Consider the following 129,532-nt stretch of genomic DNA (forward strand, 5'->3'; position numbering starts at 1 on the left):
GCAGGGGCAGGGCAAGGGTGTTTGGTTTTGTGCAATTAGAGAGTTGTCAGCCCTCCTTTCCCTGACTGATACCAATCCTATTTTGAGGGCTGATCCTTCAAACCCTTACTTCTCCAAGTAGTCCTTACACGAGTTTTCAGTGGGGCGCGGGTAAGTAAAGATGGACGTATTGGACCCAGTATTTTTATTTACCTTGCATGCAGTAGGCTTCCAACGGAAGTCCTCCCTGTTTTTCTCCCAGATCCCCACCCCAGCACAAGCAATCGCTTCTTTTCAGAACAGCATCCTGAAGAGTTGCTTCAGGTCTCCACATTTCAGGTGCAGTCAATGTAGCAGCCCACCTGAGTGATGTGCTTGCCTGCTCCACAGGGACCCAGAGGCACCCAGCACAGGCAAAGGATGCACAGGAGGCAGGGCCTGCTTTGGTTTTCAGTGGTCTTCACACACCTCATTGTGGGCCTGATCCTGAAGGGGGCTGAGCACTCAAAGTCCCATTGACTGCAGCTGGAGCTGCATGTTCTTGGCACTGTTCAGGGACAGGTCTAGAAAGAGATGTAAAGTAATGCAACAGAAGGGACTCAACGTAGAGAGAATAGGAACAGCATGCTGGGTTTGCCTACCCCGACTAGATGTCACCAGCTTTCACTCTGATTTTACCAGTTCACAAAACTTATTAATATAATACTTCTAACTTCTTTTCTTTATCATTTGTTAGATGCTGCCATCAATGTGCCCTCAGCACTGGGCAAGATAAAACCAAGGCAATCCCTCCTCAAAGATCTAACAATGTCAGAGACAGACAGAGAAGGCAGGATGCGGAATGCAGGAACTTGGAACAACATTATGCTGTGGTTTCTTGTGAGCCCTGGGGAAGAAGTGTTTCTTGGAGGGACTTTGTGTGGGGTGGGCAATGGCTGGGGAGCTGTTCATTGGCGATGGAGTCAGAGGAAATGAATGGAGTGGTGAAGCTCTCCAGGGAGCAGCAGAAAGCCTAATGTGTCCCAAGTCCCAGAATTGGGATTGATGAGTTGTACAAGAGATTATTTTATTGCTGGCAATGGCCCTTTAAGGAAGAATGAGACTGGTGTCATGGACAATACCCATTCAAACCAGAGCAAGCATTTGAACCCTACCCACTGGCTTCCAGGCTGGCACAGAAAGGAAACCTCTCCAAATAGATGAGGAAGTCTGATTGGAGCTCACTGATTCACACCCACTCTGCTCACCTTGCCCCATGAGCCAATCAGAAGAACTCATGAGCAGGCACAAGACTTTGGGGGCATGTGTCACAGAAACAAGCCTGGCAATTTGCAGACTGTCTCCTCTGACTCCGATCTGGGGCTTCTGAGTGTTCAGTGCAATAACCATCCTTACACCCTGGCTCTCACTCAGATAATTAGGCTTGCTGCATTATTTCTGAGTGTGCGCGCTCTCTCTCTGTATTCCTGGTCTGTGGCTCTATTCAGCCCTCTGACTCATGGGCTGGGACCTTTGCGCTCTCCGTAATGCATCACAAAGTGATACAAAATGAAGACACTTTCATCATCTCTGCATCGGGGGAGAATTATCGCCTGAGCATTGAGCAGTCCTGTTATTGATTTAAACCATAGCCTCAGTCTCTCTGTTGGAGTGGCTGGTAATGTCCTTCTGGGTCGTTGCATTTAATTGGATTCCCTGAGCTGCCAGGCAAAGGGGGAGAGTTAGAATAAAATCCATCTACGATGTTCACTTCAAAATCCAACTCTGTCTCCCCCTCTCCATCCATGGAACAGGCAGACTCGGATGTCTTGGATATCAGCACCAAAGTGCAGCTGTATGGCGTGCTCTGGAAGAGACCCTTTGGGAGGCAGTCTGCCAAATGGTCCAGAAGGTAAGATGCAGGATTTGGCTGTGATGAGGTGCAGTCACTGCAGGACTCTCTGTCTGTTCAGTGGAAAATGCAGAGTTCAAGGGGGGAGGGGAGGGATAGATAAGCAGCTAGACCCTCTGAGGGGTTGACAAGCTGGGGCAGAGAGGATAAAATTAAGTATTCAGTTAGATGGGTTTGGGTGAATCTCTGAAAGAGCCATTGGGTGAGCAGGGAAGGATACACAGGCAGGCTCCAAGTGGGATAGGGAGGGCTCAGAGGCAGGGGTTAGATTAGCAGTGTGAACCTCTGGGGACAGCTCCCCCATTCTGAGACTGCTGTACACACCGGGCATCTCAGCCAGTTTCCTTCTAGCCCTGCTTCACCCCTGTGCTGTATACACATCACTTCAGCATTGGAACTGGTTCCAAATGTTATAGTGTGATATTATAGTGTGTGCATGTGATAAGCTCATGCTCAAATAAATTGGTTAGTCTCTAAGGTGCCACAAGTCCTCCTTTTCTTTTAGTGTGATAATTGTGTGATAGCGGCCGAGGTTGCTTCTCTACCTTGTTCTGGAGTTGAGGCTTGATTCATTAGTGTTTGTAAAGCTCCTTGAGATACTTGGCTAGTGTGTATGTGTACTGCTGCTTTCTGGGGGTTGCAATCAGAACTGCTTCACTCTGAGTCATAGGTGCTATACTGCTAACAGCAAAAAGAGATTCTCTTTCTGCTTCTGAAGAGGGAGAGTACAAGTTCTATCCTCACTGTTGCTATAAAGTTGGCATAGTGTGTTGCATACTGGTGACCAGGAAGTTTGTAGGTGGCTATACCTTTGTTACTTATTATCTGGGTAAAAGTGTGTACTTTACTACAGAAGCAGTGGGTGGTTTTTTGTTTGTTTAAAGTTGATGCTATTTCAGTGTAAGTTTCACTACATTTTTAAAAAATTTCTGGTGACCTTCAAATAACAAAAGGTGACTATTTACATATATATGCTCTTCTTATAACACTTCACACTTTTATTGCACCTTCTGTTTAAGGCTCTCAATATGTTACACACTCAAACAGATTAAGTCTTTCAACACCACGAGAAGCAGGGAAATACCATTATCCGTCCGAATTGTGGTCTAACAGTTCAGATCTCGACCTGGCAGTCAGGAGACCTGTATTTCTCTCCTGCTACTGTCAGTGATTTGCTTTGTGGTCTTATGCAAGTGACTTAACCTTTCTGAGTTTCAGCTTCCCCTTCTGTAAAAAGGAGATGACAGTTCTTCCCCAGAAAGGGGTTTTGCCACCACCTGTGGGAGAGCACTGTAAAAGGCAGAGTTATTTATTTATTTAGTCCCATTTTACAGCTGGGGAAACTGAGGCATACAGTGGTTAAGTCTTTTGCACAAGGCCGCAGAAGGCCACCCCCCCCCCACACACACACACCTTTGTGTGTACTGCAACATTTTTCTGCAAACTGAGGTATTATTTTCTGGGAGGTGCTTTGTGATAAGTAACCGCAGCTTCGCCTACATACATTTGTTACATGAATTATTTGTTTCAGAGTAACAGCCGTGTTAGTCTGTATTCGCAAAAAGAAAAGGAGGACTTGTGGCACCTTAGAGACTAACCAATTTATTAGAGCATAAGCTTTCGTGAGCTACAGCTCACTTCCTCAGATGCATATCGTGGAAACTGCAGCAGGCTTTATATATACACAGAGAATATGAAACAATACCTATTCCCACCCCACTGTCCTGCTGGTAATAGCTTATCTAAAGTGATTTCCAGCACAAATCCAGGTTTTCTCACCCTCCACCCCCCCACACAAATTCACTCTCCTGCTGGTGATAGCCCATCCAAAGTGACAACTCTTTACACAATGTGCATGACAATCAAGCTGGGCTATTTCCTGCACAAATCCAGGTTCTCACATCCCCCCCACCCCCATACACACACAAACTCACTCTCCTGCTGGTAATAGCTCATCCAAACTGACCACTCTTCAAGTTAAAATCCAAGTTAAACCAGAACATCTGGGGGGGGGGGGTAGGAAAAAACAAGAGGAAACAGGCTACCTTGCATAATGACTTAGCCACTCCAAGTCTCTATTTAAGCCTAAATTAATAGTATCCAATTTGCAAATGAATTCCAATTCAGCAGTTTCTCGCTGGAGTCTGGATTTGAAGTTTTTTTGTTTTAAGATAGCGACCTTCATGTCTGTGATCGCGTGACCAGAGAGATTGAAGTGTTCTCCGACTGGTTTATGAATGTTATAATTCTTGACATCTGATTTGTGTCCATTTATTCTTTTACGTAGAGACTGTCCAGTTTGACCAATGTACATGGCAGAGGGGCATTGCTGGCACATGATGGCATATATCACATTGGTGGATGTGCAGGTGAACGAGCCTCTGATAGTGTGGCTGATGTTATTAGGCCCTGTGATGGTGTCCCCTGAATAGATATGTGGGCACAGTTGGCAACGGGCTTTGTTGCAAGGATAAGTTCCTGGGTTAGTGGTTCTGTTGTGTGGTAAGTGGTTGTTGGCGAGTATTTGCTTCAGGTTGCGGGGCTGTCTGTAGGCAAGGACTGGCCTGTCTCCCAAGACTTGTGAGAGTGTTGGGTCATCCTTTAGGATAGGTTGTAGATCCTTAATAATGCGTTGGAGGGGTTTTAGTTGGGGGCTGAAGGTGACGGCTAGTGGCGTTCTGTTATTTTCTTTGTTAGGCCTGTCCTGTAGTAGGTAACCTCTGGGAACTCTTCTGGCTCTATCAATCTGTTTCTTTACTTCTGCAGGTGGGTATTGTAGTTGTAAGAAAGCTTGACAGAGATCTTGTAGGTGTTTGTCTCTGTCTGAGGGGTTGGAGCAAATGCGGTTGTATCGCAGAGCTTGGCTGTAGACAATGGATCGTGTGGTGTGGTCAGGGTGAAAGCTGGAGGCATGCAGGTAGGAATAGCGGTCAGTAGGTTTCCGGTATAGGGTGGTGTTTATGTGACCATTGTTTATTAGCACTGTAGTGTCCAGGAAGTGGATCTCTTGTGTGGACTGGACCAGGCTGAGGTTGGTGGTGGGATGGAAATTGTTGAAATCATGGTGGACACAAATAAATGGACATAAATGGACACAAATCAGATGTCAAGAATTATAACATTCATAAACCAGTCGGAGAACACTTCAATCTCTCTGGTCACGCGATCACAGACATGAAGGTCGCTATCTTAAAACAAAAAAACTTCAAATCCAGACTCCAGCGAGAAACTGCTGAATTGGAATTCATTTGCAAATTGGATACTATTAATTTAGGCTTAAATAGAGACTTGGAGTGGCTAAGTCATTATGCAAGGTAGCCTGTTTCCTCTTGTTTTTTCCTACCCCCCCCCCCCCCCAGATGTTCTGGTTTAACTTGGATTTTAACTTGAAGAGTGGTCAGTTTGGATGAGCTATTACCAGCAGGAGAGTGAGTTTGTGTGTGTATGGGGGTGGGGGGGATGTGAGAACCTGGATTTGTGCAGGAAATAGCCCAGCTTGATTGTCATGCACATTGTGTAAAGAGTTGTCACTTTGGATGGGCTATCACCAGCAGGAGAGTGAATTTGTGTGGGGGGGTGGAGGGTGAGAAAACCTGGATTTGTGCTGGAAATCACTTTAGATAAGCTATTACCAGCAGGACAGTGGGGTGGGAATAGGTATTGTTTCATATTCTCTGTGTATATATAAAGCCTGCTGCAGTTTCCACGATATGCATCTGAGGAAGTGAGCTGTAGCTCACGAAAGCTTATGCTCTAATAAATTGGTTAGTCTCTAAGGTGCCACAAGTCCTCCTTTTCTTTTTACATGAATTATGTTTCAAAACAAACGTGATTGTGCTGCTGAAAAGAGCCAAGGATTGGTGTTTTCCCAGCAAGAGAGAATAACCAAGGGCAAGATCTCCTTCAAGGCAGATTGTCAAGGTTCCTTCCCCACTCTGAATGCTAGGGTACAGATGTGGGGACCTGCATGAAAAAACTCCTAAGCTTCTCTTTACCAGCTTAGGTCAAAACTTCCCCAAGGTACAAAATATTCCACCCTTTGTCCTTGGATTGGCTGCTACCACCACCAAACAAATACTGGTTACTGGGGAAGAGCTGTTTGGAAACGTCTTTCCCCCCAAAATACTTCCCAAAACCTTGCACCCCACTTCCTGGACAAGGTTTGGTAAAAAGCCTCACCAATTTGCCTAGGTGACTACAGACCCAGACCCTTGGATCTGAGAACAATGAAAAAGCATTCAGTTTTCTTACAAGAAGACTTTTAATAGAGATAGAAGTAAATAGAAGTAAAGAAATCCCCCCTGTAACATCAGGATGGTAGGTGCCTTACAGGGTAATTAGATTCAGAACATAGAGAACCCCTCTAGGCAAAACCTTAAGTTATAAAAAGATACACAGACAGAAATAGTTATTCTATTCAGCACAATTCTTTTCTCAGCCATTTAAAGAAATCATAATCTAACGCATACCTAGCTAGATTACTTACTAAAAGTTCTAAGACTCCATTCCTGGTCTATCCCCGGCAAAGCAGCATATAGACAGACAGACCAGACCCTTTGTTTCTCTCCCTCCTCCCAGCTTTTGAAAGTATCTTGTCTCCTCATTGGTCATTTTGGTCAGGTGCCAGTGAGGTTACCTTTAGCTTCTTAACCCTTTACAGGTGAGAGGATTTTTTTCTCTGGCCAGGAGGGATTTTAAAGGGGTTTACCCTTCCCTTTATATTTGACACAGATTAAAAAGAGTCCTTAACACGCTCATTTCCTCTCAATCAGAATCTCTTGCAACCAAACTGTCCAACTCTATCCGACGTTTGAGTCATTATTTATTTAACACTGTTCTATTCCTAGAAGTCACCCCCTTCGGCAGCGAGTTGTAAATATTTTAGTGATAGCAGGGGGCAAGAGGTGACGCTCATGAGCCAGCAATGCGATGGGATGGAATGTTTGCTGCAGCTGGAACTCTGAGGTACTCTGGGAGAAAAGAAATGGGGAGGGATTTGGGCTTGGAAGGAAAGGAATTGATTGGGTATCCTGAAGTCAGGAGGCTGGGGTAAATGGTGAAAGGGAACAAGAGGAAGCCAGGAGGCATGAAGAGAATGGGGAGATGCGTGAGGGTATGGCTTCATGGCAGTTAGCGTGGGTGATTACCACCCAGGTCTGAGCACCCAGGTTCACTTAGCCCGGGGGCAACTGGCCCCATTTCAAAGCCCTACTTGCATTACTGTGTCCTCACATTTCTGTACTTGCCCATGTGTGTCTGTGGGCATAGCCCATGGTTCTTTGCACTGAGATGCTCTAGGATTCTTTTCCAGTCAGTTATGTCAACTGCAAGAGAAATTGTCTATCTTCTGCAGAGAACTGTGGGAAGGCTTTGGAGGACTGTCAGCACTTGGGTGACTCTTTTGCCTACATCCTCACTGCAAAGTGGGTGAGTTCCAGTGAATGAAAGTTAATCCCGGACTTTCACACCCCACTCTACCCAGCCGAGTAAGCTAGCTCAGTCTTAAAGGACTGCCAACCCTGGGTCAGGTGGTTTGCTGTGTGGTTGGTAGGGGGGTTGGGGCTAGAACCTGCATAAGAGCCTGGGCTGACTCTGGTGCAGTGAAGACGTACCCTAGGAAGGAAAGGGAGATGCCTGGAAGTGAAGCATATGGAAGGCTGGGGCATAGGAGCAAGAGGTTACAGGGGACTTGAAAGCAAGGGGTCTCGAAGAAAAGCAAAAATGGAGTGGCACTGGGGTCCTGGAAGACAAAAAGAGAGTTTGAGCAGGGGAAGGGAAGTCAGAGGAACCGTTGGAAGAAAATGGGACATAAACTTGCTGAGGCTTTCAGGTTCTGCAGCCTGTTGAATCTTTCTCAGACTTTCCCATCCCGTGTTTCTTTTTGCTGTCTTCCCTCCTGCAAGCCTCGCAGTTTGGATGTGCATTTGCATCAGTGCACATTACAGATGGCAATTCCTTGCAGAGCTCTCAGGGCTTTTAACATGTCAGGATTTGCAGAGGGCTGGATTTTAAGATGCCGTGTCACCAGTTTCTGCTTAAAGATGCTAGCTCTTGAAGTTCTCGGTAGAACTAGCATTACTTTCTCAAGCACAGAAGGGTTTTACTGTGAAATCATCTCTTGCAGGCTTGTGTAAACTGATCATACTGAGGCTCAAGAAATAATCCACCCACCCCCAGTATAACAAAACATCCTTGGTCAGGTATATTAGGTCAGAGGGTAGGGGGACCAGGTGTTTTTCATCTTAATTTAATTCAATGGATATTATTGGTCAATGCTGGAGACAGGTGACTTGATGCACTAGTGGTCTTGTTGATTATGGCGAAGGCTTTGTTGTTATGAAATCCTATTATTATTGTTTGTTTGTTACTATTTGCATTGCACCTTGCATAAAACCTAAAGGCCCATTCCCTGCCCTGAGGTGCCTACAACCTAAGTGAAGTATGACATCATGTGATGTGGGGAGAGACCAGATCAGGAGATGAGGGAAGAAGGTTTACACAGCTAAAGGTGCGCACCTGCTAGAGCTGCATGCTTCACGTGTTGGTTTCTGCTTTATAGGGTTGTACGAAGGTCATTGCTGGAGAGACTGGAAAGAAACATATGTAGAGGGGGGGACTCAGGGATGTCCATGGGCTACTTGATCAGGCAGGTCACTCCGGACATGGGCAACAACATTTTACTGATTGGTTGGGTGAAACTTTGGCTATGTCTACACGACACCACTTATGGAGGCGCAGTTGCCTCTTTGTAGCGTTTCTGGTGAAGATGCTCTAAGCTGACAGGAGAGAGCTCTCCCACTGGCATAATTAAACCATTCCCAGTGAGCAGCGGTAGCTATGTCAGCAGGAGAGCATCTCTCAGAGGGGTGTTTTTTTACACCCCTCAGCAACATAAGTTACACCGACAAAAGTGCTAGTGTAGACATAGCCTTAGACAAGTGGTTCTCAGCTGTGGTCCACCACTTGTTCAGAGAAAGCCCTTGGCGCACTGGGCCAGTTTGTTTACCTACTGCGTCCACAGGTTCGGCCGATCGCGGCTCCTACTGGCCGAGGTTCGCTGTGCCCATCCAATGGGGGCTGCGGGAAGTGGCTCGGCCCGAGGGACGTGCTGACCACCCTTCCTGCAGCTCCCATTGGTCTGGAGCAGCGAACTGCGGCCAGTGGGAGCCACGATTGGCCGAACCTGTGGACGTGGCCGGTAAACAAACCAGCCCAGCCCACCAGGGCTTTCCCTAAGCAAGCGGCGGACCACAGTTGAGAACCACTGCCTTACACAATAGCTGTGTGTGCACCTGCCTTGGTGCTATGGGCTGAAAATGGTTTTCAGTAGGGCCATGGAAGGTGGGGAGGAGAGATCTCAAAGATGCTGATCTTAGACAAGAACAGATTCAGAGGCAGCCTGAAGGAGTAGCTAAAAGCATGTGGCTGACCCCAGAAGAAACCTGAGGAGAGGTTTTTGGGTCAGGTAGCAGGCTGAAAACAGTGTTCTTGGTGCTGTGAGCAAAAGCAGCTATTTCCCACTATTTGATTCCTTTTGAGTTCAGAGACACAGGAATTTAGTGCAATTTGATTTACAAAGAATGTACAGAGAAATACCTGACTACCACCAATTTCTGCTCCAACTGGAACACCCACCGGGCCACCAACTTTGACTAGCGCTCGGGTCAAACAGCAGCAGCTGGCATTTATACAGCACTTATCACCACGATGGCTGAGTGCCTCACTCACATTTGATTCATCCTTGCAACCCCCTCTGTGAGGCAGGGGAATATTCTCATCAAGCCTATATTGCAGACCAGGAGTTGAGAAACCAAAAGGCAAAGTGACTTGTCCAAGGTCAACCAGGAAATTATATTCCAGCATAAGGAACAGCCCAGATCTCCTGAGTCCCCTTTGCTGCCACTGGAGTGGAGTGTGGATGTGGATCCGGCCCTGAGCTGGTATGTATGAGGGGACCATCTAAAGTCCTGCTTCTGCAAACTCGTATGTATGGGCAGGCCCTTGCACCTGCCCCCTGTCCTATTGACTTCAGTGGGGCTCTGTGGGGCTGCAGGGGTTCACCTGCACAGAGCTCCGTGCAGGATCAAGGCTCAGTCATACCTTGTATGGGGATGGACTTGATGATATCGAGCCCTGTCCCACAAGACACTGAGTGTCCTGACTTCCCTTTGAAATTAGGTGGAGTAGGTGGCACTCAGCGCCTGACAGGATCAGGACCCTCATTATTACAGTGGTAATAAACTCTTTCATGTTGTGGACCACTCCTTCAGAAGGACCTTCTCATGCACCATCTCCTGCTCCACCCCCAATGTCACCTTCCTCCAGGAAATGTAATATCCCAGTGGTAAGGAGCTAGGATAAATTCAATGTAATGAGTCACGGGCAGTTACCTACCTCCACCTTGTACCTCTGCTGTTTATTTACTCTCCACGTATAAAGGGCTTTAGATCTATTAGGACCAAATTTACCCTCTTTCCAGCAGTGCTCAATGCTCCAGTCTTCCCAGACAACAGAAGCTTTTTGGCTCTGTCCTTTTCTGTGGTTTGCTTCCTCTCACTTTGAATCATGGTTGAATTTACAACAAAGAAACAGTTGATTAAGGGAGCCGTGAAGCTGCTGCAGAGGATGCAAAAAAGAATTAATTTTGTTTGGAGTCTAGTTGGCCTAAACAGTCTCTGGAGGTTTGTTAGAAGAGCTGCATCTAGTAGGAACTGTCGTTGCCTGAAGACCAACACAGGTTCCATCTTTGTTTCAGAATCAGCTGTGTGGGCCACCTGGAAATATTTATTTTGCAGATCACCAGCCCTTTATGGACCACACTTTGAGAATCACTGCTCTAATGGGATCTCATGTCTGATTACTATGATCCCATAATGGGGCAGGGCAGATGGGGTTCCTATTTGGTGATTCCACACGTGGAATTTGACATACAATTCACCTTTTTGCCACAGAAATGTGTTCAAGCATCCAAGATTTCATTTTTTAAAAATTCTGGTCCTTGTGGTTCTGAAAATAATCTTGAGAACAGGATATGTAGACTGTAGCAGTTTTTTCTTCCTGAATTTGCAGACAGCCTGAAATAATAGTTTGGAGAGGTGTGAACTGCCCCTAGGCGTCTCAATGGGTTAACAACTCTGAGATCTGGTTTCTACATGGTTAACTATTTCCCTTATCCCTGTCACAAACAACCCTCTCCTGGAGGAGAATTTACTATTAAAAATAAACAGAAGGGATAGAGAACTGATTTTATTATTAATTTTTCATATTTAATTAAAAACTTCAATTTTAAATGTAAAGGAAGATGCCTTAGAGCTCCCAGCCTGCTGCACCAGAGAGCTGCAGAGCCCAGGGACCTTGTCAAAGAAAGTAGGTCTAACTGGCTGCAGAGTGCAGGGGGACTTGGGAGTAATAATTAACACCTTTTATGTTGGAACGCTGATGATAATAGCCACCTTCCACCTCATCTAGACCCTGTGCAGTTGTTATAGCCAGATAGCATAGAGCCAATTTGGGTGGAGGGGCAAACAGGGTTAAAAAGCAAGTAGGGGGAGACCTTCTGAAGTCAGAGCATCATTTGTAGCAGAGTGTCAGCAAATGTTGGATGCAGGCCAGCTGGAAAAACAAGTTTTCCTAGATGAGTTCCCTTAGTTAGCATTTTATTATGCAGCCCTCCCATCACTCTCCATATGTGCATACACCACACTGCCCTCCCCACCTCCTGTCTCATCATCAACAGCGGAAATGCTCTTTCCTGCCCTGGGACTATCAAAGACAGGGGTTGGAATGGAGCAAACACAGATTAATGGTAATTAATCCATCTACCAGTATAAGGAGGAATTCAGCTTCTGACCCCCTGAAGAATCTTCATTGACAATACCCGGCTCCATCAAACTAAGTGCTTGTGACTGAATGAGTTTAGGGACAAGGAGTTGGGGCATGTGGTCCAAATCCTGCAGTGCTGGCTTAGGCAAAATTCCTGTTGAAGTCAATGAGAGCTTTGCCTGTATAAAGACTACTAGATTTGGCCATGTGTGTATAAATGAGCGAGAATGGACCTGATTCTTCACTGCTTTGCCCCTGGTGTAGCCATTTACATAAGATCAGAACAGTACGCTCACTTTGCACAGGTGTAAATAACTGCTGAGGGTACAAGGCAGTGGAGAATCAGAGGGCTATAGGGAAAAACAGCAGAGAAAAGGGCTGTCTCAATCTACCAACCTATACTGTGGCAAAGACCAAGTTATTTCATTTGGTTGCTTGTCTCTGTTACTGATCCACAGTGGCTGAGGGAGGTCTGGTACTGGAACAAGGCTGACAGCCTGAGTTCATCTGTCATTATTGTGACATCTGTGTGCTGTGCTTTGTATAAGCAATAATCTGAAGTGATATTAGCAGCATCCTCTCCAGCCAGGAGGAGAGGGAGAGATTAATGCCTCAGGCAATGCAACGTCTTTCAGTGGAAAAGAGCTCCCTTCCCAGCAGCCCCCTGAGAGAGAAGCAGCAGTCTTGGTTCCCTGACTGGACACTGGTGGCGCTTTTGACCGGTCAAGTCCAAGTTGGGTGACTGCTGTGGTACAGAGCAACTTTGGAAAGAAATTTCTGCTGCCTGACTTGTGATTTCCCCCCTCTTCTCCCTGCAGCTGCTTATTCCTCCCATGGTTCCCAACTAGCAGCTCAACCCCTTTCCCTGCCACGGATACTACAACACTAATGCCGACGGCGGGAGTGGAGCCAGAGTGAAATGCCCAAGACCTATTGCTGCACTGAGGGGCTCATCAGTAGGAGAGCAGGGCAGGAGCGTGTGTCCTTTTCATCCCCATCTCCAGCGTTACGTGTATGCTCCCCGCAGTCTGACCATCCTGCTACCACCTGCTGAGCAACCAGACCCCTGCCCAGGACTCCAGGACTCCCAATACCTCCAACAACTAAATCGATCCTCTCCTGCCTGCTGACAGTGGCTGAGCAGACCCAGGGAAGAGGCAGTCAGGGTCCCAGGCTGTTGCTGAGCTGGAACATACATGGAGCAATTAGGAGGGAGTACCAAGTCTTGCTTGCCCTAGGGAGCTAATACTGCTGAGGTTGCACATGGCCTGGTTTCCAGCAGGATGGCTACTACAGGTACTGGCAGCTCAGAAAAAACAGTGGCAATGAGAATGTTTATTCCCAGGGGACTGAAGGGATTAGAAGCGATGAAGAGGCTTTCCCAGCTTAGTTTGCCTGTCTGACTGCTGCCTAGGGCTCTGACCCTGCAGGTGGTAGCACGTGGGCCAGCCTGCTGTGTCCAGGTGGAGCCCCTTGCAATAGATGGGGCTCTGTGTAGGGGCAGCAGCCCACTGTGCTCTAACTATTGCAGGATCGAGGCCTAAGCTGGCAGCGTCTGCAGGTTGTTACCATCTCACACCTATCTGGTGATCTACAAGGAACGAAATTGAGAGCCAGGGGGTGTCTCAATCTAACTCCTAGTGGACAAATGTGAGCTCCCCATCCCAAACCCACCAGCACTGACTGGCACCGTGTGGCCATTTCAGCAGAGGTCAAGGTCGTTAATGGGCCTTGGAGATTGAACTCCCCTCTCCTCGTTGGATGTGGTCCCTCCAGCTCCGGAGTCAGGTTTGAGCAGAAGCAGGGTTGAGAAGTGCTGCTATTTCTGTAGCTGCTCTGTGGATAAACAGAAGCCATCAGTCTTCAGTGCTCTCATCAGCTCTGAAAATCACAGGCAACCTGCAGGGTGATTTTTTTTTTAAAAAGTGTTACTTAAAAGCACACTGTAAATGTCCAAATGTATGCGCTGCAAGGACTGATTTTCACTGTGTGGCTGCCCTGAAAAGGACTGCCACAGTGGGCTCCCCGCCCTGGAGGGAGAGAGAAAAATGTTAGTCAAAAGCCCGCCCTTCCTGGTGTGTTATTTCGGTGATCTGTGCACCTGTTCCCCATAGCATGGCCTTCACTGCGGTCTCCTTCTCCAGCTGGAACTCACCAGCATATAAGACAGACAAAGAAAGCCTATATCTATCCCGAGGGGCAGAAGAAATTACAGGTGCTGCCGCCTCCGAGTTAACTTGTTTTTCAGGCCGCCACTGTCCAAGTGTTCCTGGGATAGCCTCAGGGAATGCCAATCATACTGGTCCAGCATCTGGGACTTGCTGTATTTAATCCTGGACCAGTGCCAAAAAAGCACTGCGAGACTAAAGCCCCAGTGATGGTTTTAAAGTCTGATGATCCTGATACTTAGTGTGTGGCATGTTATCGCCTCAAAACACTTTGCAGACATTCACTAACCAACCTCATTAGCCATCAGTGCTAGAAAAAAGGCACTTTGTCAGCAGAGATCAGGAGCCTCAGCTTCTGAATGGGATGCAGCTTTGCTTTCTGATCCTAGAAGAGCACAATGCCTCTGACCTTCACCTGAATCCCCTAACTCTGATTACTATAATTTCTTCTCCTTCCCTACTTTAATTGCAACATGATTTCAGCAGCTGTTACCTTGAGATTGGCTGGAGCTAGAAACAAATATGGCAGCTGGAACCAATCTGAGAGCTGGGCATGCGGATTCCAAGTGACATAAAACAACCGGGTCAAATTGTTCTTTCAGTGACATTGATGTGCAAGGGGAACCTTGCTCACTGAGCCTAATTCAACCCTGGTGTAACGCAAGTGAATTCAGTAAAGTCACACTAGGGAGACATCTAGCCAATTGTTTCTGACATTCGTAGTATGGGCCTAACGCTTGAGATAGGATTTTAGGGACTCATCTGCTGTAACCTACAGGGGTGGATTTAAAAGAGAGGTTCTGCAGGCAAATGGCATGAGGGGCCCAATGGCAGTGTTTTACATTTGGGGGATAGGGAGCCAAAGAGCCCAAGGTGACTAAACAGATACAAAGGGTGAATGTTTCCATTGTGCAACATTTCATGTTTTTCGTTTGTTCCATGCTCTTCTCTCCTGTCCCTCACCTTCCCTTTCATTCTCCTGCCAGTCTGTCTGTCTCCCTTCCTGCTCCTCCCACAATCTTGTCCTGTCTCCCCACCACCCCGTCTTTCCCTTCCATTCCCCAAGATGCCCCTACTTACTGCCTATGTTCATTCTGTGTCTCTCAGCTCTCTGCTGGGTGTCTCTCTCACAGCCCCCAGGCTTCTCTGGGTCTTTCACTCCCCTCTTCACACTGCCTTAGCCATACTCCCCTTCAGGGTCTCCCAGGGTCCTTACATAGTGATGTGATGACTGTGTCCTAGAGGCCAACGATTATAAAGTGGCAATCTTATTGATGATGGTCTCTCCCTACAAGGGAGGCTATGAGATAAGCATGTAACATGTCATGAGGTGCCCATCAATAATCCAGGTTTGAAATGGTTTTCTTTTCCTTTATTATTATTCATGTGTATTGTATTATTTATCATTGAATTCTATTTCATGTATTTATCATTCCAAATCCCCCTGGATTCTGCCAACCTCTTGGAGGCCAGGACTTTAATCCCCCAGAAGCACAGCACTGCTCAGAACTCAACTCTGTTTTCTCAGAGCAAAATCTAAATCATAGGGATTATTGGGAGCACTAAGCAGCCGAAAAACTAATACTATAGAGCTTGGATTTAAAGGGGGGGCTCTGCTGACTTTTATTAATTATATGTACATAACAATAAAATGTCCTTACTTGTGTTGCAAATAACACCTGATGTTGAAACTGAAATAATTTTTAAAAAATTAATGTACTTTTCACCATTTACACTGTTTGCTGCTTGCATTTTTCTTAGTGCAATAGACCACTCCATTTTGTATTTGTGGGCAGTCAGTTTCACATTCTGATTTCCATGCGCTAGCAGCAGAGTGCTGCAGCATTTGAGTTGCAAGCCCTACAGGAGAAGATATGTTTAAAATATATTTTTTTAAAATTGTTGCAGAAGTGGTGTGAGATCCAAATCAGGCATCGAGTCCTCACAGTGCTAGACACTGTAGAAACTTGTAATAAAAAGACAGCTCCTGTGTGATGGGTTTGATCACAGAAACCCCCTTTTGGACTGCCACCTGATGTGCCGAGACTACCTCTGAGCCCGTTTTCCCTGCCAGCTTGGGACTTCAGTGCTCTGCCTGATTTGAGTCAGACACTCTAGCCTGCTACAAACACAGACCCAGGTCTGAACAACGTCCCTCAAAAACTGCAGGCTTAACTGAAAACAGTTTAAGTGTTCCTGTCTCCAACACTCAGATGCCCAGCTCCCAATGGGGTCTAAACCGCAAATAAATCCGTTTTACCCAGTATAAAGCTTACAGAGGGTAAACTCATAAATTGTCTGCCCTCTATAACACTGATAGAGAGATATGCACAGCTGTTTCCCCTCCAGGTATTAATACATACTCTGGGTTAATTAATAAGTAAAAAGTGATTTTATTAAATACAAAAAGTAGGATTTAAGTGGTTCCAAACTTAGACAGAACAAAGTGAATTACTAAGCAAAATAAAATAAAACACTCAAATCTAAGCCTAATACATTAAGAAACTGATTACAGATGAAATCTCACCCTCAGAGATGTTTCAGTAAGCTTCTATCACAGACTTGACACCTTCCTAGTCTGGGCCCAATCCTTTCCCCTGGTACAATCCTTATTCCAGCTCAGGTGGTAGCTAGGGAATTTCTCATGATTGCAGCACCCTTTGTTCTGTTCCACCCCTTATATAGCTTTGGCACAACGCGGGAATCTTTTGTCTCTCTGGGTCCCCACCTCTCCTCCTAAATGGAAAAGCACCAGGTTTAAGATGGATTCCAGTACCAGGACCCCAAGCCTTCATTCCTCCCAGCCTGGCTCATAGAAAGACCTGCCTGCAAACAGAGCCATCCACAGTCAATTGTCCTGGTTCATGGGAGCCATCAAGCTTCCAAACCACCATTAATGGCCCACACTTTGCATAACTACAATAGGCCCTCAGAGTTCTATTTCATATTTCTAGTTTCGGACACAAGAATGATACATACATACAAATAGGATGACCACACTCAGTAGATTATAAGCTTTGTAATGATACCTTACAAGACATCTTTTGCATGAAGCATATTCCAGATACATTATATTCACACTCGTTTGCATATTTTCATAAAATCATGTAGAGTGCAATGTCACACCCTGACCTAAAGAGCTTACAGTCTGGGTTAATGATCAAGGGTAACAGGTGGAGGAAACAAGCAAATAGCTAGGATGCTGGCATGCAGTGGAGAAGAACAAAAGACTGGGGCAAAGAGCTGTGGGATCAAAACGAGCTAGTCAGCTGGTATGGATATTTCTGATGTCTTGCCTGGGCACCATGACAGGGCACTTTAGAGTTATCAAAGTAGAATGAATCCCTGGGTGCCAGCAGGTCTGGAACTGCTGCAGCAGTAAATGCTGATGCATTTTCCATTAGTGTAAATGTATTGGAAAATCCCATCACCCAGAGGTGAAACCTAAATGGAATCACTGCATCAGGAGGGGTTCACACAGAGCCATGTTCAGCTTTGGCAAATGGGCTTTGATCTTTTTGAAACAGTAATGGCAAAGAGTGCTAGAGGCATGGGGATGTCTCAGCCCCCTCCCTTCTCTGAGTCTCTCAGTCCCTCCCCGTGCTTTCCCCAGGGATTAGTGTAAACCCTGGTCCCTGACATGGGTCAGGAGGTAACTCATGGGATACACATGAGATTTCTAGAGACACCTGTGAGGGCGTTGTCAAGATCCACCGAAAGTGTGGTGAGCTAGCTGGGCAGTCCAGCATCTAGCACATCTTGGGCATAACTTTAACACAATAATAATCATTACCAGGATAAGCCTGAGATCTTTAGAAACACTGAGGGAAGAGAAAACATTTAGTCCTTTGTCATTTCTCACTGGCCTCAGGACTGAGATTTTCCAGTTTCAAGATATTTCTTATGCCACTTCTTGTGCAGTTTAATTTAATCTCACTCAGTGAAGGCCCTTGTTTTTTCTAATTCTAATTTGCAGGTAGCCTACTAAATGCTTGCACTCCAAGCACAAGAGAGAAGAGCCTAGTAAGAAGAGCAGCGAAGATATTAAATGAGCAACTTTAGAAAACAGTTCAGAGGTCAGCACCGAGGTACTGTGCTGGTTCTGTGAGCGTGTGTGCTAACTGCCTTGCCCATACATCGCCATCTGTTAGCTAGTGTACAACAAAGCATTGTCAGTGGCTACAGATCAGGCCAGCCATCGCTTTACCAGCTGGAGGAATGGTGTTACTAAGGCTCCTCTGAGAAGTTGAGAAATTAGTAACTGCTTGGAGGGGAACAGGTGCATGAGAATGAAGCGGTGGTCAACAGGTTCTGTTCAGATGATTTGTTGTAGAGGGAGCTACGACCCGTCTTTGACCCTATGATCAGTAAGCAGTGAGTTTACCCTGAGTGGTGCTCTTAGATCTAGAAAGATACTGCTGGGCTGAGTGCAGGAGCAGGTGCTTGTGTGGGGAACAGAATGCGGAGCAGCCAGCCAGGCCTGAGGCTCTGGGAGTGTGAATCAAAAGGGCTATGTTCTGCTGATGCAGCAAACTGCCTTACCTTGCCTAACTCTGGAAATGCACACAGTCCAAAATATACTCCTGGGCAGGAGTGGCTGGAGTCTGAGGTTTGGCAAGCCTCTCAAACTGTTTGTTATGTTCACAAAACTTTTGGGTGTAAAGCCAGGGCACTGACCCACTGGCCATTGTTAAAGATCACATGGCACTTTTCAGAAGATGAAGCGCTGACCAAATTCTGAGCTGGATAATTACATTCTGCCTCATTCAAAATTCTCTCTGCAATTTCAGTGCGGTAGGAGATTATTGTTCACTTGTTGTCTTAAACGGCTGCATAGTATTGCTGGGCTGTCCTGTACTAGGACACGGCTGCTTAGTTCCACCTGATAGACGTCTGCATTGCAGTGGTGGGCAGAGTGTGTTAAATGGGAGCTGGCATTCTGGATCAGAGTTATTGTCCATCTAGCCCAGTATCCGGTCTCTGATACTGGCCAGCACCCGATGCTTCAGAGGAAGGTGCAAGAATTGTTCAAAGAATGCAGTTATTAATTATTATTATTATTAATTATTATTTAACAGGCCTATGATGCTAGGGCTCCTCTCCTCTTTACACTAGAGGGAGGGGGTAAAATGGGGCCCAGCTGGATCTACCCCTTCCCCAGCACAGAACCGTGTAGGGGAGACCCCACACACAGTGTGAGGGCAGTAGTGTCCAGGGGGTGCCTCCCCCAAGTGTCTTTGGGGAAAAACCACAGAGAGAATCCAGCCTGACTCCAGCTGGCAGGTGCAGAAGAGGCCAAAGCAGGGACCTCTGGACATTCAAAGAACTTTCTACGGTGTTGACTGGGCTTTCTCTGTCCCTGTCCTGATTGGCTGTTTGCTCTAAACCTTCTTCCCCCACCCCCAGTCTCTTCACCCTCAGCTTCACTCCACACCTGCCCCTCTCACCTTCTCCTTCCCTGTCCCATCCCCCTCACCTCTACCCTTCCCTTCTCTTTTTTTCCATTTAGTTGATCCCCTCCTAACACCACCCCCCCAATAAAATCAGTCCTGGCACTAACAGGCCATTTGCTGCCATCACATTATTCACTCTGTCTGTGTCCTGTCCCTTCCTCCATCCTACGTTTGTCTTGACTGTTTAGATTGTAAGCTCATCAGGGCAGGGACTGTGTGTTCCTCTCTATCTGTACAGCACCTAGCACAATGGGTCCCCATCTTGTTTGGCTCTTAGGCACTACTATAATAAACATTATTATTCATAAAAATCAGTATGGGATTAGCCTGCCCATAGGGGGAAGTTTCTTCCTGACCCCTCTCTGTTAGTGGCGGGTTTATGTCCTGACACGTGAGGTTATAACGCTTCTCATTTTTTTAATCCTGTCTAATGGAACTCAGGAATATTTTCATTATTCATATAAACATCTAATTCTTTTTTTGAACTTTACTAAGCTCTTGGCCTCCAGACCTTGCGATAGTGACTTCCATAGGTGTGTTTTGCAATGTGTAAAAACATATTTCCTCTTATCAGTTTCAAATTTGTTGCCTTTCATTTTCGTCAAGGATCCCCTGATTCTTGTATAAGGAAAGGCTTACCTTCTTTGTGCCACTAATTATTTTTTAAACCTCTGTCATGTCCCCACTAAATCTGCTCTTTGTATGGCAGTCTTTCCATGCCTCTCATCACTGGAACCCTTCTATTTCTGTTATGTCCCATGTGAGCTAGAAGAGAACTCAGCATACCAGAGAGAGTACCATCGCTTTATAAAAGGGCCTTCTGATACTTTCAGCATTATTTTCTATCTCATTCTTTACATATGTTAACAAACATGCTAAAAGGAAATAAAATATATTCAAAAAATAAATAAAGCCCTGTAACAAACAAATCAACAAATAAAGCAAACAAAAAATACCCAGTCAGAGGGGATTTTCCCCCCAAAAGGAGAAAAGCTAGAGATTCCATTAAGTCCACTAGGGATTTTGCTGTTCTGACTGTTGTGTCACATTGATCACAGGGTATTGTTGAGCTATCCACAGTGACGCTTCCCTCCCACCACCCACCTCAACCACCTCTACCAGCCTCTTCCCTGAGTAGTTACATTTAAATTTGAACTGCTCATATGGGAATTAATTATTCCTTACAATGTATATTGCTTACCATGGTTTTCAACACTGGATTCCATCTGCTATCATGTTGTCCTTTCCCTTAAGTTTGGCGGGTCCCTTGGAAGTTCCTCACAGGTTTCTCTAGATTTGACTGATCTACATAATGTTGTGTTGCAATTTTTGCCACTTCACTGTTCACCCCTTTTTTGCAGCTTATTGATAAATGTACTGAAGAACACCAGTCCTAAGACCAGATCCTCAGCTGGTATAAAGCGTCATAACTTCTCCCCGGTATGAAATGTTGGGCCTATGTTTTACCATGTTGAAAATTGACCATTTAACCCTGTTCTCTGTGTTTTGTTTCGTAGCCAGCTTCTGCACACTGCAGTACCTTATCTCTTAACTCATGGATTCCTAAACAGAGGGAGGCTTTTGTCAACAGCATTTTGAAAGTCCCAAAAAATTACAACTGGTGCTCCTTCATTCACAATTTTGAGGCAATGCTCAAAGAATTCTAATAGATCAGGGAGGCCTGATTTTTCCTTTACAGAAGCTGTGATGTTTTGCGCCTATCATACCATGTTCATCTGGGGATAGTGAAACCTAACCAAACAGGGCAAGAAAGAGTTAATGTGATACATATTTCAAAGACTTTATTTCCTTTGTATTTCCGGATGACAAAGAATGACAACTTTGCCGGGATCTCTGCTTAGTAATTCCTGGGAAACTATCTTCCATTCTTTAATGGAGTGAGCACAGGACAGGGCACAAGGAATTTTGAAGTTCTAATCCCACTTCTAATGCTGATTCACCGGGTCAACTTCACTCCTAGCATATACTACTACAACTCTATTGTCCATGACAGTGGCCAACCCTCTTATGCCAAGCATAAATTTGAGTTGCCCAATGACCTGGAGCAAGTCACTTAACCTCTCTTTGCCTAGGTTTTTCCATGTATAGAATGGAAATAATAAAACCTCGCAGCTGAGAGAGCTGTTGTAAGGGTAAATTAGGTAATGTTTGTTCAGTGCTCTGATGAAGTAAGTGCTTTTTAAAGGATGACTATTAGTAGGAATTTATTGCTTTCCTTCTCTTCCCCCTTTCAGGTTCTTCATCATCAAGGAGAGTTTTCTGCTTTACTATTCTGAGAGTGAAAAGAAGAGCTTTGAAAGCAATAAGTATTTCAATATCCATCCCAAGGTGAGCACCCCCCAGCTATTTCCCCTCTGACTCCACCTGGCCTCTCACAGGCACCTGGAGAGCATAACAGGCAGGTTCTCTGACTCCAGCCTTGTAATTAAATCCAGAGGAACCTCCAAGAAGCATGGGGACATGGAGTAACCCCTTCTGAAAACTGAAATTAATTCAGGTTCCCCACTACCACACCAGCTGCTTGGCAGGGTATAAATCTAACATGATACTGGATTTATACCCTGCCTTGTTTTAGCGATTTTCTCATCATACCATCGATCCTGCAGCCACTTGAATAGTCTCTGCGAGGCTAGCCTTAGCGATTTTCTCATCATACCATCGATCCTGCAGCCACTTGAATAGTCTCTGCGAGGCTAGCCTGCTAATCAGGAAGTTTATTGCTTTACTTATCACTAACTGTAATTAATTCATAGTCACATATGTGGATTAGAAGCCCACTAAACCACACACCTGCAGCGTAGGGAAGAGGACTCAGGATCTTTAAGCTCCCTGGGCTTTATCACCTGAGCTGAAGCAGAATGTGTATTTCTGTTAGTGGTATTAGTCTTATTCTCTGTGGATCTCCAGCTTCTCCAGGACAACACAATCGCATGCCCTTCAGCAGGTCTGATTCCATCCAGCACTGGGAAGCAGTGACACACTAGCCATGGGTGCATTATGTACGTGGGAAACAGAATTATGTAGGGAAATAAAATGGGGGGGGGCTACACTTGAGGACACTCCCTCCTCATTTTAGCTCTTGTTGTTATGCTCTCCAGGAGAACTTTTAGACCATTGGGAAAATCTGCACATCCCTGATAAAACAGCTCCTGTTCCCCATCGCCTACGTATCCCAGCCACCAATCTCCCAGCTCAGGTGGATGGGATGAGGCTCTCTTTGATGTGCGCAAACACTTCTTTTTAGTCAGCTCCAGGGAGTTCCCCTGGGTGATGTGAGGCACTCCTGCTTCTCAGGATCTCAACATACTGCCTCCATGATGCTTCCAGCACAGGGGAAGAGCCAGCAGCAAAAACTGGGGCTAGGAATCAGTGTCCAGTTCCTGACGTTTATTGTTTATAGTTATGCCTTGTAGTAAAACCTCACTGACCCGTTCAAATTCTCTGGTTCATCGCTAGGGCGTCATACCTCTGGCCGGCTGCATCGTGGAAGCCAAAGAAGAGCCCAACATGCCTTTTGCCATGAAGATCTCCCATGAGGACTTCCATGTGCGTGAACTTTTCCCTTTTCAGGCCAATGAACTTGGTGCTGGGGAAAGGTGTTGGATTGACAGCCCTGGAAATTCCTGTCCTTTGTTTTGCAACCCTCCTCGCCATGCCCCACTGCCCTCCCAGTATGCCTCAACACCCCCTCCCACCACCCCCCGATAGTCTCCATGGCACCAAAGCAGCAAAATGGGCTAACAGGAGGAAACGAGTTAGTACCAGTTGCAGTGGTGGCAGTTCCTGCATTATGTCCACTAGGAACCGGACTAGGGATGGGGGTTGTGCATGATGGTGGGCACGTCTGCATGTGCTCACGTCAGCATCTCTCGTTTGATTCTTCTTTCCCAGGGTAACATTGTGCTGGCGGCGGAGTCAGAATTTGAGCAGGCTCAGTGGTTGGAGATGCTGCAGGAGTCTGGAAAAGTGTAAGCACCGGGGATATATTTCCCTTATTTTCTTCTCTTTGAAGCATTGCGGGAGGTGCTGGGGTTTTGAGGAGAACAAGGCCCAGCATTGTGGGAGGTGCTGGGATTTTGAGGAGAAGAAGGTCTAACAAGAGTGACAGGAAGAGCTGAGGTGCTCCTTCATGGCTCCTCGCTTTCTGCTTCCAACAGACACCAAAATGTTTCAAAGTTCAAGTGAAGCATCCTCCATCATACTAATGTTTCACTGTGTTGCTAATACAACCTTGGTTGTGGTCAGGACTGAGAGTGATAAAATGCCACATGGCCTCTGCTGTCCTGCTCCTTTTCCTCAGGTGTGGAGGTCCTTGGACTTTGAGAAAACAATGCAATTCTGCTGTGTGGGGGGAGCAAGATCCTGCTCTGGGGTTATGCTTCACAGAAGCTCCCTGCGCATCAGGGAGAAGGACTTTTGGGTGAGATGGGGGCAGGATGAAGGAGAGCTAGGGGTCAAATCATGACTATGTAGATGTACCAGTCAAACTTCCCCATGGACAGGGAGCACAGGTGTCACAAGGGCTACTTCCACCCTGAGGCTTCAATTGCAGCTGTAGAATGGATCTGTGGTCTTGGGGTCCTTTTGCCCAGATCCCAGTAGGCTCAGGCTGTGCAGAGGGAGGTGTATTTAGCTCTGAAAATCAGGAAGTAAAGTAAATCCCCTGAAAGAGTCTGTTATCATGGGATTTCCAGCCCACTTCTACAGCGTTCCGATGCTGTAAGTGTCTGGATGTTTGGTTGCTTATCTGGCTGGAACCTTTGAAAGATTTAAGGTTTGGCCAGCACTAGCCCTCGCATGTTGTCACTGCTAAGTGCACTGCAGAGGAAGTAAGCAGCTGGCTCTAATACTAACATGCTTCTCTTTGGTCTTAGCAGCAATATCAAAAAGCAGGGGCTAGGAAGGGAGCTGAGTGACAGGAACTTTCCCAAATCACATGGGAAATTTCAGAACCTCCGGAGCCTGGTAATCAGCTAAGCTTCTTAGAGGAAAGAGATCTTTGCAGCTTTTCCTCAGGGAGCTATTACACTTGACTTATTCTTTTGAGCCCCACTAGAAAAAGGCTTCTCCTTCAGATAAGTTTATCCTTGGGTATCAGCATGTGCAGATGGGAATGCTCATTTCTGTGAAGAGGAAAGTGTGTGTGTGTGGGGGGTGGAATATCACAGTCAAGTGAAAAGTGCTACAAAGGCTCACTTTTTATTAGTGGTGACCACACTACAAAGCACCCCGCCCAGGGCTGCACGGAGTATGTGCCCAGCTCAGCCCTAACCCAGCATCCCCCTCTGAGCTCAGTCCTGCCCACCATCCATGAGATCTCACGCACAAGACGAGAAGAGAGGCCAACTTGTATGTTTCTCTTTGGCTTTGTCTACTCTACACTACCATTTTTGTTCCACAGTCCACACCCGGCCCTATCCCCAGTGCAGCTCCCCTTGTGCTAGCCACAGCTGGGATGCTAGTGTCGATTGGCCATTGGGGTTTTTTATCTCCTTGTTTTCTAATACCACTCAGCTCAGGTGTAGCTGACACGGTGGTTAATACCCCTTGAGAGCAGCACTGTGGACAGGGAAATGGGAGGGAGACTTTAACAGGAGTGCTAATGTAGGCAAGGGGTTTGATCCCTGTATGTACTGACCAGAGATGAGCTGGGTTTGGCAGGACAAGGTGCAAGATATGCCAGGCCTGAGGCAGATCTCTATGACCTACATAGTGTACCTGGGGGTGGAAGCGTTTGGCTGCTGGAGAGGATGAGGGGACCAAATTCAGCCCTAGTGTAAATAGGAGGATTTTCGTAGAGCTGCACTCACTTATATCAATGTTGAATTTAGCCCTGGGACTTTTCTTGCTGGGAGACAGGTAACTTTACCTTTTGGTATGCAGGTGGGAACATGGTAGGGGTGGCTGTGGGCACAGGTTGGGAGGGGCACTAATAAAGAGAGGGCTCCCAAAAGGATAAGGCCCTGTGTGCTTTCAGCTTTATCCCATACCTAGAACCAGCCATGTTCTAGGCCCCGACTCTGTTCCTCCAACCCGTTGTGTTTGATACAGAAGCTGATCTGGCTGCTGGCACATTTCTAGCAGTGCAGCAGGGTAACCCACTGTGCTGGATGAAGATAGGCTTGTGGCATCTGTCTTACCTCTCCATGCACCATCGCTGCAGGAAGGATTTGGCTCCAGCATTCACCTAATCACTTTCGATGAGTGTGTGAAGAAGAGCGGAGATAACGTGACTTGTGTTAGCAAGGTTGGGAGTGGAGCTGAGCAACAGCGAAAAAAGTGCAGACCAGCCAGTAAATTGAGCAGTGATGAAAGGGAAAGTTAAAAGGACACTGTTTGAGTCATTTAGGCACCACATTTTACTGCCCTTTTGTTCCTAGAGGAAAAGCATGCTGCTTATTCCACTGTAGGGTTTATAGGGTTTATCATCATTGCAGCCTATCGCTTCATAATAATAACGTAAGAAAGCATAGATAGACAAGGGTTACAATAAATAAGGAAGGAACATAGGAAAGAATGAGACTGGTATGGGGTAACATCCTCTCCCCAGAATCTTTTGTTTGTGCTGTGTGAGAATACGTGTACTGTTTCTTTAAATCTGGAGCAGGGGGAGTGTGCAAATATACTGGGGTATAGATCGTTTAAAATATCAGAAAGATGGGCTAGTCTGGTGTCTCAGTGAAAATGCACTGTCACCTGGGGGTGGTTGAACTGATTGCCCATCCTGAGCTCTCATTCCCTAGCTTAATGACTAATCCCAAAGCCATCTGATTAATTAAGGACTAGAGTTTATGGCTTCTCAAAGGGAAGCCTCCCTTCACTCTGTTGTGGCCAGAAGGACAGCAGCCACAGTGCACATAAGGTCCTGAAAGCTTTTGAGTGTGAAGTTGTGCAAACAAGATAGGGATCTTCTAGCTCTGACAGGCATTCAGAAGACTCCACCGGTCTGGGGAGGGGGCCATATACCCATGGTGCTAGGGTGATGCATATTATTTTTCAGAGTAGCAGCCGTGTTAGTCTGTATTCGCAAAAAGAAAAGGAGTACTTGTGGCACCTTAGAGACTAACCATAATATTATTTTTGGAGCTGCTTTTGCTATGTTCTCTTGGGTTGGTTAGAAGTAGCTCTGGTCAGAAAATAGAGAAAGTCACAAAAGTGTTGATTAATAAATACCTTTCTCAGCAAAAAATATACCGACCGCCAGTAATTGGGAGTGTCTATGGTCAACTGTGAATAATAGCCAGGCTAGTTCTACAGGGGCTGACTTTGCAGGCTGGGATCACAAGTTCTCATCATATAGCAGGCAAGCCTTCGTAAGATCAACCCATAAAGTTGAGATTTTCAAAGGCATGAAGGGTAGTTAGGCTCCCAACTACTATTGATTTTCCAGTGGGTGTTGGGAACCTTACTGGCCTTTGTGCCTTTGGCTGTCTCTCCCTGAATAACTTATTCCTGCTACAGTTTAGTGTGTAGCCCTTTCACTTTCCGATCCATGGCAGCCGATTTTCATGGATCTATTCTGGGTTCCACTGGTGGCCATCTAGCATTTGTAGGGCAGCTAAAGAATCTGCCACTGATTTGGAGCAACAATGGGCCAGTCCATTACAGTAGTAGGGAGTGCATGTACCTATTAAATCAATTCAGATGAATAAATAAGAGGTTAATCGATGGGTAAGGGTGGTAACCTCACATGTGATTCCAATTCAGATGATCCCCTTTTGTAGCTGGGTCCTGTCCCTTCTGACCACTGGCCTTTTCCTAAGCCTACTCCTTTCAACTCTTGACCCTACCACTGCAATGTCCTTTTCTGACCTTTGCCCTCTCCTCTCTCTCTTTCCCCTTCCGATAGTTTTCCCTATCCCTTCAAGCACCTCTTTTTTTGCCCCATGAACATCCAGAAGTTGCTCCCTGCCTAGGCTGTTAACCGGTAGGAACTCGTGTATAGCCTGGAACCTGGAATGGTTGGCTGATGAGTAGCTAAAATACCTGACATGAGCGATTTGAGAGTAAAATGATTTTTAAAATAAGGGATTATTATAAATAAGTGTGATGTGTAATAGGTATGTGCGGAGCCTAGCACAGTGGGGTCATGATTTCACATAGAGCCCCTATGTGCTATTGCAGTAATAATAATTGTCATTATTGCTCAAGTATTATAAATTTTATTTCCTCCTCCAAAATAGGCTAATGCTAACAGGGCCAACTGTCATTCGGGAAAGCATGCAGGTACGCTGTCTATGCTATAACTGATTTTAAAGTAAACAGTGCATCCGATGAAGTGAGCTGTAGCTCACAAAAGCTTATGCTCAAATAAATTGGTTAGTCTCTAAGGTGCCACAAGTACTCCTTTTCTTTTTGCAAAAACAGGGTTAAGACCCCAATTTAGCAGAGCACTTAAGCATGTTTATAACTTTAAACACATATGCAAAGCTTTGTTGAATAGGGATGGACTTAAGCGTGTGCTTAACGTTCAGCATGTGGTTAAGTTCTTTGTTGGAGCAGGGCCAAAATTCTATAAAAGCCAAGATTTGTCTAACTGAAAGTGATGCCACAAAGTGCACAGGCATTCTTTCCCCTTATGAAAATAGTCTAATGTAACTAATTTCTAAATCCATAAGCAAACAACCCCTAAACCAGCTAAACATGCATTCATACTAGTTGATATAATATTTGATATAAAACAACTCACCCACACAAGCACAGATTGCAAATACCAACAGAGGTTCTCAGTTGTCTGCCAGCTACAGTAGAACCTTAGGTATCAATTATTTAGTGTCCCAAAGTCCTAAGGGAAGTTCTTTGAGAAATACATAGTTGGTTTCTGATTGACCTTTCAAGGCAATTGGGCCACTGGTCATAAGACTGCAGCTTTCGTTTATAATGCACATAAAATAAACATGTTGATTACTTCTGAAATATGAGCCAGGTTATGCAGACATGGGAGACCCATCTGCTTTTAAGTTCAGCTTCAATGGGCTTAAGATTGTATCATAGGGACAGGGTGAGGGGATGACAATTTCAGGGCAGTATTTGTGAAAAAGTTAACCTAAATAAACAGACATTCTAAATGCGTTCATCATTTTCAAGCCATTAGTATAACAATGTATGAAATCCTGGCCCCATTGAAGAAAATGGGAGTTTTGCCAGTGACTTCAATGAGGTCGCCCAGTGTCTCAGCATTTCAGAAACTACCCACACCCCTTGTGCACATCTCTCTCTCTCTCTCTCTCTCTCTCTCTCACACAGACACACACACACACACACGGTTCTCTGGGTACCCAAGACTGTGAGTCATCTTGTTAACCCCCTCTCCCCCCGCGCTTTCAACATGAGGGAGACCTGCTTGTACTTAACTGGTGTCAGCTCTCTGACTCCTCTTCTGGGCTATGCCAGCCCATGGTTTGCCTTGTGGGTTAACAATTGGTACATCCCAGTCCCCAAACCCCTTTGAAGCATTACCCTGTAGTGTTCAGCCCCTTATCCACTGAACAATCCTAGTAATACAAAGTCTGCTGTCCCCGAGGGAACAGTACACACCAGCTTGAGTGATTCAACTCAGAATCAGCTCCTTGTACAATACCACAGCACTGAGATGTATCTATAGTGAAAACAAGAATAAGTTTATTGTCAGAGATTCAAGATTCAAATGATAGTGAGTAAGAATATTGGAAACAAATGGTTAGATACAAAACAAAATCATAACATGCTTTCTAGAGACTAAACTTAACTAACAGGTTAACCTCCTGTCTAAAGAAGTTTATCTCATCCCCAGGGTTCTCTGCAGTGTTTCCCCCAAGGTTGGCTGAGATCCTGTTTTCATGAGTGTAAACAAGCAGTCTGTTTACTTCTAGATGCAGGATAAGGGGATGTCGTCTTTGACTTCTATTTATACACCCCAAAGTTCATTGTCTGTACTCAGAGACAGTATAGCCACCTGTGGCTTGTTTTTCCTGCATGCTCCTTCCCTGTTGACGTCCCATGCCTTTGTTGATATTGCATGTAAAGTGACGTCCATTGTGTTAGCTTGCAACGCTTCATTTACATTTGACAGAAAGAGCAGTGAATAAACATCTCTTGTTTGACAGAAATGCGGTTTCTGCTGGTGACTCGTACCTCGATACAGTATCTAAGAGCGTATTTTCGGTCTACATAATAGCTCCTTACGTAGTATCGGCACGTGCTTTTCACAGTGACATTAATGACGAGTGTGACCCTGGCTTTCATTTGAAGCCTCCCATGATTTTCTTTGGTGAACCAGAATGTACAGACCAGTATCAGGACATTCCATAACCCCAGCTGGCATTAACATGTTCTTGGGTCACATGGGCACACATTGACATATTTTGCACATAATTGGATGCTGAAACTGTACATTTTTATTAATTTTCTTCTAATTTCTCAGCATTTTAGATATCATGGACACACATTAGCTTAAAAGAAATCCAGTTGTGTGCAAATAACAGTTAAAGCCATACATTTTTACTAATTCTTTTCTAATTTGCTGTTAGAACAATGAGCTGTCTCAGTCTTCTCTCACTTTGCTTTTCCTGTGGATTCAGATGCAAATGAGCATCACCTTGCTCAGTTTACACTGGAGACACACATTGTCTCTGGCATCATCTTGCTCATTTTACACTGGAGACACAGGCCAACAGGCAAAACAACATTACTTTGCCTGGGGCAAACTTGTTTATCGCATCTGCCCCCAGAACACATTGTAGGAATATGTTTCTAGAACACTTTACATAACTCCTTACACTCCATCTGTACATGTATCACGCGGTGATATTCATGACTAATGTGGCACTAGTGTTTATGATACTTTACTCGATACACTTCTATAGTACAATAATACTGTGTCCAATCAGCTGATTTAATTGCTTATTTTTGGAGTTCAGATCCCCTGTTCTCCCGTTGATGTGTCTGGACCCTGATTGTCACAATGGGTTAGTAAGGATGGTAAAGAACTGAGAAATTCCTAAATGGGGCATGCTATTCATATGTGCATATAATTAACTGGTCTGCATTTTAAGTATAAAAAGGCTGTGTTTTTTCTAGTGGTTGAAGCCGAGGACTGAGAAGCTGGAGCTCTGCCTTTGACTTATTATTAGTCCTTGGGATTGTCACTTAAGCTCTGTACCACAGCTTACTGTATCTTTAAAGTGTGGCCAGTGATGCATACCAGGAGGATTGTGTGGCTTTATTTAATAATGTTTGCAAAGCACTTTGAGGTCTTCTGGCAGATACTGCATGCAAAGTATTGTTATAACGCACCCCCTTCTCTCTTTACATTTTAGCTTTTCTTTTGATGTTTAGTTATGGCTCTTCATTGTTTCTAGAGGTAGTAACCATGGGTTAGGCAGGAGCTCCAGGACATACATCAAATCCTACTGGCTAATTGCCCATCAGGGAGAGATTTCCAGTTGGTCATGGGATACCAAAAGGGATGAGGACAAAAATCAGAAGGGGAGGAGTTGGGGACAGGGTAATGCCCAAATGGAAATTGGCAGTGGTGGGGCAAAGCGTTGGAAAGGGGTGGAGCCAGGGGAGGTACAAGTGGCTAGAAGAGATGGGTCTTAGACAGGAGGTGCGATGGCATTGGTCATCATCCTCATCTATTAATCAGTGTCTTACCAATCCATCAGGATCAATTTGACAGGCCCAGTGCACATCCTACTACCAGGTACCTGGAAAATCCCTCTCTATTGATTGTATGCCAGGAAATTTTACAACTCATTTTAGCAGAAATAATATTTTATTTTTAAAAAAGATAATTCATCAAATGCATGGGACTCTGTTTGAAGTTGTAGACAATTTAAGCCTGAGTTTTCCTCCTCACTCAATAATTCCTAGCCCTGCTTCCTTCCCAATTCTCTTTATTTCTGTTCATTCTCTTTTTAGGACCTGGAAGAATGCTCAACTGGGAGAAGCCATGATTGAGAGCCTGGAAGCTCAGGGGCTCCAGCTGGCCAAGGAGAAGCAGGAATACTTAGGTTAGCTTGAGCAGCTTTTTGTACTGGGGACTCTTTAGGTTCAGAAGTGCCCAAGGGTTGCAGAATCCTAAATAGCACCCCTTCTCCACTTTCTGTAACTGCTGGTGAGGTCCAGGCTGGTCAGCTGCAGGCTTTTATGAAATCAGCCATTTCTATTCAGCTATCAAGGGAGATGAACATAAAAGCAAATACTAGGGTTGAGTTCAGGACATTTATTGTAGGTGCTTAAAAGTATGCATGTGTCCAGTCAGATGTGATCCTTTAGCTCCTAATAAATGGACAATGTGACTCTTGTTCTTGAAAAGTTTGAGGGTCCTGACTCTGGGAGTTAGCGCATGCCGGGCATACATAGGTACTCGTGTGCCAGTTTTAATTTCTCAGGAGTGGCATTTCTTATGGTGACTACAATTTTGGGATTGTTGTTTTTTTCCATCGGGGTTTTATTTTCACACTGCTGAATCCCCATCTCAATTCACCCCTGTGTTAGTGGTGATAATGTGTATGGTGGAAATTCTAGCCTGGTAGATTATGGGTTCATGAGCAGGCAAATGGCTCAGCTAGTGCATGTGTACATTTCAGATAATTAGTGGCTTCTCTGGGTAATTGAGACTACTTACACCTTAAGCTAAGGCACCTGGTAAAATAATAATTAATATGAATGCTGTGAGCTACACTCTGTCATCCAACTCCTGCTAATAAAACTTTAATATATTTAGATATTAAGAACAACTTGTTAACTATAAAGGTTGTTAAGCTCTGGAATAGGCTTCCAAGGGAGGTTGTGGAATCCCTATCACTGGAGGTTTCTAAGAACAGGTTGGACAAATACCTGTCAGGTATGGTCTAGGTATGCTTGGTCCTGCCTCAGTACAGGGGACTGGACCTGATGACCTCTCAAGATCCCTTCAGCCCTACATTTCTGTGATTTTTTTTATGGAAATCTGAAGATGAAGAAATATTTCTGTTTTACATTATTGCATTCACTGTGCTCCAGGATGATCTCAGTACATTGCCTGGGATTTAATAGTAGTAACAATAATTAGAGCTCTAAAGCACTTTTAGTGTGAAGATCTCAAAGCCATTTATAAAAGTTTTATTTATTTATAATGAATTAATTAAGCCTCACAACCCACAAGTGAGGTAGGAAAATAATACCATCCCCATTTGCCAAAGGGATAAACAGAAACCCAGAGAGGATAACTTGTAGAGCTGGTCAAAATGTTTTGGAAGAAAACTTTGTCTAAAATTGCCAAGATTTTTTTCATGAAAAGCTGGTGTGTATTTCAAATCTTGTTCATAAATTTTGGGGTGATATCTTTATCAACACCTTTATTGTAATTTTTATTTTAAAAAGTTATGGAAATGGTTACTGACCATTTTCATTTACATCACAGTTCGATAACATTTTCAGTTAAAATATTGATGAAACAAATTGGTGCAAAAAATTCTCTTTGGCCCCTGTGCACCAGAAGTAGTGCTGACAGGAAGTTATTAATGACTTTTAGTTAACAAAAAATTTTCCCCCCATTTTTCAAACAAATCTGATGACTTTGCCCACAGCCACACTGTGAGTCTGTTAGAGCTGGGAACAGCGCCCAGATCACCAGATTCCCGTTCCCCTGCTCTCATCCCCGGCCTTGCTTTCCAACCTTCCAGGGACTGACCCAGGACTGATCTATGGGAGGATTCTCTCAACCAACCCCTCTTTCTCCAGGATGTGTCCAGACACCTGCATCATAGTCTCTCAGTTCCCTCCCCACCCCACTTCAGGTGCTATAATACCATTACCAAATTCTGGAGGGAGGCTGCAGAACGCTATGCAGCTCTGTGGGAGTGGAACCCTAGCGGAATGTGGTAGCTATGAGAGAGATTCTCCCTGTAAGAACATAACAGGATCTTAGCGGGAAGACCTGTCCCTCACTGCTGAATGTCACAGGTTAGCGGGTTTTCACTATTAGTGGCCAAACATCCCCTTCATAACCCCCAGGATAGCATAAGAATTGTTAGTCCTTTCCCAGGTTGCAGTCCTATACGGGGGAGGAAGAGATATCTTCTCCGCTAATTAGCAGCTATGTATATACAGGGATCTTTGATCCATAGCAGGGACATTCAGGCTGACTATTCAGTTCTGTCATGCCTGGCCACTTTCATTTGACAGCTTTTGCTTTGGTTTGCTTTGTTCCAATATAACTGCTGAGGTTTCTGCCTTATTATTAGCATCCTGGTCAGCGCTCCGTGTCCCTCCAATGGTTAGTGCTTTGAGGACAAGAGAGTTTCTGGCCACTGGGAGATCAGGTCAAGACTCTGGGAGGCACGCATACTGCTCTACCTCCCTTCTATTGGGAGCGTCTGTACTTCCCCCGACCCCCTCCGGAATGACCATCCATCTCCTACCCTCGCCCCTGTGCCCAGTTCTGCCCCCAGGCTGGGAACCACAGGGATTGGTGGACTGCATCAGAAGGTCAGACCCTGCAGGACCTGGTCCTCCCAAGACGGGCAGGAGTTCGAAGAAAGGGAAGAACTGGCACATTGCCAGCAGTGTGGCACATGGGGCAGGCAGCATAGGTTCTTCAGGCTACAGCATGGGTGGGGAGCTGTGGTTTTGGCAGCATCTTCCAGCGCTCACAGGGAGATAGTGGAAGGGTCTGGGGTTTTGGATGGGGGAGAGGGAACAGGAGGAAGGAAGGAGAGGAGTAGAGGTTCTCAGAAAGAACAGAATAATGATATTATTCATCTGTATTACTGTAGCATCTAGGAGCTCTAGTTGTAGATCTGGATCCCATTGTGCCCAATAATAATAATACCTAGCTGTTAGCTCATGCTTTTAATCTTTAGATCTCAAAGTGCTTTCCACAGGAGGTCAGTATCGCCATCCCCATTTGACAGATGGGGAAACTGAGGCACAGAGCAGTGAAGTGACTTGCCCAAGGTCACCCAGTAGGCCAGTGGCAGAACTAGGAATTGAACCCATTCTGCTGAGTCCCACTAATGCTCTCTAAGAGTTAATCTCAGAGTGCGCAGGAACTCTGGGTACTGACCTTGTTAATAAACCAATAGGTGCTCTTTTCAGCATGGCCAAAGTCCAGCTGGAGACCTTAGGAAGGGGCAGGGCTGAGATACTTCGTTACTCACAGAAATCCCTCTGAGGCTTAGAGCTTTTCAAGACAACTGAAGGAACCCAGTTTTAGCTGGGGCATCATAACAGTGCAACCAGTTTCTTCACAATGTCATGCCACAGAGATGGAAATGGGACACAGATGCTATAGTCATCTCACTGGATGGCTGGTGGCATTCCTGTTAGTAGTGAGCAGCTGATTATCAGCATGACATAGGCAATGGCAACCTCAGAGAGAGCAAATTTTGTTGAATAAACAGGTGGAGTGAGCACAATAGTGAGCATTAAAGGAAATGAGGGCTAGACAAGTGTGTCTAGTAGCTGATGGCTGAGATCATGACCCAGAGTCTAGTCCTAGCTTAAGAACAGAATGTGGCCTGCTAGTTCAGGTAAGGGATAGGGAGTCAGGACACCTGGATTTTGTTCTTGGCTCTGCCACTTTGTAAAACTTTGGGCAAGTCACTGAACCCATCTGTATTTCAGTTTCCCCAGCTGTATAATGGAGAGAATGATATTTTCCTACCTCACATGAGGGTTGTGAGGGTTCCCTCACTGATATGCTCTAAGAGTCTTAGAAGGAAGACATCAGAGGGAGTGCAAAATATTAGTGTGTGTTTGTTTGTTAAAAATTTGGCAGGAGAAGGATAACAGAAAATCCAACTTAAAGTCGTCTTGGCCTTAGGAAACACTCAGACAGATGTATGCAATGCAAGAGGGAAGTCTGCATTTTCCAGCTCTGTGTGATCAGTGCCCCAAGATCATAAACACCCCACTGCATTATCAATTGCTTTTCTTCCTGCATTTGGCCTAGGGTGATCAGATAGCAAGTGTGAAAAATCGGGACAGGGGGTGGGGGGTAATAGGTGCCTATATAAGAAAAAGCCCCAAATATCGGGACTATCCCTATAAAATCGGGACATCTGGTCACCCTAATTTGGCCTATGTTGTGTGTGTTTGCAGATAAGCTGATGGAAGAGACAGAGGAGCTGTGTCTGCAGAGGGAGCAAAAAGAGGTGGGTGCCCATTCAAAGCCAATCAAATCATACCCCTTCCTATTCCCTGCAGAGTGTAGGGCAATCTGTTGATTGGAGGGGCTAGCACCATGCAAAGCCCAAAGGCAACCATGCTCCTGGATGCCCCTTTGATGAGTAAAGGGATGACAGCCAAGCCCTGTAGATGGATCCTGCACACTTTTGGGTTTCATCTCACTGCACCATCTCGCCTTCCTTGATGTTAGCATCTAGTCACATGTAGGAAAGGTTGAAAGTTGTTGTGAGAGGGAATAAGGATGCTATTTGAATTACAACCTGGACCAGGAGGGGTTTCTGCTGGTCAGGACTCTCTCTTTCTAGTCCTTGCCCCTCATTGCCGGTGTACCTCAGTCTCGACCTGCAGTAGTACCCTGGCCCATTCTAGTCTTGAGCAGAGACAGTTAATTATGGGTGAAATTCAAGAGATTTGGGGCTTTGGGTTCAGTTCAAATAAATACCCAATCATTCAAATGCTACTATGAAACTTACCCAAATTATTAGAACCGATTCAGCACTTGCTCTCTCCCCTGGCATCACCACAAACACCTTTCAAAGACCCCTCCTACTTTATTATGTCTTCTTGAGGGGTGGGGGTTTCAGAAAGTTTCTGCTCCCTTCCGGGGTCTACAGAAGTGGCGGGTCCACTTCTCCCTCTTTTAGGGCTAATCTACTGTCCCCTCTAGCTCCTTTGAGCAGCTGGCTAGTAGACCTGCAGTGGAGAGGGAGTAATTTTGTCCGAGAGCACTGGGCTGGATCCCTACTCTTACAAAGCCTGCCATGGGTGCTTTAACATTCACAGATAGCAGACAGGAGCAAGGGCAGTTTTGAGGTCCTTTGTTCCTAAAGGAGGGAGAAAAATATAATCTACAGGGAGCGTAATTGGTCTGACATTTTACAGGCCTGCAGGGCTTCACAGGAATGGTTTGGGAGTGCACTTTGTTTGAACTGTTGGATCTGCCATATGGATGTACAGTCTTTATTATTAATTTATCTTGTCAGTTTCAATCAATGGTTCTATGACACTAACGGAGCCACTGTAAGAGCTTCACCTAGTGGCTAACTCTAGTACGTTTTAAACCAAGACTCCTGAGACAAAAGTCCTTTGTTATTCAGTTATTGAGCGGATCCTTCTCCTGTGCAGTGTCCACAACACTGGTGTAAAAAAATAGCCATTTTGACTGGGGAGCATAAGCTTGTTGAGACTGGGAAGATGGGTGATGTTACTTATCAGCCTTTTTAAACACCACTTGTCACCAAGTGTAGACAAAGGCAGTGATGATTCATAGATACTAAGGTCAGAAGGGACCATTATGATCATCTAGTCTGACCTCCTGCACAACGCAGGCCACAGAATCTCACCCACCCACTCCTGCGAAAAACCTCTCACCTATGTCTGAGCTATTGAAGGCCTCAAATCGTGGTTTAAAGACTTCAAGGAGCAGAGAATCCTCCAGCAAGTGCCCCATGCTACAGAGGAAGGTGAAAAACCTCCAGGGCCTCTTCCAATCTGCCCTGGAGGAAAATTCCTTCCCGACCCCAAATATGGCGATCAGCTAAACCCTGAGCATATGGGCAAGATTCACCAGCCAGATACCCAGGAAAGAATTTCCTGTAGTAACTCAGATCCCACCCCATCTAACATCCCATCACAGGCCATTGGGCCTATTTACTATGAATATTTAAAGATCAATTAATTACCAAAATCATGTTATCCCATCATTCAAAATGTTAGCTGGTTATGGATAGCAGCTAGCACACATTTCAAACACTACTCAATGCCAATACTCAGAAGCAAACTAGGGAAATGTGGTCTAGATGAAATTACTATAAAGAGGGTGCACAACTGGTTGAAAAACTGTATTCAGAAAGTAGTTATCAATGGTTTGCTGTCCAACTGGAAGGATATATCAAGTGAGGTCCTGCAGGAGTCAGCCCTGAGTTCAGTACTAGTCAATATTTTCATTAATGGCTTGGATAATAGAGGGGAGAGTATTCTTGTAAAACTTGCAGATGACACGAGGCCAGGAGGAGTTGCAAACACTTTAGAGGAAAGGATTAGAATTCAAAACAACCTTGACAAATCGGAAAGTTGGTCTGGAAGCAACAAGATGAAATTCAATACAGATAAATGCCAAGTACTATACTTAGAAAGGAAAATCAAATGTACAACTACACAATGGGGAATAACTGGCTAGGTGGTAGAACTGCTGAAAATGATCTAGGAGTTATAGTGGATCACAAATAGAATATCAACCAACAATGTGTTGCAGTTATGAAAAAGGCTAATATCACTCTGGGGTGTATTAACAGGAGTGTCATACATAAAAGCACTGGTGAGGCTTCAGGTGGTATACTGTGTACAGTTTGGGGCTCAATACGTTAAGAAAGATGTGAACAAACTGGAAAGAGCCCAGAGGAGATCAACAATGAAAAAAGGTTTAAAAAATCTAACCTAGGAGAAAAAGTTAAGAACACTGGACATGTTTAGTCTTGAGAGGAGATGACTGAGGAAGGACCTGATAACAATCTTAAAATATGTTAAGGGCTGTTGTTTAAAGAGGATGGTGATCAGTTGTTCTTCATGTCCACTAAAGGTAGGACAAGAAGTAATTGGCTTAATGTGGAGTAAGGGAGAGTTAGGTTAGATATTAGGGAAAGCAACCTAACTACAGTACAAGGAGAGTTAAGCTCTGGAGTAGGTTACCAAGGGATGTTGTGGAATCTCTGTCATTGGAGGTTTTTGGCAACAGGTTAGGCAAACACCTGTCAGGGATCATCTAGGTTTATGGGGTCCAGCCTCAGTGCGGGGGGTGGAGTAGATAACCTCTTGAGTTCCCTTCCAGCCATACATTCCTATGGTTCTGTGATTTAATAATTATGTATTTCATGTCTTTACTGTTTTGGATTTGGAGGCAACACTAGTGCTCATGTGGGATGGTGGGGAAGGCCAAGTTAGAAAAGGGTAGTGTGACTATAACATAAAATGAATTGTTACTGCAGGGGTAACCATTTAACCCTCTGTGCGCTGCAGCCGAGTGCACTTATTTCCCCATGTTACCTCTCAGGAGCTGGAGCGTCTTAACCAGGTGCTAGAAGCAGAGAAGCAGCAGTTTGAAGAAGTGGTCCAGGAGCTGCGGCTGGAGCAACAGCAGATTAAACGGTAATGAATCCAAGACAGGTACGAAACCAGGTGGGCGACAAGACAGCTGACACTTCCACAGGTGAAGAGAAGCGATCTCAGTTTCACTTTGCATTCAGGACCCCAACAGCCTTTTTAGAGCAGTGCAGGGAATAGGATGGAAGAGTGACCACCCCATAAACTCTGAGTACTATGGCGATAAGCACACACATGGGTGCATATTCCAGACTAGGGCATTTCCCATGGCCGGTCATGGCATGTGGGAGCATATGTACATTATTGGCACATGTGTCACAATTCTAGACACTGGAAGTCACCGTGCCACAATTGCACTGAAGTCAGTGGAGTGATACTGTGGATGGATTTGAACCCTAAGTGCCTAGAATTTATAAGGCACATATGCCCATATGCAGTGGTTAAAGTCAATTGAAAGAGGCTCTCACCACACTGGCCAAGGAGGGATGGGAGCTGGGGGAGCACTGCCTACCCAAGCCAGGGAGAGGAGGAGGAATGCTTCCTCTGTTATGGTTGTGTCCCCCAGCTCCACCTTAAGTTAACTTGTGCCTGGCATTTCTGATTCCTGACAGCACCCCTTCCAAATCAATACTAGAGCATCCTATGGCAATGGCCAACTCTACAGCCTATGGTAGTGTGAGTGCAGTGTTTGGGGCTATTATTCCCCCACAAAGTGCATAACCATTGTCCTTTTAGGGAGCTCGAACTGACAGCCCAATCCCTCAAAGGAGTGGAGGAGGAAAAGAAGGAACTGCGAAGCCTGACAGAGTCCTTACAGAAAACACTGGAGGTCAGTGATAGATTTTTCTCCTCATGGTGACAGCCTTTCAGGGAAAGTGCTATAGAACTAAACAGGGATTAAACTAATAGTATCCTGTAGCAATTACTCTAAAAGCCTATAGAGTTTGACAGAGAATCAGATCCTTCTACAGGTCAATTGATCCAGCTTATAGAACTCTTTAGCAGGGACATATGTCAAGATCCTCTCCTGTGTTGAGATCTCTTCAGGACAGGGCTGGAGCTGTCAGGGACCCAGCTATAGCTCCCTGATTCTCAAGCTGCAGCTTCCCTCGTCTAAATTAGAGCAACCAGGTGGCAGCTCTAATTTACAAAGCTGCATATGGTCTCGGAGAAATCATATACCAGCTGAGAATGTGGCACAGAGTGGAGCTCCATCACACCTCTTCCCTCCCCTATTATAACCCCTATGTCAGGGTGGCTCCTCTAGCTTTATGCCCTCTGAGAGATCCCTCCCCACACGCTGGGAATTCTCAGCTAGGCAGTAGCACCCAGAATATGGCCTATAATTTTCCACTGAACTCTGCAGGATGGTCCAACTATCCTATGGAAAGGATCTCATTCTATATTACATTCTGCGGGTTTTTAGAGAAATGGCCATAGAACCCTGTTGATTTAATCCCTTTTTGATTCTACAGGACTTTCCCATAATACAGATCCTCTCTCATTTGCTCTTGCTCTTTAGTTTTTTTGCTGGGTGGTTTGGGTTTCAGTTTGAGCACTGGGCAAAAACCAGGAGTTCATGGTTCAGGTCACTTACATTGCCCGACCTGGTCTGCTCCACCATTGTTGCAGGTACTGGTCAGACAAAGTTTGGGAATGACAGTATTAAGGAAGGAATGATTCTGTCCTGACTACAGTCAATAGGTTGAGCAGTACAGAGGAAAACAGTGTCGTGTGCCCTCCCCCTGTAGCTGATAGGGATTCATCAGCATGCAAGGGGAGAGTCTGCTGGCACGCAAGGGTGCAGAGAGGCCTGGAGGGAGGAGGAAGAAGGGCAGTGAGGTTGTACAGTATTAGTGATGAGTAGAGGAAGTAAAGTTCCCTTTTCTTGGAGTACTGTCTGCTGAATAATCATGAGCCCGCATTGGCAGATTCCTTTAGAGAAGCCCCAAGTGATGGCCCGTCTTCCTGCATAAAGAGAGAACATTAAGGAGGTTATTGCTCCCAGGGTTGCAGGGGAGAAGGGGAATCCAAGGTTTAAGTGGGTGGGGAAAGGAGGGCAGCAGAAGGAAGGAGGGGCAATAGGGAGCCATTGGAGAGGAGTCATCTGGGAAGGTGCCTAGCCTAGGAACCTCCATGTCAGAATGTCGGTGGCCTGGCTAGTAATTACATGCTCTGTTCCTTCTCTGTCCCAAGGAGCTCTCCTGGGAAAAGCAAAGAACCCTGGAAATGCTGGAGGAGAATGAGAGCCAACTTCAGCCCCTGGGCAATGCTAACAAGCAGCCAAACCCCACCGGGTGTCTGCACAGCAACCTGCACCAGATTGAGGAGAAGATGCACCAGCTCCTGAAGGAGAAAGTCTTGGCAGAGAGAAGGTAAGGTGGGGAATGTAGCTTACAGAATCCCAGAAGAGGAAGGATGAAGTGTTACTCCTTGCAGAAGGAACGTGGTGTTGGGAAAGGAGCTACCATTACTCCTGCAGAGGGAAGGTCATAGTAAGAGGAGACACTGGAATAAATTCCAGACTTAGAACTGTAATAATTTTAAAGCATTTTCTCTATTTTCATTAACATTGGCTATTTCCTGGTGGCCAACAGCCTTCTGCAGAGTTGTTAGACCTTTTGTCGTTTCCCCTCATGGATGCCGGCTGAGGAGTGGGAAAGTGCTAGTCAGGCAATTCAGATTGCCAGGCAGGTTCAAATTCGTCCTGGTCAGTGTGGCCATCTGTGGCCGTGCTGCTTGGTTGCCAGTGTGAAATGAGCTGGTTGACCTTTCTAATTCCCTGTGGTCAAGTGTTCATATTGCAGACACTTGACAGTCTAAGCAGAGAGGCCAAGGATTCCAGGGGCCATGGAGAATGAACTCCTCTTTGACTCTAGAGCTGCTCCTTTCAGATCAGGATTGGGGCACATTAGCCCAACAATAGGCCAGAAGCATGTGCTACTGGTGGACCTGTTCTGTTCATAGAGAACTTCACCCTCCAGAGCTGTCAATCTGGGATCACTGCATTTACCTGTTTCAAAAATGGAGATAAAGTTCTAAGGGAATGCCACAGTGAATATGTACAACTAAAACTGAGGCCAACTGGATTTGCAAGACCAGCCTTGCTCTGTCTGACCCATCAGAGCAGCTTTCAACCAAGGTCTTCTTTCCCTTCCTTTCTGGGAGTTGTAATGGCCAGGGAGAGGTCTTCTCTAATGCTCTTTTGTCATGCTGTGTGGTAGGATGAAGGAGAATGAGGAGCGGTCCCGAGCCTTGGAGGAGGAGCGGGAGTTTTACTCATCTCAGTCGCAGGTGCTGCAGAACTCGCTCTCAGAACTGACTGCAGAGAAACAGCAGACAGAGAGAGACCTCAAGGTACTGCATATGTTGCTCACTAACTCTGCCCCTGCTTTGGGCCCAACAGATTATCTCCTTCTTCTCCACTGCAGACTTCTTCAGGGATCTCAGAGTGTTGTAGCTTTTCTTTTGAGGCCTAAGATGGGAGTGGGGAGAGCTTTGGGGCCTGCACTTGGTCAGAGAGATGCTTATTGGCAATGTCAACCTAAATGAGCTCAATCTCTGAAGAAGAACATGATCAGCCCTTCCACTCCAGAGGCAAAAAGCATGCATGGGTAGAGTAGAGACTTATACCAGACCCTGTAGGTCAACAGGTTTAGGCTCTGATGGGACAAGCAGTTGAATTCCACTAAGCAGGGCTATCCTCTGAGAGATTGTCCTGCCTCTGCAACCAGTTGCTCATATCCAGGGACTCCTGGACTCTCCTGATGATCTCAGCTGTCATAGTGCTGTATAGAGGGACTCCTCTCAACTAGCCAGCACCCAGATCTTGTAGGTATTTATAGATCAACACCAGAGCTGAACAGGATCAGCACAGTCTCTGGAGAGCGGGGCTTAGATGTTCCTGACTGCTGACATGATTGGGCTGCAGTCTTCACCAAGGGAATCATATGAGTGGTCTTGGCTGTCCCATGTCAATCTCATTGCAATAAATGGACCAAACATCACAGTTTGGGAATCACTGGTCTATTAGTCCACCAGACACTTCTTCTTGAAAAAGTGGGATAGAGTATCTGATTTTAGCCAAAGGGCAAAGGAAAATGGATTTCCACCTATCTTATCATGATGGGTGAATGCAGAAGGGCTGGCGGTTCAGTTTGGATAAACACGCAGAAGTCTCAATGTTTTTTACCCTTATCTTGAGTCAGTAACATTTAGCTAGAAATGTCACAAGGACAGTTTTTTTTCCCCCTCCATGAGATTCCATATACTTCCTGTTCTTTTTCAGCTAGCAATACCTTCACAAACAGCCTTTCTTATGGTATTTAAACACCTCTGATTCCAAACAGAACCTAGAATGGTGGGGGCAGCTGTGAAATCAGGAATTTGGAGTAATAGACAGTTACCCAAACACTGCTGAGCCTCAAGGAGGGGTTCAGTTTGAGGAACTGATGAACAGCTTGCATGGTTTCTATCTACACTGGCAATCCCTTCATATTCAATGCCACCCTCAGCTTTGGCTTCCTTGCAACTCCTGAGTCAGCAGCAGTATCACTGTTGTGTTGAATGGTTTTCCAGAGTGACTGATTTCCTTCCGTCCTCCTCAGGCTGAGATGAAGGTGCGTATGGATCTAGAGAAGAGACTGAGGGAGGCTGAAGAAGCCCTACAGAGCTTGGAGCAAGGCTTGAATTCTCTGGATTGCAACAAAGAGAAGGAGGAGAAAATGAAAACAGATGTCAGCAATTTGAAAAGTAAGTCATCTATCCTCCATCCCCCTCTCTGCTGGTGAATACGCTCCACAGAAGGGTCCATCTCCACAAGTCAAGCAAAGTGGTGTTGAGTGAGTTCTCAAAACACTTTGCAGCTTCCCTCTCCAGATTGCAAAAGCACTTTGCAAACATTAGTGAGTTAAGTCTCACTCTCCTGCGAAGGTCAGTGTTGTTCTCCCTTGTTTTATGGATGAAAAAACTGAGGCATAGAGAGGTTAAGTGACTTGTCGTAGGTCATATAGGAAAGCTGTGGCAGATCAGGGAACAGAACTGAATGGAGCTCAGCATCTCAGTCCTGTGATTCCACCACCATACAGTCCTTACAATCTGATCCTTCTGTATTTGGATGACAGCAGCCTAAGGAGCATTCAGCTTGGTGCTGGATGATTCAGTAGGTTTGTGTAGTGGGGCAGCTGCCCCACTGCAGCGGAACAGGGGTTAAAAGCACCCCTGGAGAGAGCTATTGCTGGATAAAAAGAGTGAGAGCAGCTGAGGGAGTAGCTGACCACAGGTGTGGCCAGATCAATTAGGGCCCAGCTGGCCCTGATAAGAGGGCTGGGGGCCAGGAGCTTGAAGGAGTTTCACTCTAGCCTTGGAGTGGGAAGGGCTAGCTGCCTGGGAGCAAGGTACCTGAAGCAGAGCAGTTCTGGGGAAGGGCATAGGGAGCTGGTGAGCTCCAGCCTGGTAAACACGTAGGCTGCAGGCCTTGTTGAAGGCCTACGAAAGGTACTGGGGCCGCAGAGGGGCATCCCAGGGATAGGCAAAAGCAGCAGGTCCTACCCCCTTGCCAATGATGAGTGGCCATTATAGACTGCAGTCTGCCTCAGGCAAAGGGAGCTAGATGATGACTGGCAGTAGCCACTGAGGCAAGGTGGGCTTAGAGGGTTGGGGGTTAACCGAGAGGGGAGACCCAGAGTGTGTGGGACTGCTGTGGGGCAGAACCCCAAGATAAGAGGGCACTGGGATCTGGGATGGACATGGGGCCCTCAGGCGAGACACCGGCCACCAGGAGGTGCTCTGAGTACTGAGCGAGCTAATTCCCAGGTGACCAGCAGGAGGCGCCGTGCCAGTGAGTCTGCAATCTGCTACAGTTAACCTTGTACTGTGACTCAGTATTGCATCAGTGCCCCAGCCTAGCATTACAGGGTGTTGTGCTGTTGGAGGTGCAGTCTTTGAGATGAGACATAAAGCTGAGTTCCTGACCATGTGTCACTGAAGTTCCAAAGATGCTTTCAATAAGAGATAAGGGGGTTGACTCTAGGGTCCTGCATGATTGAGCTTTGGGTAATTATCCCTTCCTCAACTCCCTTGCAGCTCCAACTGAATGCAGTATTCTTCACTTCCTGTCCTATAATGTTGCTGGGAGCTGTTAAAGAACTGCCGGGCTTCATTTCAGTGCAGGGTGGGTGACGTGGGCCTGTGTATAGAGTGTGCAAAGTTCTTTGGGATCCTGAGAGTGAGATGCACCATAGAAATACAAGTGATTAGCATTCAGTCCATTTACGTGAATCAGTAGATTCCAAAGTAGCAGCAAAGCAAAGGGCATGGTTCTCCACTACATTGCTCCAGCAGACTGTGGTGGAGTGAAAACCAGGTCCTGGCTCACTGTGCAGCTGGATCCCCCAGTCATCTGTTCCCCCATACATCTCCTCCGCCTTTCTCGCTGTTCATGGCAGGAGCCTGTGACTTGGGCTCCTCAGACGTATCCACGGTGCTGTTGTGGAGGAGGGTCTCCACTGAGGATGGCATATAGTTCTTTGTAAAAGCAGCAGGTCTGTTGCTTGGCACCCGATTGTTTGTCAGCCTCCCAATATGCCTGCTGCAGCTCCTTGGCTATCACACAGCACTCCTGCTGGTCCCTGTAGTACCTGCTCTCCAGCGTCCCCTGAGCAATCTGTTCATAGATGTCTATGCTTCTATGGCTGGGGTGGGAGCTGTGTCTGCATAGCATCTCCCCACAGGTCCAGGAGAGCCAATATCTCCTGTCTGCTCCAGGCAGGAGCATGTCTGGAGTGTGTAGGTGGCATGGTCAGGTGGGCATTCGCACACAACAATGGAGAACTGTGAGGGGTGCTCACCAAGCTGGAAAAGGAATTTCAAAAATTCACAGGGCTTTAAAAGTGTCTATGTGGCGATGGGGGTGGGGTGGTTCTGGTCTCTGTGACCCCAGGCAGTGGAGTTTACAAAGGTGACCAGAGCGTTGAGGTCAACATAAGTAACACAGCATCTCTACTTGCACTGCATCAACCTAAGTACACTGACCGTGGTTCTACGTAGCTCAAGTAGGTGGTGTTACCGTGTCAGCACTTACAGTGGTGGGAAGCCAATTTGAGTGTAGACGCATTAACAATTAGGTCAGCATAAGCTGCCTTGCATCAAACTAACTTTGTGGTGTAGACCAGGCCTTAGAGAATGGAAAATCAGGTCCAAAATCTACATTGTCAGCACGGAATTCTACCTTGTGTTGAGTTATCAGAACAGAAACCTTCGCTCTGGCACAGAAAAGGCGGGTAACTTTTCGCACAAGGTAACTTTCCTCCCAGCTTTAATTTTCTGCCCTAGGTTTTACTGTGTCTCCTCTTAAAAGAATTGAAGAGTATGGGTGAATTAAGTGCTTATAAAGGTTAGGGGTCAATACCACACACCTCAAGCTTGGCCTGCAAACCCCATCTCATTCCTGTCCTTTCAGGTCAGGATCAAGATGTGGTAGCAAAGATGTCTGGGGGCCTGTGACTAGCAGGGGAGTTGCAGAGGAGACATAAGGTGTGTTTGTGCGGATGGGGGAGGAGAGCCAGGCTGAAATGGTCCAAGATGTAGCTGGCTAGGGCAGAGGAGGTGCGCTGGCATAACATGAAGAGAGCTGGGCCGAGGGCTGGAATAGAAGGGTATGTAGCAGGTCAGGATGCGGGTGCATTGGCAGAGCTGTGGGGTGGAGGGGGACTGAGGCTGGAATAGCAGGAGATGCTGCAGGTCAGGGAAGAAATGCATCAGCAGAGCTGATTGGCAATGTTTGCCCAGCATGTGTCCCTGTCATTAGTCCCTCCATTTCCAAAGCTCACTTGGAGAGAGAATAAAACATGTGCAAATTCTCTTTCTTTGGAGATATATGGAAACATTTGCAGGACTTCCCCTTCTCCACCTTGGGGAACCCCATCTCTTTGAAGCATTTGAGAAACAAGGAGTGCAGTGGCCAGGGGCACAGTCCCGCTCTCTGCTTCCACTGAGCCATGAAATATGGCTGTGCTCACCAGTGGCCACAGCGTCCATCTGTCTTGATTACTTTGCTGATTTCAGACTCTCTGAACCAAAGCACAACCAGTAGTGCTTCAAAGGGTTGCATTTCTGGAGACCCATGAAGAGAGACTTTCTCCTGCTAAATACCAAGGAAAGAGCTAGCTAGCTCCTGGCTAGTGACTGTGACGCTGAGATATTCTTGCTGCAGCTGTAGGAATAACTGAGGGGGGATTGAATGGCTCCTGTGGGACTGGTAATGGGCTCTTGTGCCTTCACTTCACCAGTCTGAATCCAGCCCAGATCTAATAGAGTCTGGAAGTTGCTACCCCCTGACAGTACTTAGAGTGCAAAGAGCGGGGATTGCCAGTGGGTGCAGACCTGGAAAAAGTTGGCTTTAATTGCATGGGGTCACTGTGGGACACACTCTACACAGTGTCGTACCAAAGCTGCTGTTCCTAGGTTGTGATCGATGCCCCACTTACTTTCAAACCACTTTAAGCACCGTCCTCTGGTGGTGATGTGGGGCTTTGTGAATGTGAGTGTCTGTGAATGTGCTCCAGGATCAGATCCTCCTCTAAATGGTGCTATAGACATGCAAGGTATGAGCACCTGGTCCATCTCTATGGGTAGTGCAGGACTGTTCTGAGCAGGACAGTGTAGCTGGTATCTAGTGTGCCCAACTGGGATAAGCTCGCTCTGGGGCCAATGTTAACGTTTAAAGTGCCTCCCTCACGTGGCTTCCTGGAATCTCTCCTCCCCAGAGTTCTTTGAGGAGTGCATCCGGAATGCCGAGCTGGAAGCCAAGATGCCCATGATCATGAAGAACTCTGTGTACCTCCACAAGGCTGCCACCCGCCGGATAAAGAGCTGCCGGCTTCACCGCAGGAGGTCCAGCGCTTCATGTAGGTGTTGGCGGCTCTTCCCACATTATGCTCTGGGGAGTGGGGATGGGAGGAGGTTTGCTGGAGGAGGTGAGGATTTTGTTCCACGAGGACTTTGTGTTTCTTGCCCCCTTGTGGCATCACCCACTCACGGGGCTGCTTGCAGAGAAACCTCAGGCACCAATTCTCCACCTGAATTCCCTGGCTTTTCACATACCTGGAAACATGGGGGTGAACCCCTTCAGTGCCATCGGCTCTCTGTGTGCATGCTGGGGAAGCATGCTGCTGCAGCTGGGTTGATTTGAGTGATTGATCCATAGGAAGTCCCCTTTCTGGGGCCCTTGTGCAACCTGACAGCAGCAAAGGGGGAGGGGGAAACAGGCACTGCCTTGCCCTCATTCTTGCCCCTCTCTAAGGAGAGCAAGATGGACTTATTCCATGTGCTCTCAAATGTCATCATAGGTTACTATCTCCTCCCCCACCAGAGTCCAGGGTCATAAAGATGGCACTGCTTGGCTCCAACTGCTCTGCATTGGCTCCCTGTTGAATCTGGGTCTTGGACAATGTTGGGGCGGTCTCCGGCATGGGAGCGCTCACCTGTTTTACTGCTGCTGTTGTTTCAGTGAAACAGTCCCAGTCGTTCATCTTCTCCCAGACAGAAGCCGATAATATTGAGGAGCTGAAGGAGGCAGCCAAGAGGCTCAGCCGGGACCAGCACTTCCGGGAAACCCTCTATCAAATCATGATGTCACAAAAAAATTCTGCTTCAGGGGAGGAAAAGTGAATCCTCGTCTCCTCCCATCAGCAGGGGGCTTCTGATCTCAACTCGTTGTTCAACTCATCAGAAGTTAAACCACTGGGGTCAGGGGGAGGATTTGCTCCTTTGTGGGGAAAGGGGAAGGATGGATGAATGCACCACCCTCCAGGGTTGTGGCTTTTAGTGTGTGTTCCTGAGCAGTGCCAATCTCTCTTTCCCCAGACTGCAGGGAGGCTCTGCCATTCCCCACAAATCACCTCTGTTTACTTCAGCCATTTCCACTAGGACATGTTCTGCCAAAATCCCACAATCAGTGTTCAAATGAATCGCACACTTTAGCTTAGAGAGTGTTGGGTCATTTCTTCACAGTCAAGTTCTGTGGCCAAATGTAGGTGCTGCTAATAAACCCCTTTCTCTGCCTAATGTCCAGCTAGTGAAACTAGCAGATGAGACACAGCCCAATTGGTCTGGCTCGCCTTCTTTCTCAGCTGGTCCAATACATCCCTCAGTATCTGTGCTGGGAAGGGGGATGTTCCTCAGCGTGTTGCCTAGACACGGCAGTTATATCAGTCTCCTGAGGTGTGCAATGATGTCAAGCCCGGAACAACCTCTTGATGTAGCACCCTTTAAGCAGGTAATAATGCAAGGCTGAGAGTACCATCCAGAGGCACCAGCTTCCTAAATTCTGGGGACGGGGGTTACTTGACCCCTGCTCTGCCCCAGGCCCCGCCCCCACTCCATCTCCCAAGCCCCTGCCTCTTCCCACCCCTGCTCCTTCCCTTCCTCCCCCTGCTCCTCCTGCATGCCACTGAACAGCTGATTGCAGTGGGCTGGAGATGCTGGGAGGGAGGGGAAGGAGCTGACTCATGGGCTGCCAGTGGTTGGGAGGGAGGGGAAGGAGCTGATCTGCAGGGCTGCCAGTGGGTGCTGAGCACCCACTTTTTTTTTCCATGCGGGTGCTCCAGCCCCAGAGCACTCACAGAGTCAGTGCCTATGGTGCCATTGTCATCAGTGGCAACAAGACAACATGGGGTGGGTGGGTGACGAGAACCCAGCAACAAGTCCTGCTACCACAGTCTTAGTTAATTAACACACAACCTGAGGAGCGCTAGCTTCCTCACTGCCCAGAATAACACCACCATTGTCATGTCAGCTACCTACCAGGTTTAAGTTCGGGAAACTATCCAGGTTACAGCAGGATGGACACCATCCATGGTTTATCCAAGTGTTATCAATGGTGGTGCCCCTATTGAGAGATCAGGGCTTTTCCTTCCATTCCCTTTCCATCATGGCCTGCATCCTTCCTGGAATGCTGTAGATGATGTGTTTGTCATGGAAGCCCAGACTTAACCTAGACTAGAAGAGAGGATTTGCCCAGAATTTAATAATACTGTAAACTGCTGAAGAGAGAGGAATCAATTTTTTTATACAAACCTGATGGCCACTAGCACCTTCTTTTAAGTAACTAGCCGTACAAGGCTTGTATCCAGAATACAATAATAATAGTCCTTAGCACTCAGATATAACTTACAAACATATGTGGTAGGTGAGTATGAATATCCCCATTGTATGAATTGGGAAACTGAGGCACGGAAAAGTTAAGCGACTTACCCAAAGTCACAAAATTAGTGGCAGAACCTGTATTAGAGTTCAGGGGGTCTTGGCTTCCAACTACCTGCTCATTCTAGTAGGCCACTTTTCCGATCTATGAAGTGTTGTTTATAGGTAGACAGCAGCAGTGAGGCTGGAACCAGGCCTCATGCTGTCCCAGTGAACATGGTGTTTGTTAAGCTTGAAGAGCAGGTCTGCTGCTGTAATTCAGCAGGGTCTGTTTTGTATATTTTGCAGAATTCCATTCTCCCCTCTCCATCCTAAAGCAGGGCCAAACAGTGATTCAGGAGATGCAGATGTTACCTGGGCAATAAGCAGGAAATTTGAGGGGAGGTCATGAAGGCATGGATCGTGTTTCATTTTATACCTTTGTGCAGGCAGTCGCAGGCATCCTTCTGCCAGGCAATGAGATGTGCCTAATGATTCCAGTGTCCAACATCAAAGGCATAAAATGTCATCATCAGATAAGTGATCGTGTCAAAATGCCTCCTTAACAGTTTTGATCCTTTTGTGTTTTCAACTCCTATTTGCTCTGCAGAGCCAGTCATAAGTGTTGGAATTAGGGGTGCTGCAGAACCCCCTAACTTGAAGAGGTTTCCATCATATACAGGGTTCACAGATTGGTTCAATGGCTCTCAGCACCCCCACTATACAAATTGTTCCAGCACCCCTGGAGCCAATACAGCTATGGGAGACCAAGCTGGAGTCTATTCTTCCTTGCACATTCCTGACTAAAACACCATTTAATTTCCAGTTGCAGAATCTTTGTTATTTGATTATGTAAGAGGGAGAAAGACAAATCTAGATCCCAGCAAGAGAATTTGCAATTCTGGCAGTTAGAAAAATCACCTTTTGATTTGTTAACACAACACCTTTCATCTGCAGTGTTTGGTGTTGATGTGACATTGCAGTATTGATCATTACTTCTCCCCTATGAAAATCAATCAAATCAGTCTAGCAGTGTTCAGTAATTACTAGAGTGAATTTATTGTTATTGTTGTTTATTATTATTTGCATTGCAGTAGTGCCTAAGAGTTTTGGGTTGTGGACCAAGACTGCACTGTGCTAGGTGCTGTACATTGCCGGACTGTGACAGGACTGCACCTAAAATGCCATCTCCCTGGCCTCCCACTTTCACACACCTTCCTCGAGTGTGGTAGAGACCTAGTGTTTAAGGCCAGAAGGGACCACTAGACCATCCACTCTGACCTCCTGTATATCACAGGCCACCAACGCCACCCGCACACTAAGCCAACAATGAGACCAAAGTGTTACAGCTCACAGGAGACTAGACTGCTGTGTGTCACAGACAAAGATGAGGAGGGAACAAAGTGTACCAGTACGTGAGGCCCCTGCAATGGCTGGAAATGATTAAATGAGCTATACCTGATGATTCTAGCAAGTGACCTGCACTCATGCAGCAGAGAAAGGTGAAAACCCTCCAAGGTTCTGGAGCCAATCGGATCTGGGAGGAAATTCCTCCCTGACCCCACATAAAGTGATTAGTTAGACCCTGAGCATGGGAGCAAGAACCAGCCAGTCAAGCAGCTGAGAGAGAGAGAGAACGCTCAGAACCCTTCAAACCCAATGTCCCATCTTCTGCCATGGTCTTTCCTGATGCTTCAGAGGAAGATTTAAAAAAAAAAAACCCCCCCAAAAAAAAACCCTCTTCCTTTGTCTTTGAGAAACAGGTTTACCTACTCCCCAGACTTGTCTGGTAAACACACTTGTCATAATTTCAGCTGATGTTCATAACTTTACACATACTGTTGCTATATGCATTTCACCATGATACTCTTGACCTGCAAGTTATTAGTTTTCAGGTGATACCTCACAAGGCATATTCTGTACACAGATTTTGACAGTGTGTAGGGGATGAATACAGGGTGCATTCTGTCACAATCTCCCAGAATACCCTGGGGAGGAAAAAAATCCACTTCTTACCCCTGCCAGTGGCCAGCTGAAACCCTGAAGTATGAGCTTTAGGAAGATAAAACAGAAATGGCCGAGCCCTGCCCACTACCATCACAAGCAACCCTGTCCTACAATGGCACTCATAAATGTGTCCAGCACTTTCTTAAAACTAATTGTGTTGTTTGCCCTCTTGAGGCCTAGTTGGGGGGCTGTTCCAGAACCTCACTCCTTTGATGGTTAGAAACCACCTAATTTCCAGCCTGACTTTGTTCCTGGACAGTTTATACCCATTTATTCACATGCCAACATTGTCCTTTAGCTTAAATAGCTCTCCACTCTGCCCCGGTATTTACCCCCCTGATGTATTTATAAAGAACAATCATATTCCTTCTCAGCTTTCTTTTGGCTAGGCTAAACAAGCCAAGCTCCTCCAGTCTCCTCTCATAAGATAGGCCCTACAGTCCCCATATCATAACAGCTCTTCCCTGCAGCTGTTCCAGTTTGAATGCATCTTTCTTAAAGTGACCAGAACTGTACAAAGTATTCCAAATGAAGTCTTACTAGTGCCTTGCCCAATGGCATTAATACTCCCCCCCCACCCTGGAAATGCCTCACCTGATACATCCTAGGAGCGCATTTGCCTTTTTCACAGCTGTAGCACATTGGTGGCTCATAGTCATCCTGTGATGGACCCGGACACCCAGGTCTTGTTGCTCCTCTGTCCATCTCTGCTGCCAAGCAGTTTAAAATTTATTCTAAAATTAAAGTCAAGATACACTAAATCTAAACTAAAAACCTCAACCTGGAATCAATGAACTGCATGGCTAACCTATCAATTCACACCACAGGATTTTCTGTTGCACCCCAGCTGCCATCCTTCTTGGCTTATCTCAGGCCCTGATCCTGCAATGCAATCTGCTAGTGCATAGATTTTTGAGGCTGGAGGGCTCCCATTGAAGTCAGGGCAGGACTGGGCTCATAGATTATATGCTTGTCCTTGCAGAACCCTTGTCTTTTCTCTGTCTGCAAAGTGCCATGCTCACCAATGGTGATATGGAAACAATTATTCCAACCCTACAGCTTTACATGGATTTGCAATGTAAAGCAGTAACATCCGCCAATAGGTCAGCAGCTAAGGGAAATGATCCACCTAGTGCAATAACACCATTTATCACCATCAACCAGATTGGCCCCTCCCACAGAATAAAACCTGGCAGGGTCTTTGGGTGGGAGAATTCTGTGAGGTCTACTTTAGTGAGTTTTCCCTAAATTGTTCCATTGCATGTGTGAGGGCGGGAGACTTTGCTCCCCCCATGCAAAAGCAGGCAGTTCCACGCTAGACTATGCAGTTTCCCCAGATCTACACAGACCGTAGGCATTCAGGGAGGCCCTAAGCCCTCTACATAAAGTCCCATCTTTTGGTTCCCATGGCCATGCTAATAAGATCTTCTCCCACCCATGGCTGCCTCTGAAACTCCCTTCCTTCTTTAAGGTGCTCTTGAAGTATATTTTGAGTCTGCTCTTTTGTGTCCTTGAGCGTATCTGATGGTTTGAACAGTAAAGCCTGTTAGCCCATTTCTAGGGTACATCGGCCTCCATGTAACATGCTTAAACCTATTATGTGGAAAGGCTTGAAAAGGAATTCCGTGGCTGGCAAAGGAAGTTTTGTGATGACAAATCACTGTTTCACTCAGGGCATTTTTTAGAACGGTGGTTCACAAACTGTGGTTCCCTAGACAACTGTTGGCCTGCAGGGCAGCTGCTCCTCCTCTCTGCGTCCAGCTGCTTCTATGGTTGCCCAAGGTCCACATCGCACACAAGAGCCCAAGTGCTTAGAGAAGTAAATGAAAACAAGGAGGAGGAGCCATGCAATCTGCACCAGTGTCAACCACTCCTACATAAGAGGAGATGGAGAGGAAAAGGAAACTGTCCTCAGAGCCAGAAGCAGAACAGTTGAGAATAACTGTATGTAACCCACTGTCAGTGTATGTTAGGTGTCTCCCGCTGTGTGCCCCGTACACAGAGAAGAGAGGCCTCAGCTACAGAGCCTGGCTCTTTCCCTCAAGCTGTAGACATTTGTGCTTCTAGCTCTGGATGTTGCTGTGTCAATCTCTAGTTTCTGTCGAGATGGTGGGCACCCTGTAAAAATTGTCCTATGATTACTTTTCTATGCGAGCAATTGCTGTAGTTGTCATGGGGAGGGAAGGTGATTCTTGCCAGTGGGGATGTGGCGGGAGCACAGCACAAGACAGTCCCTCTCTCAAGAAGTGGGCTACACTCGGAAAGTTTGTTGTAGACTCACTTCAACAGAGCCTGAATACAAGTCCGCTGTTAATATTTGCCTTGAAAATCAATGAGTTCCGCTGATATGTTTTGCCAAGGGCTTTCCAGGTGGTTGCTAAAGTGATTGTTGTTCTTTAGGTTGTTGTGATTAGTGGAGGGATATTTCTGCAATCCGTGTGTTCATATCAAGCCGGGAAGGGATTGCTACTGCTCACCTTTTGCTTAATTCCATAGTCAGGTGTCCTCCAGGACTGCCTCTGTGACTGGAGGGAGTGACTGAGCCGCAGGAAACAGCTGCAGTCAGTGAGGTCTTTTCCCCAGGGGTTAATATGTCTAACCAGAAAGCAAAATGAGTTACCTTACCAGAAAGCTAACAGAAAAGCATCCCATCTTGTGGGTAAACCCAATCCTGTGGCCACCAGGTGCTGAGCCCCACAGGCTCTCTTCTACAGCTGCCCTTCTAGCCCTTCCCCTGAGCTTATACACAAGAGGAGGAAATAGTAGTGTTGGAGTTAACCCCTTGTTCACTGGTGAGCAGGCAGTACCACTGGTGCGCACTGCCCCCGTGATATAGCATTTCTTTCTTCAGCCTGCATGGGGTCACTAATGATCTTTCCCCGGTCAACTCTATAGTCACATTTCTGCTTGAAGTGTTTTCAAGGTGTTGATGTTTTCTGGAATTCAGGAACAGTTTTCTCTTTGAGCTGGTTGTGTGCTTTGGATGGGGCTTTGTGTAGAGTCACTTTGGCTTCTGCACTGCTAGTTTCCCTTCCCAGTGCCCTGTCCTAGCCTGATGGCGTGACATTCTGATACCTTGCTTGGGGAGCCTCTCCGAAAAGGAGTGGACTGCACTGCTGTTGTCTGAGAATAGGATTGGATGCTGTCATCTCTGCTTCATCTAGTCAATACGGTTTAATTGTTAAAACTCTAAAAGGTACGAATATAAATCTCTCTTGGGAAATTGCCCAGGGAGATTGGAGTGGCAGGAGAGTCACACCCCTTCCTGGGACTGCAGGAAGAGTCAGAGAAGCTGGGTTTGCCCGACTCCCCAACCCTGCCGTGGGGACAGGTAAACACTAATGGAAGTAGCAGGGACAGGTGATCTTTCCCTGGGAAGCACCAGAGACCAGAAGAGGGAGTGAGCAGGGACAGATGATTTCCTTGCAGTTGCTGCTGCTTTCCAGTCTGTTAGTTGGGTGGCTAGCAGGGCTCCTGGAAGCCCTTTGCAGGAGCTGCTGCTTGTTATGGAGTCCAGCCCCAGTCCTTTCCTGTGGGTCGCAAACAGCAGCAGGGGAGACAGAGGAAAATATTTTTCAAAAGCCCACACAAAACAAACATGTGGTAATAAAAAAGCAACCAAAAAAAAAAAAAAAGAAAGAAAGAAAAAAGGGCCAGGGGCCTTGGGGACAAGAGCTGCTTTTGTTAGGTTTGGATGAAACTCGTCACTTTGCAGTTGCTAATGTCCCTTTAAGAAAAATACATTAGATTCCATAAGCATTGATAAAAATGCTACCCCAAGGGAGCTTGTATTGTGGTCACTCCTGAAAGCGTATAGCCACCTGCCGGCCAAAGTCAGTATAAGTACACAGACAATAGTGCACTGGGCAGCCCTTCACTCGCATGCTAAGGCTCTCTCTTTGCTAAGTCCCATCGAGTAGCTAAGTCTCACTGATACCCTACTCACTTTCAGATGCAGCATGGGACAATGAGAAGGTTGGGAAAATTACCAAGAAAGAAGGTGCAGCCATCCAAAAGCTGAGCCCTCCTGCAGCAAGATTTAGGAGCAGAATTATTTGAGGCGACAAAACATAGTTCCAGTGGAAAGGGAAAGCATTTCAGTTCAGAAAAAGCCACCACTCCCATCTTATCCTCCCTCACCCCCTCCCACCGTACACTATTTCTTGTACATGGAGACAGAACACAATGCTATGACTTCATGCAGTACGACTGACAACTAAAAACAGGAACAAAACAAATTCCCTGATAGCCAAAGTACCCCTGATTGTGGGTCAGCATGTCTGTTAAAGGATGTCACCTTTTCCCACACATGACACATGCACATTAATAGGCAAAAGAAAGATCTTGCTGTCTGCAGGTGAACTTAAGTCCTGTTTCTTGGTTAGGCTGTTCTGAGAGAGCTGGGTTTCTCAGCTGTGAAATAGGAACATAAGAATTAACATCTCAGCCAGTGTCCAACCCCAGCTGCTTCAGAAAAGGGTATGAAACTGGATCACTAACTGGTTAAAAGATAGGAAACAAAGGGCAGGAATAAATGGTCAGTTTTCAGAATGGAGAGAGGTAAATAATGGTATGTTCAGGGGTCTGTTCAGGGACCAGTGCTGTTCAATGTATTCATAAATGGGGTAAACAGTTAGATGGCAAAATTTGCAGATGACACAAAATTCCTCAAGATAGTATCAGCGGAGTAGCCGTGTTAGTCTGTATCCACAAAAACAATGAGGAGTCTGGTGGCACCTTAAAGACTAACAGATTTATTGAAAGTAGTGGGTTTTTTTACCCACAAAATCTTATGCCCAAATAAATGTCTTTATGTCTTAAATGTCTTTAAGGTGCCACCAGACTCCTCATTGTTTTCAAGATAGTTAAGTCCAAAGCAGACTGCGAAGCGTTACAAAGGGATCTCACGAAACTGGGTGACTGGGCAACAAAATGGCAGATTAAAATCAATGTTGATAAATACAAAGCAATGCACATTGGAAAACATAATCCCAACTATATATATAAAATGATGGAATCTAAATTAGCTGTCACCACTCAAGAAAGAGAGCTTGGAGTCATTGTGGATAGTTCTCTGAAAACATCCACTGAATAAGCAGCGGCAGTCAAAAAGGCTAACAATGTTGGGAATCATAAGGAAAGGGATAGATAATAAGACCGAAAATATCATACTGCCTCTGCATAAATCCATGGTACGCCTACATCTTGAATACTGTGTGCATCTCTGCTCACCCCTTCTCAAAAAAGATACACTGGAATTGAAAAAGGGCAACAAAAATGATTAGGGCTATGGAACAGCTTCCGTATGAGGAGAGATTAATAAAACTGGTACTTTTCAGCTTGGAAAAGAGACGACTAAGAGGGGATATGACAGAGGTCTATAAAATCATGGGTGGTGTGGAGAATGTAAATAAGGAAGTGTTATTTATTTACTACTTCTCATAACACAAGAACTAGGGGTCACCAAATGAAATTAATAGGCAGCAGGTTTAAAACAAAATACTTCCTTTTGTTTTTCACACAACGCACAGTCAGTCTGTGGACTCTTTGCCAGAGGCTGTTGTGAAAGCCAAGACTATAACAGGGTTCCAAAAAGAACTAGATAAGTTCATGGAGGAGAGGTCCACCAATGGCTATTAGCCAGGATGGGCAGGGATGGTGTCCCTAGCCTCAGTTTGCCGGAAGCTGGGAATGGGCAACAGGGGATGGATTGCTTGATGATCACCTGTTCTGTTCATCCCCTCTAGAGCACCTGGCATTGGCCACTGTCAGACTACAGGCTACTGGGCTAGATGGACCATTGGTCTGACCCAGTATGGCCACTCTTATGTTCTTATGAAACTGTGCTCCTTTTCTCTCCTGCAGCTTCTATTGCTGAACAATAACATGGAGAGAAAAATGCTTCCCAACCCCAGCTAGTTTAAGCCCTGAAGCATGGAAATATGATGTGCTGTGTTCCACCCAGATTTGGTTATGTTTCAGTAGTGGCTGAAATGGTTGCTAGAAAGGGAGGGCGAGAACATGTGGGTGTTGGTGTATGGACTGTTTTTCAGAATGCTGATCCCCTGCAACTCCCAGTGAAGTGGATGCTCAGCACTTCTGAAAATCAGACCAGAAGCTTAGAAAGTGCTGTTAGGTCCCTCTGGATGGCCTCTACTTCAGTCTCAGTGCTACACCAGACTATGTATGGGCTGAGATCTCCTTATGCAGGTGTAGGGGGTGGCTCCCTTCCATTCTCTCCTCTCCCACTTTTAACCTCCCTGCACACTTGAACCCAGTGACCCCTTGTCAGCTGTCTCAGTGGAGAGGGTGAGGAATTGATGAGCCAAGCAGACTGAACTCAGGTGTAATTAAAGGGGAGCATGGGACACACTTGTCCCATTCAACTTCCTCCCACGGGAAGGAGTGCGGTTGTGTTCCCTTCTCCACTCTGCTCTATAGCAAGTGGGCCTCTTGATACCCCCCTCACCTCTGCCCCGCTCTTGACTGCAGTGCAGAGAGAAAATATAACATAGTCAGCAGAGGAACCTCAAGGGAACTGTCCCTGGCTAGTGCTCTCACACCTGGACCAGGACACGGGCTCAAGATTAGGGCCTCAGGGATAATGGCCAGTGAGTCTTGCTATGGAGAATAAACAGAAATCACATAGTGGAAGAGATAAATTAGGGGGGCATCTGGAAAGGGATGGTGTCACATTTTAGAGGAGGAGAAGGGCAGAAGAGTTGGAGGGTTAGAGCAGAGGAAAAGAGAAAGAACAATAAGAATATAGGCAAGAGATGGGGGCTCTGGGGAGAAGAAGAGGCAAGAAATTGGGGCTTTGTTGGAGCCAGAAGGGAGCAAGTGGAACTTCGGGGACAAGAGGGTGAGATCCCAGTAGGGAAGGGGAAGAGGGAAATGGGGCTTTTTAGTGCCCTGCATAGGAATAAAGTGGCCGTGCGACTTTTTTACTGTTTATGCTTCAGAGAGAAGGCCCAAAAGGGTGGTTTGGCTCTTGGTTTTTGTTTGTTTTTCAAGCTAGGAATTCTGCTCCTGCCTTCGCTGTCAGACTGTGGGTGACTGGAGAGCTGGCAGAATCATGCACGCATAAGGCAGCACAAGCTCCTGTGAACTAGTGAGAGGGGAAATGATTTTCATTCAAGCCACTTAAAACTCTCTCGGTTTGGTATTTGTAAACACCTATTTAATTAAGACAATTGGGAGAGAGGCTGTATGTTAAGGAACCTCCGCCCACATCCCGTTCAGTGAGGGCTACTCAGAAAATAAAGTGCACGGCTGAGTCACCCAGCCAACCCTTGAAGGCCTGGTCTCCACAGTTTTTGTGCCAGTGTAACTATGTCGATTAGGGGTCTGACTGATTTTTTTACCGATATAATTAGACTGGTACAGCCCCTAGTGTGGACATAATTATACTGGTATAGAAGGGCCTTACCCCAGTATAGCTTTAGGCCACTACAGACTTCTGCTAGCATATCTATGTTGGTCAGGGGTATGAAAAGGTGTGATTCATGACCAGTACAGTGGTGGCAGCAAAAGCCCCTAGTGTAGGTGCAGTTATACCAGCAAAATTGCACGTTTACTTTTAGCTTTGTTCACCCATGTGGGGGTGTTTTACCGCTTATACTGCTACAGAGCGCAGCGTTGCTGGTTTGGCTGTGTCCACAGTAGGAGTGCTTTGCTGGTATCGTTTACTGGTATAGGAATAGCAGTATAGTGCTTCGTGTGTAGGCATAGCCTTATTCCCCATCCCATACAGGAATAGCTATACTGGTATAAAATTCTTTCTAATTGTGTCCACACTCGTGGGATGTTCTGCTTTAACTATACCTGTATTGTTAAAGTCATACACCTTGGGTGTGTAGACAAACCCTAAGCAATAAAGGCAAGACTTAACAATTCTGATATTTCCCAGCATGTCTTTTCTTCCAGCTAATTAGGACAGCTGCTGCAAAATTAAAATTATCCACTTGTGTGAATGTCAGACACTAATGTTCTTTTTTTTTTTTTTTCTAACAGCTGCTTGAGAGCCCATGATTATATTCTTACTCACCCACATCTTGGGATGAAAAGGAGAGGGGAGTTTTTATTTCTAGCTGGGGTGTGGGTGGATAATGAAAGGACCTGCCAATATTGTCTTTAGAAATAGTTGTGCCCCCCCCACCAGTGAATGGTGAAGATGAATCAATGACTAATTGTTCCAGCTGGATCCATGCACGGTGTGGGTAGGCCCTATCTACGTACCCCCACACGTTGTTCTGCCAAAGCAATTCAGTTTTCGATCTATGACACTATTCAAGGTCTAATCCCCCACTGGTCTGCCCGTATACCTCAGTTCAGATGTGTAGCATCCCATTCTGTTCCAGTCCTGAGTTGCCACTCCCTACAGCTTTTCCAGTGCATGACCTCCAGCACTCCAGGCTGTCTCACGCATATGCCCTCACATAGTTCTGCCTCACAGGACCTCTGGTACAACTTGCTGTTCCAGTCCATTGGTTGCCAATGGCGGAGGACATGCTAAGCCGTCCAACTTTAGATGCCGTTTATTTTTGTGATTTTTATTGGTTTTCTTTGCTTTTGAGCATTCTCTTTGTTTGGCAGTTTACTTCTATTGTTTAAAGTGGAGGACTGATAGTCACACTTCCGGGGTGGAGAAGTACTGGTCCACGTTGGAATATTGGATTGCATACCACAGATCATTTGGAATCCTTATCAACCAATCCTAGTGCTGTATTTTTTGGAATTGCTCTAACAAATCTCAGCTCTTCTTCAGCTGATGCTATTTTGCAAATGATTTAGCATAATACCCTGAATATGCAAGCACATGGGAATCCCTGGGGAAACCACTTACATCAAAGAAGTAACCATGATTTACTTTACTTAACAGTGTTGCTCTTTTTCATGTTTAATGGCTCACGTCCATGCTCTGTATCTCATCCTTTCAGCCTGTCTCTTTATGCTCCTATGTATTGATCCCTGCATGTGATTCTCTCAGTTACTATTCCTATTCCTGACTCCTAGCCACAAGCAAAATCCTAACAGTAGAAATCCAACTGAATGAAAGGTCATTGGAGCTTTGGGATTCACACATATGCAACTCTCTACTCTACCAGGGCATCTACACAGGAGCATCTACGGAAGGTACAAGGTCCCTCCTGTCCCACTGCCTGTAATTGTGCAGTTAGCCGTGCCTCTCTCTAGGGCTGGTGGGGCTACGTCCCACCAATAATACCCCAGCTCTGAGCCAGGTCTGACTAAAGTAGCTTTGTGGTACATCTAGGGTTACTAACTTTCTAATTGCACAAAACTGACACCCTTGTACCGCCCCGGCCCACCCCTTCCCTGAGGCCCACCCCTGCTTACTCCACCCCCCTCCCTCTATTACTTGCTCTCCCCCACCCTAACTCACTCAGTCATTTTCACCAGTCTGGGGCAGGGGGTTGGGGTGCGGGAGGGGCTGAGGACTCCGGCTGGGGGTGCCAGTTCTGGGGTGGGGCCCGAAATGAGGGATTCAGGATGCAGGAAGAGGCTTTGGGTTGGGGAAGGGGGTTAGGGTGCGGGGGGAGATGAAGGCTCCAGCTGGGGGTGCGGGCTCTGGAGTGGGGCTGGGGATGAGGGGTTTGGGGTGCAGAAGGGTGCTCTGGGCTAGCATTGAGGGGTTTGGAGTGTGGGAGGGGGATCAGGGCTGAAGCAGGGGGTTGGGGCCTGGGAGCAGGTCTGGGGGGCACTTATCTCAAGCAGCTCCCAGAAGCAGCGGCATGTCCCCACTCCGGCTCCTGCATAGAGGTGTGGCCAGGTGGCCCTGCGTGCTGCCCCATCTGCAGGCACAGCCTCCGCAGCTCCCATTGGCTGCGGTTCCTGGCCAATGGGAGCTGCGGGGCAGCGCTTTGGGTGGGAACAGCATGTGGACTAACTGCCCCTATGCGTAGGAGTCAGATGGGGGACATGCTGGCTGCTTCCCAGGAGCCATGCGGCATGGAGGATAGCAGGGAGCTTGCCAGCCCCACTGTGTGGTGCCACCAACTGGACAGTCAACGGCCCGGTCAGTGGTGCTAACTGGAACCTCCAGGATCCCTTTTCGACTGAGTGTTCTGGTCGAAAACCTGACACCTGGTCACCCTAGGTATATCCTTACACAGGGGCCCCCTGGCCATATGTCTGTGCTGTGACTCCACTCCTGGTCCCACTGTGGCCCTGCCAAACCTTGGGCTGGTGATCACATGGGCCACCCACACAAGAGCCAGCTATTGGACTGGAGGAGTGGGCTGCCACTGCTTTTCATCAGACTGGCTGCAGCCTCCTTCCTCCCTGTCCCACTACTTCCTGTCTTCAGGCAAACTAGGGTCTGTCCAGGATCCCCTTCAATCCTGCCAGGTGAGGAGGACAGATACCCAGTCAGACCTCCTGTGCAGTGACCTCAGGGGCTGACAGGTGACCAGGCACCAGTCCAGGGACATCAGCAGGAGCATGTAGGTGGAAGCAGAGGGTTCTCTTGTTCTTCCTCTTTTAACCCCAGTAGGAGGGCTCTGTGTGGACCTCTGCTCCTGAGGATCCATATGGAGATCCTCCTTTCCCTACTGGAGCACAGGACAGCAGTCAGAACTGGAGGCCCTAGATACAGGTCTACTGTATCTTGTAGTTAATTCGGCCCTGCTTTTATGGGGTCTGTCTGCTGGCACACATAGAGTAGACAGTATTTTAAGATGTCACACCTATGCATCTGAGGATACGGAAAAATATCTGATATTGTATTGTTTTTAAAAAGTGTTACTCATGCAATTAGTCTGATTGTATTATTGTGTGTGCATACACACAAGGGGGCAATCTTAAGGTTGCACATTCTACCTACTTTTTTTATTTCTTGACATTTGGATGCTTAGTTATGAAATAGTAATGCTCTCTAGCTTTTAAAAAGAAACTTCTTTGAAAGAAGAAAGATATTTCACAATGTGGAAATATTTGGCTGGCCACTGAGATATGTAACTGAAAAAAATCATTCTGTTTTCTGAACCTTCAAGTATAGGGGAAGCAGTACTGTCACTCCCAAGCATTTAAAAATCACAAGTCAGGCCCCAAAAATCATGAAAGTAGCTTAAAAGTCATGAGATTTTAAAAAAATACATTTGGGGTTCTTTTTATTTGTCTTCTGGTTTTCAAGCTTTCCTCTGCAACCCTGCAGCTAGAAAACTGAGATTTCACTTAATCACATGCCATTTTGTGTTTCAGATTCTGTCTTTCAGTGATTAATGTACGCTCCTCCTCTGCTACAAGCAGAAGGACAATTCCCCTTCCTCTCCCTGGCTTGGGTAGGAAGCGATCCTACCCACATTTTCCCTCCTTGTTGGTGTGATGAAAGCTTCCCCTCCCATTTCAACCTGCTTTAACTTTTACTGTCTATACAGATTCTTATACTGCACCCAATGCTGTTCAGATATAGACTGTGACAAAGCAAGCCGTCATTTTTTCCTCCAACCCTAGAGACATTACATTAGTTCTTTCTCAGCTTGTTAATGTTTTCCTTAGGCTGAAATAAATATTACCTTGGCACGATTTACTTTGTTTTGGTGTGTATGAGAAAACATGACAGACACAAGAGGAATGGTCAGTTCCTAGGAATGAGCCCTTCTCCTGTGGGTCTTAAAAGCTAGTCAACTTTTACCTTGTTGGATGTAAAGGAGCTGAGACAAAAACCTGTAGAAAACTGTATACAGCTGCTCATGCATTTTTAATGGTATCAGATTCCTGCCTGGAAGCTGCTATGCACTTAGCACATAAAGCCTTCAGAATTGAACATTTTATGCATGGAATTCATAGAATTATCTACCCAATGCGGTACAGCATTCACTCTGCACCTTCACCAGAGCTTTCACAGATCATCACACTAATCTGAGGTGTGATTGCACACTTTGGCCCTGAGCCTGCAAGGTGCTGTGCATCTCCTGGAGCTGACACACTCAGCACCTTCACAAGTTGCTCAGCACCTTGCAGAACTTGGTTTTTTTATGAGCTCAGTGAGAAAATTCAGTGCAAAACATGTGTGGAAGGCAATTTTCAAACCTTCATAACTTGGTCGAACCAACCCGGTTTTAATCAGAACACTCAAAAGAACTTTCCTTCAATGAGTCACTATGTTTCATATTTCCCTGTCAAATGTCAATTTCCTCTTCTCCTCTGGGTGAGGTTTGGTGCTACAGTGATTTTAAAAAAATCACAAGAATTACTTCATAATTTAGGGAAAAGGAAGGGGAGAAATCTTCTCATTTTCAAAAATGGCTATATCCTTTTTTACTCCCTAGAACCATTCCCCATCAGGCAGAGATCAGACCTAGAAAATTTCAGCCTGAAAAAAAATGAATGATTTAGAAGGGAAATAATTATAGAGCTGTAACGATGATGGTTCCTGCGGTTCCCTTGTTAATGAATAAAGGATCAATTCCGGTGAGAAAGCAGTGCTTAGGGAAACAATCCTGAGAAAGGCACCAACTAATTCTGTATTCATGTTAATGCCTGGTTCGGCATCTGCAAAACAACAAAAAGCAATTTCAGGGCAGTCATGGCCTAGCAATGCTACCAGTTTTCCAGTGGCCTCTGTGAAATGTGTTGGTGAGTCTCATTCCGGTTCCATATTGCAAAAAACACTGTTGCTACAACTGACACTAAGGTGACCTTCAGCCTGTCAGAGTGACAAACTAGGACGGCTTTTGCGAGAGGGAGGGTTGGTGCAGGGCTGGAGTCAGGAAGGGGGTGCAGTGGAGGATTTTGACAATGGCTGTGGGAAAGAGAATATAGTGCTCACTCTTCTCTCTCCCCTTCTTCTGCCAAATAACCCTCTGACCTTCTCCTCGTGTGTTGGGAAGTGCTGGCTTGAGGACTCCTTGAGAGCTCAATGGTGGGGAGCTGATTTGGGATGTGTTGTGAGGCAGTGGTGGAGGGCAAATTCTTAATTTGTGACAGGCCTCGTTAGGGAGTGCTCCATTTGTTCAAGTTTTATATGGTGCTCATTATCATGGTACTTCAGAAGTCCCCACTTGAGGCACATATGTGATCTTCCAATCTGTTGTCGGTTCCGCTGGCCCAGCTTGGTGAGAGTTCCTTCAGGTGGCCAGAGCCCACCGTGGCACTGCTTTTTGTATAGCTGAGAGACACACTCGGACAGACTTGGTTTTGTAGGATACATACTCACTCTGCTAAGGGCAGTCTTGGTACTAGAGGTCACTGTGTCATGGAGTCTGACTGTCCTATCCACTCACAGAGCTGGGCCCTGCAGGTTGGGGTTATGGCACATTGGCAAGCTAGCATGAAGGAACCATGATCTGTCACTCTCTGTACTGTACCTGTTTTGCAGTGGTTTACCCAGGTGCCACAAGGCTTTTCTGCACATGCGCAAAGTCGGGGAGGGAGGGACACATGGACCAATCACTTTCAAGGAGGGATCCTGTGCCCAGTCATTATAGCTGATGCTGGAGTTGTCTGGAGCATTGCTCTGGCTGCATGGTCACAACACCACTGAAATTTGACCCATCCTCCCCTTTGTCCAGATGGAGGGGGTGGCTGGGCCAAATAGCGCTGTGACCTGGTGCACAGAGAATCTCTTAAGAACATAAGAACAGCCATACTGCGTCAGACCAAAGGTCCCTCTAGCCCAGTATCCTGTCTTCCGACAGCGACCAGTGCCAGGTGCCCCAGAGGGAATGAACAGAACAGGTAATCATCAAGTGATCCAACCCCTGTCGCCTATTCCCAGCTTCTGGCAAACAGAGGCTAGGGACACCATCTCTGCCCATCCTGGCTAATAGCCATTGATGGACCCATCCTGCATGAACTTATCTAGCTCTTTTTTGTTCCTGTACAGCAGACCTCAGGGGAGACATCAAGAACTCAACTACTGGTGGCATCAGTTCATGTGTGGCATGGTAAGAGAGACGGGAGACATTCTGGCTGAGGGAGACCTGGCATCCCTCTGTGTGTGTGGTGGTGGTGGGGGAATAGCGGGGACCACAATGGAGTCCCTGCTGGTGAGGATGGAGAAGGACCAGAATTTACCCCTCCACCCTACTCAAGAGATATGTGATTGGTGCCACTGCTGTTTTGTGGATAAATAGAACGTGAATATCCAGGGCTTGTCAAGCCAGCATCTTTCACCAGCAATAATTTCACATAAATAAGACTAGTAAAAAGACCTGTTGTCAGGATTTCCACTTCCTGTAACTGATTTCTTTTTTGTATGCACATGGAGTTAAAAAAAACAACCACCACCCTTCGTATTAAAACACTGGAAAATTTTTGCCTCACACATGCATCAAGGGTGTTTTAGCATCTCTGAGTGTAACTTGGAACAAAATACAAGATAATTGGTTCCCTTCAGAATGTGTGTGAAGGGCTAGGAGACTCTGTATACGTATGTGGGGGGGTAGAGTTGGGTTTCTATGGCAACAATGCTGAGGGGAACAGGATTGGGTGTTGAAGGAAGATTTCATGCTTTTGAGGTGCTGAGTAGGCTGGGGCAGTTTTGCAAAGGTATCTGGGTTTGGCCTATTAAGGTTGCAGTGCAGTATCTACCAAAGTAAAACTACTGGCTGCTTGTTCAGAAGGAGGGAAAGACATTATTCGGTGCATTCTGGTTAATTAACTCAGAAGGGCAGTAGGGGAGAGGATCTATAGGACCATATGCTGCTTTTTACTATGTGTCCCAAATATTTGGAAGCAGCAAATCAGTTGCACTCCTAATAATCTGTGGGGCCCCAGAGAACAATAAAATGAATCCTGTCTTCTTTCTAAGGGAAAATGGGTCAGCTTTTGCCATGCCTGTAGTCCTGGTCCACCCCCATTCCCCACGACAGACACTAAATATAATGGCAGAGCTGATTTCATGGCCCCATCTTTCCTGAATAAAGCATTTGATGCAGTTCGATATGAAGCAGCCCTAGACATAGAGCTGCGGGGTCCAGGAGGAGACAATAGGAAGGAAGTAGGGAGTGAATCATCTTTGGATGAAATGCTATATCTGAAGATGATTCAGATTCTGCTTTCATTTCAATCAATCTATCTAATCTTTATAGATTTTTTTCATAGCGTTTAAGGCCAGAAGCAACCACTAGATCACCTAGTCTGACCTCTTGCATAAACACAGGCCATTAAATTTCACCCATTTATCCCTGTGTTGAGCCCAATAATCTTATACTGATTTATAACTAGGTTCTTTAAAGTCAATGGGATTGTGTGGATGAAATGGAGAGCAGCATTGGACCCCACTTCTGGGTGGCAGGAATGGAGATCAGGTGGATCCTGCCCAGGATATGGAAGCAGAGAGGGCTGCCTCTGCTGCGTTGTTCCCTTTTCACCCTCACCTTGAGAAGCCACTGCCCAGCTGGTCTGTGGGGAATGGGAGCCATAACTTGGAAGAGGGTGGGCAAGGGGCTGGAGCTGCACTGTCAGGAATTGTCTCCTGGACTCAGTGGGATTCCTCATGTAATTTAATGCTGACTGGACTGGCATGATCCTAGACAGGTTCCCAGTAGCAGCAGAACTAAGGGTCAGTGGGGGCAAGTGCCCCTGCAATGGAAAGATCATTGGAGATGATCTATGTTTTCATCCCCAGCCCACCCCCATGTTAATGTTCTTAAACAAGCTGTTCCATCACACATTCTGGAGACCAGCGTTCTCTGTCAACTGCGTGCACATACCGGGGGTAGAAGCAAGAACAGGCCCCAGAGGAGCTGGAGAGGCTGCCACAGAACCTGGGATCAGGCCAGGGGAGTGGGTAAGAACTGAGGTGATGGGAGCAGCTACCCCAGGGAGAGAGCAGATGCTAAAACCACTTTCCAGCCTGGAACTGACTTCTCCTTCCCCCATGTCTCACTAGCTTCCCTTGCTCCCATACAGAGTAGCAACCCTACTCCCTCTCCTATCTCTGACACCCCAACCTCCCTGCCCCCATTTGAGGAGTGGTTTGGTGGGCACAGGTTTGGGGAGTGCAGAGTGGGATGCGTTGTATATAGAAGGAAATGGGCTTTGGGTGGCATACAGGCTTGGTAGCTTAGTATGGTGCTTAGTACATTTAGGTTTCAGTGGGCACCTCCCCCCACATTCAAAGTGAGCTTCTGTCATCTATGCACGTTCGTCATCTGCAACAGGAGCCCCCCCAGCAGGGATTGAGGGGTGGCAGCCAACAGAAGAACCCAGGGGTTTATCATTAATGATTTGTAAAAAAAATTTGGTGGGCTAGGCTCTGTATAGACAGGCTAGAAGACACAGTCCCTACCCTGAAGATCTTATAAATTAAGCAGACAACACATTGACAGAAACAAGGTGCTAGAAAGTAATAAAAGCAACTATGTTTGACTGCAGGTATCCAGTATAGGTATTGGAAAAGTTTTGGCTCTGCCCTTACTCAAAGTTTTAACATCGTTGGCTCCATGTACAGAGATGAGAAGGAAATGAATAAGCTGTTTGCTGATTTGCATAAGCAGCGCATAGGCTGAGCTCCTGATTTTCAGTGGCAGTAATGTTGTTTTCACTTTGTAATAGGCTTGTTCAGCTTTAAGCTGCTATGGGCTATTGATTCAGGGAGAGCGTGCTCTTGTCCAGGCTTGTCACCCTCACATGTTAAGGTCTGCAGGAGAGTGAAGCCCATCCAGTAAAAGCCAACAAAAGAGATTTTTCTTTAAGGTTGTCATGGGCTTAATGTACTGGGGAGCCAGTTCTTGTGTCAGGAATGCTGTCCTGAAAGAAGTTAGCTGGAGCTGTCCTTAGGAGAAGCTGGACTGGAAAAGACCAGTTTTGCCCAGGGGTGTGTAGCTGAAATAGGCCAGACCTGCCTAAAGGATGTAAGGCCAGGCTGGACCGAACCCCAACTGCTCAGAGGGAGGTACTCAGGTTGGATAAAACTGGATCTACCCAGAGAGAGGCAGCTAGCTCAGCCCAGAGCACTGTAGTGGAGAGCTCAGTCATGTAACTGTGAGTTTGTGTTGCCAAACCTCACCAACCGAACACCTCCTGTCAGAGGGGAATTACCCTGGCTTATAGCGTGAACTCTATCCAATTTTGAGGTGTGAAGCTTGGGAGTTTCTGGTCTATTTTGTTGCTGTACATATCCAAACAGGTGTGTCTAGGTAACGAGGACAGCGTACAGTGTAGTGCCAATGTTTTCACATTGCTTCTGAAGCGTGTGAGTGGTGTTTGGCTGAGAGTCACTGGGGCGATACTGATGGATTCCTGAATGGCTTTGGAGTAAAAGTCATTGTGTTTGCCTAGGAAGAGACTGGCCAACTCAGACAAGTAGAGGAAAATGGAGGAGGGGAAGCACAAGAGAAACCTGGCTGCCCACTCCCAAGGGGACAGGACTAACTGAGCAAGGACCGACCGCAGGAGTTTACCCACATGGAGAGATGGGACAGGAGAGTGGTTCCAGCATGGTCCAAGGTGCTCCACACAGAAACACCATTGAGCGTGGGAGCCCAAACAATTGAAGCACCTCTCCCATCAGGCAACTGTTTTGCAGGAGGACAGCCAGACCACTTCAGACAAAATTGTCCCTATATGGACTGTCTGCAGTTACAGACAGTTCTGGGTAGCCAAATCCAGAGCCCACAAAAGGGGACTAGGGAGACAGGTGGTCCCAGTACAGGTTAATGGAGTCAGAATCCAAGACTTAGTATACTTGGGCTGTAGTTGGACAATGGTCAGAGAACACCTGGCTAGGAGCGAGGGAGAACCTTTGGGTCCTATATTCCTTCAACACATCTGTGGGGATTTACATCCATACACCATGAGGCAAGTCCAGCTAATGCTGCAGAATCACACAGACACAACTCATGGCCCTCAATTTAGCCTCCCCTGTAATAACTGTGCAAGACTGGAAGTTCTCCCAGGAACTGATGGGATTAGGATGAGGAGATTCCCCACAGGGAAAAGAGGTGAAAAGCAGACAATGCAATGAGAGGAGACACCCCCAAGGGCTCGTTGAGTTTGGTGGAGATGATGATCCCAGAGAAAGGAACATTGACATCATCAGGTAATGGTCCCAACGCTAGTCATGACAACTTCCATGGCCTCCAGCACAGCCACCATCTTGCACTTCATGCACAGGAAGTCCCTTCTGGCTGCTGGAAAGAAAACATTGCACAGTCATTGCAGATCATCAGCACTGTTCCATTTTGACATTTCACATGGAGCTGAACATGGAAGGAAACTCTCATGCTCACTCTGAAACTCTCCTGCTACCTGCCCCTGATTGCAGCCCTCAAGTTCTCCTAGCAAGTGACCTTTTATAGCAAGTCTCACTGCTTAGCTCAGCTCAGCTCCACCCCCTCACCACCAGACAGTGATTAACCACTTAGATAGTTCAGACAAAGCTCCAAGAGTCAGAGCCTTGTGGCCTTTACCAAGGTACCAACAAACAGACCTGTCTCAGCTTCCTGCTCACGGGCTGGGGCCTAAGCTTAGACCTACAGCCCGTACACAGGGAACAAACAAACAGTCAAACAAATGGACCAAAAAGCAGATGGACCAAAAGCATAAGGTAAGTGGTGCACTCAGTCTGAGACTCACATTTTTGAGGGATTTGTCAAGCTTCTAGTTCGGTGAAAATATCTGAGGCGTTTGGTCTGTGCCATGGCAGTGTGTGCTGCAGAGGCTGGGATTGCAGGCGCACCGACTGTGCAAGGGACATTGAATAGAGGACTCATAAAGAATCAAGGCCTGCTGCAAGGGAGACCGTCCTTGAACTCGAGCCCGGGCATTGTCCAGATTTACTTCAAGGAGGAGATGATTAGGACAAAAAAAAAATCCCAAGAACAATATTGAAATGTATTAAGTGTCTCTTATTTCCCCTAAAGGCAGCTGGGAAAGGGAAGGGAATCAGGAGAGGAGTAGCCAAGTGGAAAACATGAAGCTTTCAGTTTTCTACTGGAGGGAGCTATGGCTCTTTCTCCTCCTTGTAAGACATCAGAGACCAGAGAAAAGAGCTTTTGTTTGCAACAACCACATCAGTCCCATTCCAAGCTCCATGCAGCCTGTTCAAGCTGCCCTGCAATGTTCCCTCTAATTTTTTGTTTAAATATCTAAATCTTATTCCTATTGCCCAAGAGAGCTAAAGGGCAGCAGCCTTGGACCTGTGCTATCTTACAGGGCCCTGCTGTTTCAGGATTCTTTTGCCCCCCCCAGTCCCCCCCCACACACACACTGCCCCAACATGCCAACTAGAGAACTAGCCCCAATTCCCCCTTTGCAGTTCTGTCTTCAGTGGACTAGGTGACTGAATTCCTCAACTGTCTTTTCAGGCAGCCTGCTTAGAAAGCTGGGCTTCCAACTCTTCTTCCTGGAATCCTGGGCCCATGTATAAGTCTGTGGATGTGAGTGGCATCAACTGAAGCCACTGAGAATTGCACACGTGGGGGGAAAGGGGCAATTGTTGCAGTCAGGAGGCATCTAGAGAGTGGGGGTCTTTGGTAAGTAGAGCAAGGGAGAGCTGGATGAGGGTGCCATAGATATTATTTTACGTAGGTCCCCACAAAACGTAGTAGATGGCTCTCCAAAGCACTAAAACAGAATGAGTTTAAAGAACAACAGAAGGGAGATGTGTGATGAAGGGCAGGCTGGATTGATTTAAACCAAAGCCATTTAAATCAGCTAGCAGGAAACCTTGATTTTAATCATTAATTTTAATCTTGTTTTGCATTTGTACTTTTTAGTTATTTTCCTAAAGAAAGGTTGATTCTCATTGGTTGGTAACTTTTAAAACACATTGATTTGCAACTAAGTTCAGCCTTTACACCAAATGTGCTGCTTCCTCCAGGTGGATATACGATACACGTTTATTTAAGCAATCATATAGCCTAACTTTATTCAGATTCTTAATATTTACATTTTTTATTATGTTAGAAAATGGTCAGTCGTGCATTTCTTACTTAATAGACCAGGATTAATTTGTTACTTATGACTTGTGTCAAGCTCTGTTTGGATGGACATTTGAATTCAGTTACAAATACACAAGGATATCTTTCTTTTTTTTTAATTAGTTAAAGCTATCTTAAATCAGTCGGCTATATAAGGGAAAAAAAACATTTATCACAAAATGTATCTAAACTAACTGATGTATTAAACAAAGGAAGTATTCTCTGTAGGGAGTGAATTGACTGTTTCTGGTTACCATGGTGTTCAAGATTTTAGAACTAGTAGATTTCATTCTTTCACACCTACTTTTTATTCATAGGCTGGGAATGGAAAACAGGGTTATCTGCTTTTTCAACTCACAATTGGTTTCTTAACTTTGAATGAATTAGTCATTAAACTGAACTAGTTGAATAAACAGAAATGAAGAAAATATTCTCATTGCACCTGCAGAAGCGGCTATTGCTTCAAAAGCTGGTTTAGGACTTCAACAAACTCAGGTTCCTGATGCTTAGCTAGTGACTTCCACCAGTTCAATGGTTTCATTTGCTTTAAAACTTGGCAGCAAATATGTACTGTTTAATATTTATTTAAAATGTAACTTTTAAATGTTTTTAATAGATTATAAGTTTAGGCCAGGGATGGGCAAACTTTTTGGCCCGAGGGCCACATCTGGGTGGGGAAATTGCTTGCAGGGCTGGGGCAGGGGGTTGGGGTGCGGGGGCGGGGTGTGGGAGGGGCTGCGGTGTGCAGGAAATGGCTCAGGGAAAGGGGTTGGGGTAGAGGAGGGTTGCAGGGTGTATGAGGGGGCTCAGGGAAGGGGGTGAGGGTGCAGGAGGGGTGTGGAGTGCAGGAGTGGGCTCAGGTTAGGGGGTTGAGGTGCAGAAGGGGTGCGGGGTACAGGAGGGGGTTCAGGGAAGGGAGCTGGGATGCAGGAGGTGTGCGGGGTACATGCAGGGGGCTTAGGGCAGGGAGTTGGGGGGTGCGGTGCAGGAGGGGTTCTGGCTCCGGGGTGGCAGCAGTGTGCACCAGGGCCAGGGCAGGCTCCCTCCTGGTCCCGGCCACGCGCCACACCACTCTGGGAAGCGGCTGGCACCACGTCCCTGCAGCCCGTGGGGATGGGGATGGGCGCAGAGGGCTCCGCGTGTTTCCCTCACCTGTGGGTACCTCCCCCAAAGCTCCCATTGGCCGCACTAACCTGTTCCTGGCCAATGGGAGCTTTGGGGGAGGTACCCACAGGCAAGAGCAGTGTGCAGAGCTCTCTGCCACCTCACTCCCACTCCCACTCCCACCCCCAGGGGCTGCAGGGACGTGGTGTTGCCGCTTCCAGGAGCAGCGCGGAGCCCGCGGCAGTGGCAATCCCGTGAGCCGGTTCCAAAGCCCCGAGGGGCCAGATGTGGCCCCCGGGCCATAGTTTGCCCATCCCTGGTTTAGGCCTTAACATCGGCTGTCATAGCTTCAAATAGGTTTATTTGTAAGAATTAACCTGCATTTAATTTAAATGTTTAAAAATCTGATTCTTTTGATTTTAAAAAAATCAATTCAGATTTTTATCATCTACCCTGATTGATGGCTAAACCTCTTCTTGGGGGAAACCTGATGAGAAGAGATGAAGCATCTCATTTTAAAAGAATATTACCTGAAGAAGCAGAAAAAGGCTGGAGGGGATTCTCCTGGTAGCACCTCCGTACCTACGACTGAATTGACTTTGCCCATAAAGCAGGGACCTAACCTCAGTCAGTGCATCTTCTCCAAAATTGCAGCACTTAAGAGCACTCCATGAGCGCCAAATGAATTTACTGAGCATTGACAAGTAATTCTTTCAACGAGTTTGAGGTTCAAATTGTTTTTAAAGGGCCCTGTTCTCTCGCCCTAACTGAGTGCTTGGTTAATACCTCATGACCCTCTTCCTGTGTAATGTTATCCTTTACAACACAGTGCCAAATACACTTAGCTGCCCGAGACTGGCAACCTTGCAAGGTGGAGCTGGGTGTGTCAGGCTGGATTCCTGCTTATCGCAGGCTATCCTCAGGGAGGATGCTGAGGGCAGGTGGGGAAAGCCAAACTGTGCATTTCAATTGGATCTTACTGTGCATTGAGCTTCTAGCAACAGTGATAAGCCTAGAGATTGTTGGCTGACATTGAGAGTTTAGCTTTTCAATCATGTTCCAAACACTGGCTGAGTTATTTGTCAAGAGATAAATCCGTGACCGCGAGGTCAAGGGATAAGCAGGGGATTTTGCTTAGTAATTAAGTCAATGCACTGGATAATGTAACATATTACATCCCTCCAGTATCCATTTTCTGGGGGCTGCAAAAACAAGAGTCTAGCAATAGCTTTGTTACTCTGGAGGCTGCAGAAGGCTGTATTAACCCTTTGGAAATGGTTCCTATATGTGCTCGTCCTCTTAAGCTCATTGGTTGCTGTCTGCAATATCTAGGGCATTTTTTTTTTTGAGTGGATGTAGCCATATGGTGCATTTGAAGATTTAGGAACATCAGGAATCAAACAGTCCCTTTGTGCCTTGATCCTCAGTGCTAGCTGGCATATATAAAATGCATGTTCTGATTATTTTTCCTCCCTTTTTTATTTATTGAGTGAGTGAGTGAATATATTGCTCCTGAAAGTGAATGACCGATCAGACTCACTTGAGCTGGGAATAATGAAGGCAGCTGTTGTGCAAGCGTCGTATGCTGCTGACAATGGACCTCAATCATGACATATGGCACTCTTGCTGTCTCAGTCCTGGGCCTCCACGCAGCTGTCTGTCTGTACCAAGTGCTAATCTGAATTCTCTCTCACTTGGTATCGCACTCATATTTGTGTGTGTGTGCGCGTGTACGCATGCACAGACTGACGAAGGGTGACTTCAATGGGAGTTAGGCGCCTAAAAATAGCGTTGAGGATCTGGGCTAAAGTGCCCAGTCCACCAGTGTGTCCTGTATGCCCAGTACAGTGATCGTTCCACTCAGTGACTCAGACGACAGACCAAATGCTAAAACATTTACACAAAGTCCACCATGAAATTTAATTCAGAAAAGTTTGTACAAGCTCATTCCTTTGTATCTTTATTTACAGCGTGAGGATTTTCTTACTAATCAGGGACACTTTACTGCAGTGGTGCAAGTAGAAATCATTTCTTGCCCGTACGCTGCACTCCTAGGAGGGACACAAGGGGAGTGGGGGCGTGTGATCTCCCCACATCACTCCACCCCGCCCTGCCCCCATGCTCTGTCCTCCTTCTGCTGTGCCGGAGACTTCTGCTGTACAAACCCCAGGCAGGAGGACTCAGGAGATGCAGCTGCGTGGAAGGGCTGGGGCCCAGGCTGGGGGCAGTACAGCCGCGCTGGAGGAGCTCCTGGCCTGGGGCCGCCCTTTCGCTGCTGTGGTTCCTGGGAGATCAGGGCTCTTTGGAACCGCAGTGGTGAAACGAGCAGAAGAACATGGGGCTGCCGGGTGGCCCCACGCCAGCAGCTCCTCGGACACGGCTGTACCGCCCCCAGCCCAGCCCCCAGCCCTTCCACGCAGCTGCGTCTCCTGAGTCATCCTGCCGGGGGTCTGTACAGCAGCCCGGCCTGGGGGCGGTACACCTGCTCCTTTCCCCACTGCGGTTCCCAGTAGGAGCAGAACGCCGGCAGCTTCTCCAGCAGCGGGTACCACCCTCTGCCCCGCCTCCCCAGTCCTGTTCTCCGGCGGGGCTGCTGCTGTACAGACGGAGGGGACGCAGCCCATGGAAGAGCAGGGGGTGGGGCTGAGGGCGGGCTCCTCCTCTGTCTTTTCAGGACGCTGAACTGGTTATAAATATCGTACTGGTACAGTGTACTGGACCCAGTGGCGTAGCCAGGTGGAGAAAACAGGGGGAGCGGAGGTGAAAAAGGCACCACCCACTTGACCGTACCACCTTACTTGCACTATTGCTTTACCGTGGTTAGGCCATCCACAGCCTCAGGATGGTGGGATGCTGTAGGAGTTGGGGCGAGGATGGTTCGGTGGCAGTTGTCATTTCAAAATAGCGCCAGGCTACTAAAATAGACAGATATGTCTGCAAAATAAGAGAATGGTGCTCAGGATGGAGCGGTCTTTCATAAAACTGATTCACACTTAGCGGGTGTTACACAATGGGGATCACTTGAAAGCTTGACCATCACATAGGGTCTTTACCTTGGAAATGCCAAGTATACAATGCAGGTCTGTCGGTGGTGATACTGTACCTTGCTCCTAGGATGGTCACGTTTTTGGTCTGTCTTTGTTTAAAAGTAATTTCCCCCTTCTCTGCCCTCTGGTGTTCCTTACCCCTTTAGTTGCTTGGCATCCATGGAAAGCACGCCAGCTGAAGGAGGCCAGCTAGCCCTGGCACCCCCTCAGGTTTCGCACAGAGCAGCAGGACACTTCTCACCATGGGCGTCTCTCATGGCATCTTTGTATTCATGACCCCACCTGTGATAAACTCAGACCTAGGCAAATGGTTTGCTCACAAAATCTGAATTACTGTATGTACTGTGTCTAGGGTCCAGGCTACACTGGAAATTGGCTTAACAGAGAGACACTCTGCCCCCACTCCAAACTAACAAAAATAAACGAATCCTGTATCGGCCCCAGTTTGCCACCCGTCGATTACAGTTCAATGTACAGTGTTAATAGCAGCAGGGAAAACAGCAGTGACATGAATCCCCAAACTCATAATTTTCATAATTGTTTTTCCAAAACTGACTTTTCTAAACAAATGTGTATAAGCTGGCCCTGCATGTACTGGTTAGAACTTCAACCCCACATTATATGCCTTAAGCACAGCATTTGACATGCAGGAGACAGGCACCTTAGAAGTAAGATGGCTAAAGCACCAGAAACTGCAGTAGCCCCATAGGCCTGGTTGTTGCAACTCACAGGATGGGAGTTTGGTCCCTTGCTCCCTACTCTAGCAGAGGCTGGAAGTAACACTAATGTGCACAGCCCCTGTCAGGGCTAGGGAACACCTGGTGTCACTCTCTATTGCCCCTGCTGGTGTACAATGGGAGAAGGAGGGAGTAATGAGGGAAGGGGAAGCAGATCAAAGGGAAGTTGGACTTTATTTTAAAAATAAAATCTTAAATCAGCTGAACAAGCAAAACTAACAAGGCAAGCCTAGCAACAGCAGGGTGTGCTGCACGCGTGAGGGCTTGTCAGTGGGGTGGAAGTCCTCTGATCACAGAGCTGGGAGGTTCCAAACGGCATTCTGTGAACTCTCACCTCATCCAAACAAAACACCCAAGGAAACAATCACGATCCTGTAATAATTAAATATAATTCCAGTCTAATATTTGTCAAATGCAGAAAGGGCAAGGAGTTAACTGCAAGGTTCAACATTCTCCTTTGTTTAGATCCTTCAGGGTTTTGTTCCAGCAACCCTATGCACCTTGCTTCCCTGTAGTCCCCGTTCCCATCACTCCCCTAGAATTTTCTTCTTCACAGGGTTAGTGTGAGAGCTGCCTTCTCTGCAGCTGTCTGGAATAGCTTTTCTGTATCTCTCCACTCCATTCCATCTAGTCACAAATCCCATCAGAAAACCTCTCTTCTCCATCACCTGCGCTTCTTGATTTCTCCTTTGACTTTTTATTTATTAATTCTATGAAGCGTTCTGGGATGGAAATTGTATGAAAGACACTCTGGGGAGAGCTCATTCCGAACCTGCTTACAACACTTAGGAGCTGCTGTGTATTGTATAGCTCTGGTACTTGGCAAAAACACACAACTTTCATTTGCTATAATTTCAAGCCGATTTAAATATCCCACTTTATGGCTTCTCATTCTTCTCCCAGATGCTCAGCAATTCTTTTTCTTTTTCTCGGAACGCATTTCTTCACTTTGCACTTTCTACGTCTGGCTCCCTAGTGAAAAAGGGCTTGAGCTAAAACCATGCCCTGTATGTTCAACAGAGTGTTTTCCCAACAAAACTTCCCTGAACACAGCATGCCACAAGGCATTCTACGCCTGGGACACCACAATGTGCAGGGCTGGCCTTACCATGAGGTGAACAAAGTGTAGAAAATTGTGTCTGCTGCTGGTGCATATGTATTCCCTCTGCTCTAGATGCATGGAGATGGTGGAGTGCTGTGCTGGAGGAAGGAGGGCACAAGAGACGTAACAGACAGGCAGGAGAAAAGGTGAGAGGCACTAACAGAAAGCAGCAGGAGCTGCAGGGAGAGAGAGGAGGAGGAGCCTCTTATGTACCTCTCTAGCACCCCCAGGAGCCTGGACTGATTAACACCAACTTCTCAGGGAGCTTCCTATTTCCTGCTGCTTCCCTGAACCCACTTGAGGAGAACAGGCAATCGACTGAAGTAGTAGGAGCCAGTTAGGCCCTTAAGACGCTGATATCTTCCCTCAGTCAGGCCCTGCTACCAGGCTGCTTATTTGTCCCCTTCAACTGAGTGTTGAGAGCCACTATAGCTGGTGCAGAACAGCAGTCATGAGTGAAAGAAGAAAACGCCCCTCTGGGGCGGCATTCAGAAAAAGAGAGAAAGCAAAGGAAGCTTTTCTATCTAAGCAGGAAGGAGCTTTCCTGAGATACATAGACACAAATGTTCACGGTGAACCTTCTGGCCCCAGTGGGGATGTGAGTGGTGAGGAGATGCCGGATCTTCCAATTAGTCAGAGTGCAGGTGACCTGGCAACTACTGCAGCATCCATATCTCCATCTCAAATGGATCTAACCGTGCACATTCCTGAAGAAAAGTGTAGATCAGAGAAGAGTGTGGTGGAGGCTCAAACAGCTGCTGCTGAGTTTAGTTCCTTAAGTCTAGATGATCCAGGACTGTGGACCCACTTGAGCAGTAGCCTGAGGGACTTCCTTATGTAACCCTTCTGCCCGTCAGAGTTGGCAGCAACAAGGGCCGGGTTCAATATCTAGGGGTTCCATTCCAATAACACAATGCAAACCGGCTCGAGCCCCCACCCAGTGACCTGGGACAAATATATACCACCCCCGCTGGGCGCCTCCAAGAGGCAATACTTCCCCTCTCGCAAGCACATAGTCTGAGTGTAGCAAAAGTCTTTTAATAACAGAGAGAAACAATGTGGCATTATGTTGGGGAAACACCACCAACAGGATTCATAACACAACCCATGAGCAAAAAAAAAACCCACCCCAGGCAAATTGGGGCATGCCCTTTTCCCTTTGGTTCTTGAGTCCAGCAACCCCAAATCACCCAAAGTCCCAAAAGTCCAATGCCCCCAAAGTCTCTGTCCCTGGTCAGGGCAGTCCCAGAGTTCAAAAGTTTATCTGCAGAGCTTTACCTCCCAACCTGGGTGGAGATGGGACGGGGGTAAGAGGCACCTTACATGATCTGAAGCTGACCGCCCCATAGCGGCGCTCCACTCCGCCAGCCGCCCCACAAACTCCTTCGCTCAGCTGCGCTCCGCTCCGCCAGCCGCCCCACGAACTCCTTCGCTCAGCTGCGCTCCGCTCCACCAGCCGCCCCACAAACTCCTTCACTCAGCTCCGCGGCCCACAAGCAGCTCCTGCCATCCACACACTGCTCCGCGTCGAACTGCTCCACAATATATCTTCAGGCTCCCCCACTACTTAACACAACACTCAGTGATTTCAGCTCTTGGGTGAATTCAGCTTGTAGTAGGGGAGCCCCAGTGCTGGTGCACTGTCAGCCCAAAGTGAGCTCAGCAGCCTATAACTAGACTTCTAATGAAATCAAAATTAGCTCTGATATTCCACAGTGGAGAGAGGAGGAAGTGCAATTAGCATGTAAGGCCCTCACCAAGGGGCCCATGCCACCAAGTATTACTACTTGTCCCCAGCCTCTCTCCATTCACACAGTTTTGGAACCCATGACCCTTGCCTAGCGAGTGCTACTTAGTTGATGGTGAATCCCTCCATCATAACAAAAGGCCATGTACAGTTCCAAGCACAGTTCCCATAATCAGGGTAATAACAATTTATTCTTCCTGCCCCAATAACAGAGACACTGGGGATCCCACAGCAGCCAAAGTGACCATTTGGGCAGCTATGGTCTCATTCTAGGCGTGGTGGGTGTGCCTATGCAAATGAGATCGGCCCCTGAAGTTCTTTTCCACAACTTGCCACACCTCACCACCAGATGTCAGGGTGGAGCTCATCCTGACACTGCTTACACTTGTACTGCATGGGCCACAGCAAGTGAAAAACTTCATGTTCCCCAAAGACAATGAAAATAGAAGTGTCCATCCAACACATTACTGGTGTGAAATCCCCAATGGTGACAAAGTGGAGAGGCCATGGCTTATGTGCTCAAAAACCCAGAATGCTGCATACAGTTTTTGTTGCAAACTCTTCCAGTCTCATGTTCCAGCCACACTGGGTTCTACAGGAACAAAGGACTGGAAAAATCTGGGTAGAAATCTGGCATGCCATGAGAAGGCAGCAAATCACCAGAGAGCATTCCATGAAAAGAGCTTGAGGTGAGACTAAGGTTAAAGGCCACCATAGATGATCAGCACCAAGAGAAGAGTGCATCAGAGTCTTTCATTGCCATTGTGAGAATGCTTGCTACCCAAAACCGAGCACTGTGTGGCACTTCAGATCAACTGTATGTGCCAAACAATTCCTTCCTTAAAATTGTGCAGCTAATGGCTGAGTTTGATGCTGTACTCCAGGAGCATCTAAGAAGAGTCACCACCCAAGAAATGTACACACACCACTACCTTGGAAAAACAATTCAAAATGAGATCACACAGTTCTGGCAACAAAAGTCAAACAGAAGATTGTGGCAGATCTGAAGTCAGCAAGATATTACTCAGTTATTCTAGACTGCACACCTGACATCAGCCATACGGAACAAATTACTTTAATGGTGCGTTTTGCAGCAATAACAGAACCTAATGAAAATGTCCCTGCATTTTCTAGAATTTATTGACATTGATGATACTACAGGAGTTGGTATGACAAATGTACTTCTTAAAAAGCCGGAAGATACAGGAATTGCAATAGCTGACATGAGAGGTCAGGGCTACAATAATGCTGCCAACATGAAAGGAAAGAACAGAGGAGTGCAGACACAGATCCGAGAGTTCAACCCTCGAGATTTTTTTGTCCCACACAGTTCTCATTCATTGAACTTGGTGGTCAGTGATGCAGCATCAGCTTCTAGTGAGGCTGCTGAATTTTTTAATGTAATTCAAAGAATCTATGTATCTTTCTCTGCATCAACTCATCAATGGCAAATTTTGAAGCAACATCTGGGAACATCCTCTCTGACACTGAAACCACTGAGTGCCACACGATGGGAAAGTCGAGTGGAGGTGATAGTCTATCAAACACCGAATTGGGAAGATAGATGATGTCCTAGTTGCCATTATGGAGGACAATGCTATGACAGGAACTGTTCATGGGAGAACAGTGGCAGAGGGAAATGGAATCACCAGAAACATGCATCATTTCAAATTTCTGTGTGGCTTAGTGTTGTGGCATGACATACTGTTTTTGAAATAAATGTTGTAAGCAAGAAACACCAAGGTGTTGACCTTGATAGGTCTGGAGCAATGGAAGAACTGGACAAAGCAAAGTCATACCTAGAGTCTTTCCAGTCAGATGAGGGATTTCAAAACATTCTGAAGAGTGCACAGAAGTTGGCAGAGGAACTTCACACTGAAGCTATTTTCCCACCCATTCAAGAGTCACCAAAGAAGAAGACATTTTAATTACGAGGCACGGGATAATCCCATAAGAGACCCCAAACAACAATTCCAAGTTGAATTCTTTAACCAAGTGCTAGGTTGTGCAATACAGTCAGTTGAAGAACGTTTCATGCAGCTCAAGGAACACAGCAGTATATTTGGGATGTTGTATGATATTCCAAAACGCCTCACTATACCTGAAGAAGACCTACACCAGCAATGCAGGGCACTAGAGACAGTGTGGACACATGATGACATGTGCGATATTGATGCAAGTGATTTAGGTGATGAACTGAAAGCCCTTTCAAGATACATTTCAGCAGGATCAACTCCAAAGGCTGTTCTGGAATATATGTGCATAAATAAGATGACCGCCCTCTTTCCAAATGCTTTTGTTGCTCTGCGCATACTTCTAACACTTCCTGTAACAGTTGCCAGTGGAGAACGCAGCTTCTCCAAGCTGAAGTTAATAAAAACACATCTATGCTCCACAGTGACACAGGAGAGGCTGGTCGGCCTTGCAACCATCTCAACAGAGCATGAGCTGGCCCAGACTGTGGACCTTCAGCAGGAAGCAGTCCAAATCTTTGTAACCAAGAAGGCACAGAAAGCACCACTTTGATTATTCGAACAGATAAAAATGCCAGTGTTTACTGTGCAGACAAGAAAAGTTACATTTGCTGTTCCGGCCTTTGAAAGTTACGTGTTACTTAAAATTTTTGAACAAGGCATTTTAAGTTGTTAGTTTTCCTTTATTGGGGTAGGTAGCAGAGCAGTACCATGAGGTGTAGAACAGGAAGAAGGCAGAATTGAGACCTTTCAAAGTTTTGGCCCAAGCGAGGGGGCATGGGGGCGTCATTTGAGCTCCCTGCCTCAGGTGCCAAAATGTTGTGGGCCAGCCCTGACAATGTGTTGTCATGAAGAGGAAGATTCAGAATGTAGTGATGATTCACAATGTATTTTACACAGGAGGGATTGAGCAGCTTTCCATGAACTCTATCAGAACGATCTGAAAAGAAGCAGAAGGGCTTGCAGATACCATGAGATGCTGCAGGAATCCCTTGGTAGCTGTATGACAGGCCAATGTCCTTGCAGTTGTGGATCTGTGATTCCTGCAGGATCTGACAGAATCTGCATTGCAATGCAATGTCCATACAGAGAGAGTTTTACAGATTTGATGAGATCCTGCAGGAAATATCTGCATTATAAGTAGAGTGTCTCCAGCAGGGAAAGTTTTTTTTAATATCATGAGACTGTGGGCACCACAAGAAATCTGTGGTATGGACATTGTCCCTTAAAGAGAGGAGCTTGCAAATTCCATCATATCAGTAGGAAGGTGTCTGCATTACAGCGCAGTGTCCCTGCACACAGACAGCTGCAGATTCTAGGAGATTTTAGTGGAATCAGAGCAAATCAGTGTTACAATGTTGTACTGAGCCAAGAGGAATGCACAGATTCTGGGAGCTCCTGCAGGGGTCACAGAGAGTCTCTATTACAAGACGGTTTCAGAATAGCAGCCGTGTTAGTCTGTATTCGCAAAAAGAAAAGGAGTGCTTGTGGCACCTTAGAGACTAACAGATTTATTTGCCCATAAGCTTTCGTGACCTACATTTGTTAGTCTGTAAGGTGCCACAAGTACTCCTTTTCTTATTACAAGACGGTGTCTCTCCTGCACAGAAAGTGTCCCATACCTTGCAGCATTTAGCAGACTCTGTGAATCAGAGCATCAGCCACTGTGCATTCTCATGTTGAATGCATCCTTTTATTTAACAAAAGGCAAGTAAATACCAGCAGCTCCCATTAGTATTGCATAAAATTCTGAATTAATTTCTCAGTCTCTTTATGGGTGGAAAGACCACCTCTATCTCACTTCCATGCAAGAATCTTCTCTGGCCTCAATCCCAGATACCCATGTCTCATAGAAAGAAAAATCCTTTCCCTAGTTCCATTGGGTCAGCACACAATCCAATCCTCAGGAATCCTGTCCCCGAACTGGAGCTCTTAGACAGGCCTCCCAACCCCTGAGGCATAATAGCCACAAAAAGGGAACGAGGAAGCTCCCTCATCCATGCCAGAGGAGGCAGCCTTTACATTGTTTTCTTTATAAATATGAAAGATTGTATGGGGAGAGAGTTGGATCTCTGAGGCTTCAAACATCCTGTGACTTCATGATCAGAAGACTTTCACTTCACAGTGTTCATAACTGCACTGTGATCTGAACACCACTTATGCTGTAGAGAAAAGGGCCTGGTCCTTCCCTGTGGCTGGACCAGAAGAACCCATACTCTGGGAGCCTATTCTTGAGTCACACAGAAGATGTGGCATTTTGGGTACAAGTTTGCCTAGTGGTGTGAGCAGTGTTTGAACCTGTGCTTCTTTGGATACACCCTCCCGTTGCAGTTCTGATCCACACACAGCAAAACTCACCATCTTTAATTTATAAGAGCTGCTGCACACTCTAGGGATTTGGGCAGGGGCACTTGTGTATTTCTCCTGTGCTCGAGGCTCCAGAACCACACTCTTAAGCATGTTCATGTGACCCACTCCACACACCCCCTGGCTGAAATCCTGGCTCCACTGAGTCAGTGGGGCCTGGGGTTTCACCTCGTGTTTTGTATTCTGCCTTACATCAACATAAAATCTTGGCCTAAATGAATGGAGGCTAGAGAAGGGTCTGCACAGTAAACTTTTAACGGGGCAAAGCATGAGCTCCCCCTGAACTGGCTCAATTCTGCTGGTTGCTGTGGACAGGCTGTTTCCCCATGCTCACCCTACACTACTGATAAGTCTAGTGCTACTGGTTGTGCTGGATCCCCAATGCTTGTGCTCTGGGAGCACAAAGATTGTGACTGCGGTTGGCCCCTATCCAGACACAAAGTAAGTGGAGCTTACTTTGTGTCTGGATAGGAGCCAGATTGGGGGGCTCACACTGGAAGGTCTTTGTATTCTAATTCTTGAGGGGCGGCTTTTGGTGCTATAGAGTGGAATACCTTCATTGTGCACTTATTGGGAATTCCATTAATGTGGGTAATAAAACTAACCGCTTGCTACTATTTAAAAGCAAACCCAAAGGACAGCATTGCTTTTCTACTCCACTTCTAATTCTAACTAAGGTGCTGATTTGAGCATAGATGCCACCAGATCTTTCCCAGTATGACTCCACTGTAAGGGCAGGGGGTAGATAAGGACAAAGTGACCGTCAGAGGGTGAGCTAGTTGGGGCTCAGCTGCACCCTGGGCTGGGGCCATAGGGTGGGATTTTGTGACTGAGAAGCAGGCCTGCAGACATAAAGAGCAGCCTGAGCGCAGGGAGACATAAAGGAGCAGAGAGACTCTCCTTCGCTCCCAGGCAGTGCACTTGGATAGGGGCAAGGACGTAGTTTATATGGTGCACTGTTCTAAGATGGAGAAACAAATCTCACCCTGAAGCAAGGGACTGGAGTCCTGACACTGCTGGGAGTAGCTGGTTGATGCACAGGCCAGTCCGTTGGCCTACCAGTTCCCATTGACCTTCACGTTGCCACGGCAAATGGCAGGCTCAGGTTGGGAATAACAAGTTTTTAAAGGACTTTTTTCCACTCTGTTTTTGCACACAAAAATTTTTGCTTTTTTTTGTTTTGGGTGATCTTGCTTGTGCCTCATCCAGTTTACTTTTTTCCTCAAGCTGCAAGAAAACGGCTGGTTTTTGAATTGTAAACATGCGAGAATTCACATTTTGCAGCTGCTTGCATTCAGAATGGGCATTTTTGAGCAGGAAACTTGCAAATCGCAGTAAAGTTTTTTCAGTTAAGTGGGCTCATCTTTCAGTTTGTAGCAAAATGCAATCATCCAACCCCTGCTACTCAAAATAACACGGTTAGGATTTCTTTTGAGGGGAAAGAGAAGAGTGTCTTCTGGCTAAAGCCAGATGTCAAAAATTCAAGCCCCTGGCCTCCCTGCCGTCCCCCCCCCACCCCAGGTTAACTTGAGGTTGATTAAGGATGTGAAGAAACAAATCCCCCAATCCTTCCCCCTCCAAAAAACCCAAAATATTCCCACCATTTCTACTAGCATCTGACAGAGTCTAATCTTTTGTCCCCTAGTTTCAGAGTAGCAGCCGTGTTAGTCTGTATTTGCAAAAAGAAAAGGAGTACTTGTGGCACCTTAGAGACTAACAAATTTATTTGAGCATAAGCTTTCGTGAGCTACAGCTCACTTCATCGGATGCATGCCGTGGAAAATACAGTGGGGAGATTTATATACATAGAGAACATGAAACATGTTACCCATTGTTTCATGTTCTCTATGTATATAAATCTCCCCACTGTATTTTCCACTTGATTCATCCGATGAAGTGAGCTGTAGCTCTCGAAAGCTTACGCTCAAATAAATGTGTTAGTCTCTAAGGTGCCACGCGTACTCCTTTTCTTTTTATCCTCTAGTGTTTCTCTCTCTGCTGTGTAGGGCACCTGTATACTGGTCCATCCTCCCCAGCTCAGCAGTGCTGCAACTGTTCGGTCAGAATGTCTGCCTTCCCCACACAGCTCAGAAGGCAGCATGGAGCACATAGTATTGACAAACCCACCACTGCACCTAAAAATAAAAAGGCAGATATGCGACCCTCCCATCCCACTCCGTGGATACAGTGCAGAGGTTGGAGAATGATTCCCCTTGGCGCTCCTGGAAAGTCTATCCGATAAGAACTAAATCAATGATTCACAGCAATACTCACAAACAGGTTAGACTGTGTGAGTCACAGAGGTTAGACTGTGTGAGTCACACTGATCTGTGGTGGAACTCCACGGATGTCAGTGTGCTTACTTCTGGGATGAATTGGGTCCTGCACATTTAACAATTTAAACCCCACAAGGAGTGTTACTGTCTTTGTTCATGAAAGTGGTGGCCTAGTCAGACTTAGACAGGTGTTGGGTAATTGTCCTCCCCTTCGCCCTCCAAGCACTGCCAATGGACCTCAGTCCTGATTTGCTGCACCATTTCAATCCAAGCCCCCACTCTCCTGCTAATGCATCTCACTCCTGACGTGCAGTGGCCCTGCTCTTCTAGTCCAGGGCTCCCCACAGGGCTTTGCCCATGCAACTACATCTTATGGTCATAGAATCATAGAATATCAGGGTTGGAAGGGACCTCAGGAGGTCATCTAGTCCAACCTCCTGCTCAATCCCCAATTTTTGCCCCACATCCCTAAATGGCCCCCTCAAGGATTGAACTCACAACCCTCGGTTTAGCAGGCCAATGCTCAAACCACTGAGCTATCCCTCCCCCCCAAATGGTCCCTCCTATATGGTCTTCCATATAGGAGTAGGGAAATCTTATATGCACCACAGGTGTTGCTGGACTTTGGCACAATGCAGGAGAATGAACGATGGGAGCTTGACTCTAAATTCTTGATTCTCTAAGACAGTGCCACCTGGAAAGTAGGGTTCAGAACTGCGGCTATCATGTGGAGCCAGGCCTCCCTTAACAATTGGGAAAGTCATCAGTTAGAACACGGGTTGGGGAGGTCAGGAACTCCCAGGGTGATAATCCCAGCTGTACCACTGACGTCTAATAGCACCTTAGGCAAGTGCAGTAATTTAATTCTCTCTGCTTCAGTTTCCCCATCTGTAAAATGGGGACAATAATACTTACCTACCTCACAGGAGGTAGAGATTTGCTCTAGGAAAGTCTGTAAAGTGCTATAAGAATACTATGCATAGTATTAGTGGTATTATATCCTACTACAGTGATATTTACCACTGAACACAGTTCTACAAGGGAGACAGGAGATGTATGCAAAATTACCTGGCAACTGGTATGGATCCTTTTGGGCTAGAAGCTGGAACAAACACAATCAGGTTGCACAGAAAAGCTACTATCCTCTAAAGGAATAACAATTTACATGGGAATCGATTCAAGATGCAAAATTCAGATCCAGACCTGGCTTTTTAGCACCTTTAAAGGTTATGGGGAATTTGGCATTTTAGGTCATCCTGTTATAAATGTTGAGACCTAGAGTCCTTACCTAGGCAAAAATCCCATTAACGTCAATAGGAGTTTTGCTGGGTAAGATCTTAGTGGTTTGGCCCAAAGAGGCTAACTGTGAATTTCACATCTGGATTTGTGTTTTGAACATACCCCTAGGTTAGGTGTGTTTGGATCTGGGTTTTTGGTTGAGGCCTATTTTGACACTATTTTAAATAGGGCTGGGTGAACTGGGCTGGGTGAAATATGAACGGCATACACACACCCATTCTCACATACCCCTTTGGACCTGATTCGCCGCCCACCCAGTTGACACTGGTATCCGTTTGGTCCTGAACCTTAATCCAAACCCTGAACCTCTTTGGAAGGGGAAACCCGTTCCATTACCTTTTTTCCTGGTGTTCATTTCTCTTTCTGATGTGCTACCTTCACACTCGCAGGTTCTGACCAGGTCCAGAAGGGCTGGAGTAGCATTAGGGTGATTTTCTTGACACTTCCACTCTGACCAAAACCAGGATGTGCTGGAAATATCAGGAGTAAGCCTGTCGGGGTAGATTTGTAGCCCAGTTTTCCACACTCCAGAGGTTGGGCTAAAGAGCCAACCCTTTGGGTATTGCCTGAACTAGCCTTGCTGAGATTCCCCCGTCAGTGGTTGTATGGCACACTCAGTCACATCCTGCTTCCACTGAAATCAGTGGGAGTTCAGTCATTTATTTCAGTGGGAGCAGGTTTAGACCCTGTGTTCTTCCTTTATTTGGTTCTCTCAACCACTTGAAAAATGGGTTGCAATATATAAGCAGTAACTTTATTTCCTAAGTGTTTTGGGGACTATCCACTACCGAGGAGCCTCCCTTTTCTTGCCTTCCCGCTGTGTTTTCCCTTGGCTGCCCCTCCCCTTCAAAACCCCATGCCAGGGTAATCTGCTTTCAATCAAGGGAGGTGGACGGTTGCTGCCTGCCTCAGGAATTGCAGAATCGTTCTAATTTTTGCATGATGACTCAACATGCCGTACGTGGCATGTGCTACTTGTAAGGGGTCTGAGCATCCTGCAGCGACTTTCATAGCCTACAAACGCAGCAGGCTGTGAGGCTGCATTGCAACACAATGACATTTGTATGAAAGGTAACGATGTTGCACTAAAACATCATCAGGTTGTACTGATGTAATGTGCCCGTGCAATGTAAATATCACGGGGCAATTTTCAAAGGAACTACAGGGGAGTTGGACACCTATCTGCCCTTTGTGGTTATGACAATCTCCCCCCACAAAACTGTGATGGCTGAATTTCTTTCCAGTCGACTAGCTCCCAAAGGCCTTGATTCAGCAAGTCACTTGAACATAGGCTTAAAGTTACATACGTTGTTGAGTTGGGGGCCAAAGCTCGCAACAGTTTGCAGTCCCCTTCAGAGCTCATGTACACGTCTCCTAGGTGGGGGAGCTCTACCAGCCATGGGACATGCTGCTCGTGCCTCACCAGGGGAGCACTGCCTGCTGCCTCCACAGCATATCCAGCCTGCGCAAACTCCTGAAACCAGTGACTGAAGGCGTGCAGGAGAGTCTGCCATACTAGAGAGAAGAGAACTAGCCACAGGGCCGCAAAGCTGTATTCTGTATGGAAACTGGCATGGTTATTGGCTTTATAGCTTGGAGTGACATGATTCATCACTCTCAGGTAGTTACAGCTCTCTGCACCACAGAGATGGATATTTCATTGTTTTACTTTGTTGTTTCCCCCTTCTCTCCTGCTTTTTAAAAGGCTATTAAACACAGCATCACAAAATAGTGTTAGAACACTTACTTTCTGACAACCAACACAAGCAAGAAAATTCACAGACAAGTGGAAACTACCAAAATCAAATCTCCTGGCTGCAGGTGCAATCACTGGCAGGGGTCAGGGAGGATGGTCTTTCCCTATGTTCAGCACTGCTCCCACTGAAATCAACAAGAAGCAGGAGCAGGCTCTAGTAGCCTCTCTCAGGCCTCTGCCAAGCTTGCTGACATGGCCTTTGATGCCACAAGTTTGAGTACTTCTGAATTTGCACTATTTGGGGCCTTGTTTAGAGCCCATTGAAATCAATGGAAAGATTCCCACTGACTCCAATGGGCTTTGGATCAGGGCCACTACATTTAGAAAGTATATACATGCAGATTAGAATGTGACCTTTTTGGACTGATTACATTTTCCGCTATTATTATGTATCTGTTCATTTTACTGTCACATTCAGCATCACTCACTTCCCCCATTATATCTGCTAAAATGATCAGCAATGGCCTTTAAAATTGACCACCCCCCTCCAACGAGCTGAATAGGGGTAGAGGAGTTCCTACCTCTCAGTCATTGTTTTTTCTGGGACTGCAGAGAGCCTGAAACAACAGTGCATTAGATAATCTTCCAAATGTGATGTGAGTCTTTCTTCTCAGCCCAGAGGGCTAGAAACAAGGTTGAAATCCTGGCCCCATTGAAATCAATGGGCATTTTGTCATTGACTTCATTGGGGCCGGATTTCACCTTTGCTCTTTTTTTGTAATGAAAGCTTAGATTGTGCCCAGTTTGTATATGTCACTCGGTCCATATCAGCATATCAAGTGGGCTACATCGGGCTCCTATGTTTGAAACCCCTGCTTTAGACCTTTGCGGCCACTAGGGCATTGGTGGAGAACTTAAGTACAAAAAATAGGGTGCCTTGCTGGCCTGTATATGCTTGCACAGGAGAAATTCGGCCTATTTTCATGTTCAGACTTACACATGTACCAAGCAGTGGGGGTGAGGGAAGAGAACCCTTTCTGGGCGTGGCCATCCAGCAGCGTCCTCCCTACATTTCTGAATATTCTTGCCATTTGGTATAAGCTGGTGCTTTCCAAAGGCAAAAGTAATTCCTGGCAAGTATGTTTTACTTTACTTATGAACTAAAACAAAGACATGAAATAAATACATATAATTATAAATAAACATTAGTAATACTTTGCATTTCTTTAGCACCTTTCATCTAAACCTCTTAAAGTGATTTACAAAGTTTGATGTTATCCCCATTTTACAGATGGGTAAACTGAGGTATAGCAAGGCTTACGAGCCTGATTCTGTTTCCTTTTAAATCAGTGCCATTCATTTCCATGGGAGCAGAATCAGGCTCTAAGGATACACCTACACAGCAAAAAAACAACAACAAAAAACAAAACCAAAAAACCCACAGCAGCGAGTCTCAGGCCAACTGACTTGGGGTCATGTTGCAGGCCTACAGATGGCCACGTAGACTTGGGCCTTGCGCTCTGAAACCCAATGGGGGAGCGGGGGACTTGGACCCTGGACTTCAGCGCAAACCTGAATGTCTACACTTGTACTTTTAGCCCCACAGTGCGAGCCCTGCAAGCCCGAGTCAGCTGACCTGGGCCAGCCTCGGGGGTTTTATTGAAATGTAGATGTACCATAAGCAACTTGCCCAGTGTTACACAGCGAGTCAATGGCAGAGCTGGGAATAAAATCCACATTTCCTGACTCCTAATACCCTTCTGTTTATGCTAGACAATACTGTCTTTCTTCCCAGTGAGCCAGAGGGAGCAAATACCATCAGACTCGGTATAAACCACCAGCCTGTTCACTTCCATCACTGGTTTTTACACTATTTCCATGGTTCATACCCTGGTAACACTGGTCTAACATTTATCATTGCCACTAACCTAACATCCTCTTTAAAATCTTTTAAGATCTGCTGCCATCTCAAGGAAAACTTTGAAGAGCAATCTATTTAGAAATGAATCTGTGAAACGTAACACACATTTTGTCTTTCTCTTCCCCTGTATTTTGTATTATTAGAGCTATTTGTATGAACACAGGAGCTTTGCTGCTCCTGCAGCCTCTCCCCCATCTGAAGTGATCATGTTCTGTTTGTGACATCACCATTTCCACAGCAACCTGATATGATATCACAGACAGTGGATTATACCTCCCATTTGTGAACAAGCTACTGGTGCACCACAAACTTGTAAGAAACATGGCAACGCTTTCTGTATTGGAGCAGCTATGTTTTCATAACAATAACTAAGGAGAAAATAAATGCAGAAAATCTGAGCAGAATTATCTCTATATATAGATTGTTTTCCATGAGGTGTGAGCAGGCTTTTCACAGTCCCAGTTCCTTAACAGCAGGGCTCATTCCTCTGTACAAGATACCTAGTTAGAGTTGTGAAAATGCCACATTCCTCTGCTGAGTGAATCCACAACAAAACACAATTTGTCCCCGAATGTGCGTTTGTTGTTTTCTGTGCCATAAAGAACAGAACATAATCGTTAGCACCAATGGACAAATAAATATTGTAATGTTTAGTAAGTCATGATTAGAGCTGGGTGAACTATTCATTGCAAATAATTTACTTGACAAATTTAATCCCCTTTTCTTTTCACAAATGATTGTAAACAGGCAGGTTTTCAGAAGTTTGTTCATTTTCTGACATTATTCAGTGAATGGTTTGTGCAAACATATTTCAGTCTATGGATTGCTCATGAACCTTTCACCATAGCTATCATGTCAAGTAGTAGTTCGTAATATGCTATTAAAGCTGTGTGATTGGTCACCTAAGTCACATGGTATTATTTCTGCTCCCTGATTGGATAACTCTATAACACATATACAGAGCTTTCAAGAAGGCCACACAATCACTTCCTGTGCAAATAACCCAGGAATGCATATTTGCAATCGTATTTGTGATAATTTCCCTTTCTGCAAACATTCTTGCAAACAAAAATTCCTTTGTGCGATCATCTGCGGAAAGTGAATAAAAGGGGTTGTGAATACCATCATCAAAACGAACTTTAGGGGGTTATTTGAGTAAATGTTGATTTGCGGCAAATGCCCAGCTGTGGTTATGATATCTTCTTGCATGGTGTTAAAAAATCTTGTAATAGGCACCTCTCTTTCCACACTTTACATCAGTAGTGGATAAAGTGCAAACCATGGGCCAAATGCAACCCATGGAGTTCTATAATGGGGCCATCCTCATCTTTAGTATGGAAGCATGACACAAGGAGAAGACAGTTCCCAACCTCTTGATCCAAGCTGAAAGTCACTCAAATCAAAATGAAGTGTTACATGCTGAGATATGTACTCTCTATTGTGTGCCCTTGTCATAATAAAGATGAGGGTGACTGCAAATTGCTCCATTTTAGGCAAATTTGAGGTGGCCCACAGGTTTCTGGGAAGTTGCCTTTGGAACCCTCAGTTGAGTAAATTTGTGTGCTTCTGCTTTAATCCTTGCACACATCTTTGTGTAGAGTGGGGACAGGGTAACTTCTCTTCTGGTAGGGATAACAAAGGTCAGTCTCATAAAATAACCCTCAAAACAAAAGCATTTTTAGAAGTTATGTGAAATAGCTGCCACGGGGTTTGTGCTGAACCCTACTCCCAAAAATAATAAATCAGGGTTAAAACCTGAAATTTTCTAATATGAAAGGGCTTTCTAATGTTTTCTGATGGGCACCAGATGATGTATTCCCCATTTATCCACAGAAAGAGAAGGCCTTTCATTTTTTATCCAGGCTGGCGTGCAATTCTGCCTCAGAGACCATCTTGTCAAAGGTGCGCATGTTCGTTTCCTCCCGCACCTTTTCCCGGACGTGGAAGGATGCCCGGGCGACCGACCTGGCATTTTCCAGTACAGTCTTCTTATCCTTGAAGATCTGCTCGCTCCTCTCCAGCTTCCTCTCAATGGACAGGAGGATCTCCCTGCGTCGGAAGTCCTCGTACTGCTCCACCTTCTGCTTGTTTACCTTCTGCATCTTCTCCTTCTCCAGGCGGCTTAGGACCACCTTGCGTGCTTTCTGTTGGACCACCTCCTCAGCCACCTGGGCAGCATGCTGGAGCTTCCTCTCTGTCGCTTTGGCCAGGGCCTCCAAGTGCTCCTTCTGCTCCCTCTCCTTCCTCTCAGCTGCCAGCTTGGCTCTCTGGATTTGCATCTCCTCCCGCTTAGCTTTCTCCCTTAGCTCTTGATTCCTCTTCTCAATTAGCTGCTCATAGTTCTCCTGGGCCTTGTGTAGGTTAACCTCCACAGAGGCCTTTAGCATCTCCTTCTCCTCTGCCTCTTGCCTGGCCAGTTCCTTGAGCAGGGCCTCATGCTTCAGCTTCTCAGCTTGGTTGAGCAACTTCTTTTCCTTCTGCAGCTGTAGCTCCTTCTTCAGCTTCTTCTGTGCAGCAGTGGACATCTTCTCCTGCAAAAGATGTTCTTCTCGTTCCAGGAATTCTTTCTTGTCTTCTTCCTTTACCTTCAGGTTGTGCTCTTGATGGAGCTTCTTCTGCTTGTCTTCCAGGACGGCCCTCTCCAGCTTATCCCTTTTCATTCTGTCTTGCTTCTCTGCCTGCTCCCTCCACCTCTCTTCATACATCAGGCACTGCCTCTGCTTCATCATGGTAGCCTCCTTCTGCCCTTGGGTCAGCTTCCCACGGCGCTTCTCGACCTGGGACTCCCACATCTTCTGGCACTGCAGCAGAGCCCTCTGCTTCTCTTTCTCTTCCTGCTCCTTCAGCTGCTCGGCCCTTCGCCGCTGGCTGTCCCACTGGAGGTGGGCGACATACCTCTGCTCATTCAGGATGTTCTCCTCCTGGTGCTTGGCTATCATCAGGGCAGCTATCTTTCTGTCCCTCTTGGGCACCTCCTTGAGACCCTTCTTCTTCTTCACCTCCTTGACGATCTTCTCCACTTTCTTTGTGGTCTGTGGGGAGTGGCTCAGATCCCCCAGGCTGAAGCTTCTGCCTGCCAGGGAGTTCATGGCAGCCACCGTCCTAGTCCGAGGGGTCCCTTTGGTCCATCTGTCCCTAAAACTTTCTCCGCTGTAGGACGAGGATGCCCCTGATTCAGAGGATGTTTTGGTGGAGAACCCCTCTCTCCGTTTCTGCAGCGAGTCCAGGGAGTGGCTCTTGGTCTTGGTCCCAGTCGGAGCCCCTGCCCCTGGGGCTAGGGCGCAGCCCCCATTGGTGGTGGGTTTGAAGGAGATCCTGGCAGCTGGGGAGGAGGGGAGGCTGCTTAGCATGAGGGGAGTGAAAATCCTTCTCTTCTCCTCTCGGATAATCCTTTCTCTTTCCTCCCGGCACTGCTGCAGCTTCCTCTGCCGGTCCATCTCGTAGACCTCGTACAGGCCGGCCGCCACCCGCATGGACCTGCCCGGGGCCTCCCTCACCAGCTCGCTCAGGGCCCTGGGCAGCAGCTCCACCGGCTTGACGGCGCAGCGGGCGCAGGCTTCCAGGGAGCGGGGGCTGGTGAGCACGTAGCGGCTGCCCTCGGCCTCCGGGCAGTCGAAGTTGAAGAGGTCCAAGTGCAGCAGCGGGGACTGCTCCCGGCGCCTCCCCGGCTCCCCCGCGGGCGTTGGCGGCGGCGGACGCGGGGGCCCTTCGCCCGCTGCTGCCGGGGGCGCCCCATCTCCAGCTGCGCCGCCTGGGTCTGTGCATTTCTCCTCGCCCGGCTCCGCCGCCGGATCCACCATGCCTGACCCGCCGGAGACTCTGCAGCGAGAAAAAACCCCACCGGGGGATCAATCGTACAATAAATACCCCGGCCAGCCGATGTACTCTTCGCGGGGATTAACCGGGCTCTGCTCTCGCAAGCACACAAATCTGATGCAACCCTGAGAGGAAAACAGTCCGCGGTCCCTGGAGGCACAGCCCGGCCTGTGTGAATTTCATGCAGTCACATTTCTCCCGGGAGTTGCAAAGTCATAGCTAGAGGCGCGTGAAAGGACCTGCTGCCCAGACAGCATGTGGGAGGCAGGCGTCCCAGGCTGGGCAGGTTTATCTGGGCCGGGACCAAAGGCCCTGGCTTTCAAGTGGCATCCCCCCTCTCCGACATTAACCTTGGGCAGGGGGGCAGTGAGGAGCCAAGCTGCCCTTCCGTTTGTTCCCAAAGGAGGGGGCGGCTGCCCGCCGGATCGAACCCCCCGCGCCAGCCGAGCAAGCGCCCCTTCGCTTTCCCAGCGCCACAGTTCCGCGGGGTACTCCGCGGCTGGGATGCAGCGCGAGGACCCTGGCCGTGCAGAGCCCCCGGCAAAAAGCCCCCGCGCTTGCTCCGCCGAGCACAGAAGCCTCATCCTGCGACACGGAGAACCTCCCGCCCCCTGCCTGTGAGCCTGGGACGCCCGGCTGATGCCCCTGCCTCCCCCCGCCCTAAAAAAACCAACCACCCCCAAACAAACGTGCATCAGCCTCCGCCTGCAGACAACATGCTGAGGCTTAAACGTCCTTCCTGGATCGTTCAGGATCGAGCGGGATCGTGGACGTCATTCACTTACTGCACTTTGCTTTGGCTCTTTCGGCGGCAGGCGGAACCGTGGGCTTTTGTCCCCTCGCCGCCTCCTCTTCAGTAGATGTAACAAGCTGTTTAGTGCTGGATCAGGTTACTGGTGCTAACAGCAGCAGCTGCCCCTCCATGGCTCCCAGCAAACCCTGCGCAGACACTTCACCTAAACACGGGAGGAGGGTGCAATCTCAGGCATTCTGTTAAGGAGACAGAGAGTTACACCGCTGACCTCTCTTCTCTGCAGCCTCCAAAATCTTGCAGTTTACCTCTGTCTCCTTCCACCTCCCCTCACGCCCACCAGAGCTATCCTTGGTAGAGGCTGGGATTTGATGAGAGCAAGGGTTGGCTGAAGAAGGGGGGGGGGAACAAACCACCCATAACCCCAAACTGCTTCTCTTTTCATGGGGGGGGGGTGTCAAAAAGAAGGGACTATGAATAAATGATGAGCAGTTCTCCAAGTAACACTCGGGTCATCCTGTCTGGCGGTTTTAGTGTGGGGTGGTTTAGGTGGAGGAGGTGACAAATTTCACAAGCAAATTCATTAGCTTCCCCGGGTTTCCCCTCCCTCTTGTTTTAACTCTTTGGAATACTCTGAAATAAAAAGGCCAGGTGAATTCTTCCTCTAAAGTGCCACAAGTACTCCTTTTCTTCTTTCTGGAGAGAGTCTTTACCCTGATGGTAAAGCCCCAGATGCTATCCTGCCAATTCCATGAAGTGTATGTGTGTGTTTCCACGGTATGCATCCGATGAAGTGAGCTGTAGCTCATGAAAGCTCATGCTCAAATAAATTGGTTAGTCTCTAAGGTGCCACAAGTACTCCTTTTCTTTTTCCCTATGAATGTTATTATTTTTTTAATTGTATTACTGTAGTGCATACATGCCCCAGTGGAGGTCTGGGCGCCATTATGCCAAGCTCTGTATATATACCTAGAAAGAGACAGTCCCCACCCCCAAGAGTTTATAGACTATATAGAAAAGACAGTAGAAAGTGTGGAGGAAAGGAAGGATTAGTAACCTTATTTTACAGATGGGGAACTGAGACACAAGGAGATTAAGTGACTTGCCCAAACTGGAAATTAAACCAACATCTTCTGAGTCCCAGTCCAGTGCCTTGACCACAAGACCTTACTTCCCCTACTAAGAATGTTATCTACTGTTACTTTTATTCCATTTTTGCTTGCTGGGGAGAGAATTAAGGGGAAATAGCTCACTATGTGAATATATTGTAATAAATCTGCAGCCTCCTTGGACTTAATTGTTATCACTATTCAGCTTGTCTTGGCTATTCCACACTTCACTGTCACCTCTGAGATAAAGAGTTTCCTGCTGTAAAAGCACAGTTGAATAAATGGGGAATCTCTGCTAGCTGTCAGCAGTATACTGTCTCTGACACATAGCTAAGCAGTTCTGGTTCTATCCAACAGAGTGCAGTAGTAAACATACTAGCCAGTTCATTACAACCGTTAATGCTGTTAATCAACTTGCCATTTAATTGATACATTTACAGTTTAGGGTTACTTGAAAAAGAACACGTGACCGGTCAAATGACCTCTAGGACAGCCCCAGGTAAAGTGTAAGAGAAAAGTGTAGCTTAAGGATCAAATATGGCCCACAAAGACCTAAAATGCAGTCCGGGACTGCCCTCTCCTTGTAACAGCAAGGTAAGGACTAGTGGCCAACTGCAGGTTGTTATTGCTTATGCACTCAGGTAACAAACACTTTTGACCTGTCTGCGTAGGGATTTCTAGCACACCCATACCGGAATATCAAGTAGATAGGTGGCAAACTCTACCAACAAACAATCCTGATTTATCAAATTGAATGGATTTATCATCATAGTATCTAGGTGACAATTGTAAAGGTCAGCAACCAGTCTCATGCGTCAATTGTCAATTCATCAGGACACGGCGGTGTGCTCAATGCCTCGCGCACTGAGGATTGGGCCTGAGGCGCTACCATAATGCAAATAACTAGTAAAACTAATAATAATAGACACCGATACCACCTAACTAGAACTATAGTCTCTGCCTCATGGAAAATATTAGAGTTGCGTGTGTTTGTGTTTTGATATAAACCTTATGTACATTGATATGCAAATGTATATGTGGTCCTTTGGCTCTTTGAAAGTTGCTATTGCAGCCTTCACTGTTGCCTAGTTTGGGTCTTGTTCCTTCTGGTTTACTTATGGACCTTCTTTACACAAAGAATACTAAAAGCAGCCTTCTGTGTCGTTATGAGGTATTAATATGCACAGTCTGCTCACAGGGCCATATTAATCTCTCCCTAGTGTACTAATGCAGACCAGAGGCTGAATGTCCAAAGGCACTCTGGAGGGATTGAAGAGACACGGTTCTGTCACTGATCCTTTTTTATTTATTTATTTACAGAATCATAGGGTCTATTTCTCTTTTTCCCCTGCACCTTGTGAAGTCATTGATACACTAATCCAAAGAGAAGATAAAATGCTGCTAATCTGCTCTGGTAGCATTTTACAGCACTTTGGCACTGGGGTAAATCACAGCTCAAGGTGCAGGGAAATGCAGAATCAGTCCCATAGAAGCCAGCGTTGGAAAAAGATGTATTAACACAGCTAGTCCATCTCCCTGCCAGTGTACAGCTGCTCTTTATTGCACATCTATAAGCATTTTGTCCAGTCTAGTTTTAAATTTGCCAGCACATGGGGCTTCGACCATTTCCCTTAGGAAACCATTCCACAGAGATCTCCTTGTCAGGATGTTTTCCATTATATTCTGCTTAAATTTTCCCTTAAATAAGTGCCCCTGTCCCTTTTTATTATGCTCAAGTCAGTCCTCTCCTCCTTTGTGTTTACACCTTTCAAATATTTGTAAATTGCTTTCATGTTCCCTCTTAGTTGGCCCTTAGCCAAGCTAACCGTGTTATCCTCATAAATCAATCCCTCCAGCCCCATATTTATCAGCTTTTTCTCTGAACTCCCTCCAATTTGTCAATATCTTTCGGATAATTAGATGGCCAGAACTGAGCGTGGTATTCTATGTGCTGTCACACCAGAGCCACCTGGAGAAGGATGGTTACCTCCCTGCTCTGTGGCATGGTGCCTCTGAATGTAGAGCCCGCCGTTGCATTGGCCTTTTTCTCTCCAACATCACCCTCCAACTCAGATCTCATTTGCTATGACTCTTACAAATTTTCTTTCAATGTTCCTGCCTCTCAGGTCTCTCCCTTCCAATGAATATTTGGTTTATGGTTATTTCCCCATTAATGTAACTCCTTATGTTTTCCGAGATGAATCACGTCTCAGTATTGTCTGGATTTTCTACTCCCCCTGGGTCTCTCTGTACTGACTGGGGTTCACAATTCCTCCCATCTTAGGCCCAGACTATTCCTGTCCCTTTCATGGGTATGTGGGGAAGGGTAGAAGGAGCCCCCTTGCCCCCTTATGCAGGGTCTAGTATGATTGCGCTCCTTGCAGTCTCCTTATACCCCCACAGGGACTAGCCTTCGCAACGGGGGAAGGGAGTACGCAGAGTCATTCCCCCATCCCTGCCTGGGCCAGCAGAACATCCTGCGTCTTCCTAAGGGATAGTAGAGTATGCACAATCCAGCAGAATCCCTCCTAGAGCTTCCCACGGGTGATACAACTGCACCCCACTCCCAGATGATCTATCAAACACAATCTAGCACTGTGTATCATAGGCAAGTTTGGTTAAAACGATGCTTGCTCCCTTTTTTCTAGATCTTTAATGAAGATATTAAATAAGACGGGACCTCAGGCCTATCCCTGTGATATGTCAGCACATGCGTGCGCCCACACACACACACCACCCCCCCCTTCTTCCAGTTCAATCAGTTGCTACATCTCATAACCCCTTGTTTGCTGTTGTGCTGTCAGTTTTCAGTCCACGTAAGCTGCTTTGGGCTAATGTTGGGAGTGAGATTCGGTCAGACACCCCATGCATTGCTTTTCGGTCACAGAGGGGGGAAACTCAGCACACGAGAACACTGGGGTAGCCAGACTACAAAAAGGAAAGGGATAAGCTGCCAGGTTCCAGTTCGAGAGAATTTGGCTATGGTGTCTCCTTTTATTTACTTCTTTGGTTTGCCCTTTGTTTTTCTCTCTTCCCACTTTACATTCTGGCTCCAGTCCTGGCCGTCTTTTGCGTCCTCACTCAATGCTGGCAGTCTTGTGGCTGCTCACTACCAGTATACACTTCTCCCTCAGATAAATATGCACCGAGCTGGTTGGTCCCCTTTCCCTCCTCCCCTATGTCCCTTCCCCTTTGTCTGTTTCTCAACCCCCAGGCCAGTTTTCCCTATTCAGAAAGAGTCCATGTAATTGTGTCTGCAGGCTATGCCTGACTTCAAAGAGAAATTGACCAGCTGTGGTAACTGCTCTGTTCCCCTGCGCCCACAGCAGAGCGACTCCACATAGCAAGCATAAGCTGCGGGTGGCTAGGGCTCGAGGGGGCTCAGCTCCCTCAAATCTATCAATTCAGCTCACCCGCTGCCCTTCTGTGCGCTTGCCCATCTTGAAGCAAAGCCCCAACACTCATGAAGCTGACATCATGGGTGCTGCTGCATCCCCTGACTTGAAGTGGTTTCCATTATATACAGGGTTTACAGTTTGCTTCAATGGCTCTCAGCGCCCTCATTATAAAAATAGTCCAGCTCCCCAGCTGAGGTGTTACTGGAAAGTGTTGTTTGAAACAAATGACCGCTCCTCCCACAGTGCTTGCAGCTGTAACACTGCAGTACTGTATTACTGCTGGGGAACCTGAATGTGAAATGAGGAAGAGACAGTGAAAATGACCAGTCTGGTTGTACTGTCCAAAGTGAGTGAAATGCAGAATGTAACCAAGCAGAATAAATAGTGTGATGGAGATTAGAGTTTAAGATTATTTTAGTTTTCAGTAATCTAAAGTGTTATTTATATAACAAGAGGGGAGATTTTTTTCTTTCTTTTTTTTTTCTTTCGAAATGATTTTAACCTGATTGGTCCATTGATTTTCCCATTAAAGGGACACCAAGAACCTATGGAGCTTTTGAAACTGAGCGGACACAACCTTCCTGCCTTCCACCTTTCATCATAGTTGTGAGGAACAGTACTAAAACTACATTTCGAGGAGGAGTCCCCAGCCAACAAGCCAGAATCCTTAGCCAGGGTCTTTGACTATTAACCTGCTCCTGAATGAGCAATGTAAGTTTGCCTTAATAAAAATAAAATAAATCATCCCTCCAACACACACATTTTCCAGGAATGTAATCTGCTCTTTCTGCCTAACTCAGAGTTCTCTTTCATTTATGGATTCTAATTGCTCTGTCCTAGTAATCCGCACCCTCTTTGGCTGCATGCAGCTTCTCATATGTGTGGGAAAGAGGGCAGATACACACCTCAGTTCTCATGTTGGAGTGAGGGGTAGTGGTGGTGGTGGTGGGGGGGGGGGGTTGATGACAATATAGGGCCTGATTCTTCACTGCTTTATATTGTGTGTCATCACTTCCATTTGTGTGAGTGTAAAATGCATGTAAACATGACCATATCACACAGGTAGCATTTTGCATAGCTGTAGATTACTGCATAACGTGAAAGGCAATGAAGAATCAGGACCATGGTGCTTGCCTCAGGCATTCATGGGAATTTGAAGAAAAAAATGTAAAACCACACTCCCATGGGAGGAGTGATCCCCAGCAGGTATACTCACATCACACATACTCACCTCACACTGACACAAAAGGCCCATCTGCACTGCTTAATCGACTTGCTGCTGGAGACGGGGGTCTCACTTTTTCCAGTCCTGTCTAGCATCCATATGGACTAGAGAAGAATTGTGATGATTGGTTGAGTTACCCCTGCTGTCACAATGACACTGTTTAACAATTACCTGACCTACTGACTTGGCCCTGACTACAGGCATAATAACCATTACATACAACAACCATTCTTAATAACTTTGCTTAGGCACAATATGTATCTTCAAATGTAATCTGTGAGTAGTAATGATAGTAGTAAATATTTTCATTATGATAGCACTCACAGACCTGAATTGGGATTGGAGCTCTGGGCCGCTGGTGCTGTACAAACACAGAAGATGCCTGAGTTTCAAATGAGTTTTAACTATATGTAAAGTTTGAGGGGCGAACACCAAATCTATCTCCTAGCTAGAAGAAAAGAAAAAAGAGATGACTCTCAGAAAAAAATGTTAAATGGCCCATTTTACATTAATTTTGACTAGAATTAGTGGATTTACTTGTTCATTCCCAGAAAATTCGTTCTGTCCAAGTGCCCTGAGCTTGGCAAGAATACGCTATGTTATTCATGCACAGCTAAGAGGTAGAATTCCTGTTTTAAGAATAAGTCAACTAATCCTAAACTATGAAGGTGCTACAAGAATTAATTCTGCCTTCATGCTACCATTTCCCCCCAACCTTTGAAGAACAGTGGAGCAATTCTACCTGAGCAATGAAAGACTATGGCTGGAGGAGATGCCAAACCGATGTTACGTCTCTTTTAAACTGACATCTGGGAATACTGCCAAATTGAAGATTGCTGGAGGGAAATCTTCCTAACTCTGATAATATTTGGAACAAAACTCTATGCCAGATGTTATCTCAGAAAACATGAAAGCCACTGGACAGGGGTTTTAATATGCTGCCCTTGCAATTAGCTTGTGCTGAGTTCTTATTGCAAAACTGATGATTTACTAATTCCTTGAGGCTCACAGAATCATTGCACGTAGCAGCTCAGTACCAAAGGATCCAGCATCATATATATATATATATATATATATATATATATATATATATATATATATATATATATATATATAAAACAGACTAGGTACCAAAGGGTTAACTGATGTACCCTAAAGAAAAATTGCTGTGTAATATAAAAGAGTCTAATAGCTACATTTAATTACAAAGCAGAGTAAATCTATACTATACATAAATTACTTTCTTAAATATAATTTTAAAACATAATCAAATGGGAAGCTGAAAGTTTGTCACTCTATTGATGTAAACTAGGACAGAGGGAATACAGCTCATGTCTGAGAGGAAGGATAGTCCAATGGTTAGGGTGCTAGCCTGGGGCTTGAGAGACTCAGGTATAATTCCCAGCTCTCTGACAGCCTTGCTGTGTAAGCCTGGATGAGTCAGTTATGCCCAGATAGCTAAAGGTATTTAGGTACCTAGTTCCTATTAACATCAACAGGAGCTTGGTCCCTAAATACTTTGAGGGTTGGACCATGGGCCTTGGTTGCTCTGTGCCTCAGTTCTGCATCTCTTGGGGACTATAGCACTTCCCTGTAATGAGGAATACCTTAAAGATTGTGAGCTGCTCAGATATGATGGTGATGGGACCTATATAAGTACAGTAGATAAATTTGAATGCAGGAGACTCTCAAAGTGGTTGGAAGGGAACTTCTGTTATTTATAGGTATTTAAAGAGAACTAGAACTTGCCTTCCAACCACTTTGAGAGTTCACCTCATAGAAGCAGGAGCCACATAACATGTACACCTCCATTCTAAAGTACATGCTGTGAAATATCAGTAAAATAGCAGCTTCCATTGCAGAATATCCCAGTGCTATTCATAGTTATGTAGAGCAGGGAAGAGTGACAGGGATTTCTCAAATCAGTTTTGTAGAATTCCATTTTAATATATATGTTTATATATGACACAGTTCAGCAACCCTGACTTGCTTACTCATGTAGCCCATTGGACTCAGTGGCCCTGCCTCTGTGTTCTGTTGCAGCCCTTTTCTAGAAGCTCTATTGTCTGTTGAGACACCTAAGTGTCTTCAAATGGCCAGCTGAAAACTGGAGCACTAAAATTAGGGTATGCTTTTGAAAATGTAGGTCCAAGTAACTTGCTCAGGGTAACACTATCAGACTGAAGCGGAGCTGAGGCTAAAACCCAAGTCTCCTGACCCAAAGGTCCATGTTTTCACCACTAGAATACTCTGTCTTAGACTGACAAATGAACCAGACAGGACCATAGATAAAATGTTGCCATCATTCACACCTGTGAAACCCATCTGAAGCAAGTTCTTTTTTCAGAACTTCTTAACTCCATTGACTGTTCAGATCAGTGTGGCTCAGATCAGAGTGTGGCTACTGTGTGTAACTGGGTGGGTGGCTGTTTTATTGTTAGAAATCAAGTTACTAGAAATTTCTCTTTTGCAATTCCAAGATTCAGGCCTGGATCCTGCAGGGTGACAATGAGTACTCCAGGAGTTGCTCAGCACCTTGCATAATCAAGCTATTATTGTGCATGTGACAGGTGAACAAATGCTTTGGGACCCTCCATGTCCTGGTTTACTTTATAAAATCAGGCAATGCCTCTCTCTGAGGGTGGAACCTAGGACCCAGAGGAATAGTTCCCAGTAGGAAGGAAAGCGATTTAGAAGCTGGAGTCTGGATCCAATTACTAGGAGGCAAAGGGGCCAGGAGTGGAGGCAGTGATTGTTACTCTAGGGGGAAATCACTCTCTGCAGTTTGGGTTTCTCACTGTGGGTATTTTATCTGGTGAGTTTGTTTTCTGTTGTGAGTCTTGTCTTTTGAGTAAGCTGCCCAAGAGGCTAAGGATCTTTTTTATAAAGTGTTTCCTGGCTATTGGCTTTCTGAGGTTAAACTGGCCTTTTTGCAGAAGAGGGCTTTTCCCCAAGCAGGCTGTTTCTTGCTAGGGTTCTGGAACTGGGCCCTACTGTAGAACAAGAGTGCCTGTTTGATGTTTAAGTGCTATGAGGTCTTTGGGAGTGGGTGTCCTATAGCAAAGGGCTAAGTTGTCTTCCTTTCTCATGGAGGAACCTATGGATGGGGCTCGACAGGCAGGAGGGTCCTCATGGCTAGCCTTGGAATTTCCAAGTAATTATCGCCACAGGTTGGGGTTGAGGGTGCAGTGGGGACAGCAGAACCTAGTTTTCTAGAGGCAAAAATATCTTTGAAAGGTGGGTGCCCCTCCACATTTTCCTTCCTCTGCTGGAAGCAACATTAACTCCCACTTAGCCTTCTGACTGGGATATGGAGCGCTCAGCATGGAACAGTTCCACAGAGAGTAGCTAGTACCTTGGGGTGCCCCTCTGTCATCTGTCTTGCCCCCAGATCCTCATGGAACCCTGGAGAGTTCCACTGGAGAGTGGGCTTCTGTGGGGCTCCATTGTGGGAGAGAAGAGAGATGGTGGAGAATGGAGGAGCCACCCCTTCCTGCTCCCTAAGAGAGGCTCATTCTCTTCTGCCTACAGAAACAGGGAAGGAGCTAGCCCTATATTGGTCTGTTTATTACATACTGAGTCAAATTCTCCTGGTTTCTATTCAGGTGCTCATACAGCTCTCATCACCATAGTACCTGAGTGCCGGGACAACAATGGAGTTCCACCTGTGTCACTGAATGGGCAGTTTGGCCATTGGAGTAAGTTATGCAGTTTCACATGTGATATCTTCAATTCCTGTTCATTACTGTATATAGCACTTGCTAAGATGCTGCCTATAAGTTGGGGCCCCATTTGGCTGTATTAACCTCGTGATGTGCAGCACCATTTAGTATCATAGAGTTACATGGTACTTTATAAATACAGGCTCTGAAGAAACTTGCTCCCATTAGAGCCAATGGTAGTTCTGTCATTGATTTAAATAGGTGAAGGCCTGCGGGTAAGTTAATGTTTCCTGCCCTGAACAGCTTAGCAGGGGTAGTCAGCCATTTTTTGTCAAGGTCCAGACTCCAGATAAAATAATGATAACAATAAGTAAATAGAAATATTTTGGGGTCCATTCAAAAGCATCTGGTGGTCCAGATTTTGCCCACGGTCTGCCTATTGACTACCCCAGCTTACAGTCTAGGTGACAGTCTAAGGTGAAGCATAATTCCTGCTGTTGCAGTATGGGCTCAAATCCTGGATTACTGGGGTAAAAATCAAATTGCTGTAATTATGGAAAAAATAATTTAAGGCCCACATTGCTCCCAGGTAGGACTGGCTCATGTAGCTGATAGGAGACTGCAAGATTTTTCTGAGGTCCTTTGGATTATTCCTGCAGGGAATTTTGCTTACTTGTTCAGAGCACATGGTGTGTGGTCCCACTCCTGCAAATCCCATGCATTTCAGTGCTGTCCGCAGGGCCCCTTGGTTCCCTTTGTGTTTCTGGTAGCACAGTTCCTGCAGTGGCTGCTCTAGTGCCACAGCAGGGGACTTCATATCATGGAAGAGGAAATTGACTATTAATTTAGGTAATGTGTCAGTGTTAATCGAGGAAGCAAATGCTCATGGACGTGGTGATCCACACAGCCTTATGCTTCTTCCCACCTGATGACCTGTGCTGGGGGTCCTGCCACATCCCCTGGCTTGAAGTAGTAGCAATGACCCAAATACATGGTTTCTGCCTTCAGCACCCCCGCTATAAAACTGTTCCTGCACCTCACCGCCATCAGCCGATCCCCAGCTCTGTAGAGAGAGGGGAGGGAAGGGGAGAAGAGGCTGTTGCTGCAGAGGAAAGGCTCTCTCCCCTTTGGTGTTCGCTGGATAGTCATCCTCTCTGCCTCTGGAGCTATCCAGATAATCTAGGCCTCACAAATTACAATTCAGGAGATGGTGCCAATTTTCCCCAAGTTACTTTACTTTGGGGCCCTTTGGGGGATGAGTCTTCATATTTACATCTTCCCTGAATAATCTTTAATTAATGATTTATGCTGCACCAGTAAACATGTAACAACTCCCCATGTGTAAATTAATAACTCAGGAAGCGCAACAGTAAGTACTCAGTCTGAAAAGGATGTGTTGGGAGAACAGTTTGTGCACAGAAGAGAACTGGAAAGATTAGAGTGGAGTGAAGAGAGTGCCTGAGTGTAGAAAGGGAGATGTCTGAAGAAGCTAACAGGAACAAGAAGACTTTGTTCAAGCATGAAAGGAACAGGAAGGAAGTCGTGAAGTGAGGCCCCAGGGCCTATAAAAGATGGCTGGGATCCAAAAATATTGGCAAAAAGATTGTAATCATTTGACTACTTCTCAGTGTTCTGTGTACATGTGGGTAGCATTTACCTGCTGCCTTGTTAGGCATACTTAGGCTTCAGTCCTGCTGTAGTTCAAACACAAGTCCAATGGACTTCCATGGGCAAGGACTGCAGGATTAGGCCATTGCTGTGCTACTAAATCTACAAAGTATAGGCCTGATCCTAAGACGTGGTGAATGACTTCGACCCCCATTGGAAAGGAATGGCAGCTGCAGTGTCAGGTATAACTGAGGTTGAAAACAACTTGCCATAAAGCACACCACACAAAAAGACCCAGAACATGTGGGAGAACTAAACTTGGGAATGTCCTAGTGACCAGCGCTCTGACAGGGGTCCAAGTGCTGTACAAACAATAAGTCTCTCACTACCTGGGGCAGGTCGGCAAGTGCTGTGCTGTGGGTAAAGAATATCTGTTGCTAGGGCTGCTGTCCTGAATAGCCTGAGTGGTCTCTTGCTGCATTTAGGTCAGGGTCAACGGGCCGCTTTGGCTCTCTTGAACCTCTCATGAACTTTTGATAACACTGGCCGGGGCTTGGTGTTGCACTGATGGTGGGTGGCCATGTCTACAACTGAACCAGTGCTGACAACAGGGACAGCCAAACTGCTACATGAATGAGGCTGCTGCGGTTGTGGGCTCAGAGGTTGGGAGACCTGGATCCTTCTCTGAGTTCTGTCACTGACTGTGTGACCGTGGGGAAGTTGTTAACCTCTGTCTCAGTTTCCACACCTAGGATAATGCTTGCCGTACTTCATAAAAGGGTTAGAGAACCTCCAGTGAAAGATGCTAAGGAAGTGCTAAGTAAGATAAAGCTATGGGGACTCCGGGGTCTGTGCCATTGGCAGTAGGTGAGCTAAGCCAGGCCCTTATTTCTAGTTTAGAAAAACTCAAGTGGGGGCCTTTGGAATTTTGAGGATCCTTAAAAAGCTGTCTGGCAGGAGCATGTTCTGGGCCTGAGCTACAGCTGCTGTCATGAATCTCACTTCAAACAGGCTGAAGACCGATGCGTCACATAACTGCTGTCTGCAAGAGGACAGTGGAGAGAGCTGGGGCACCGGGGTCATGTACAAGCAAGCTAGGAGAGGCTGGAGCCCAGATAAACTACAATCCCAAGAACGAGTAGCAGAAAGCATCTCTAGTGCTGCCCTGTGTATGTTCCCATTGAAGCGCTGGCGAGAACAATCCACTGGGGAGAAAGGAAACTGATGGGGGGGGCAGCAAACGGTGGGGTGAGGGGCTTCAGGCTGTATGAGTGAGGCTGTTAGTTGTGAGAGGGAGCCCTGTGAGGTTGTAAATTCCTCATTGTCAACTCAGTGCTGAAGGATTTTTGTCTAAGCTTGTGACTAGAGTAAAGTTGTTTCCTTCTTTTTCCTTAAACACCTTGTCAGGCTGACTCGGTTTTGTGCGGGAGGAAGTAAATGCAATAATGGCATATAAAGAACTCCATCGCCACTCCTGGGAGCACACACTATGCTAGCTACCAGAACCAAGAGAGTAAAATCAGTGGGCTGGGAGGGGGAAGATGATGTGGCACAGACCACTGACGTTGTTGCAGACTCCAAGGACAGGAATAAGTTTGCATCTGCAGTGAGGTAACATTACTTCTGATGTTGGTTTTGCTCTCTGCCAGCGGTTAGACTGCTGTGAGATCCCCTCCCTGCTGAGCTCTCCATCCAGTGTTGTCTATTTGTTCCTCCTTGGGAAGGAGATTACCCTGAAATTGGTGTCATGTTAACCTGCATAGCACATCTTGTGGGGGAAGGTTTGACGTGGGTGCGTGTGTGTGCTTGTGTAGCTTGAAAGCTTGTCTCTCACCAACAGAAGCTGGTCCAAGAAAAGATATTTCCTCACCCACCTTGTCTCGCTAAGAATTTACCTAACAGGCAGGGAGTGGGGAGGACAAAATCCCAGAAGGCTGTTGTTTGTAGTGGATGTCTTATTAAATGGAAGATGTTGCTGTGTCACGTGTAAAGGCATTCACTTTTGTAACCTAGGCCCAGCTCAGGTGACTATAGTCAGGAAATAAAGCTGAGTGGTGGGAAGAGACTCCTGTGTCTCACCTTTTCTTCGCTTTCCCAGCACATAGAGAGTTCTCAGACCTTCTTTGATGGAAACTTAATTTTTTCTAAGAGCGAGGCCCAAACCAAAAAGCTTTGATCTGCGCTCTTATGCACATTAGCAGAGGTGCGGGAACTGTGGGTGCAGGGGGTGCTGCAGAACCTCCAGGTTTTACACGGGGCGCTGCTCCCGGCCCCAAATGCGGGATATCGGCTCTTGGCCCTGTGCCCAGGGTCCAGGCGCCCAGCCCCGCCCCCGCCCCCAGCGGTGGCTCCAGCCTCAACCCCCTCTACACCTGTCCATATCCCCCTCTCCCAGAGACATGGCCCTGCTCCCAGCCACAGCTCGGGGGGAGGGGGTACGGACCAGGGTAAGGGGGCTGGTTTTCAGCATCCCCACTATTAAGTGTTCCAGCACCACTGCACATTAGTAATGTGTGGGTCCTGATGGGCCCAAGCCACAAAGCTTCTACCCCTAACATAGAAGGGCAAGAATCAGAGCTTGCATCTACAGGCTACCTTTTTATCTTGTGCACATTGAGAATACACACTTGGGTTTTGCACACACAGGTAGGTCCAGGTACCAATTTTGCGTGCATATAAAGGGAAGAGCTTTGAAAATGTATCCCATTGGTGTGCCCATGTCCAGACTAGAGTGAAAGGATTTTTTTTAAATGTGCCACCAGAGGGCACTCACTGATCAGCTAATGTTATTCAGATTGTGCCATTGGTTTTACTGAGATCTCTGTCTCAGTCCTGGGGTTCTAGAAGTGGGGGAGCAGGGCTCAGTGTCATGTTGCCCATCTAAAACAGAGATGGAGACGCTACAGCTGTGCTAAGTAAAGTAAAAAGAAAAGGAGGACTTGGGGCACCTTAGAGACTAACCAATTTATTTGAGCATGAGCTTTCGTGAGCTACAGCGCCTCTCACCCACAGAGCAGAGACTCTTGTCCACTGCTTTCCATCCTGGCCTGATTGGTTCTGATGCTGCAGTCCTTGCTCAGGTAAAACTCCCATTGATTTCAGTGCCCACTGAACATGGCCCAGCAAGTGGAGGAGCCAAAGGTTTGCCACTCAGGGTGAGGGGGTGGTAGGAGCTGGAGCTGGACTTGGTGCCTTTGCCTCACTGCAGGGAATGAATACAGTGTAGGCCCCAGTGAAAGTAAGTCTGGGCTGATCCTAGCTCCTAATGGACATTTGTTTCCATAATACCCACCATAACCAAGTCAGTCCAACTGGCAGACTCTCCTCAGGAGAGGCCCAGGACTGATGTGACTGTATGTGCTTCAGGCCAAGCTTGAGGTGCATTGGCAGAGCTGTGTAGGATATGAGTCTGAAATAGTGGGGATGGGGAGACTGCCCATCAGGAGTGAGATGGCTGGCTCCTCAGTGATGCTGGCTGAATCGTACAGATTCACCTAGTTGCAAAGCACCTAGGATGAGACTCTCACACCCAGAAGTTGACAGCGTGAAAGAAACTGCACGTACATGTTTCAGAGTAACAGCTGTATTAGTCTGTATTCGCAAAAAGAAAAGGAGTACTTGTGGCACCTGAGAGACTAACCAATTTATTTGAGCATGAGCTTTCGTGAGCTACAGCTCACTTCATCGGATGCATACCGTGGAAACTGCAGCAGACTTTATATACACACAGAGAATATGAAACAATACCTCCTCCCACCCCACTGTCCTGCTGGTAATAGCTTATCTAAAGTGATCATCAGGTTGGGCCATTTCCAGCACAAATCCAGGTTTTCTCATCCCCCCCCCCCCCACACAAATTCACTCTCCTGCTGGTGATAGCCCATCCAAAGTGACAACTCTCTACACAATGTGCATGATAATCAAGTTGGGCCATTTCCTGCACAAATCCAGGTTCTCTCACCCCCCTCCCAAAAACCACACACACACAAACTCACTATCCTGCTGGTAATAGCTCATCCAAAGTGACCACTCTCCCTACAATGTGCATGATAATCAAGGTGGGCCATTTCCAGCACAAATCCAGGTTTTCTCACCCCCCCACCCCCATACACACACAAACTCACTCTCCTGCTGGTAATAGCTCATCCAAACTGACCACTCTCAAAGTTTAAATCCAAGTTAAACCAGAACATCGGGGGGGGGGAGGTAGGAAAAAACAAGGGGAAATAGGCTACCTTGCATAATGACTTAGCCACTCCCAGTCTCTATTTAAGCCTAAATTAATAGTATCGGTGCTCTTGGTATTGACTCTAATATGGCAGCTGTCACTGAGCACATCAGGCTCTCAGCCCTCTCTTGGTCGTTTGACTTCCCTTTGAATAAGAGGGTCACAAGCTCATAAATGGGTTAATAGGAAAATAATTCCCTGCATAGCACCAAATGACAGACCTCACCACATGAGAGCTGACTCCATTGAACCTGTGCTTCTGAGGCTCTTAGGTTTCAGAGTAACAGCCGTGTTAGTCTGTATTCGCAAAAAGAAGAGGAGTACTTGTGGCACCTTAGAGACTAACCAATTTATTTGAGCATGAGCTTTCGTGAGCTACAGCTCACTTCATCTGATGAAGTGAGCTGTAGCTCACGAAAGCTTATGCTCTAATAAATTGGTTAGTCTCTAAGGTGCCACAAGTCCTCCTTTTCTTTTTTTGAGGCTCTTAGGGCACACACCAGATTGCAGCAAAGCAGTACTTCCTTTCATACTGGGCCTTAAGACAACTGATTAGAGCATGATCAGATGCTCATAAAAATCTTTGCCAAGATAAGAGGTAGTATATTGACAAAGTGGGACTGGTGTGGTATGGTATCACTAATGCTGGGTAAAAACAAAATCCATAACCACTGGATTATGAAATAATTTCTGAATCGGGTTAAGATGCAAAAATAAATGTTCTTTGTATGACATGCAACTGGTATCACCCTGAAATATTTCAGTCATTTAACAGCATACACTTGAATCTTGCTAGAACTGATGGGGGAACAACAATTTCCTTTCACAGCAACTTTCTAGGCTTTGACATTTGTTTTTGTTCTGCATTGGAAAGAAACCAAAATCTCTTGAATGTTTTTGCAAAAATTGAATTCTGTCTGTTTTTGTTGGACGGAAACCTGAGGTTTTCAGCTTTTTGATTTGAGAAGAGGTGTATGGGTGGTTAGATTTCTTTCTTTCTCTCCCCCCCGCCCCCCACCCCTCCCAGTCCCTATCACTCTGAATCAGGCAAAGAAGAGAAGTGACTGTAAGTCTCCTGCATTGCAGACCAGTGCCCTAACCACCAGGCTATAGTGTGTAAGGCCTGGTCTACACTATGAGGTTAGGTCGAATTTAGCCTCGTTAGGTCAATTGTATAACACAACCCAGTTCCGTCGTCCTAAAGGGCTTTTAAAATCGACTGCTGTACTTCTCCCCGACGAGGGGAGTAGTGCTAAAATAACCTTCCTGGGTGGAATTTGGGGTACTGTAGACGCAGCGCTGTGCAATTTGATGCTATCGGCCTCTGGGAGCTATCCCAGAGTACTCCAATGTGACTGCTGTGGACAGAACTTTCAACTCCAATGCACTAGCCAGGTACACAGGAAAAGCACCAGGCCCTTTTGAATTTCATTTCCTGTTCGCTCAACATGGCGAGCTCAGCAGCACAGGTGACCATGCAGTCCCAGAATCGCAAATGAGCTCCAGCATGGAGCGAAAAGGAGACACTAGACCTGATTGCTGTATGGGGAGAAGAATCTGTACAAGCAGAACTCCGATCCAGCAGAAGAAATGCTGATATATGTGCCAAAATCGCACAGGACATGGTGGACAGAGGCTACACCAGGGACACACAGCAGTGCCGTCTGAAAATTAAGGAGCTCAGGCAAGCCTACCAAAAGACTAAGGAGGCAAACGGTCACTCCAGGTCAGAGCCCCAGATCAGCTACATGCTATTCTAGGGGGCGACCCTACTACTACCCCACCACTGTCCATGGACCCCTGCAAGGTGGCAGCCTCACACAACATGGAGGAGCATTTTGTGGATGAATAAGAGGAGGAGGAGGAGAATGTGCAGCAGACAAGCAGAGAATCCATTCTCCCCGGCAGCCAGGACCTATCAAATTACCCTGGCGCCAATACCCTCCCAGGGCATATTGTTCCTAGACCCTGAAGGCAGGAAGGCACCTCTGGTGAGTGCACATTTGTAACTACACTACAGGGGTTAAAAGCAATTGTGTTTAATTTGCCCTGAAGAATTGGGATGCATTTGCGGCCAGTACAGCTACTGGAAAAGTTTAACGTGTCTGGGGATGGAGCGGGAATCCTCCAGGGACATCTCCATGAAGCTCTCCTAGAAGTACTCTGAAAGCCTTTGCAGAAGGTTTCTGGGGAGGGCTGCCTTATTTTGTCCTCCACAGTAGGACAATTTACCACGCCAAGCCAGTAGCAAGTAGTCTGGAATCATTGCAGCACAAAGCATGGCAGGGAATGGTCCCGGGTTTTGGTCGCATTCATGCAACATTCGGTCTTTATCTTTCTGTGTTATCCTCAGGAGAGTGATATCATTCATGGTCATCTGGTTGAAAAAGGGGAAGTTTTGTAAGGGAACCGTAATCCCCTCTGTTTGGTAATCCCTGGCACATTAAACCCCAGTTATGCTGGGCTGTTTGTGCTTGGCTAAAAGGGATCATCCTAGAATCATAGAATATCAGGGTTGGAAGGGACCTCAGGAGGTCACCTAGTCCAACCCCCTGCTCAAAACAGGACCAATCCCCAATTTTTGCCCCAGATCCCTAAATGGCCCCCTCAAGGATTGAACTCACAACCCTGGATTTAGCAGGCCAATGCTTAAACCACTGAGCTATCCCTCCCCAAAAGAATAGCCATGCTGGGGGGGAGTGTGCTGCACACCCATCCCAAAACCACAGCCCCTCCTTTTAAACAGCAACCACAGACTCTCCTTTTAAAAGGCAAACCCATTGCCTTTTAAACCCATTGCAGTTTGAAACCATTCCCACATGTTATGAATGCAGAAGAAGCCAACCCCGCGTACCCTTTGGCTTACCATGGCTGCCTGGAAACTGAATTCTGTTGCCCAGCCATGTGTGATGTGTCAGCATACCGGCAGGTGCTCAATAAAAGGCAAAATGCGACCTTGTACCTAAAACACATGTGCTGTCTGCTGTGAATTGCTTGATTCACTGTGAAAGAGTCTCCCTTTTGTTCTCAGAAATGTATCTTCTTAAATTCTACTCTCCCTACCCCCCCCCCTGCAGCTGCAAATGTTTCTATGCTCCCCGCATTAACTCCGTCCCTGAGGTTATCGCAGATTAGAAGGCGAAAAACTGACTCGTGATGACATGTTTTCAGAGCTCATGCAGTCCTCCCGCACTGATAGGGCACAGCTGAATGCATGGAGGCATTCAGTGGCAGAAGCCAGGAAAGCAGACAATGAGCATGATTGGAACATGCAGGAGGAGATGCTGAGGCTAATGGGGGAGCAAATGGACATGATGAGGTGGAGTTGCAGGAAATGCAACTACAGTAGAGACCCCCGCTGCATCCATTGTGTAATAGCCTGCCCTCCTTGCCAAGTTCCATATCCCCCTCACCCAGACGCCCAAGAACGTGGCGGGAGAGGCTCCGGGCACCCAGCCACTCCACTCCAGGGGATGGCCCAAGCAACAGAAAGCTGGCATTCAAACAGCTTTGATTTGTAGTGTGGCTACAATAAGCAATGTGGCCTCGTTCTTCCCTCCTCCCCCACCCCACCTGGGCTACCTTTTACGAGTCAGTGTTGTCAGTGATCTCAAGGTTTTTTTAAAAAAATAAATAATGAATGAATGGATTCAGAACAATAGGGACTTTATTTCCTGTGCCAGCTGTGGTTGAAGTGGGGGAGGGGGATTGGCTTTGCATCAAGGAGAAACACACACAACTGTCACACCATAGCCTGGTCAGTCATGAAACTGTTTTTCAAAGCTTCTCTGATGCACAGCATGCCTCAGTGTGCTCTTCTAATCGCCCTGGTGTCTGGCTGTTCAAAATTGGCCGCCAAGCAATTTGCCTCAGCTTCCCACCCTGCCATAAATGTCTCCCCCTTACTCTCACAGATATTATGGAGCACACAGCAAGCAGCAATAACAGCGGGAATATTGCTTTCGCTGAGGTCTAACCTATTCTGCAAACAGTGCCAGTGCCCTTTTAAACATCCAAAGGCACATTCTACCACCATTCTGCAGTTGCTCAGCTGATCGTTGAACTGCTCCTTACTGCTGTCCAGGCTGCCTGAGTACGCCTTCATGAACCATTGAAGCAAGAGGTAGGTTGGGTCCCCAAGGATAACTACTGGCATTTCAATATCCCCAATGGTAATTTTCTGGTCTGGGAAGAAAGTCCCTTCTTGCAGCTTTTTGAACAGCTCGGCGTTCCGAAAGATGTGAGCGTCATGTACCTTTCCTGACCATCCCACGCTGATGTCGGTGAAATGGCCCTTGTTATCCACCAGTGCTTGCAGCACTATTGAGAAGTACCCCTTGTGGTTTATGTACTGGTTGGCAAGGTGGTCTGGTACCAAGATAGGGATATGGGTTCCGTCTATAGCCCCACCACAGTTAGGGAAACCCATTGCAGAAAGCCATCCACTATGACCTGCACAGTTCCAAGAGTCACTACCCTTGTTAGCAGAAGGTTATTGATTGCCCTGGCTACTTGGATCACAGCAGCCCCCACGGTAGATTTGTCCACTCTGAATTGATTCCTGACAGACCGGTAGCAGTCAGGCATTGCAAGCTTCCGCAGGGCTATTGCCACTCGCTTCTCAACTGTCAGGGCAGCTCGCATCTTGGTATTCTTGCGCTTCAGGGTGGGGGAAAGCAACTCACAAAGTTCCATGAAAGTGGCCTTACGCATGTGAAAGTTTCGCAGCCACTGGGAATCATCCCAGACCCGCAACACTATGTGGTCCCACCAGTCTGTGCTTGTTTGCCAGGTCCAGAATCGGCGTTCCACTGTATCAACATGCCCCAATACTGCCATAATATCCCAATTGCCACAGCCCGTGCTTTCAGGAATGTCTGTGTCATGTCCTCCTCACAATCTTCCTCGTGCTGGCAGCTCCTAGCTAGGTCCTGCACATACTGCAGGATAATGCGCAAGGTATTTATAATGTTCACAAAAGCAGTGTGCAGCTGAGTGGGCTCCATGCTTGCCGTGCTATGGCATCTGTACAGATAACCCAGGAAAAAAGGCGCGAAACGATTGTTTGCCATTGCTTTCAAGAGGGAGGGAGGGGAGACTGACGACATGTACCCAAAATCACCCGTGACAATGTTTTTGCCCCATCAGGCATTGGGAGCTGAACCCAGAATTACAATGGGCAGTGGGGACTGTGGGATAGCTACCACAGTGCACCACTCCATGAGAGTGTAGAAAGAACAGTAAATATGGCAGGCGACCAGCTTGGCTTAACAGTGAAATCCTTGCTGATCTTAAACACAAAAAAGAAGCTTACAAGACGTGGAAGATTGGACAAATGACCAGGGAAGAGTATAAAAATATTGCTCGGGCATGCAGGAGTGAAATCAGGAAAGCCAAATCACACCTGGAGTTGCAGCTAGCAAGAGATGTTAAGAGTAACAAGAAGGGTTTCTTCAGGTATGTTAGCAACAAGAAAAAAGTCAAGGAAAGTGTGGGCCCCTTACTGAATGAGGGAGGCAACCCCCTAGTGACAGAGGATGTGGAAAAAGCTAATGTACTCAATGCTTTTTTTGCCTCTGTCTTCACGAACAAGGTCAGCTCCCAGACTACTGCACTGGGCAGCACAGCATGGGGAGGAGGTGACCAGCCCTCTGTGGAGAAAGAAGTGGTTCGGGACTATTTTAGAAAAGCTGGACGAGCACAAGTCCATGGGGCCGGATGCGCTGCATCCGAGAGTGCTAAAGGAGTTGGCAGATGTGATTGCAGAGCCATTGGCCATTATCTCTGAAAACTCATGGCGATTGGGGGAAGTCCCGGACAATTGGAAAAAGGCTAATATAGTGCCCATCTTTAAAAAAGGGCAGAAGGAGGATCCTGGGAACTACAGGCCAGTCAGCCTCACCTCAGTCCCTGGAAAAATCATGGAGCATGTCCTCAAGGAATCAATTCTGAAGCACTTAGAGGAGAGTAAAGTGATCAGGAACAGTCAGCATGGATTCACCAAGGGCAAGTCATGCCTGACTAATCTAATTGCCTTCTATGACGAGATAACTGGCTCTGTGGATGAGGGGAAAGCAGTGGACGTGTTGTTCCTTGACTTTAGCAAAACTTTTGACACGGTCTCCCACAGTATTCTTGCCAGCAAGTTAAAGAAGCTGGATGAATGGACTATTAGGTGGACAGAAAGTTGGCTAGATTGTCGGGCTCAATGGGTAGTGATCAATGGCTCCATGTCTAGTTGGCAGCCGGTATCAAGTGGAGTGCCCCAAGGGTCGGTCTTGGGGCCGGTTTTGTTCAATATCTTCATAAATGATCTGGAGGATGATGTGGATTGCACCCTCAGCAAGTTTGCAGATGACACTAAACTGGGAGGAGAGGTAGATACGCTGAAGGGTAGTGATAGGATACAGAGGGCCTTAGACAAATTAGAGGATTGGGCCAAAAGAAATCTGATGAGGTTCAACAAGGACAAGTGCAGAGTCCTGCACTTAGGACGGAAGAATCCTATGCACCGCTACAGACTAGGGACTGAATGGCTCGGCAGCAGTTCTGCAGAAAAGGACCTAGGGGTTACAGTGGACGAGAAGCTGGATATGAGTCAACAGTGTGCCCTTGTTGCCAAGAAGGCCAATGGCATTTTGGGATGTATAAATATGGGCATTGCCAGCAGATCAAGGGATGTGATCGTTCCCCTCTATTCTACATTGGTTAGGCCTCATCTGGAGTACTGTGTCCAGTTTTGGGCCCCACACTACAAGAAAGATGTGGAAAAATTGGAAAGAGTCTAGTGGAGGGCAACAAAAATGATCAGGGGACTGGAACACATGACTTATGAGGAGAGGCTGAGGGAACTGGGATAGTTTAGTCTGCAGAAGAGAAGAATGAGGGGGGATTTGATAGCTGCTTTCAACTACCTGAAAGGGGGTTCCAAAGAGGATGGCTCTAGACTGTTCTCAATGGTAGCAGATGACAGAACAAGGAGTAATGGTCTCAAGTTGCAGTGAGGGAGGTTTAGGTTGGATATTAGGAAAAACTTTCACTAGGAGGGTGGTGAAACACTGGAATGCGTTTCCTAGGGAGGTGGTGGAATCTCCTTCCTTAGATATTTTTAAGGTCAGGCTTGACAAAGCCCTGGCTGGGTTGATTTAGCTGGGGATTGGTCCTGCTTTGAGCAGGGGGTTGGACTAGATGACTTCCTGAGGTCCCTTCCAACCCTGAGATTCTATGATTCTATGAGTTGATGCTAGCCACAGTATGAGGATGCATGCTGCTGACCTAATGCACTTAGTAGGGACACGCACAATCAACTCTATAAAATCACTTACTAAAAATTGACTTCCATAGTGTAGACATGCCCTAAGAGAGTCTCTGCTTTCCAGCCACTTCCTTTTTAAGTTCAGAACTGGGTTATGGAGAGGGAAGCGAAAGCAGCGAGGTCTACGACACTGTAATGTAGAGATACAGGGAGTATCCCTCTAAATAGTTTGTGAGCCCTTTAGTGGTGCTCACTGTGTTCCATGTTTCAGAAGCCCACAGAAAGTGGTCAGAACAGTAGTGTGTATATAGCTAGGTCTTGCATGTTTGTCTCTATTTAATGAACATGGTCATTTGGGACCCAGCTGTGCCTGTGTGGCTTCTCCATATTGTTCTTCTTGTGTAAAGATCAAAAGAAACAACAGATACAAAGAGAGAATCTGGAACAGCTAAGATCCTGTTTTTGTTTCCCAAGGCCGAAAAGTGAGAGCTTGATTAAGTCCTGCAGCTGCTGCCTTAATCTGCCATTTACCTCACCTGTCTGGAAACCACCAGGAATCTCACTGAAACTGGCTGATGTCACCCAAAATGACCTTTCTTGGGAAGAAAAACTAACTAGTAGACAAATCAGCTAGTTAATAATATAGATGTGCTGAAAAATAGGTGGATCCATCTTCCATTGTTAATTAGGGCTATCCTAGAGAGAGTCCGGATAGCTTTTTATAATCAGTTGGCCATGCTCACTAAAATGAGAATATGGGCAATCAGATATCATGCTCCAGAGTGTAAACTGATTGTCACAGAGGTCAGGAAGGTATTTCTAAGCCCAGCCACATGCTATGTACAGTTGGTCAACAGCATTAGGAGGAAATCTATTTTTACATTGAAGGATAAGCTACTGGTCAGTGCTGGAGGCAGGGTATAGTGCTAGATAGATTAGTGGTCTGATGTGGTATGGAAAATCGTGTTAAAAATATTAGTGAATGTCTGCACAGGGCTTTGAACATGTAAAGTTATATACGTGCCAAGTGTTGTTGTTCCACAATAAACAAAACACAGGTGCAGTTAAATGTTAATGTCCAAGGCCTAGCCTCAAACAAAAATTGCAGTGGTTTTTTTTACTACTGCCTTTGGCCTTGTCTACATGACCAAGTTTTGTTGCCAAAAACCCCCTTTTGGCAACAAATCAGCAAGAGAGTACACACTACAATGGGACTTTTGTTGTGAAAAATGCCCAGTTTTGGCTACAAAAAACTTCCACCCTGTCATAAATATAAAGGGAAGGGTAACCACCTTTCTGTATACAGTGCTATAAAATCCCTCCTGGCCAGAAACCCTTTCACCTGTAAAGGGTTAAGAAGCTAGGATAACCTCGCTGGCACCTGACCAAAATGAACAATGAGGAGACAAGTTACTTTCAAAGCTGGGGGTGGGGAAACAAAGGGTCTGTCTGTCTGTGTGATGCTTTTGCCGGGAACAGATCAGGAATGCTCTTCAGAACTCCTGTAAAAAGTTAGTAAGCAATCTAGCTAGAAATGTGTTAGATTTTCTTTTGTTTAATGGCTGGTAAAATAGCTGTGCTGAATGGAATGTATATTCCTGTTTTTGTGTCTTTTTATAACTTAAAGTTTTGCCCAGAGGGATTCTCTATGTTTTGAATCTGATTACCCGGTAAGGTATTTAACCATCCTGATTTTACAGAGGTGATTCTTTTACTTTTTTTTAATTAAAATTATTTTTTTAAGAACCTGATTGTTTTTTCATTTTTCTTAAGATCCAAAGGTTTGGGTCTGTGTTCACCTATGCAAATTGGTGAGGATTTTTATCAAGCCTTCCCCAGGAAAGGGGTTGTAGGGCTTGGGGGGATATTTTGGGTGAAGGTGTCTCTAAGTGGGCTCTTTCCCTGTTCTTTGTTTAAGATGCTTGGTGGTGGCAGCATAGGGTTCAAGGACAAGGAAAAGTTTGTACCTTGAGGAAGTTTTTAACCTAAGGTGGTAAGAATGAGCTTAGGGGGTCTTTCATGCAGGTCCCCACATCTGTACCCTAGAGTTCAGAGTGGGGAAGGAACCTTGATACACCCCTACAAGAGACTTTTGTCTTTCCCCCTCTCTTTATTGTCGACAGAGAGCCAGTGTAGACACTGCTGATAGTTTTGTCCACAGAACTGGCTTCCGCCAGTATCCCACAATGCCTGCCCTGATTGCTCAGATCAGTGTTTTGGTCTCTGCTGCCCTGCAGGCATGCGCCCCTCCCCTTTCAAAGCTCCAGGAAGTATCTGTGTGCTGCTCCCTTTGGGGAACAAACAAAGAGCGAATCATTGGAATGCTCCTGTTTTGCCCTGCACTAGGAACAAAGCAGCAGGCAGACTGCTGCTTCAGAGGGCAGGGGACAGACTGCTCTGCTGCTTTTGCTATTCCTCAGCACGAAGAGCTCACAGAGCTGCTCATGATGCTGCTCTCAGCAGCTGAGGGAACTGTGGGAGAACTCACGCAGTGATCAGCTCTTCCTTCCCACAACACTGCCCTGTGGGATACATACCCACGGTGCATTGCTCACCACATCGATGATAGTGTCCCCAGTGTGGACATGATCTGCCCACAGAGGGAGCAAGTGTGAACACCCTTTGGTGATTTTTGTTTTGTCGACTTTTGGGTGTCAACATAAGTTTTGTCAACACTTGGTAGCGTAGATAAGCCCTTAGATAACTACCGTGAAATTCCCTTAATTAGAATACATGTGTTAAGTACAAAATAGCAAATTTAAATACCTGAAAATATTTCAAAACCTCAGTTGATTAAAATTGTGCATCTTTCCTGCAGGGGGCTACTGTTTTAATGAGAATTACAACAGGAAATGCAGCTGTAAGGTCAGGAAGATCAAAGCTGTAGCCAGAGACACAGGATGCTCTTTTTCAGGTGACTGGGTGTTTTTCTCTGATTTATTTTTTCTCTTTGATTCAGTGGAGATATCCTCATTAAACAAAGAAAAGGTGGTAGTGGAAGGAGAGGGGAAGTCAGGGTCAAAATAAAATACAGAATTTGCACAGAGCAGCTATAGAAATCACCCTGCAGCTTTCTGTGTCTCCTGCGCCAGCTTATAACTTCCTGTCTTGGTGCATGTTTTCCATGTAGACGATATGACTGTTTCCTGCTGCTTCTTTATTTTAAAGTGTCAATAGTGCTGTCTGTATAAAGAAATGATTTGTCACGTGTAGTAGTCATGTCTTGCATTGGATCAAGTGATTGGAAACTATTTTTATAGCCCATTACAGTTTGTCTTTATGTTGTGATCCCTGTACTACTGCAGTCAGGAGCAAAGGTACAGCTAGATGATGATGATGTTTTGTTTGGCAATAATCTGAACTGTCCCTACCCTCCCATACAGGATATATCTGGTGATATTTTATTTTTCATATGGGGGTAAAGGACCATATAGGTCCATACCCAATAGCAAAAAATATGAACTAACAGCACGGCAGGTTGGGACTGATGATTGGCTGCAACCAGTAATCAAATCTTAATCTGAGGGAGAGAGGAAACCAAGGACGAAATCCTTCTTCCTTATCCATCAATGCCACATTGAGTCAAGATGACCGCATACTGCTGTCTTTGGAGAGGCAAGAAGCTGTGAATATAGAGAGGAAGCAGGGAGCTGTAGCATAACCTCTGGAACCATGCCCCCTGCCCCGCTCCCTTGTGTATGCTCCCTACCACCTCAAATGTTGACTTGTGTTTGCAACTCTACAGCTGGTGATATGGAGGGTGCAGGGGGTCTGGTAGGGGAGAGTGCAGTCCTGGCTGGAGATCCCCAGCGGGACCTGTAGAGCTGAGGGGCCTGCATTTCCCGGTGAAGGTAAAGTTGAGAGAGATGGCTGGGGGTAGTGCAGAGGGACTTATCAGCTGGTGAACTGAGGAAGCTGAAGAGATGCTGAGTGGGCTGATGGAGTTGCCAAAGATGACAGCTGTCAGAGGGGAGTGCACCAATTGTGCCTATGTGCTATGTCCACAATGGCATGCAGTCCACTGAGCCTCCACCTGTTTGGGCTACTGTGGTTCATGCCCATATAAATTCTGCCTCCCCAACAATCTGTTAAGGCCATATCTACACAGTGGGGGCTACAGTGCCACTGTAACACTGTAGTGTACATGGTTCCTACAGCAATGGAAGGGGTTTTTCTGCTGCTGTAGGAACTCCAGCTCCCTAAGCGGTGGTCTCTAGGTTGGCCGAAGCATTCTTCCATTGACCTACTGTATCAATACCAGGGGTTAGGTTGGCATAGCTGCGGCACTCCAGGGTATCGATTTTTCACATCCCTGAGGGATGTAGCTATGGCGATCTAAATTTTAAGCATAGTCCAGACCTAACTGTGTGGACGCAAGGGTATGTCTACACAGCATTTTGGAGTAAGTGGGACCAAGTCTCCCAGCCTGGGTCTACAGACTTGGGGTAGCAGGACTCACACTAGCTGTCTATAAGTGTGTGCTGTGGGCTGGAGCTTGGGCTCTGAAGCCTAGGAAAGGGGGTTGACCTGGTTTGGGAGGTGCCCTCTGGCTCCCTCCAAAATGCTGTGTAGACAGACTCAAGGTGCTTTTCAATTGATTGAGGGGGGCCAATTGATATAACTTCCTCTACAATAAATATTAGATAAGGCCTAAAATCCCAGAAAAGCTGGATGCTTCTCAAATGATCTGAAGTGAAATGATTAATAATGTTGACATATTTAAATTGTCATCTCAAAGCTTCAGTAAACACTACATTGAGATGAAAGGGGACAGTTCACATCTGCCTTCAAGCTATTGGTACAGGCTTTTCTTTTACAGACTCTGATCAGACTCCAACAAGAAACTGGAATTAACTTGCAAACTGGCCACCATCAAATTTGGCCTGAATAAAGACTGGGAGTGGGTGGGTCACTACAAAAACTAATTTCCCTCTGCTGATACTCACACCTTCTTGTCAACTGTTTAAAATGGGCCACCTTGATTGCATTAGCCTCATTAGCACTACAAAAGTGATTTTCCCTCCCTTAGAATTCACCCCTTCTTGTCAATTGTTGAGACTAGGCCATTTCCACCTTAATTGAATTGGCTCATTAGCACTGACCCCCCACTTGGTAAGGCAACTCCCATCTTTTCATGTGCTGTGTATTTATACCTGACTACGGTATTTTCCACTCCATACATCTGATGAAGTGGGTTTTAGCCCACGAAAGCTTATGCCCAAATAAATTTGGTAGTCTCGAAGGTGCTACAAGGACTCCTCATTGTTTTTGATCACAGAAGGTTTTTGTCCCAACCAGGAGCACTAGAAACTTATGGGCAGATTCTCAGCTGCCAACAGAGGCCACATGTAACTCTTGATAGTGGGGGTGGGGACACAATTTAAAGGTTCAGGGGGGCACATGACCACCCGACGCATTGCCTCTGCCTCCTTTCCCACTCCCCTTATGCCTCCCACACCTGCTCGAAGCCAGCACTACCTTGCCCCCACTCCCCTCACAGCTCCTTCCCAACTTCTCCCATCACCTTCCTGTTGTGGGTGCGGAGCAGGCTCCAGACACCTACTGCCGAGCATCGGTAACTGCGGCTGCGGACGAGGAAGGGACGGGACTCAGTGGGCTTCCCTGCGTCCCCTCTGGCAGAGCTCCGCTGCCAGCCCCTTCCCTTTTCCCTGCTCCGGGTGCCTCCTAGCGGGGCTTAGCGGGAGTGCTAGGTGCCGGTGCCTTTCCCAGTCATGTCCCTGCCTCAGCCACACTCAGCCCAACTTCCCCCTCTGGTTGAAACACAGGGGTAGGGTGGGGCACATGATCCCATGCGTTGCCTCTGGCTGCCAGTGTAAATTGGCATAACTCTAATGAAGTTGGTGGAGCTAGGCCAATTTATAGCAGTTGAGCCTCTGGCCCTTTATTTCTTTCTTTCTTTTAAAAGAAGGCTGAAATTCTGCAGTAATGGATGGGGGCACCAATGAAGTGCTGTCATGACATACCACAAATCACCAGATTGACTTGCTCCTGTCTAAGGTGCTGTCTGTAACAAATAGGTGAAAACACAGATGTTGGGCGGGGGGGGGATCTCTGATTTTGAACTAATTTAATGCTGCCTGATGCTTGATTGGATATTTGCTCTATCTAGCAACAGAAAGTCGTGGGAAGACTGCCTACTTGCCTTGGTTTTTCATCCACACAATATAAACAGATGGCAGCTGTGCTCAGGGAAGTCTTACACATTTAAAAAAGAAATTGGGGATGGCTGGAGATAGCACACTGCGGCTCGTGTCCCAGACTGTCTTCTGTATGTCCTCTCTTAAAGAGTTGTTTATTTGTGGATGTTAGCTTTTTGGATTAAGAACCAAAACAACTTTTTTAAGTAGGGAAAACTATGAGCTGTTGCTGCCATGTGAGTCACTCAGTCAATTTCTAACCTGTTGGTGCCTCTTGCATAACTACCTTGTTTGTTTGTTTGAATGAAGCTGTTTACTGCTGCCACCTTCACTAACTGACCACTTTCAGTTCACCACCTTTTTGCTTCTTTTCACTTCCTCTCCTTGCAAATTACTTATCCAGTCTTCAGCACTTCTCAGTTCCTATCCCTTTCCCCTCTCTGCAGTGCCTCCATTTCTGTCTTCTCTTCTATCTTCTGAGCTCACATCACAATTTTACCATTTGCATCTCTGTCACCTCTTCTCCAGAGTTATATTTTGACAAAAATAGCAAAATGAAACAAAACCAAGCAATGTTTATCCAATTTTTAAAAAATCAATTTCTGAAAAGAAAAACAAACAATAAAATAAAATAAACCAACCAGCCCCCACGCCCCCACCGCCCTGACTTAAAAAATAAACCTATGGGAACAAAAAGACGTGCACAGGAAAAGTGACCTACATGAGTGCAAATTGTTCTATTAATATTTGTATCACCGTAGTGCTTAAGAGCCCTAGTCATAGACCAGAACTCCATTTTGCTGGGCCCTATACAAACAGAATAAAAAGATGGTCCCTGCTCTAAAGCAGTTATAATCTAAGGCCTGGTCTACACCTAAAACTTAGGTTGACCTAGCTATGTCTCCCAGGGGTGTGAAATATTTACACCCCCGAGAGACACAGTTAGATTGACCTAAGAACCAAGGTATAGACCTTGCCAGGTTGACAGAAGAATTCTTTTGTTTATTATCTCAATACATGGGCGTCAACACCCTGAAGGCGGAAAACACTGGTAGGTGTCTAAGTGAGGATGAAAAAACCATGAGGCAGCTGTTATTTCCTGTCTTGGTCTGCCATGAGAGAGATTTTTTAAAAATATTATTATTCTGTAATGAAGATCCCCTCAACTCTGGGAATGCACCTTGAAACTGGTGTTCTATAAGCTACTTCCTCCCCATGTAGGAAAAGGATGAAAGAGCCCAAATGGATGAAAGAGATGGGTCCCTGGTCCAAGGAGAGGGGGATTTCTTGTGATGTTTTCCTTAAAGCCTTAGGCCTGGGAATCAAGTGACTGGTGTTTTGTTTTGTTTTGTTATACATTTAAAAGTATGTTTCTAGCTCTCCTGGTTGCAGAGAAAAGCTTAAGTACATGTACTGAGTGTACTGTAAGGGCTCAACCCCAAAAAAATCCAAAATTTTTTTTTAAATCTCATGACTTTTAAGCCACTCATGAGATTTTTTTTTTTTTAAAAAAGTTTAACTTGTGATTTTTGAATGTGTGGGGCTGGCAATGCTGTGGGGCATATACTCCTTTTCCCTAAGCCTAACCCTCTCTAGAATTGTCTAGATTTAAAGCATGGTTCAGGGAGGTTTAATGGTTAAAGCACAGGTGTCAGAGTGAGGCAATATGGGTTCTTTTACCAGTTCTTCCATTGAGTTGCTGTGTGATCTTGAACCTGTGCTTCAATTTCTCTAAGATGGAGGTGCCTCAGAGGGCGTTGTGAGCTTTCATTCATTAGTATTTGTATAGTGTGTTGGCAGCCTTAGGGTGCTATACATGTGCAAAATGCAGCCACTATTAAAAAATCTTCTGTGGGTTTACTCTGAAATGGAACCCTTTGCTTCAGTTAGGTAGAATCCAGTGAAACAGAAAGCCAGCACAGTGGAGTTCATAAGTTACTGGCAACCTGGTCTTCCTCTGGTGCCAGAAACGCCCCATAAATATTTGCCCCAATTCCCACGGGACTTTTTTTAAGTACTGCTGATCCTAGCATAAATGATTCTGGGTTCCAATGAAAGACTCATTGTGCGTGGTTGAATGTGGGTTGTCATACCCAGAAAAATATTTTAACCCCTACTTAACACCACAGTTCCTTTAGCCAGCCCTTTTCTCATTACATGGTGACAAGGCTTAAATTAGGTGGGTGGGTATAACATTTTATTTTGCACCCAAATATTATTGAGACATTTCATGCCACTACCCCAGTAGAGACTGATCCATCAGAAGTTAACAATGGCTTGTTTATGACCAACTTGGAGATCCTTTGTTTTTACTCTGCTTTACCCTAAAGTGTTAACTCAAACTCCTTTTGGAAGTGCGATTGATAATTGCCTCCAGTACAGAACTCAAATCCCGTTCATGGTGGCTCTTGAGTGTAAATAGGCCATAACTGGTAAGTCCTCTGCAGTGTCATATCTGTCAACCCGTGCCCAGGGACCCTGGCCAATTGGGGGGCCCTGGAAAATGAGCGCCCCTGCATCCCAACCCTCTTCCCTGGTAGAAGCACCGGACGTGTGGAATGGGGCAAGCCCCCGTGCCCTGACCCTGCTCCCTGGCAGGAGTGCTGGGAGGAGGGTGGGAGGGGGATGGGACTACAGGTGGAAGGGGTGGGGGAGGCCCCCATTTGCTCTGGCCCAGGACCCCACAAAACTATAATCTGCCGCTGGACCAAACACCTGAATTGACAGATGACTGTATGATACCTTTAACTGAATGATGTCTACAGGTGATACTTAAATTAGATATAAAAATCATAAGGCAACCTAAATATTGCTGAGTGGAATGTTGTAGATATGAAACCCATTGAGATTAATACTACAAATAACATGAAGATGGAAACAAACTCTTCAGCTGCAGCCAAGAAGGCCAGTAAGGTCCTATACTTCATCAACAGGGGAACTGTAAACAAAACCAGGGGAAACTATTATACCACTAGCTGAGTGTCCATCATGTGATTGGATTTGAACAACTAACCATGGGCTACATAATGATATTCGGTATATCATATAATATTTCTACATTTCAGTACCAAGTTTTTGTTTGTACTTTTCTATCTCTTTAGCACTTATGTAAGTGCTGTTATAATAACTGAGGAAAAAATAAAATTCTACCTACTTCCACCAAATGAAGACTATGGAATAAGGGAATGAAGAGAGAACATCATTTGCTCCATCTTCGGCTTTGCCTACGACAAAACAAACCAACCACCCCCAAATAAAATCATAACCCCAAACTTCATACAATTGATGGGAATGTCTCAAGTTCTACAGTAGAACCTCAGAGTTACGAACACCTTGGGAATGGAGGTTGTTTGTAACTCTGAGCAAAACGTTATGATCTTTCAAAAGTTTACAAGTGAACAATAACTTAATACAGCTTTGAAACTTTACTATGAACAAAAATGCTGGTTTCCCTTTAGATTTTTAGTAGTTTGTGTTTAAGAGTACTGTGCTGTATTTCTTTTTCTTTTTTTTTTCTTTGGTCTCTGCTGCTGCTTGATTACGTACTTCCAGTTTCAAATGAGAGGTGTGATTTACTGGTCAGTTCGTAACTCTGAAGTTCTACTGTATTTTGAGGGTTTAAGTAGCATTGAAGTAATATGTGGGCTTTTGCTGATCCTCCGGTTAGGTGTGAATTTCATCCCAGATGTATTGTATGAAGTAAACAAATTGTCTTTGGAGTTTAAAAACAAAGAAAAACCCTGAATGAATGGTTTATCATACAAGCTGATCACAAATTGGCTGATCATGAACTTTCAATGGACACATGACATGTCCTGATTGATTCAGCAGACAAATGTTTCTTCATTGGACTGACGGATAAGAATTTCCTTATAAGGTATATACAAGGCCATGGAGAAACCCCACCTGGAATAGTGGGTCCAGTTTGGGGCACTGGTCCTTTAAGGGGGTGTAAATTGTGAAGGAGTTCTGGAAAAGAGCTACTAAATTGATCAGTTATGTAGGTCATATACCAACTGAGGCTGAGGAAGTCTAGCTTGTACATTACAGAGAAGATACAGTTTACAAAGGTGGCTAATGCAGTGTGACGAAATGTGTACAGTGATTACAAAGACAAGGGTCGGGATCTATTTGAACTAAGTAGCAACAGAGAAATACAAAATTTAGGTTAAATACATAGATGTGTTCCTATTTACAAATGTGATCACTGTTTGAATTTCTCTGTTCCTAGAATCCACATAACTAGAATTCATGAATAAAAATAGATAGTTACTGTGACAAGGATCTTGGTATAAATTAGCTTGGATTTTTAAAGGGGTAGTATTATTTCTTTTAATGTAGTGTAGGCTCAGATATTACCTTTTGATTAAAATATTTTTTTACCAAATCTTATCAGTATAAATGTTTTCGTATAATTTAGGAAGTAAAAAGTCAAGAAAAAATATTTGTTTTGGTAAGCATTTTAAAATAATACTGGGAGTGTTTTGAAGCTGAAATCCTTCAAGACTGAGTTACAGCAGGAAGAAATGAAACTGACTAGAACCAGAAGGTAACTGACTTAAACTTAGTAGACTTAAACTAAATGCAAAAAAACCCCAAACAGCATTCTCCATTTCCACATTTAAAATAGGGTTGATGATGCTTTACAGTGGTGGTGTGAGGCTGAATTCACAGGAAGAAGAAAAGGAGTACTTGTGGCACCTTAGAGACTAACCAATTTATTTGAGCATGAGCTTTCGTGAGCTACAGCTCACTTCATCGGATGCTGAAGTGAGCTGTAGCTCACAAAAGCTTATGCTCAAATAAATTGGTTAGTCTCTAAGGTGCCACAAGTCCTCCTGTTCTTTTTGTGGATACAGACTAACACGGCTGCTACTCTGAAACCTGAATTCATAGGGTATGTCTACGCTGCATGCTATGCCTGGGCTCTAACTCAGGTTTGAGCCCATGCCCCACTTCTGTCCACACACAAATTAGTCTGACTGGGGTCAGCAAGCACTCCGCCCCAGGGCTTCAGTGCTTGGTAGGGGGATGGGTAAGAGCGTAAGTCCCTCTGTGGCTTGGGTCCAAGCGCTGTCATTTTGCAGCATGGCTGCAGCTCAAGCCGTGGACCTGAGTCAGAGGGTTTGTGTAGTGCAGCATGGATATGTTTTCTTGGCTGTGAAAACCAGGTGCAGCGATTGTAAACCTGGGTTTACGAAGCAGTGTGGAGTCTCAAGTGCGGGCATAGAGACATCCAGTCCACAAGCCCGAGTCCCACGGAGCTGGGTTTGCAATGCAGTGTGGCCAGACCCGGCCGCTGGGGACAGTAGCAGCCTGCTCCCACAATTGGGTAGCCCCCGTGCCGCTCCTGGGTGCAGGGCGCTGTGCTAAGTGGAGGCCGGGCAA

General features: G+C 46.3%; 2 protein-coding genes across 4 annotated transcripts; one reads left to right on the forward strand and one right to left on the reverse strand.

The window, feature by feature from the left end:
* The first annotated feature begins 1,341 nt into the window (after positions 1 to 1,341).
* PLEKHD1 (pleckstrin homology and coiled-coil domain containing D1) lies at positions 1,342 to 100,724 on the forward strand. 3 transcript variants are annotated; one of them, XM_073348469.1, is made up of 13 exons: positions 1,342 to 1,870; positions 21,569 to 21,662; positions 22,791 to 22,880; positions 23,226 to 23,302; positions 31,236 to 31,327; positions 35,403 to 35,455; positions 38,539 to 38,633; positions 39,324 to 39,417; positions 40,785 to 40,963; positions 41,813 to 41,945; positions 43,196 to 43,340; positions 47,354 to 47,494; positions 48,097 to 49,126. In XM_073348469.1, the coding sequence occupies exons 1-13, from the start codon at positions 1,722 to 1,724 to the stop codon at positions 48,255 to 48,257; spliced, it is 1,503 nt and encodes a 500-aa protein (XP_073204570.1). In that variant the 5' UTR covers positions 1,342 to 1,721; the 3' UTR covers positions 48,258 to 49,126. The 3 variants fall into 3 exon arrangements, with proteins under 3 accessions (XP_073204570.1, XP_073204571.1, XP_073204572.1); XM_073348471.1 differs by lacking the exon at positions 1,342 to 1,870 and adding an exon at positions 20,710 to 20,753; XM_073348470.1 differs by lacking the exons at positions 47,354 to 47,494; positions 48,097 to 49,126 and adding an exon at positions 100,541 to 100,724.
* On the reverse strand, positions 88,831 to 95,823 carry CCDC177 (coiled-coil domain containing 177). The gene is made up of 2 exons (XM_073348468.1): positions 95,536 to 95,823; positions 88,831 to 94,753 (listed from the first exon to the last, which is right to left on the reverse strand). Exon 2 carries the CDS (start codon positions 94,732 to 94,734, stop codon positions 92,782 to 92,784), a length of 1,953 nt encoding a protein of 650 aa, XP_073204569.1. The 5' UTR covers positions 94,735 to 94,753; positions 95,536 to 95,823; the 3' UTR covers positions 88,831 to 92,781.
* Positions 100,725 to 129,532: the final 28,808 nt, after the last annotated feature.

This window comes from Lepidochelys kempii, chromosome 6 (assembly GCF_965140265.1).
Source record: "Lepidochelys kempii isolate rLepKem1 chromosome 6, rLepKem1.hap2, whole genome shotgun sequence".
Lineage (NCBI taxonomy): Eukaryota > Metazoa > Chordata > Testudines > Cheloniidae > Lepidochelys > Lepidochelys kempii.

What these genes read in the sequence shown, in the direction of transcription:
- PLEKHD1 (XM_073348469.1), top strand. Translation starts at nt 1,722, where the DNA reads ATGTTCACTTCAAAATCCAACTCTGTCTCCCCCTCTCCATCCATGGAA. An exon ending in TCTCCCATGAGGACTTCCAT is followed by an intron (nt 22,881 to 23,225) that starts GTGCGTGAACTT and finishes CTTCTTTCCCAG; the next exon opens with GGTAACATTGTGCTGGCGGC. An exon ending in TGCAGAGGGAGCAAAAAGAG is followed by an intron (nt 35,456 to 38,538) that starts GTGGGTGCCCAT and finishes GTTACCTCTCAG; the next exon opens with GAGCTGGAGCGTCTTAACCA.
- CCDC177 (XM_073348468.1), bottom strand. Translation starts at nt 94,734, where the DNA reads ATGGTGGATCCGGCGGCGGAGCCGGGCGAGGAGAAATGCACAGACCCA.